Source organism: Nannobrachium achirus, assembly GCF_963921795.1.
Source record: "Nannobrachium achirus genome assembly, chromosome: 21".
In the NCBI taxonomy this organism is placed as follows: Eukaryota; Metazoa; Chordata; class Actinopteri; order Myctophiformes; family Myctophidae; genus Nannobrachium; species Nannobrachium achirus.
The window spans coordinates 29662169-29784362 of record NC_137828.1 but is presented as its reverse complement, the minus strand read 5'-3'; the positions used below and the strand labels follow the sequence as shown (position 1 = coordinate 29784362).

At 42.2% G+C, this 122194-nt stretch overlaps 3 protein-coding genes across 3 annotated transcripts in view; 2 read left to right on the top strand and 1 right to left on the bottom strand.

Moving 5' to 3' along the window:
* ppp1r16a (protein phosphatase 1, regulatory subunit 16A) overlaps positions 1–11759 on the top strand; it is a gene marked incomplete at both ends in the record, with an annotated part of 21442 nt that extends 9683 nt beyond the window's left edge. The window contains 6 exons of the mRNA XM_080751973.1: positions 2100–2224; positions 2371–2496; positions 4355–4430; positions 7443–7572; positions 9390–9552; positions 11220–11759. Of these exons, the coding sequence (XP_080608099.1) occupies positions 2100–2224; positions 2371–2496; positions 4355–4430; positions 7443–7572; positions 9390–9552; positions 11220–11759 (1160 nt within the window). The remainder of the gene's footprint in view (positions 1–2099; positions 2225–2370; positions 2497–4354; positions 4431–7442; positions 7573–9389; positions 9553–11219) is intronic.
* A 10243-nt stretch (positions 11760–22002) lies between these two features.
* LOC308307166 (alanine aminotransferase 2-like) lies at positions 22003–50834 on the top strand. Its single transcript, XM_080752337.1, has 12 exons — positions 22003–22157; positions 22286–22493; positions 33530–33619; positions 33849–33957; positions 41071–41204; positions 42224–42467; positions 42927–43006; positions 43979–44115; positions 45152–45326; positions 47839–47994; positions 48911–49023; positions 50464–50834. The coding sequence occupies exons 2-12, from the start codon at positions 22341–22343 to the stop codon at positions 50552–50554; spliced, it is 1482 nt and encodes a 493-aa protein (XP_080608463.1). The 5' UTR covers positions 22003–22157; positions 22286–22340; the 3' UTR covers positions 50555–50834.
* Positions 50835–56710: 5876 nt separating this feature from the next.
* LOC308307108 (cullin-1-like) lies at positions 56711–110033 on the bottom strand. The gene is made up of 22 exons (XM_080752252.1): positions 109900–110033; positions 93731–94159; positions 88582–88756; positions 88087–88254; positions 86987–87037; positions 86305–86395; positions 84444–84607; positions 80849–81011; positions 80244–80374; positions 79444–79551; positions 78935–79041; positions 76161–76209; positions 74997–75128; positions 71681–71798; positions 70297–70373; positions 68142–68260; positions 66576–66681; positions 62130–62177; positions 60985–61067; positions 59513–59618; positions 58701–58814; positions 56711–57922 (listed from the first exon to the last, which is right to left on the bottom strand). The coding sequence occupies exons 2-22, from the start codon at positions 93868–93870 to the stop codon at positions 57842–57844; spliced, it is 2331 nt and encodes a 776-aa protein (XP_080608378.1). The 5' UTR covers positions 93871–94159; positions 109900–110033; the 3' UTR covers positions 56711–57841.
* Positions 110034–122194: the final 12161 nt, after the last annotated feature.

Below are 122194 nucleotides of genomic sequence, written 5' to 3'. Positions count from 1 at the left end.
AAAGGCGCTGTTGTGCCTTTTTTTTACAATTGAGGTGCAGTTAAGAGACCATTTAAGGTCTTTGGAGATGTGCACTCCTAAGTACTTAAAACTGTCCACAATTTCAACATTGACACCATCTAAAGTCAACAACGATCTCTTTAGTTTTGTTCACATTTAGCTCAAGATTGTTGTTGCAGCACCACTGACCACTCTATTAAATCTTTCACTTCCTTTCGTTCGTAATCTTCCCAATTATGGTTGTGTCATCCGCACATATAATAAAGCAGTTTGTGTCATGCTTTGCAAAGAAATCATGAGTGTAAAGTAAATAAAGAAAATAACTAAGAACACAGCCCTGAGGGGCGCCCACATTTGTAATAATTGTGGAACTTTAATTGTGGAACTTCCTATTCTCACTACCTGTTCCCTCCTCAGCAAGAAATCCAGGATCCAATCACAAATGGAGGAGGGTAGGCTCAGGACTCTCAGCTTAACATAGAATTTTGCTTGGCATAATTGTATTGAATGCAGAGCTAAAATCGATAAATAGCATTCTGCAGTATACATCAAGTCTCTCTACATGTTCTAACACAGTGTGCAGAGTCCTCCTGTTGCTAATGAGTTTTGGCCGGAGTTTTCATCAGGGCAGATTAAAAGTCTGAGCGTACTTGAGCCCAATGACTTGCATGTTTATTTACTTCTGTAGCGGCACTATACTTCAACCTCTGTGATTTCTTAAAACATCCACGTCTTTTCCATGCCCAATCGACTGCCAGTACCTCCCTGGAACAAACAATAGATTTATGATAGTTGTGCTAAACAATAGTTGTGCAAAACAACCCAGTAACTGGAGTTGCCAACACATACCCACAGCTACATTTAGTAGAAAAGTAGCAAAGCAATATACCAGAGTTCCTCAAAGCGGGTCCGTGAAGTCCAAGGTGGTGCCACAGAATATATCATAATATTTGAAATGTATCAATATCACTTCAGTTTAACCCTTACAGTACATTCTCTATACTTAGTAAAACAGACCTGAGTTGCAGGTTTTGTAATTGGTACAATATTGTCCAGTCTACACCAAGTATCTTCACCAAAAATGGCAGATCCACAAGCTCGAGCTGATTGGCTATTCTTTGGTGAATATTCCACCTAGAATAGAGTTGCTGGGGTTTTAAGTGGTTAAACGCCAAGCATAAAAGTTATTTTAAATCTGTCCTAATGGAAACGGATATTCTCTCAAGTTTTCCTTGTGACACATATCGTATACCTCTATCTTAACAATTTTGCTGCCATTTTAAACATAGCTGTACTAAGCAGTTGCCAAATTGTCCTTACCTTTTAACGTGGGCACGCGCACAAATCGTGCAGGATCTGTGCGCGACTCATCTAGTAGACGTGTAGACTCGGTGACAGCTTTCGAATAAAAAAAACCCCATTGGAATAGACATATCCGTTGCCACGCTGTATCCCTGCTTATCCGCCAGTGTTTACATAAAAAAACATTGGAGCCAGCTGTGCGCTATGGTAACACGTGGACACGTTCGCGCACATAGCAGACGATATGTGCGCAGATCATATGCCAGGCGGGTAAAAGAATCAAACAGCTACAAAATAAAATAAAAAAACGTTCTATGGCCATGCAGTCAGCTCACTTGTTTACAATGAAAAGCTATGCGAACGGAGCTGCGATTGGACGTCAGACCGGATATGGAAACCTAGATCCGGTCCAAACGGGAAATACAACCGGATACAGTTAGGAGGCGGGCCTAAAGTCTCCGAAGCGGCCATATACAGCGACCATACTTTTAATCGTTACATAATGATTAAAGCTAATTAAATTTCCGGGATCGACAGGCATCGCATAGTGGTACAGCGGGAAATCTCCGGTTTCGACGGGGATCGCAGGAAATGAGTTAATAGGAAAATCTTATTTATTTGACATAAATGTAAGGTGCTACTGTTAAGTAACACTGTAATTCAGGGGTGCCCTGAGCCCCCCAGAAAATTGAGAACCACTGCAATATGCACACTGAAAGGAAATGTCCTGTTCTGTCTTTCTGTCTGTGTAGGGATAACTCAGGACCGTATAGATGAATGTCTTTCTGTCTGTGTAGGGATAACTCAGGACCGTATAGATGAATGCCGGGGGGCTAAAGAGACTGAGATGTTGACCGATATCCGGGCTCAGGTTGAGAGTGGAGCGGACATAAATGCTCAGGACGATGACGGAGCATCTCTGGTGAGGCACAAGGAAATGCATTGTATTTGTAAACAACAGGTAGCATCAAATGCATCTGGTATTATCAAGTATTTTAACTCTTGATTGCATCGCAAGGATTTGTGTGTACTCATCCATGTTTGTGTGCGTGCACATGTCTTGTCCAGCTCCACATAGCGTCTGCCAACGGCTACACGTCCGTGGCGGAGCTCCTGCTGGAGCACAAGGGTGAGGTGGAGGTGAAGGATGCTGATGGCTGGACACCGCTGCACGCCGCAGCGTGCTGGGGACAGGTTAGTTTCTGACATTCAACTTGTTGTATGGTTCTCAACCTGTGGGTCGGGACCCCCAGGGGGGTCCCCAAATTATTTTTGGGTGTCCCCAGATTAACTTAATTTGCAACATTGTTTTCTCTCTCAACAGTAAACAAACCAACAAGGGATTTTTAATACCTCTAAAAGGACAAATTGAACATTGTCCAAATTGTCAAATAGAAATTGTGAAAATAGCTGATCTACATACAGTATAAGCGTATACAGGGTATCTGCACATTTCAGTGACAATTTAAAAAATTGAGAACATAGCCGATCTACTGTACATGCTCACAATGCCTCACAACGCGAGGCGTTGTTATCATTTCGATCTGCTATTTTCACAATAGAACCGTGTTATACAAAATGTAATGCCTCAACTCTTAGTGCTCGTCAGGGTAGGGGGGGGGGGGGGGGGTCCCAGTTAAAATATGATTATTTTGGGGGTCGCGGCCTGAAAAGGTTGAGAAGCAGTGCCTTAGAGTAGATGTCCCCGAAATTACCCGATGTCCCCGAAATTACCCGAGGACCCGAGAGACCCGTACCAGGTTCGGTCAGTGTTTAGTCACTCGGAGCCGGGTCGGAATGGCCGCATCTCCCTCGGAACACAGGACTATAATCATCATGTGTATTACCCGAGAGGACCCGTACTGTTTGTGTACTTTCTGCTTTTTTATGCAAACTGTAAAGCAATCAATCAATGTGTGTGTGTGTGTGTGTGTGTTTGTGCACTGGCGTGCACTGAGAGAACTACTGGAGTTCTGTTTAACATGGGTGCTGTGTTTAGGCTGATCTAGGCTCTGATCCGTTAGCCGTTAGGCAGCGAGATGAATGGCTGTTTAACTGTGAGATGATGCTGGTCTAGGATCAGTTTAACAGCAGGGGGAAAAGATCTTGGTGCATGCGTAATGCATGCGTGATTCGAAGCCTGCTGCCAGGATGATGAGAAAGCACCCGCGACCGTGTACAAGTTAAACCATGACAAACAGACCAAAAATGACTTACCTCTGTAGTTAGAAAATTGCCTAAAAGTATTCCTTTATCCCTGGCTTTTGTTTCGATCTTATTTAAGCAATATTACACGAGAGGGTGTGCATATAACAAACACGGTTATCCGGCACGACAGCCTTACCGCAGGAACGAGCCGACAGGCGAGTTCCGTAGGCAGGGCTGAAGTGCCGGATAACCGTGTTAATGCAGACCCTCGAGTGTAATATTGTGATTATACAACTGTTACCCTTAAAAAAAAAACATGTCAACTTCATTTCATTGTAATTAAGATATTCGATAGCAATTTGTAATTTTTTAATGCCACATTTAGCTACTATGTCCCTGAAGGTCACATGAAAACCGCTAGCCCAGCCGCCTAGCATAGCGTGGGGAGAGAGGAGCGCTTCCTTGCTGTGTTTCGTGACCAACGCAGCTGATTTCTTTACTTGATGAGAGACAGTGCATCTGTGCTCGTTATATGCACGGTTGGAGAGCCTGTTTTCCATTGAGAGCCCGACTACCTGTTGTATAATATAGATTCCTTGGCAGCCTTCTTCTGCCTGTCAATCAGTTAACATTAACAGCGCACGCCGCACGGCTGCAATGAGTAAGGGATCTCGGTACCTGAAAGGGGGTTTTAATAATGACTAAATTGTCGGATCTCTCGTGCGCGCGTGCGTGCGCCATTTCTATTTGAATTTCTGTCCATTCTAAAGGGTTATGTTTATTCTGTGATCACCGTTTCCAATGATGCAAGACTAAACACAATATGACCACAGTATGACCATATTGTGTATAAAGTATTGGTGCTCTCTTGCATAACCAGTCCATTGTTGTATTGTTTGTGTAGCTCCAGATGGTGGAGCTGTTGGTTGCTCACGGGGCCAGTCTCAACAGCAAGTCTGTCCTGGAGGAGACTCCTCTAGGTAAGTCTGACTCCACTGCTATATATAGTATTGAGAGACCTAAACCCACTTCCATCATTTTACCTCATCAAGTGACCACTTAAAACGTACCCTAATTTTAAGTGCGCACCTAAAGGCCCAAATACAGCTGGAGGATGACAACAGGGTTCCTGAGCACTGGGGGTCGTATACGATGAAATGTCACAAATTTGGATGTTGATAGACAGTATTTCTGTCTGTCTATCCCTCTGTCGTCACACTGATCAGCTGCTGTACAAAACTATAATAGGCCTATATTCAAGAGAAAACCCATAGGCTCGCTTATTTCCCACGAAAGAGAATAGCTATTTGATTGATTATTTTATCAATGAAATAATCATAGAAGAGAGGTCCTCTTGCACACCTACTAGGACAGGTGCGTCAGAACAGTGAACTAGATAATGAAAGGAGACCATCATGCCTGATGAAGGTCTGAAGAGACAGAAACGTTGCTGAATAAAGTTATTGTAAGTGAAGACAGTGTGCGGGACTCCTTCCCTCCTTTCATTATCAATGAAATAATCAACACTTAGGGTGCGTTCGGAAACCCGCACCGGGTGTGTGCTCGGTGTAGTGAGTGCAGTGGGCGTGTCGTATAGTGCGTTCAGTGTGGCTTATTTACGAACGACCAGTTTTAAGAGGCAGCTGTGTGCTTTTTCAGTAGCCTAAACTTTCTGAAAAGCAGTAGTTGCTAAGTATGCTAACGTAACGTTGCTATTGAAAGGAGATGTAATTCATAACATTGGCACACCTGCTGTTAGTTTACACGTTAATGTGTGTGAAACTATCAAGGCCAAACGACCAATTAAGCTGCAAATGCTGCATTTTGCGGTAATTTCCTCCATTGTTCACAGCTGAGAAGCGTTCGAGACATGGTTATGAAAACCAACCAATCAGAACACCGAACCACCGCACCACACCGCCTAACCCCATCTTCTGAGTAGGGTTGGTGAGTGCGTGCACTCAACACACCAGTGCGCCGCGCACTGGATTTCCGAACGACAACGCACCAAGTGCACCGAATAAACGAACGACAACATGGCACACCAGTGCGTTGAGTGCGCATTTCCGAACGCGCCCATTGTATCATAATGAATCCATCCAGGAGAGTTGCAGGATGTGTGTGCGTCACACACACACTGTGGTATTACGGTGTTTGTCTCATAACACTGTCTCAATATATTGAACATGCAGTGAGAGAATCAAGGTTCTAGGTTTTCAATTATCACATCGTTGCTGTCGACTGGAAAACTCATATGTCCAAAACGGTAAATTTACATGATTCAAATTCAAAAATAGCTAACATAGCCAATCATACAAGCTGTCGCATCGTGACGTGTTTTGAGCTTTCAGATCAGCTATTTTTGCTACATTTGTGTGCCACTGTACTAGTACGACAAAGTAGGGCGTTGAATAACAAAAAAAAAACGTTAAAATATGGAGACAAGATGTTTCTGCCCGACAGCGACGACATGCATTTACAATACAGCTGTGTTAACACTGCATTGAAATTCTCTCCAAGTACAAGAATTTTGCTGCCTGCGCTGTTGGCACAGCTGTAGGCTTTAAGGCTGTAAGTGCATGTGACAATTAAAAAACAACAACTTTGGCTTCAATGGACACTTTTCAAATCCCAAGCAGGAAAGAAATGTAAAGAAATGTCAGACGTTCCCCTCCACATGTCTCCCTTCTCTCTGCCCTCGGCTTACTGTTTTGCTACACTCTTATCTAAATAAAGCTAAATCAAAAAACCTGCCAAAATAACTCTTACAAACTCACACTCACACATACTGCTGACCCGTTCCGCTCGGGGCCCCTGCTGTTGTCGGTTAATTGTGTGTGGGCTTTAAACTCTTCAGCCGTAGCCTCCTAATGTTGGGCAAATATATATATATATATATATTTAATTAGGGCATTAACGACTTGTGATTTTTGCAAGTCGACTCGACTCAGTAAAAGGTTTACTTTATCGTTTGATGACGTCATCACATCACACACGACCCCCCAATTATTTTGTGGGGTCCCCAGATGATTAATTTAACACTTATGTTGCAATGATTTTTTCTCTTCAATGTCTCGCGTTGCCATGGTTACCATAGACTTCCATGTAATTGTGCAATTGTGTAAAAAGTGCACGCCCATGCCTAGATGATGCACCACGTGTGTAGATGCTGTTCACAGCTTTCAAACAAAAAAATCCGCTTGGAAATCCGTTCAGGCATTCATGATTTATCAGCCATTATGTTTTCTTCAGATGTAAACAAACATGGCTGCCATGTTTGAAAGAATGAGTTGGTATGGGGGTTAAACATGCAATTTCGCGATCGCGATCATGCCTAATACATTTCTGGAGGTACAAAATTTTTTTTTGAAAAAAAAAATTTGAAATAAAAAAAACTTTTTTTTTTTTCAAAAACGGCCCAAACTCGGGAAACTCGGGGTTGGCACAGCGGTAGTACCAATACAAACTCGGGAAACTCGGGGTTGGCACCATATGTGTTAATGTGAAACATTGTTTTCTCACTCAACTGTAAACAAACCAACATAAAGTTTAAGTGTATAGACAGGGTATCTTCACATTTCTAAAGTGCCAATTTAACTTTTTAATTCCTCTAAAATGACAAATTAAACATTGTCCAAATTATCAAATATATAGAGGCAGAAATAGTGAAAATAGCTGATCTACATCATGTAGATAAAAAAAAAGCAAAAAAAAAGAAGAAAAGAAGCAACAACAAAACAAAAGTGCATTGAGGCTCATCATTTTTGACAAGCCCTAATCTTGCTAGTAGCCTATTTTTATTTTTTTATTATAATTGATCTCACAATTTCTAGCAAAATTACATCCAAAAAGCACACCCAACACAACCCATCCTCATCCCTTACAGAATATATTCACAAAATCTTCTTCTCGTGCCATCCCATCACGCTGACACAAAACAACAGCAAACTAAAATAAACAACAACAATGTGTTATTGTGATTTGCTCATCAGATGTGTGTGCTGACGAGGAGGTGAGAGCCAGACTGATGGACCTGAAGCACAAACACGATGCCATTATGAAGAGCCAGGACCGACAGAAAGGAACCCTGCAGAGACGAGCTTCTAGTGCCGGAAGCAGAGGGTGAGGATCAGGGGGATGGTTTTTGGTAGGGATGGGACGATATGAAAATGCAACAGGTTCTCACCCCTATTGCGTCATACAACCGACGCGATCTTAAATACCGAATGCTTCTCACCATAGACGCGGACGGATTGCCTAATGTCTCAAGGGTTAGACGCATTGGGTGGTCTAAGAAGAAAGAAAAAAAAGTAGTTCCTGATGCGGGATTCGATATGCTCTGAAGGTTTCTTGGTTTACCAGCCACCCGTCGCTACCGTTCACGCCACTATAAACGACGGAGCGGCGCCGTCTCAGGCGGCGATGACCCCCGTGAGTCGCCACCGAGGCGAGCGATAGCGAGCCGAGTTGCCGCGACGAGCGGTGGGAACGCCGCATGAGCCGACTCAGCCGCGTTACCGAATTACGTGCCGTTATGGACAGAATAGTAAATCTTGACCAGGGGACTGCTTCCGCCTCCGAATGTGGCTCAAAGAAGGGACTACGTTATCATTTCACGTTTTGTCAAAGATAAAAGCACAAAAAAAAAGGTACTTCCCAGTCACTCTCGTTAGCTCAGTCGGTAGAGCATGGAGATACAAATCCAGAGACCGGGGTTCGATTCCCCGTGACGGCCGTCAGTGAAAAATCTTCCAGTAAACACATGTCGGCGCATGCGTACTAAGACTCTGTCTCGTCCAAAAACTCTCCGTATCCGTCGCACCCTAGACGCAATAGTCACTCCCAAAACTTCACAGGGGTGAAGCAAAGGAAAGAAAGACACGGCGTCGGGAGGGTGAAGCAAAGGGAGTGAGAATGGGTTGGAAAATGTCATATCACAATTATTGTGACAAAAGTCAAATCGCGATTTACGATATTATCGCGATAATCAAAATAAATTATCCTGGGGCGGAACATTTGCCAAAAAATAGCAGATCTACAAGCTCACAACACGTCGCACGCGACACGTTGTGAGCTTGTAGATCAGCTATTTTTTTGGCAAAGACATTTGATAGTGAAAAAAAAGATCAAGTACGTATATTATAAGTACCTTTTACCAATTATAGAGGGTTTAAGTGATACCGGATATGCAACTTGTCAAATAAAAGTTGAATTGATCCCAGTGTATGACAGAGGACGATATCACGATAAATTAAATCTCCACGATAAACGATAATATCGCTTATGGACCGTCCCATCCCTAGTAGACCTTATTAATCCCGCTGCAAAATTCAGTTTCAGATTCACCCAGCTGCTGGCTGCTCAGATGGTCATGATGAGTGCTCGCTCGGTGGGGGAGCAGTTTGGCGCTGTGTCCACTGAGGACGCCTTTTGAGCTGGGAAGCGCTTTGGATATCATGTCCATAGCATGGGAAGAGGAGCGCACCATCATGTCTTTACCATGGAAATACATGGAAGACTAGCGCTGTCAATTCAAAAGGAGTTTTATGTGGACACGGCACCTTAGCTTTAGGGGTTAAGGGTCTTGCTTAGGGACACTTCAGGGGGCTGAGGAGAGACGGGAGTGAGGAAATTACTTTTTATGATCAATAAAGATCAATTTTATCATTGTAAAACAAAAAAGTGGTTCCCATTTCCCAACCTTTTCTGGATCAGGGCCCACTTGAAACTCTTGAAAGCATTCGCAGCCCACTCATCTGTCCATTTAAGACGGCAGCCATTCGGCTGCCAATTATTTTGGCACCCACTTGCAGTAGCCCCCAGCCCACCAGTGGGCCCACCAGTAGCAGTTTCATCCTCATGTCTCTGATGATAACGGCATGTCTCTGATGGGTCTGCAGTAAGGTGGTGATAACGGCCTGTTTCTGATGCGTATGCAGGAAGGTGGTGCGCCGTGTGAGCGTCAACGAGCGCTCCAGTCTGTACCGGCGGGAGCATCACAAGGAGGCCATGGTGTGGAAGGAGCGTGGCCGACAGCCCGAGCCACAGGATGACGACGAGGACAGACAGACGGACAACGAGCTGCACCATCACGCCACCATGGTCAGTGTGGAGTGTGGACACCATGACACCTGAATGTTCCAACCTGTGAAACCTTCTGGTTTGGAGCTGTTGCCCTGGGAAGTGACAAAAAGTGTTAGTGAGAAGTTAGCTATTATTATTACTAGTAAGATGCCTCAGGGTGACGTGCACCTTGCCCTAAAGGGCGAGGTGGCGCCAATTCTTGGCCATCTGGCCAGTGATGTATATCGGACCAGTTACCCATATATGGAGACCCCTGGTACCCATATATGGAGTATATGGTACATCACTTTTACGTATGTCCATACATGGAGATCCCTCTCTGAACCAGCCACACAGATATGGGCTGTCTTCCTCCCTACCTGTATATGGCCATTCCCATATGAAGTCCTGTTAGATATGGGCTTAATATTAACACTTATGTTGCAATGATTTTTTCCGGCCAATGTCCCGCGTTGCCATGGTTACCATAGACTTCCATGTAATTGTGCAAGTGTGTAAAAAGTGCACGCCCATGCCTAGATGATGCACCACGTGTGTAGATGCTGTTCACAGCTTTCAAACAAAAAAATCCGCTTGGAAATCCGTGCAGGCATTCATGATTTATTAGCCATTATGTTTTCTTCAGATGTAAACAAACATGGCTGCCATGTTTGAAAGAATGGGTTGGTATGGGGGTTAAACATGCAATTTCGCGATCGCGATCATGCCTAATACATTTCTGGAGGTCCAAAGAAAATTTTTGAAAAAAAAAGAAATTTGAAAAAAAAAAGATTTTTTTTTTTCAAAAACGGCCCAAACTCGGGAAACTCGGGGTTGGCACAGCACTAGTACCAATACAAACTCGGGAAACTCGGGGTTGGCACCATATGTGTTAATGACATCAGGGATCTCCATATATGGGCATAAAAGGGATTCTGTTAGAGTGGTTCCCATGACATCATAACAACCATGACATCATAACATACAATCACTTTTATACCCATACATGGAGATCCCTATCTGAACCAGCCACACAGATATGGGTCATGTCTTGGCCAGTGATGTATATTGATGACAGGGATCTTAATATATGGGCATAAAAGGGATTCTGGGGAATACCCATATATGGACTTTTACATAGGTGATGTCACCTGTGATATCACCTGTGATGTCACAGTGATGTGTCAGGGGAACCACAGTGTCAGGCGTGACCTTCAGAGATACACGGATACGTGGACAAGATGTGCCGGTTTTCATAGTAAACTTGCCACCTACAGTCGCAATAACCCTTATTTAACCAGTGAAAATACATTGAGACAAAGTCTCTTTTACTAGATGACAGCTGCGACTACATCTCTGACTTGTACTGGGTGTGTTCTTTGTTGTTACAAGTTATGTATGTCTATCTGCTGTTTCCAGATATTTAAAATAGTGGTTCTCAAACATTTTCATGTCAAGCACCCCCAAAATGATTGATGATGATGTATTTGGCTGTGGAACCGCAACATTATTTTTGTCAAAAGAAATTGGAAGTAGATGAAAAATGCAGGGGTTTAACGGTTTCAAACTGTTCCTCCTCTCAGAGGTCTGCCTGAAACACCCTCAAGGACCACTGGGGGTCCCCAAAATCCACTTGGAGAACCACTGGTTTAAAACACATTGCCCTGCTGCTTTGACCATGTTGAATGCTCTCTCACCATCTCCAGGTTGCCAGTGCCGGAGCCATGTCTCGCCTGGAGGACGGAGGCTTATCGGAGAGGAAGATTTCCAACACCCTGGGGAACGGAGCGACGGACGTATCGCTGGCCTCCTCCGTCCCCGGGGAGCTGTGGGTGGGCGGAGGCCTGTCGGAGCGCAGCGCCTCTTACGAGCTGAGTGCTCCATCAGCGTCCGGTTCTCTCACCGGAGAGGGAGGCGGGGCGGACAACATGAGCCGGGAGAAATCCCACCACACCCTGGCCGACCTGAAACGCCAGCGGGCGGCCGCCAAGCTCAACAAGTACCCGGCGCCGCCTCCGCCCTTAGCCCCTCCCGCGGAGGAGGAGCCTTCCGCTCCGCAGGGCGAGGGGGTGACGCCGCCGCCTCAGACGCCACAGGACATCCAAAGCACAGCCAGCACTGAGCAGGTGGCCACCCCCAGCGTGGTGTACTTCACTCCAGCCAGTGGAGACCCTCCACTGTTGAAACTGCGAGCCCCTGAGGAGGACGCCCCCAACACCAAGGAGCCCTGCTGTGGACTCATGTAGAAACACCATAACAAACTCACCCCTTACACACAAACACATAGGGGCCTTTTCCAGCGGCAAGGAACCGGTTCGGGTTCGGCCTATGGGATGAACCAGAGGTGAGCTTTTCCACCGAGAACCGAGTTGGTTCCGAACTGTAAGTTGGTTCGTGGCCATTTCGCAAGAACGAACCAAGGTTCCTAGAAAGTTGCCATCCCATAGGCGGGAGAAAGAACCCAAACCGGTTCTTTGCCGGTAGAAAAGGCCCGATAGAGAACCCATGTTGACAGATGCAGTGATCCTCAAACTTTTTTTCATTTCAAGGACCCCTAAATTAATATGTATTTGGCCATGGACCCCCATCTGAAAATATGTTGTGCCAGGTACCTCCATACAAGACTTGTGTTCTTAAAATGGTTCAAAAATATTCCACATTCCAAAAATGTACAAGCTACAATGTACAATGCTCACAACGTGTCATGTGGCAATATGTTGTAAGCTTGTAGTATATCAGCTATTTTCAATTAGCCAATGTACATAAGGTTAAGGTGGTTAAACTGTATTTAATGCTAAAATAACATATTTTGCTGGGGACCCCCTGGAACCCCTTCAAGGACCTCTGGGGGTCTCCGGACTCCACTTTGAGAACCACTGCTCTAAAGTGGCAAAACAATTTAGAAAACGACACGCTTTTCTTAATTATTTTGCGTTTCATTTCTCTTTGAGAGAATTGCCACATTTCTTATCACATGCTACTGAAAGTTTGGCCTGTGCTGCATTTCAGAAAATATTAAGTTTGTTCTTTGACCATTTTGATGATCATTTTCACTGGCATTGGCATCATTTTCATTTTAAGTGTCAAGAGTCAAGTTGTTTGGCTTTTTTTTTCTTTTTTGAGTTGACAATCAGACCAAATGAACGAGGTTGCAGTTTATGATTGACTGAATGTAATTAGAGGGATGTGTATATACACTGTAAACTCAAGGTCCAGAAAATGAAGTTAATTAAAGCAGAGATTAAGGTTGGTTATTTTTGTAAATGGCTGATACAAAAGGTACCTGATCTTAATGTATTTATCGTATTTATTACAGAAATGGGTTGGGTGGTTGAGAGGTTCCTGAGAGATGATAGTTTCAATTTCTAGTTGGCCTGCATTTGCATCACATTTACACACAGATATAAAGTAGTAGCTTTAACTTGCTTGAGCTGCCTGATATTAAATGTAGTTGGATTTAGTTTTGATTTTGTTCGTTTAAATAATGAACTGATTCGGGACTAAGAAAAGTCTACATTTTGATAGCTAATGGTGCAACTTAGAAATGAAGGGTTCATCTCTAAATGATTTTTGACAGATTCTATATTGAAATGTTTGTTCAGTGTTCAAACCGTCTCGATAAGCTCTGTTGGCATTTCTTTTGATATGTTTATTTCCTTATTTGTGAATCAAATGATTTACCTGGTCTGCCGAAGGTTGGCGTTTCTGGTAACCTACGGCACATAACATTTCAAGTGTGACAGAATGTTATCAAAGATTCACAACGTTATACGTACATGTCTCTGTCAAACCAAGTAGACATAATGACAAGCTTGTCAAGTATTGGTGCCTTAGGTCTGGCAGAATTTGCACAAAGTTCCACATATGAGGGTGAGGAGTCAGCAAAAGGCAGAGAACATATTACAAAAAGATGCCCCCAGCTGCTAAATTGCACCCTGGCTGTCTGAAATGGCCCTCGGTCTTAATCTATACCAATGTTTCTCAATGTACAAGCCGGGGGTCCCGTCCAAAACAAACCCTTACAGGTCCGTAATAAATGGAGCCATTCTTTAACCCATTTAGAACGGGTACACATTTTGTGTATCATTATTTTATGCTTTAACTATTGAAAAATAGCAGATATACAAGCTCACAGCGCGGCACCGAGTGCCGCGCTGCAAGCTTGTAGATCTGCCATTTTTGAAAAATCGTGAAAATTAGAATTTTGACGCGATTCTATAAGTGTCTTTTGAATCCTTCTAATTCTAGGCCTAAATGGGTTAATCTTTGGGAACCCCAATTTACTCAGTACAATTCTCACTGTTCATTTAACTGGGATAGCGTAGGAATAGAACCAAATGGACCTGTTCTAGTTGTACCCCCCTCTGAGTTGCAGACCTGTTCTAGTTGTACCCCCCTCTGAGTTGCAGACCTGTTCTAGTTGTACCCCCCTCTGAGTTGCAGACCTGTTCTAGTTGTACCCCCCTCTGAGTTGCAGACCTGTTCTAGTTGTACCCCCCTCTGAGTTGCAGACCTGTAAGGGTTTGTTTTGGACCCCCTGGTGGTCCCCAGACCTGACATTGAGAACCAGTGATCTATACTTCATCGCTTGAACCTTTCGACAAAAATGAAAGAAATGTATTTTCAAATGATGGAGTTCGATCAGGGTCATCATGCGACAAAGTTCAAATTAAGCCCTTTGCACACAGGCGCGTTTAACCGCACGGATAAAACGGACAATATAATTTTTTTTAAAGAAAACAATGATTCTCTATGACCTCATGCACACCGGCTCCGAATTAGCCGTGCGACGAGTGGCTGCCGCCGTGCGTTTTTTTCTCGATCGAACCGAGTTCGATTCGTGCGTCTTGTCGCATGCGCTAAAAAACTCATCACTCCTTTTATGACTCCTTTTTGGATCCGCAGCGCCGATTCCGCACAGCCTTGCACACCAAATCCAATGCGTTTTATTCATGCCGCAAACGGAAAAAACGCAACTGTTCGTGTGCAAAGGGCTTTATCCCCTGATCTTTACTTGGTTGTGCATCGTGCATGCACTGAACATAGATTTACAAGTTTAATGCATGTGTTGTGAGACACTTTAAGTGTGCAGCTAAACATAAATCAGAAATGAACTCCATATGGATTCCCAACTGACACACTGATGATGATGCACTCCTTTTCCTTCCCGTCACATTCCACATTTTGACTGTTTGTGATTTGTATTTGATGTCTGTACAAAAGAAATGAAAAATGTTTGTCATGTTTTGTGTTCATGATTTTTGTATTGATTCTTGTTTCTTTCTTTTTTTTGTAATGTAAAATGATGTTATATTACCTGGTCTTAAAGTGTGATATTATAACTTATTACTTGTACTCTGGCTATTTTTTGGAAAGATTGTGGTATTAAGATCAGTAGTGAGCTTGTGACATGTCATGTGTGTGAGGTAAATAAATAACCTCCACCCCCTTTTTGGGGTCTTACAGTAATTTTTGGTCGGGCTGGCAACTAATAATCGGGGGATATCTTTAGAAAATAGTGTCAAATCCTGGAATAAATTCCTTACCAAAAAAAATCTTCACCAATGTGTTTGTAAAGGTGTCTAGTAACACATCTCACAAAGACTGAAATTCAGTTTCCCTAGGAAAATCTTTGACAGCTAGGGTAATTCTGGGTCTCATTCACTCACTATACACTATACTATAGGGGAAAAAAATCACTCCCAAAAAATATGCTTTAAGTGGGATGTGAGGGGTCTAACTAGGTGTTTTTAATTATTCTGAATCCATTGCAAGCATTTGTTTTGCACCAAAAACATTCCTTGGGCTAGAAATGGACCCCCATACTGCTGTGAAAAGTGATGACTCATCTTTGTGAGATGTGTTACTAGACACCTTTACAAACACATTGGTGAAGAAATGTTTTGGTAAGGAATTTATTCCAGGACTTTTTAAGATATCCCCCGATTATAAGTGGAGAGGGCCAGTCCTTCAGTAGCACCGGTCCACAGAGCAGAGAGACATCACATGATTGGCCCACTGGCTTGTCTATCATCTGAATACCGGCCTAGAACCCAATCACAGGCTACTGTGGCACAGGAGTCCCACCCACCCAAACATATAACAGCTGTTACAAGCCCACAAAGCGTCTGGGCAGCAACGCTGTTGTGGGCTTGTAGATCTTTGTGTGTTTCGAGGCGGTTGTGGTGGGCCAGTCTGGGCCAAGAGATATCGGGGCCGAATGATATGTCCCAGTCCAGCCCAGCATAAGAATGTGTGGGTTTATCACTTTTAAACACTCTAGTCTCAATGAAACAGACCTGAGTTACAAGTACAACTGTTTTGGACCACTTTTGTCCATCTACAACAAATCTCTTCAACAAAAATAACCTACAAGCTATTTTTTACAGGATAAATTCTACAAGCTGAAAAGCTATTTTTGGCTAATGTTCCTTCCAGAACATGCTGGGGTTCAATGGGTTAAATAGGATTTCCGTTTTTACTTTAAACAGCGAATCATTGAATTAAATAAATGTAAGGATAAAAAAACAACATATTCTATTTTTGACAGGCTACGTTCACACTTCACAGGATTCAGGCCACACAAGTAACACTTTTTTCTGTCTGACTGTACAGAAAGACAAGTTGCTCAACTGTCTTTCAACAGTTTTTCACACCCGTTTCTGTTTTCCTTTTTCTTTCATTTTTCTAGAGTGCACAGCTGCCCAAATGTGGCTGAAGTATTCTACAGAGAATGCATGAAGGGAAGTGGCTTCACTAGAAAACAATTCAAGTTTGAGCCACTATGGTGCTGCTAATAGTGTCTCAGAGGAGTAAAATGACTGTTGTAGATTTTGTATCACCTCAGCATGAATCTGAAGCATCTGCAAATATTTTCAAAAAATATATCATAAACAATTAATTATGTAAAATAGGGGGGAAGGTGGTTTCTCAAAAGGATTTGGGGAACAGAAATTGATTGCACATGAACATGGAAGAAAAATACACCAACTGATGTTGGGAATGTCTACCCCTTGTGGGTAAACCCTAACTTTGCACATTACACTTTCCAAGCATCTTGGCAGTCTATCCAGAAAATCACCTGTGCTTGTTTCTGTTTTTGGATGCATGTGTGCATCTGGAGGTGAACATTTTATGGGTGTAACTGTTATGTATACAATCCTAACTGTACAATAAGCACATCAAGGGTGTCTGTAAATCCTTCTATAATTCAGGAATTCTCTGAGGGAGGGAGAGAGGGAACGAAAACATGAGCCTGATGATCATTTACAACCTGCTGTATTTGCTGAACTGTGGACTGTATGTTTGTCTTGGTGTGTCAGTATTTCCTCAGAATTGCTCACAGCAAACATCCCTGCCTTCAGTGCCTTGCCATCCCACCCAACCTCTCTCTTACTAAAGGGAGATTCTACCTTTTTTTTTGGAGCTGTGTGGAACACAAGCTCCCTATACGTGGCCGTGTGTGTGGGTCTGTCTGTCTGTCTGTCTCCGTCCGTGTCTGTATGTAGCCTAAACTTCGGCGCGTAACTAGTGCCGCACCATTTACGCCACTCGCGCAATATATACATCAAAATGTGCGGCTCGGCCGGGAATGGTGTTCTATTACCTTTCGTTCCGATCCGCCTTACCATGCCGACGTAATCGGCAAAAAACGACGCTTAATTGTCCCCATTGACTTATAATGGGACAATGCAAGAAATCACTTTCAAGTGTTTTTCTCTCGTAAACCATAGGAGCTACAGTTTCAAACCTCCGAGAGGAGATTCATAATGATTTTAAGAATGAATCGAAAAATAATTACATCACTCGGCCTCATGGTGGCGCTATAACGGCCCACTTTACGTTTTGCCCCGTAACTCTTGAACCGTAGATCGGAAAATTTAAATTCTTTTTTCCCTGGATTCCTTGGGTCAAGACGCATCTCCCCATATAGGCCACGCCCATTTGCGCCAGGATAGATTTTCCGCCATCTTGAATTTTCTCCAAAACACTTTTTGCTCCTTTTCCTACATATTTTCTTCAAATGTCACAAAAATCGGTACACATGATCCTGGGTGACCAGAGAGGTGCTGTTGAGTCACACACACACACACACACACACACACACACACACACACACACACACACACACAGCTCCACTTCGAACAGAGGTTCGATTTTTTAACCTCATTTCGGTGCTCACTGACAGGTATCATTTCTGTCATCTCACACTGCATGTCAGAGGTGGGCTGCTGTGCTAGCTCAGGATAGCTTGAAGGTTCACCTGCCGATGGCCTAATTGGGAGGGATTTCAAGCTAACAGCCTCCCTAGAACAGCCTTTCTCTTTCTAGAATGTTAACGTGTAAAAAGTAAACAAATAAAATCTCCTGCAATCTCCCTATTTCTCCCATGCAGGAAACAACCTAATTTCCCAAATTGACTGTTTGCCGCTTCACCTCCCAATGTCATTGGTGTAAAGTAACTTAGTAATTTTGAGGCATTTGTACTTTACTTTTTTACTTCTAGTCCACTACATCTTGTATCCAAATATTGTACTTTTACTCCACTTAATTTGAAAACTTTACAAAACATGCATAAACTACTTTAGCCCTATTGTATACCTCAGCCATTTGAAAATAGCCGATCTACAAGCTCACAACACGTCGCATGTAGATCTGCTATTTTCAAACATTTTGCACTTTTACTTTTGGTAAGTATAGTTTGATGCCAATACTTTCATACTTTTACTCAAGTACATTTTGAATTCTGGACTTTTACTTGTAACAGAGTATTTCTATATTACTACTTTTTCCACCACTGTCCAATGTACAGTATGAATGAATGGAACATTGTAAAGCGCTTTGAGTGCTTAGAAAGGCGCTATAAAAATGCAATCCAAATCCATTAAAACCTTCTTCAACTACGACTTGAAATTTCATCAAGTTCATTAGGTGCAAGGACCAAATTCCTGTGGCGTGGAGAGCCATAGATATTGTTAGTGCCTCCTTTGTTTTTTGTTAATTCTATTGTGGTGTGGCAGGGAAACAAGGGTCAATTATGTCAACCAGTCCAACACAAATCAGAATCTCCCTTATTTAAAAAAAAATCACACCCGTGTGAACTGAGCGGTGGTCGTGGAGGCTGCGCAACAGCAAAACAAATATATATATACCTGTATATATATATAATAAAAAATATTAAAACAATATTAAACAAAATATTAATAATAAAATGCATGTCACTCAGGCCGCCACTGGTATCCATCCATCATCCATCCGTGTGTGAGTGTGTGTGTGTGTGTGTGTGTGTGTGTGTGTGTGTGTGTGTGTGTGTGTGTGTGGTCTGGCCTGAACAACAGCGCCCCTCCCTTAACATGTGTGGTCAAAAAAGGTACTGTAGGCTACATACAGACAGACAGACAGACAGACAGACATACCCACACACACGGCCACGTATAGGAGCGTTGTGACCACCGCTCAAAAAAAAAAGAAAATAGAAAAAAACCTTAGTTGTCAGGTGTGCATGATGCATGGGGGAATAAGGTAAAAAAAAAAGTTGAAATATTTCTTTCCTGTTTTGTGCCATTCCAGGATATATTGGATGTGGCCATGGAAACACTTGTCTTAGAAGGCTTATGTATTCAAATTGAGCTAAAGTCTAGACAAGAGGTTTGTGCCTCTTTGAATTCACCTGACTTTATATGTTTAAGTTCTTTTGAAAGGCTGTCTGTTACCAGTGATGGAAGAAGTACATTTTCTACCTAAGTAAAAGTAGCAATACCACAATGTTGAAATACTTAAACGTATGTTAAGTAAAAGTCCTGTATTCAAAGATTTACTTAAAAGTACAAAAGTATTGGCATCAAAATATACTTAATTACCAAAGGTAAGTACCTCAAAATTATAGTACAGTAGGCTACTTGAGAAAAAATACTTTACACCACTAGATATTAGTCTGTGATTTAAACGACCTTGACGATGTGGTGTGGTGTGGTGTGATGGCCCTCCCCCTTGTGCACACTGTGTAACGTCACGGGAGGCATCACATGTTTGTACCCCGTTTGAGATGGGATCAAATGTCTTCTCCGGACTCTGTCCAAGACATCACGCGATTACTTAATGTCTCTGTGAGAACTGACTCTGAGTCTATATGGATTCTGCCTAAGTCGGCAGAATATGAATATAGCCTACAAATGTAAGTATATGTTACGGAGGCACCTTGGAACAGATTTGTTTTGAAATACAGCCCACTTCCCTCACTCTCGGTCCATGATCGGTCCTCTGTGTACTTACACTGACAGGTGGCCGAGTTCAAAATAGATTCCTTTCTTAATTCTCACTTCTCCATTTAACAACCCAGTCTAGTCAAATCTTGAGTGTAACTCTGAGAGTGCGCACTCTCTGACTTAAATGAACACTGAAGATTTTACTTTGTTGACAAGGCAAGCAGGACAGTGAGCGGATGTTGTTAGTGGGATCTGACACTAAACTCTGTCATCAGAGAGAGAGAGAGAGAGAGAGAGAGAGAGAGAGAGAGAGAGAGAGAGAGAGAGAGAGAGAGAGAGAGAGAGAGAGAGAGAATCACTTGCACTTATTTCATAGGATTTAACTCTGCTTCCTTTCAGAATATTAAAGGAGCTATAGTCAACTTTTTCATTGTAGGGCCGGCACTTTGTTTACATCCTAGTCTATAGACTAGAATGTAAACAAAGTGTCGGTCTGACAATGGCCAAAATTATTATTTTATCATTATTTTACACTTTTTGTGGTCATTTTTGAATAGAAACACATATATGAAGCTTATTTGTTTATAAAATATTTTCGAAACATTATTTTTATTTTAGCATCCGTTTTTCAAGAAAAAGTTCACTATAGCTCCTTCAAGGTGCTGTAAGTGGTATTTTTGTTAAACAGCTCTATATTCTGACTGAAATCATAGACTACAGTGTTCAGTAACGGGGGACTCCCCATCTCTCCACCTCTTTAGTAAACAGAAAATACATTTTCAGGTTGTGATACCAATTTCATGCATACTGGATGTATGCAACTGATAGTGGAAGTGGTATTTATTACTCCACTTGTACAGATACAGTAACACTTGTATGTTTTGAGCGCGTGTGTGTGTGTGTGTGTGTGTGTGTGTGTGTGTGTGTGTGTGTGTGTGTGTGTGTGTGTGACTGTGTGTGTGTGTGTGTGTGTGTGTGTGTGTGTGTGTGTGTGTGTGTGTTAAAAAGGGACAACAGGATATGGTGATGATGATGGGGTTTCCACAGTTATGAGAGGACCCACAGTAATTACACGGCACGCACGTTGTTGTCACAACACATTTACTCCCATTTTAAAGAGTGACAGTAAAAGTGCACATTGCTGCCCTTGTGTCTATTCGATGCCAACCACAAAGTTTAATTTAATTTAAAACGTAAAGAATATTTGAGTCCGGATCCAGAAAACCACCCCCTCCCAGCCCCTTCTACAAACCCTATATATGAATGCATGCTGCTTATGCTTCTTGGAAGCTAGGTTGGCTACTGTAGGTTGTGGTGGCACGAGTGGCATATCTTCTGGAAGTGGGCCATGGCCATGACCCTTGTGTAACAACTTTGGCTGGTATAGTGTTACAATACCAGTTCGAGGGGAGGAAAATATGGTGTCCAGCTAGGCTGTACAGTCAAGTCACAGAACGGTTTTAGACTGTTTGGGCACATGAGTAGCTAATTCATAATCACACATCAACAGCTGAGCCCAAGTCAAAAGTGCCATGTTTTTTTATTGATTTGGTGACATAAGAATTCCATCCAGAGTAGCGTGATTATTGTGTATTATGTTAATGTAATATAATAATAATAATATTTTTCAGACCTTTCATGGTCAGCATTTTACAGAACATTGTTGAGGCTTTACATGTAGAAATAACAAATTCATGATTTCACAGTTTGCTAAGCTAAATATGAAAAAGTAACCTGGCAACATGTTGTTGTTGATTGATGTTGTTTCAGGTTGCACTGTACTAAAAATGGTGACAGTGACACTCAGGTCAGGTAAGGAAAATATATAGGCCTAACTTAAGTGAAGATTTAAATTAATACATTTTCCTTAGTAGGCTACTAAAAGCAGTACACATTTTGCCCAAGAGATGTATTAATAATACTACCTTAGTAGTAGTAGGCCTAGTAGTAGACAGTAGCCTTCTACGTATGATTGGGAGATTGCAGTTGCCTTTCGCTATCATGCCATGCGCCTTCAGCCTTCTACAGTTACAGACTTACAGTTGTCTACAGTTGTGTTCCCCGCAGCGATTTCTGCTGTCATAGAATTCGATAGGTCACCAATGTGTATGTAACATCATCAAAGCAGAATGCGCGCATGGATTGCAACCAGCTGGCGACGTGTCCTTGGAAAGTAACCACGCTGTCAACTGACGCGGTACAGGAGAAATCGAGGCAGTTCCCCCAAGTAGTGACATAGTGACCAAGCACTGAAGGCGTGGTAACTTGTTTGTCAATGTGTCGGGGGAGTTTCAAAGTTGGGTAACGACGCGTTCTGAGCAGTGAGTGAGGAGAGACTCTGTGCCTGTGGCCACACTGACTGCTCTGGTGACACAAACTTCTGGAGACACGCTGTACACACAGCAGCACCCTGGGAACTAGTAGCAGTTTACTGAACGGGTAAGAAAGAAGATAAGAGAGCACTCGCCTACTTGAACTTGTTGTCATATGTGCATTGCTGTGTGACTTTTGGCGACAGGAATAAATGCCTGACTCAAATATTTCAGATATTATTATTACTATTACAGTCAGTCAGTCTATCGTGGAGCGGCTGCAGAAAGCGGCCACGTCTTGAAAGGAAGTATGTCCTCGTCTTCTGGAGTGAATGGAGTCTCCCCGCAACGCGGGAGGGTGCTGACAGTTGACAACATGAACCCCAACGTCAAGCGGGTGGAGTATGCGGTCCGTGGTCCCATCGTGCAGCGGGCTGTGCAACTGGAAAAGGAACTGAAAGAGGTATTAAAAAAAAGGAAAACACAATGTCTGGTCTGTGAATCCAACCTGCTCATCCACAACTGTCACCCATAATTGCACGTGTTTTTGTTAGTTTACCATAATTACTTGGTTGAACAGTCGAGATGCTCCGATCTAGATTTTTCACTTTCCGATTACCGATATGGCAGAATCGATACCGATCCGACACAGATAGCCTACCGATAACTGATATAGCAAATGTTTGATATATTTAGGCCGATATATGAAATATGATATATAAATAACAATTACAATAAATTAAATAAATGCACATATTAATGATTGGGCATTTTCGCTGCGATCCGATTACGTTTTTTGGCTGATATCGGGGCGATATCCGATCTGAAGATCGGATCCGTAGCATCCCTAGAATACAACCTTCTCATCCACATTATTTGTCACCCATAATTGCACGTGTTTTTTTTTTTTTTTTTTCTCGATGTAATTTACCATAATTATTTTGTTGTGAGACAGCGCGCAACCAAGTATAAAACTCTTTAATTTGTCATCATCCGATCTGTGGGTGTGAGATGGACAATGCCGCTTGGCGGACTAAAAAAAGTAGCCTACAACCTGCTGAGTTGTTTGAGTCAGCTGTTGACAGTAGGCATAAGGCTGGTCTGCTATCTTGCATGCCACATGCTGGACGACCAATGCATGACATGACACAAAATGATGGGCATGCAGCCATGCACATGGGTTGCTCCTTTGAAATAAACAACCCCACTTACATGTCATGATAAAGAGTTCATACTGTGAGTGTGAGCTTGCGTTGTAGATTGCAACAACAACAAAAAAGTAAATTATATATATATTATTAGATTATATATTTTTTTGTGGTTAAGTGGTTCCCCCAATCTGTGTGTGGTTGACAAATAGTAGGCTACATGCTGATTTGTTGTTTACTCGGGTTGGTTTACTATCTTCTCATGCCACATGTATATCTTGCATGCCACATGTTAAATAGTTAAATGCATGACGTAACGCCAAAACATGGGCGTACACTTGGTGACTGAACTTGCCTTGACAGTTACTTTTTTTTTTTTTTTAAACAATATGTTTATTTCGTTTTTCTTTTTTTGGACATACAATACAATCCTTGACAGTTACTTGTCTTGAATAAAACGTGCATAAGTGATTGATGGCGAGGTGCAGACAATGCATCATTTATGTTCAGTTAGGGAACGCACAAGCATTGCAGGGATGGCTCGGGTGCCTCCGCAAGGCTGCACAGTCAGCACCACCGATCGATTATATCCACCATGTTTTCCCCTAGAGCCAAGCCAAGCACGAGATGCACACGCTGAGATGCACACGCTGTCTCATTGGAGAGCTGTGATGCAACCTTTGGATAACCCTCCTTTCAGAGGGGCAGGCAAAGTGTCCTGAAAAACAAATTAGATCAAGTAAGGGGACAAGCGGTCGTGTACCGAATACGATTTCATTGTGGCTGTGCCTGCAGGGTAATCAACTGGCAAGAATCTACAGTGCATAGCTGGTGTGCATGTTACTCACACTGCTGTAGCCTGAGGTCTCTGTAGAAGAGAGTAGAGACCATGACTTAAAAGCATGCGACTCGAGTCTCAACAAGTAATCTCTTTTACTGGGTGCACGGCTCAAGTGGAAGATCACCAGTCCAGCACTCACGGAAATGTCCTTTAAGTCAGTCAGTTACAAACCTGCATGTGTCCAAATGGTTCATAACTATGAACATTTAGCTTGGGGGACCCCCTCAAGGACCCCTTGGGGGGGGACCCGGACCCCTCTTTGAGAACCAGTGCTTTAAGGTTCTTTTTATTATTATTATTTTAATCTTGTCTGTGTCTATCAAAATAAAAAGTACCTAAAAGGACATTTTCATGAGTGCTGGTGAATGTTCTGCTCTGTAGAAACAGTCCAGAGTACATAGGCCTACAGATTTTCTGCCCTGGGAAAGTGAGAAACCAGTCTAGAGTAGATAGCAGGCCTACATTGTTGAGAGGTTGTTATGTAAGTGATGAAGCATTCCCTCTTTTGTGTGCTCCCTCCTCTCTCCCTCCCTCCGGCCCTCTGTGGAGACGAGTCCATTGAAGTGAGCCAGAGTCCAGACTCTTTCTTTGTAGGAGGGGATCATTAAGCAGCCCCTTTTCTGCAGAAAGATCCTGAAATTCTTGGTAGTCGCACCTGTTTTTCACTCCCTCCTATAACAATAAACGGAGGACAAACTGTGCCTCTCTCTCTCAGCGTTTAGAATTTAATGAGCTGCCGTAAGCGTGAATCTACTTTATGGGGGCGTTGTGATAAAAGTTTAATGAGGAAATGCTATACAGATTTATGCCAGAAAGACAAAAAGAAGAAAAGAAAATTTTAATCCTTTTGAAAACATCTCCGTAACATCCAGGTGGAACCATAAAATAGCCTCCTGTGTGTACTCAGAAGAGACATATGCGTTCAATGACACAGTGTCACAGGACTTATTTGCAGTCAGTTGGCAGTGCCTTGTATACTTTTATAGCAAATCCTGTCTGTTGGCATCATGCAGAGGTCAAAATGTTGCCCGTGAAAACAACCCACGCAAGCAAAACTCCAGAGTGTTAATTTAACTCTGAAAATGTGAAAATTGATCCAATAAGGGTGACAGTGTTGCTGTGCAGAACGTGACGTGGATCCCTTTAGTCTCTTATTAGGCCTGGAGGTGCTCCATTTGCCTTGTCAGCTATAGGAGGCTGCTCGCCTGCTTCCTGTCAGGTCTGTGACTGCAACACGTTTACTGAGGGATCAGCACATTTCGTGTATGTGTGTGCTTGTATCACTATACTTGTGAGGGCCAGATATCCTCACTAGAACTGTAGTAGAATTTGAGAAATTGACATTGTTAGAGGACCGTTTTCCTGTTCCTCCCAAGATAATTGGTTGTTTTATGGTTATAAAACGAGTGTTAGGATTACAATTAGGAAAAGATTCAGGTTGGGATTAGGTTTGAGCATTTAAAGGTATGGTTTAGATGTTGGATTGAAATGATGCCTTATTTATCCAAAAATAGCCTATCTGCAAGCTCACAACACAGCGCATTGTGCCCTTGCAGATCTGTTATTTTCAGCTTTAGGGCTAGGATTAAAAATGTAAAAAACAAATTGGCAGAAAATGTTGATGTCCTCACAAGTAAACTTAAGCGATACAAACGCGTGTGTATGTGCGTGTGTGCATCTGTGTGTGTGCTTGGCCCTCTGAACATTATCTCAGTCATCAGGAATGACAGGGGACTGCACTGCTGCTGCAAGATAAATCGGCCTTGGACAGACCTGCACGGACCTTAGAAATAGACCATGACAGACTTGGCGGACAAATAAAACAAAGACTCATTGTGTGAAGCGTGTACGTGTGCGTCTCCGTTTTATCAGATGATGGAGCCATGTGTTGTTAGTCTAGCAATCTCTTCTGCAACAGTTAAGTGTGTGATGTGTGTACATAGCCTCAGTCTAGGGTGCATACAGCAACAAACCAAGCATGATTATGTTAGGCTAGGAGGTCTTATGTGTGGACTGGTGAACAGGATGTCCTGGGTCCAGGTTGGTTGGTTTGCGTCATGTAGGGTTGTCATGGTTTCACATTTTTAACACCGAAAATATAGTCTGCGTCAGCACCGGTATTATCGGTAATACCGAAACTTCCAGTAGTTATTAGTAATAATATATCATGGTGTTACTGTGCTTTTTTTTTTCTTTCTTTTTTTTCTTTTTTTTTTGCAAACTGTTCATAAAGTTATCAATCAAAAGGCCTCTCTACATAGGATCAAGATATCTAGGCAGCCAGGCAGGCATATTAATAAGTCACCCTCCACGTGAATACTATCACATCGCATACTTATAATATTAACAGGCTTACATAACACAACGTCTTGTTGATGTGTTGAAGCATGGGTTTAAAACCAAAATACGGATCCCATCGTTTATTTAAAAGAGACGTTCAATTGAGCCGATTCGTTTGTGACTGTCACATCTCTACTGCACTGCCTGCCTGCCGGCTGCACTCGGGGCAGAGCTGAGCAGCGGAGAAGTTTTCTTTTTTTTAACAGTGTTATCGATGTGTAGGTAACATACTCAGTGCTCGCGCACCGATAACACCGTGTATCGTGACAACCCTAGCGTCATGTAATCGTTGCTTGCTGCTGAATTGAGTAGGACAACACAGGGCCAGTAAGCAGGGCAGGGGACAGGGCTGGCTGCTCTGTCCCCCAGAAAACAGACACCTCTTTGTTGGATCAGAACAAGGATGTGAATGAGGGGCGGGGAGATGTGGTTGCATCGGTGACTAGGACCTTTTTTGTACAAATACAACTAACGTTAATGCAAAACAACAACGACCCTGCAGTTCTTTATCCGGGGTTTATGTAACGACATACCCACAGAAATGCAAATATTGACTTGGGCCTGAACTCTAAAATGGTATGTGCACACATTTAGAGTTGGCTGGCCTGACGTGTTGTCCTGCAAGAACATGCTGACTCCACATACGCACAAGATACAGGTACAGTAAACTGACCCTGCTGGACTGTTTGCATGTTGGAGCGTACTATACGTACATTACATAAACACTGTAGGGACAAAGGGAGCTCCTTCTGTGGTCATCATCATGCGCATATGCATGTAGGCACAGATCAGTGGCGTCAGTTCAGAAAAAGCTAAGGTATGGCAACATGCGCCTTCGCGACACCAGTCATGTTAGCAACAGACATGATACATTTTTTAAGAAGTACATTCTATTTCATTTTTATTTTTTCGGTTGTTCAAGTGCAGCTAAACTTGGCATGTTAGTAAACGTGCCACAATTAACAATAATGCATTGCACCTGTGCAGCTGACCTGCGGAACCTGGGAATATACCATTCTGTCAAGATGAGGAGAATAAAAGTGTGGAGAATATAATTATAATACCTTGTTAAAGTGACAATTTTGTTAAATTTAGCATTTGTAGTTATTTTAATGTAATTTAACAACATAATAACCAGCAGAGTAGACAAAGAGACATTCATGAATTTATATTTAAAAGTAACTTTTATTTCCCCCCCCTGGACCCAGGGTATGGCAGCTGCATACCCCTGCCATACCCAATTGACGCCCCTGGCACAGATGCCTGCCAGTGCCCTTGAGCCTGGCACTGGCCTTAGACCTTGAGCTGGCCCACTGCTTCTGATAGTTAGGAATCAGGATGAGTCAAAATGCAGACTGCAAATTATCCAGTGTGGATCACATGGATCATTAAAGTATGAGTAACTCATTTGTGGAAAGTGGCCAGATGAATATTGCTCATATGTTTTTGTGACACTGAATTGTCAGCATAGCTCGAGCTCGAGCCTAGCTTGAACCTGACTAGAGATGTAATCAGCAAGGGTAACTGAAAACACCTTTTTATGAATGTTCTGGGCCTTTGATGACATATTTTAAATATGTTTGTATATATACTTTTAGTATAGACCAGTGGTTCTCAACCTTTTCAGGCCACGACCCACAAAATAATCATATTTTAACTGGGGACCCCCCCACCCTGACAAACTAAGAGTTGAGGCAATTCCATTTTGTTTAACACAATTATATTGTGAAAATAGCCGATCTACATGCTCTGTTGTAGATCGGCTATTTTCACAATAATTTCTACCTCTATTATTTGACAGTTTGGCCAATGTTTAATTTGTCACTTTAGAGGTATTAAAAAGTCCTTAAATTGTCACTTTAGAGTGCAGATGCCCTCTTATACACTTAGACTTTATGTTGGTTTGTTTACTGTTGAGTGAGAAAACATTGCTGCACATTAAGTTAATCACTTGGGGACCCCCAAATATAATGTGGGGACCCCCCTGGGGGTCCTAACCCACAAGTTGAGAATCACTCGTATAGCCGTGGAAGAGCAACAGTAAAGCAAGGTCCCAGAGGTGATCCCGGGATGCTGTGACCTTGTGGTCGATGCACTTGCCGTATGCTCAGCCACGTGCACACCCCAATGACCTTATATCTGATTGGCTATAGTCTGTCTCCCCGCTTGACATTAGTTAATAGCTACCCAATGGTAAATGCTAGGCATCAATACAATATAATCCAATCATGGATTAAAGTGAACAATTTCACTTAACTCGGCTGATCTCTAAAAATCAACTTGTTTTTCTTTGCACATATGAGGATAGGAAAGTTAAAGGGTTAATCAATAATGGAAGTTACGGTATCTCTCTCAGACAGCTGCAGCAGTACAAACATAAAAAATGACCTTTCAGAGGAACACAGGCTACAAGTCTAAACATTGTCTGATAAGGCTCATAAAAAGTAATATTTTCAGAGGCGTCCCCATCTGACCTGAAAATAAAACATAGAAACATACCACTGATGCTCTGATGCCTGACACCGTGTCGCGGGTTCGAATCCCGATCCCGACGACCTTTGCTGCATGTCACTCCCCATCTCATTTCCTGTCAGTCTACATAAAAGCCCCAAAACAAATCTTTAAAAAAATATAAATAAAACACATTTGATGTGTCAGGCACTCTGCAACGTATGACTCCTGCCGCCTTAAGCCAAATCCATACTTTGTTGCCAATTTATACTTTGTCACATCGTTGCTTGACAAATATAAATGTAAACAAGAAAAAGAAAACTATGGTTTGGTGTGGCCCGTAGGAGGCAAGCCGTATAGACACCACAGCTAATCTCACAGTTGCTCCGAGAGATTTTCAGTTGAAATATCGTTGTTGAGTGCACAGTTATGTGTGGTGAGGTATAAAGTGGCCACATAATGACAGAAAATGAAGCCAATGAATGGAGGCTATGCGAGCCACCAAATGTCACATTTGCGTTTTGAATCCAATATAAGGAATATAGGAGATTGGTCTATCAGCCAGCAGACCCAGAGGCTCCAAACCAAACCTTGTAGGAGCCAGTGAGATGAATCCACAAAGACTAATAGTTGACACAGATACCAGTATAGTATGACTAGGGCTGTCACGATATGACATTTTACATGACGATTAATTGTCACTCAAATAATTGGCGATTAACGATTTAATTGTGTTTTTGTCGTTGATAATTACATTTCTGTTTGGCTTTTAGGCTTTGAAGTTGTACATGGTAGATATGACACATAACCTAAATATACAAAGAAATTACTGACATATTTGACAACTTACTACTTAAAAAATAACTTTGATAGTGGAAATAGCCGATCTACAAGCTCACAACTTGTGAGCTTGTAGATCTGCTATTTCCACTATTTTTGACATGGAAACGATTATGACGATTATGAAAAATAATCACGATTATGTCAAATAATCACGATTAGACGATTATGTAATAATTGTGACAGCCCTAAGTATGACACGTGCCTGAAAAGAATTTGGTTTTAATTTTGGGTAGAGGAAAAGCATCCATTTGCTTACTGTGTGGAGTACCATTTATTGGTTATGGGGAGTACACAGCATATGCGTCTTTTGCTTGCATGAAAACAGAAGAGTCTGTGTCCCTCGCTGTGGTACTTTCAAACAAACCCTGCCCCCACTTCATGTGTGGTCACTGCCTGTTCCATTGCTGTGCCAAGCTCACCCTGTGCTCGTTTCAATTTCAAAGACCCCCAGTTTGGCATGGATTTACGTTACGGACTGAAGGTCCATTTGGTTCCTAACTAACTACACTGTCAGTCATTTAGCTGGGAAGCCCTGGAACCCTCTCAAGGATCCCTGACTGAGGGACCCCTGAGGGACTAGTTTTAAGAACCACTGTACTCTGTTTGCCGGATAACTGACACAGGGAAGAGGGAGCTAGTTTTTGGTCCTTTCTCTCAAAAACAGTTTAAAGGGATATTCCACTTTCAAAAAAACTTTTGGTCATTGTATGGTCTAATCAGGCTTGTATGAACACCCTGAACAGTTTTTAATTTGCTTCATTCAGTATTTAGATACGGTATTTGATGTAAATGTTACCAGCTCCAACACGCCCAGGCCCTCTCCACATACACACCCATTGTAACTTCAAACTCCATTTTAACCATGATAGATTCATCAAAAACACCCATTATTTTTTCTGGTGACTCATAATACCCTCCTAATACGTGAGCAGACCGTGTTTTTTCAATAACTTTTTTCATTTATTTTCAATAAAATATTATTGTATTTAATGTTTTCCATTTTCCCAAAGAATTATTAAAAATAAAAGAAAAAGGTTATTGAAAAAACACGGTCTGCTCACGTATTAGGAAGGTAAAATGAGTCACCAGAAAAAATAATGTGTGTTTTTAATGAATCTATCATGGTTAAAATGGAGTTTGAAGTTACAATGGGTGTGTATGTGGAGAGGGCCTGGGCGTGTTGGAGCTGGTAACATTTACATCAAATACCGTATCTAAATACTGAATGAAGCAAATTAAAAACTGTTCAGGGTGTTCATACAAGCCTGATTAGACCATACAATGACCAAAAGTTTTTTTGAAAGTGGAATATCCCTTTAAGTTGCAAAGTTCAAAGAGCCTCCTTATGTATGTGGCATATGGTAATGGCTTTGTCCTACAGTAGGACAATCAGACATGGTTTCATTGGATCTTTTCAAATATTTTATTTCTATCACCACAGCTGCAGATTCCTGGATTGTGGTTGCATTTCCACTGATGGAAAACAATGTTTGATTGCAATTGGCGAGTGTGGCAACAGTTCCCCCATGAAACTCCTAAAGTAATAACACTTGAGAGTTGGAGGAATTTCTGTGGTCTTCGCGACTCTTCAGCCATAAGGGTTTCTTTTGGAACCTGGCTCACAGATTAGCCGATGTGAAGTTTGTACTCTTTGCTTAGTACGTAATACTCTCCAGTATTCTTCTGTCTGTCTCTGTTTCTCACCCTCTCTCTGTCTTAATCTACCTCTGTGTCTCGCTTATTTCACCTCTAGTATTGCTTACGATAACTTAGTTTAACTTTAAAGAAGCTCTCTGGTAAGAGTAGGTTTCAGACTGGGCAGCTGGCCTGTCCAGCTGTAACAACCAGAGGAGCAAGTCATTCAGCCTTGGACATGCTTATCGTTGCTGTCGGGTGGAAACCTTGTATGTCCAAAACTGTTACTTTTCAGGAAATACCCTGTGTTCCAACGGATCCAGTGTAGTTATTACTTAGTCACAAGCTCTTGTTGATACTTTTCTTTTGTTACATATTTATAAACCCCACAGACACACTTTATCACGTTCACTTTGACTTAAAAAAAAAAAACAAGCCCCCAACGTGTCGCAATGCAAACATGTTTTGAGCTTGTAGATTGACCATTTCTGCTACTTTTGCGCGACACACTTTCCAACTAAATAGGGCATTCATTTATGAAAAGACATAAAAGGTTGAAATATGGAGATACAGGGTTTCTGCCTGACCAGGACGATTCTGCATGTTACTTCACTTGTACGTTATGTTCTAGATGGGTATGTTCGGCCCGACAATACAGACCTACACTAAGTTATGAAATAAGACCTACTGTAAAAGAAACCACAACCACATCATAGTTGACCAAGACATGCTTAGACTCACAGTTGAACCAAGGACAAAACACTGGAAGGCCAGAGTGCACACCGATGGAAGTAGTATAATTGCTGTTGAAAACTATGCGATTGTATTTATTTATTCATTTTATTTATTGTTTTGTTTTTTTACAAATCTTTTTATTGAAAAGAGTAAATCAGTGACATTTTACGGAAAGCAAGACACAACATGCATAACAATAAAATATAATAAAAATCAGTAGACACAATAATTGCGACCGTAGGTCGCATTTACTACCAAAACCTCCACAGGCTGTCTGTCTGTGAGTGAGTCCGTCACACTTTTGCCCTGCTCATATCTCCACAACCGTTGCCCCCATCCATGCCAAATTTTGCACACACACTCCTTGACTGCCAAACTACAACCTCAAAGGACCCCCGGAGCCCCAGGGACCCCCAGGTCCCTGGGGGACCCCCAGATGTAAAAAATGACCAAATGTGCTCACACGTCACACGTCACACTTTTTCCCTGCTTATATCTCCGCACCCGTTGACCCGATCCATGCCAGATTTTACACACACACTCCTTGCCTGCCAAACTACAACCTCCAAGGACCCCCGGAGCCCCAGGGACCCCCAGGTCCCTGGGGGACCCCCAGATGTAAAAAATGACCAAATGTGCAAAAATGACCAAATGACCACCCCAACGGGGCTGCTCACGGGGAATTCCCGGGGACCACCGACTCCTGGTGCTCCAGAACGGATGCAAAAGTGGTGGCGCCCCCAGTGGCGGACCCCCTGCCACTGCAGCGCACATAAAATGCCATAACTCGGGCTAGGAGCGTCCGGGAGAGCCGGGGCCGGTACCTATTCGTCCGCCAAGGCAACGCGGAGACCCCACCCCTCATTTCTCACATGGCCCTATTCTAGCGCCACCTTCAGGCCGATTTTTAAAACACATTTTTGGACACTGCTCCTACAGTTTTTGCCCTAAAATCACGAATATCACTACACAGCATGTCTACACTCATGTCATCAACATGGATCAGGAAGATTTTGGAAAAACAAATTTTTGCCCTATTTGTGGAGATAAGCCACCTACGGTCGCTTATCTCCCGATTAGGGAGTCTTACTGGTACAAATAGTGTTTTTATTGATTTCATTGTGTTTAATTTCTTTCTATGAGTAGGCAGAGATGAAAGCAAGGAAGACACTGAAAGTGAGATTAGATGTAAACGGGAAACACAAGTGTGTGCAAAGTGCAAACATACTTTTGTGTGTGTGTTTGTTTTTGCCTCAAGTCTGACAGTTTAAGCCATTTCAGATGGAAGCAGCTGTGTCCTGACTTGTGCGTCGCTCTCTCTTTTCTTGTACTGGCACGAATCCAATCTTCACACACATGCTTTTTTTCTGCAATAAACACCATCACTGAGCAGTTTGGAGATTACATAACCTTATTTTCTCTGTCTCTCTGTGATTCTCTCTCTCTCTCTCTCTCTCTCTCTCTCTCTCTCTCTCATTTTCACTCTATCCCTGCCTCCTTCTCCAGGGAGTCAAGAAGCCTTTCACGGAAGTCATCAAGGCAAACATTGGTGACGCTCACGCTATGGGCCAGAAGCCTATCACATTTCTCAGACAGGTTGGTACGCAGTTTCCTTTCACGTCACACAGTGCAATTAAATCCATATTAGAGTTTATGCTTAATAAAGCTGCAATGTGGCATGTTATTATTACTTGCATGAGCTGTGTGTGTGTGTGTGTGTGTGTGTGTGTGTGTGTGTGTGTGTGTGTGTGTGTGTGTGTGTGTGTGTGTGTGTGTGTGTGTGTGTGTGTGTGTGTGTGTGTGATATTCTTGTTCTGGATCTCAGGTCTTAGCTCTGTGCTCCTACCCTGATCTTCTCGAAGACAACAGGTTTCCAGAGGACGCTAAGCAAAGAGCACGGCGAATCCTTCAGTCATGTGGCGGAAACAGCTTAGGTCAGAGAACTCTCCTTCTGCACTTCCATTCCCCCGCCTCCCCCTTGATTTTCCCATCTATTCCAGGAATTCTAACAGCTGCTCACAGCATCACTCTGACTCTATCATTCACTACATCAGTGGTTCCTAACTTTGGCGCTGTACTGGTGGTTGTCTATGCTACATTGGTTCATGTGGTGTCTATCAATCTAGTGCTCTTTAATTAGGGACTGTTTGGTACAAGAGTGCCATCTGAGTGGAAGGATAAATAATCAGCAGCACTGTATAGAAGTTGGAGCCACTCTTACTACCTAACTAGTCTCGCGTGGCCAGACTGTTGACTCTGCGATTTGCAAATGCTCCCGTCATATAGGGCTGTCACAATTATTACATAATCGTCTAATCGTGATTATTTGACATTATCGCAATTATTTTGTCATAATCGTCATAAACGTGAATGTTGAAAAATGTCAGAAATAGTGGAAATAGCAGATCTACAAGCTCACAACGCGTCGCATCGCGACGCGTTGTGAGCTTGTAGATCGGCTATTTCCACTATCAAAGTTATTTTTTAAGTAGTAAGTTGTCAAATATGTCAGTAATTTCTTTGTATATTTAGGTTGTGTCATATCTACCATGTACAACTTCAAAGCCTAAAAGCCAAACAGAAATGTAATTATCAACGACAAAAAACACAATTAAATCGTTAATCGCCAATTATTTGAGTGACAATTAATCGTCATGTAAAATGTCATATCGTGACAGCCCTAGTACCCGGTTAAAGCGGAAGTGAAGCCTCCTCCCGACTTCCGTTTAGTTTTTAACATTGGGCACATTTATCCTAATATGAATAAAAATCATTTAAGCATATTTAGCTGGCTGCTTAGCAGAAATGACATTTTAAAATATATTTTCATGAACGGAAATGCCAGCTTCCATTCCTCGCCGTTCAGGAGTGTTCCTCTACATAGCATTCAGATATGTGGAATAGTGGAATAATGGAATAGTTGTCTGGCTACGCGAGACTACTACCTAACTAAACGTAATACTTTAGTTACTCTTCCTGTTTAGTATCTTTATTATCTACTAGGCTGACCAGCGTCATATTACTTGTGTACGTTGACAGGAGGCCATGGACCTGTCATATTGGTCAACAACAACTGTAATTTAGTTATTTTTAAAATAATTGTTGAGCAATCATCCCCCCAGGCTATGGGATACGCATGCCACCAGGTTGGCCAATCACAATGCTCCTGTCACTCTGACTTATGGGATCTACCAGTCTGGAACTAGCCAATCTCGGACATACACTAGGTTCCTGACACAAGCCAACATAACACAAAAATATATATTTATAAACGTGAAAACGAAATCTTAATGTTTGCACACATTCAACTCAGTCTGAATTGTCATAAGTCAGCCCCCCTTTTACAGAGTGGGGGGTGCTGCTGATTTAATTTAACGACCCCAAACAGGACTGACTGGTATGTCAGTGAGGCATGAAGCATGCATGAGAAACTAATTTCTCTTATTGTATCTCTCCATCTAGTGAGGAATGTCACACACGCACACTCATGTTCCATTTCATTTACAACTGTCAATTTATGTGAAAATGTGGGGCAGCAAACACTCAACATTAAATAAAAAAACGTTTGATCGACTGGTGACACAAACATAAATTGATACAAGGCATTAACAATCAGGCTTTGCAGGTTATGGAAAGGTTGAATGACAGAAATATGAGAGAAACGTGAAGAAAGTTAGTGTGAGAGGAAGGAAGTCAGTACCGTTGATGTACAACTGGTAATCACATCCTGAGCTACTCTTTTAGGTTGTAATTTCACTGCAAACATCGTGACTACTAATTGAAGCCGAGGCCGAATTGCACGAAAGAGCCCTGACAGCACATGGTTGGTTCTACAGACTCCAAATTTTGCACGCAGATAGCTCAGACCTTTGCCTACGTTCTTAGCTATGCCTCGACCCGACCCGATATGTGGTTTTCCGGAACCAACGCGAAAGGTTCGGAATCTCCATATGCGGAGTCCTGACTACTAATTGAAGTCAATGGACGCGAATCCGAATTGGCCCGAATCGCATTAAAGAGCCCTGACAGCACATGGTTGGTGCTACAGACTCCAAATTTCGCACGCAGATAGCTCAGACCTTTGCCTACGTTCTTAGCTAGGCCTCGACCCGACCCGATACACAGTTTTTTGGATCCGGCACGAAAGGTTTGGAATCTCCGTATGCGGAGATGACTGACATCGCGCCGTTCCGGAGCAAGCGCTGACTCATTGTGACATCACTTCATAAAAGGCTCTGACATCACATACGCCACATGAGTCAACAAAAAATCTCTGTGAGTGTGTATGTATGTATGTATATATATATATGTATGTATGTATGTAATCCGCGTATCTTGAGAACCGTTCGTCCCACCAGCTTCAAATTCAGCGCGCGTGTTCCCTGCCGCAGCAGGTAGTGCAGTGGCCGGCCTCGACCCGACCCGATACGCGATTTTTCGGAACCCAGCGCAAAAAGTTTGGATTCTCCATATGCAGAGCTGTTGTCTGACATCAGGGTCTTCCGGAATCGGCACAGTGTCTGCAGAGATCTCCATATATGGGCATAAAATGGACGCAGACAGACAAACAGATATATCCATATATGGGCATAAATGGACTCAGGCAAACAGATGGTCAAAATGGATCCTATGACAACAGGTATAATGGGGTTTGCATTACACAGAATTCGGCACACGCGTTCCCCACCGCAGCAGGGAGTGCAGTGCCCGGCCTCGACCTGACCTGATATGCGGTTATCCGGAACCACCGCGAAAGGTCCGGAATCTCCGTATGCGGAGCTAATGTCTGACATTAGTGTTTTCCAGAACCGGCACTGTGTCTGCAGAGATCCCCATATGGGCATAAATGGACGCAGGCAGACAGATACAGATATCTACATATATGGGCATAAATGGACACAGGCAAACAGATGGTCAAAACAGGTTATGACAACAGGTATAATGGAGTTTGCATTAAAGGGTGGGGCATTCATTCCGTATTTACATCGTTCCCGAGTAGGTCGGTCCTCGACTAGACGCTCGGCCGACTGTCAGGCAGATACAGAGATCTCCATATATGGGCATAACTTGGACGCAGTCAGACAGATATCTCCATATATGGGCATACATGGACACAGTCAAACAGATGGTCAACACGGGTCCTATGACAACAGGTATAATGGGTAGTGTTGCCCGATCACGTGATCGGATCGGCCGCCGATATGGTCATTTTTATAAGATCGGAGATCGGGAAAAAAATATTGATTTTTTTTAATTATTATTATTATTATTTTTTTCAAAAAAATATTTTCTGGGAGTACTGAAAGTTACAGGTAAGGTGAATGCGATATGAAATGTAAGCTTACCATAATCACAGTAATCCTTAATCATTTTCAATCATATTCAAGAGCTTTTGGAGAAATGAGCACAGAGCCCTGCAGAGGGGAGGTGATTGTGTCAGACTCTGTGTCCAGCTGGCAGCTGATGCCAATAAGTAGTAATTGGCCCCTTGTTAATGGATCAAAGGAAGGCAATTATGTCTCTCTGCACTGTCAACTAGCTGCTACTGAATAGTTTTCAAGCAGACTGGTTAATTGGTTCTTAACTTATTTTGTTTCAACTTTAAAAATGGCCAATGTTTTACCAGTTTTTATATAGTTTGTTGATTATTTTTTATGCTGTAATGGTCTATTTTATTTTATTTTTTGAGGTATTAAACAGGTTTTAAAAGTCCTTAAATCGTGACTTCACTGCCAAATTTCAAAGGCCACACCAAAGGTCCGCTGCACAATGCTTGAGAAACACTGCACTAGTAGGCCTATACCACTATACACTACTCATAAGCTTTGTTTTTAATTTGTTGATTCAGTGCTGCACTAAGTGATAAGAATGAATAGAATTTTTTTTTCTTAATGCCTTGCCAAAAGATCGGATCGGGAAAGATCGGGATCGAATCGGAAGCAATAATATTTGATCTGTATCGGATCGGAGGCAAAAAAAACCTGATCGGGGCATCCCTAATAATGGGGATTGCATTAAAGGGCGGGGCATTCATTCTCTATTTACATCGTTCACGTGTTGGCCAGGTCACCGACTAGACGCTCGAGCTTCTAGTCACTATAATTATAGGGCATACCTCCTGGTGGTGGTTTGTGCTCTACAATATGTATTTTCGTTTTCACTTGAGAACTGAGTCAACTTGCTTACTTACTTCACTAGAGTTAATTTAGCGAGGACAGTGTAGATTATATTTTTTCCTTTTATATGTAAATGGACTGGTGCTCAACTCCAGTCCAACATTTTTACTGATGAAGAATATGAATCCAATAGTTCCAAGTGAGGAGAAACATGGACAAGGAGTTTGTGAACTGTGTAGATAGGAGGTATTTGATTTTCATGAGTGAGAACCACTTGACATCTTACATCTTACTTATCCTACATTTAGTTTTTAATTATTATTATTTCAAAACTATTTTCACTAGTTTGGGTCCCCGGCAAAAAAAAGTTTGGGAACCACTGCTCTACATGCCTGGATTGGTGAATGGTTCAGCACCACCACCAACGGACAGCGCCAAAACAGCGTACAGAGCAGCCACTGTCTCCCACAGAGGCAATAGTATGTGTAGTTCAGCCAGCAATATTATGTCAGGATTAGAATGCACCTTGTGTTTTGAAAGGTCCACTGCAGTTTGGGGTCGTTGATGATAAATTAAAACTTTCCATTCTGCTGCTAGTGGCATCAAAAGTTAAAGCTCCAAACAGCCCAGAACAAACTGATTAGGGTCGTGCTTGGTCTTCCTCCTCGGGCCCACCTTACCGTTTATCACCACATAAACTTGGGGTGGCTCAAAGTAGCTGACAGAGTACAGCAGCTTGCAGTGGGCCTGGTGTAAAAGGTACACTACACCTCCAAGATACCCATGTACCTGACAAACTACTTCCTAATGGTCAAGGATGTCCACGATCACAACACCAGAGGCAGCTCCACTAATCATGTTCAACCTAGATTTAACACTATAAAAGACTCTAATTCGTTTTCCAGCTATACCACCAACATGTGGAACGCAAGCCTTAAAGAGGGTGGTGCCATAGTTTTGTACTTTTTCTGGTTTTCATGTGTCTAGGAGGTTGAAAATATTTCATTAGACCCCCTGGTGTGGTTGTTATGAGCAATTATGTATTACCTTTGTATTTTGGGTTTCTTCCTCAAGGCTGCCACCTTGTGGGTCGATCCAAAAACACAGAGTGACATCATATAATCATCCCCTCCCCTTTTACCATTCACCCAACACTGTGGGTGTGGCTAACTTCAGCTGGGTCACCACCCACCATGACAACCAGCCATACTTAATGAACTGGTGGGTGTGGCCACATAAAAACCTAATTTAACTTTCTGTCATGGCACCCCATGTTTAACACTTTGCCGTCCGAAATAGAATGGTGGTTGGTAGATTAGCCGTGAAATTTCTATTATTGTATTGTGATCTGAGACATAATATTATGTTTATAAACATGAGCCCGCCGCCCCTCCTTCTTGGACAGCGCCGTTGTTTTTTCTTTTTTCTTTTCCCCCCAGGTCATTAGCTCACCGTGATTGATTTTCTCGATCTCCGTTGGGATAGAATGGGGGTTTTGGCCGATCATCGATCTCCCCGTGCGTTTCACGTGTGCGATCCGTTCACGTAAATGTCCCCGCAAATAATCCATGTGTGACTCACTCAAGAACAGAACTGAAAATTTTCGCTAGCATAGCCCCAAGCATGGCTGCAGTAGGAGCACTAGTGTACAGACAGCAAACGGATGGCTGGGAGTAGCCTTGGAGAAGGAAAGGAGCTGACGTCACCTCTGCTTCATGTCAGACCGTGCATGAGCTATCAATGCACGAGTGGTGACTAGGGAAGGTTAGACGATCGCCGATTTTCGGATGAAAATCATTTATTTCGGTAAATACGGGAAAGTACGGGAAAAGACGATTGGCTGCCCCTCCCCCCCTTGGAAGTCCGATATAGTACGATTTTAACATTAAGGGGCTCCCCGTGGCTTACAAAGGGTTAAAGGAGTCACTAGCCTCCTTCAAAATTGGTCTGAAAGTCCCCTTCAGACGGCTGCTACTCAAGACTTGTAAATAGACTAAGCCCCCATGTTTCCACCCGCCCCCTCTTTCCCCCCCATTTTTCTGCTTTTGTAATTGATGTTATCCTATGCAAAGTACTCTGTTCTATCCGTCTGTCTTTCAATGTTATATGAGATACATAAAGTGGTTCCTGTGTAAATAAGCCGTAAAGCTGTCATGAAACTGTACTTTTTCCTATTGCAAACTGCTAATACATTCATCAATCAATCAAACACCCTCTGTAACTGCTAGGTCCTCTGTGCTGCTAGCTGCTTGTTCTGCTGTACTTTTAGCATGAACTTGTTTTAGTCCACTTGGGCTGTTTTATCAGGTGGTGGTTTGACAGATATCTGTATGTTTATGTTCCCGGAGTGGCTCTGCAGGAGGCTAAACTTGTCTATAGAGGGTGGGTGGGTGGGTGTATCTGGAGCTAAATCTTGCAAACTGCTGGACCAATCGGCACCATATGTCTTGTGCACTTCCAGTAGTAGGCCACAGAAGTACACACTATGTCTTTTTTTATATTTAATTAAAATGTTGTAAATGGATGATTGACTGATGATCTGATTGGGCTGTGTGTGCGTGTGCGTGTGTGTGTGTGTGTGTGTGTGTGTGTGTGTGTGTGTGTGTGTGTGTGTGTGTGTGTGTGTGTGTGTGTGTGTGTGTGTGTGTGTGTGTGTGTGTGTGTGTGTGTGTGTGTGTGTGTGTGTGTGTGTGTGTGTGTGTGTGTGTGTGTGTGTGTGTGTGTGTGTGTGTGCGTACAATGCTGTACTAATATTATGCTCACATTGCTGCACCAGAAAATATGTGTATTTATTGTTTTCCAATAAATGTATAAAAGATCCTAAAATGTAAACGGTAGCTACATTTACATTGCTGGTTCCTAGTGTTTTGCATACCAGTCAGTCCTGTGTGTGAGTCAGCCTCTGAGCGTGTGTTGTCATGTGCTTTTCAGGAGCTTACAGTGCTAGCCAGGGAATAGAGTGCATCCGCCAGGACGTTGCTCGTTACATCCAGAAGAGGGACGGTGGAATTCCCTCCCACCCAGACAACATCTACCTCTCGACAGGAGCCAGCGACGCTATAGTGGTATGACTGACTGTACGCCTCCTTCTGTCCACGTTTGAACTCAAATCATTCACTAATCAGGCCAGCTTTTTTCCAGTTATTTATTTACACTGGTGGTTCTCAAACCTTTTTGATTTCAAGTAAACTCTCACAGTCAAGCCAGATTTCAACTGCAGCTTTAGCACCACACAAACTAAACCACGTCACACCACCCCAGAGCATACGAGCGGAGTGGAGCGCGAGCGGTGCGGGGAGCGGAGCGGGAAGTTTTTTTTTAGTTGCGCGTGAGCGAGCGACTTTTATAATGGGTCTGAGCGCCGACCCTCCTCCGCTCCGAGCCGATCCTGTTGGGGCCGCGCGCCGCATGTTTCCAACAAAACAGTGGCGAGTGGAAAGCACTCCAAGTCTCCATCAAAGCCGAGGCTCACGTTAGCGCAGCCATTTGTGTTGGGAACACACTGGCAAAGGAGAAAGTGTTTCGGACATGGTAGCAAACTACTTTTTTTTACTCTGATTGACGGCCCTGAGCGGAGCGTGGAGCGAGCGCAGAGCGAGAGATGCGAAAATCAAGTTGAGCGACGGAGCGGCGGGGAGCAGTGCGACGAGCGAGTGAGACAAGAGCCCTCTGGAGCGCGGAGCGGCTTTTGTCATCGCTCCATTCCGCTCGTGTGCTCTGCAAATATCGACATTTTATCGACATTTTCCATCACACAAAAGCACCCCCTCTCAAATCTATAGGTTAAGAGTTCCAGACTCCGGTCATTGACACTCCTTCATAGGTGGAGGTCATTGCATCGATGTAATGTAGATGAGTGACTACCTGTCCTGTATTCAAATGTTGCACATGCGGGTGTACCCCAGCTATCTGTAAGAAACAAATTGACCCTTTTAGCTGTGATTATAATACAAAAAATGGGGGGGGGGGATTTGCCACCCGCACTGAACGGACACACACTTGTTGTGCTTTTGTGTAACTTGGTCCTACGAAACAAAACTCGACACACATGACATACACACATGTTCTCTGCTCTGCCTCCCAGACCATGCTGAAGTTGTTGGTGGCCGGCGAGGGCCGCGAGCGCACCGGCGTGATGATCTCCATCCCGCAGTACCCGCTGTACTCCGCTGCCCTGGCCGACCTGGGCGCCGTGCAGGTCAACTACTACCTGGACGAGGACAAGTGCTGGGGCCTGGACGCCGCCGAACTCAGGAGATCCCTCGCCGCCGCAAGGCAACACTGCAATCCCCGCGCCCTCTGCATCATCAATCCTGGAAACCCGACTGGTATGTGTGGTGTTTTGATTGACACGCACGCACGCACGCACACACACACACACACACACACGCATACAATGCAGCAGGTAGCAACATTGCATGCAGTGAAAATCTTTTACAGAGAGCTTCTTCAACAGTGAGGATAAAAATAAAATAAGGTAAAAATATGACCACAAAGAAATAGGAATATATTTTTCGATAATATATTCATATTCATATGCATGAACAATGCAGTGTAACAGTATGTGGGTGTAAGTGTGTGGGTGTAAGTGTGTGCAAGTACTGTAAGTGCACCAAGCAACAAAATCCTTTAAAAAATATATTTTTAGTCTTTAGAAGATCAATTCAACGGTTAAAAACGACTCCATAGTTTACACTTCAGGTCTGACTTTATTTGTACTGATTTGTTTTCAGTAAATACATATCCATTATTCTAATCTATAAACCTGTGGTTGTCCTGTGTGATAGGTCAGGTCCAGAGCAGACAGTGCATTGAAGATGTGATCCGATTCGCTAAAGAAGAGCATCTTTTCCTCATGGCTGATGAAGTAACTTCATTAATCTTCACTTCTTCATGTACTATATTAGAGGTTTTATGTCACTGAAATCTAGAACATATGCCTCATTGAAATATGCATGTTAGACATTCAGTTGTATTGGAATGGGATGGGAGTCGTGGGAAAGTGAATGAGGAATCATTTCTCTTCATAATATTAAACACATCCCACTCAGTCAGTTTAACAACATAGGAGTAGTAATAATAATATACGAGGATACGGAATGAATACATTCCGTATCATTCCAATGTGTTTGGTACATATATGGCTTCCCCTACCTTTTTCTTTTAGAAATTAAACACCCTTTGCTGTGCCTTACGTCTCTCCATAATATCTCTGCTGCAATATTTCACATTCTCGTAAATCCTAATAACAGAAATAAAATTATAAAACTGCAGAGATTTTAAAAAGGTGCAAAATAATGCTTTCCACCACAAAACAAATAATCGTTTTAATAATGTTGTCAGGTTCAAAGTTATTGCTTTGTTTATTCAGTATATGGCAGCCATTATCCATGCTGTTTCGGTTTTTGTTGGGGGATGTATCTTTTTCCCATAACAGATGCTTGGAGGCAGGCGCCAAAACTGCATGAGTGCTGCCTTACATTATGCAGGGAAATAAGGTGCAGTGTAGTATTGCAGTGACATCTAGTGGCTGAATGTTGTCTATAGCAGTGGTTCTCTAACATTTTCATGTCAAGGACCCCAAATTGATATACAGTATTTGGCTGGTGCCATGGCATTGTTCCGAAGGTTCATTGTTCCGAAGGTTCATTAGTCCGAATTTGTTAAGAATACTATGCCTAACTCTAACCCTAACCCTAACCTTAACCTCAGTAACCCTAACTAAATTCGGACTAATGAACCTTCGGACTAATGAACCTTCTGAATTATGGGCAGGGTGCGGGATGGGGACCTTACATGTAGTGAATCCTCATGACTGTATATTACCTCTCCATGCCAGGTGTACCAGGATAACATCTACGCAGAGGGCTGTGCCTTCCACTCCTTTAAGAAGGTGCTCTTTGAGATGGGACCAGAGTATTCGGACGCTGTGGAACTGGCCTCCTTCCACTCCACCTCCAAATGCTACATGGGAGAGTGAGTCTCTGCGACTAAAGTCGCACAGGAAAATGAGAGCATACACAGTCAATAAATAAAAACCCCAGGACAAAGATCCACTAGTCCTAGACAATTTGCCCTCCTGGCCCCCAAACTGTAGAATAAACTCCCTGTCGCACAGAACTACAGACTCACTCCCTAGCTTCAGCCGTGGACTGAAGACTCACCTCTTCAGACTCCACCTAAACCCTGTAAAGCCTCTATCAGAGTCCAGGGTGAAGAGCTATTCACCGCAAATTTTAGGTGATAAGCTATCCACCTAAAGTGAGAAAACAAGTGGAGGCCATCATAGTCAGTCACGGTGAAGTCCTATCACTGTGACTGACTGGTCTAGATCGACCAATCAGTGAACGGGGTGATGGGCCGATCTGTCTGATAGTAAAAATCAAACCTCGGTTCGAAGTGGAGCGGTGAATTTGAGCAGCTGTACCCTATGTGAGTGAGTGAGTGAGTGTAAACTGTGCCTGTGAGTGAGTGGTGAGTGTGCCTGGCCTGCACAAAACAGCGCCCCTCCTTTAACTAGTGTGTTGTGTGTGGCCACTCAAGGTATTGCCCAGGCTACGGACAGGGCCAGCCAGCCAGCCAGCCAGCCAGCCACATACCCACGGATATACCTGTTCATTGGGAGCGCTTTCACCGCTCCAAAAACAGAGAGATGTCGGGGTTCGCAGTGGATAGCTCTTCACTGCGAGTAATGACGTAATGCTGTAGTTTTATGACTTAAAAAGACTACACCGCGGTGGATAGCTTATCACCGCGGTTCCTACTATGATAGGGGCTTAACACTCCCCTTCCCTCAATGACCATACATGCCTATGTTATTGTTTTTCTAGATTGATATTCCTATGCATTTGTTGTATTGCTGTTGATGTACTGACATATTATCTTGCTGATGCTAATGACCTGCTTATTGTACGTCACTTTGGATTAAAAGTTTCTGCTAAATGCCTAAATTGTAAATTGTAATGGTACATACAGTACAATAGCATTCTGTCTCTTTTGTGCGTGTGTTTAGGTGTGGTTTCCGAGGGGGCTACATGGAGGTGATCAACCTGGATCCTGAGGTGAAGTTGCAGCTCACCAAGCTGGTGTCGGTGCGTCTGTGCCCCCCTGTCCCGGGACAGGCTCTGCTGGACCTGGTGGTGAACCCGCCCCAGCCTGGAGAGCCCTCCTATGAATCATTTATGAAGGTCTGGACATGCACACTATGCTATGCACACTATGCTACTGTGTGTGTGTGTGTGTGTGTGTGTGTGTGTGTGTGTGTGTGCGTGTGCGTGCGCGTGTGCGTGCGCGTGCACGCACACACACACACACCCCCAAATGTGGGAGCTAGCAAAATTAGAAGCTCGCAAACATGATGCGGTGGAAGGGAGCTTGTAGATCGGCTATTCACTGGCAAAGACGATGTAGAGAAAAATACTTGCAGACCTACTAGAGCAGTGGTTTTCAACCTTTACAGGCCGCGACCCCCAAAATAATCACATTTTAACTGGGGACCCCCCACCCTGACAAGCACTAAGAGCTGAGGCATTACATTTTGTATAGCAAGGTTCTATTGTGAAAATAGCAGATCTACATGCTCACAACGCCTCGCAAGCAACGCGAGGTGTTGTGAGCATGTAGATCGGCTATTTTCAAAATCTCTGCCTCTTATATTTGACAATTTGGCCAATGTTTCATTTGTCATTTTAGTGGTATTAAAAAGTCCTTAAATTGTCACTTTAGAAATGTGCAGATACCTTCTATATACACTTAAACTTTATGTTGGTTTGTTTACTGTTGAGTGAGTAGACAATGTTGCACATTAACACTTTCCCAGCCTCCTAGAATGGCTGTCGGTGGTTTAGCCGGGAATTTCTATTATTTCAGGAATATACATTATGATCTGAGACAGCATTCATTTTACAAGACCACCACCAGATAGCCCCAACGACATGTCTATTGTTTCACTTAAAAGGCGTCGGTGATTCACTACTCACCCTGTTTGAGCCGCAGCTATCCATTGCCTGCAATAGGGGATTTTAGCGAAAACATCCTTCCCACGAGGCGCTCCGCGTGCATGATCCGTGCACATCAATATAAGCGCACGACATGCTCTCTATATGCACACTCCATGTCAACTTGATTCTGGGTGAAATTGGGGCGTACGGAGGCTAGGCTAACGCTCCTGTGTATAATGCGTGGGGATGCTAAAAACAGCTATCATGACCAGGAAGCGATCAAAAGCATCTTTGAGACCTGATTGATTGATTGATTATTTTATTGGCACAATGAATTTACACACATGTACAGTGGACACAAAAAAAAACATGCAGCACGGCCTTGGTACAGCAAAAAGCATTCTGACCAATAGGAACATCCCAATAAGTCCTTTTACAGTCTTGATTCCATTGGAAGTCCTTGGCACTGAATTTACAGAACATGGCAATATTCGTTGCATTTGATAAAAATAAATAATTCACATATATGTTCGGTGCAGGAGGAAAAAAAGAGGGGGTGATGGGGACTCACTTTTCACCTGTCTTCGGGGAGAAATGATGACTACCTACCCCTCTGACCTCCTGAAAGATGAATTTTCAGGGCCGTTTTAAAGGAGGCCAGCGAGTTACTTGTTTTAAGGGAAATAGTCAAGGAATTCCACACTTCAGTGGCTGTATTGTAAAAGGAGAATTTCCCCATGTTTGTACTATGGGTTTGTATTATTAAATTGTTATTTGCGCTCCATCTGGTGTTGTAGTTGTGGGTGTAGCTTACTTTTTGGAGGTGTTTGGTCAAATATGTGGGGGTTGATGATATATTTGGATTGACTATTTTGAAAGTCGGACCCATTTTCAATTGTTTAACCCTGTCTTCTACATTGAGCCATCCTAGGCCCGCAAAATGAGTGGGGGAAATATGGGTCATTGGCCCCATACCAGGTAGAGAAGTAGGCGAATCAATTTGTTTTGGGAAGTTTGGAGCTTTGTCTTAAGTGGCATTTTGATGTTGGAGTACCAGGAGGTGCAGGCATAGTCGTAATGGGGCTGAATGATGGCCCCAGCAAGGCCCTTTTGTTGACAAAAGAGGACATATAGGTAATCTCTTCCTTGCTAGTGATTTCTGTGTCATCAACTTTGATCTTGAAATCGTTTATATTTATCTCCTTTAAAAGAATAGATTCCGTTTTACCGAGATGTAGTGACAGTTTGTCGGTAAGCCAAGTACGAATTTTGGTGACTTCTGAGCTAAGAGCTTCCTCAACCTGCAATTTGTTCTCACCCGAAATCAGGAGAGCTGAGTCGTCAGCGAAAAGGAACAGTTTACAGTTACGGGCCGTATTCATGTCGTTAATGTAAAGTAGAAACAGTAACGGCCCTAGAATGCTCCCTTGGGACTGGGAGCTGCGTCCCTTTGTTTTTAATTACTAAGTCTGGCTAATTGAAGTACTAAAGAAGTACGGGCGAGTATGGTTGCAATAGAAAGTGGCTGGGAAAGTGTTAAGTTAATCATCTGGGGACCCCCCCAAAATAATTTGGGAACCACTGTACTAGAGGGCCCAGGGAGACCCTGATCAACTAAGTATATAGGGTTCAGTGGTTACGTGACATGATCCTGACATCATACTCACCAATGTCACCATGATACTAATAAAGATTTATTTGATTTATGAAATTCTTTGGAAACATTCTAACTAACACGTTTACGTCGCCGCCTCGCCAGGAACGGAATGCTGTGTTGGCCGACTTGAAAGCAAAGGCCAAGCTGACTGAGCAGACCTTCAACACGGTGCCTGGCTTCACCTGTAACCCTGTCCAGGGTGCAATGTACACCTTCCCCCGTGTCACTCTACCCCAGAAGGCCATTGAGCAGGCCAAGGTCTGTACTATGTGTGTGCACCCTGTTTCTTTTGGCTTCGTTTATTAGCTCTGGGTGTTTTTATTGTTTGTTTCTTTAAACCCAAACAACCCAAGCACTGACTGGCCTGCTTGCTTACCAGAATCCACATCTGTGTTTACGTTGAACCTTTATTTTTGTCACAGGTGTAGGAAAGGTACAGAGTACGAGAACCGAACCATAATTACATAAGAACCAGTAACACGTCTAAGGGGCGACAAGCGACCCTAAAGGGCGAGGTCACGCCATGTCGGACCAGTTACCCATATATGGAGACCCCTGGTACTCATATATGGAGATATGCTGAGCCTGTGATACCCCAAACATGCTTACTCAGTTATTCGTTATGTGAAAGTCCTATGTCTATGACATCTGACATCATACATACAGTACAATCCCTTTTATGCCCATATATGGAGATCCCTGTTTGTAGAACCAGCCACACAGTCATGGGCTGTCTTCCTCCATATATGTGAATTCCCATATGAAGTCCTGTTAGATATGGGCTTAATATTGATTGCATCAGGGATCTCCATATAAGGGCATAAAAGGGATTATGTTAGTGTGGTTCCCCTGACATCACAGTGATGTCAAAGCGTCAACCCATAGACCGTAAAAAAGCGTACACGGACGGAGACATGATGTGCTGTTTCTCATACTAAACTGCGAGCTACAGTCGCAAATAAATGTAACAGTGAGTTTGTGTGTTTTATAAATCCATGCTGTGTGTGTGTGTGTGTGTGTGTGTGTGTGTGTGTGTGTGTGTGTGTGTGTGTGTGTGTGTGTGTGTGTGTGTGTGTGTGTGTGTGTGTGTGTGTGTGTGTGTGTGTGTGTGTGTGTGTGTGTGTGTGTGTGTGTGTGTGTGTGTGTGTGTGTGTGTGTGTGTGTGTGTGTACAGAATGAAGGCAAGGCTCCAGACATGTTCTACTGCATGAGGCTGTTGGAAGAGACTGGTATCTGCCTGGTTCCAGGCAGTGGCTTTGGACAGAGAGAGGGAACCTATCACTTCAGGTAAGCCTTAAATCAGCCCTCTGTCCTGGCCCAAAGTACCATTCAAAACCGCTTGGTGGTGCGATTATGTTCTCATTTCATTGTAGCCAATGAAAGTAATATATCATCGTTGTCGGGTGGAAACCTTGTATGTCCAAAAGTGTTTGTTTTGTATTTATCATTTTTAAAATGATTTAAACTAATGAAAACAGCCGATCTACAAGCAGACAACGCCTCGCACATGCTTGTAGATCAGCTGTTTTCACTACTTTTGTGCGACGGCCTTGTGTGATGAAGCAGTGCTTTTACTTTGCGAAATAAAATTACAAATTTGAAACTTGGAGATACAAGGTTTCTACCCAACAGTGATGATATAATGGTGGTGACTTAACTGTAAGGGTGAGGGCAGATTCTGAAATCTTTTTTTTTTTTTTTTCTATTTGAAATAACCAACGTCTGTTAACAATAAAAAAAAAAAAGAAAAGTGATTATAGTAGCCCTACTACCCTAGCTAGCAAGGGCCCAATGCAATTACCGTATTTTCCGGACTATAAGGCACACTTAAAAGCCTTTAATTTTCTCAAAATACTACAGTGCTACAGTACTCCATTGCGCCTTATATATGGATCATTCATTGACATTGAAATTCCCTTTAGCACAGATGCATAACACAACGGTAGCGTCTATTATGTGCGCCTTATAGTCCGGTGCGCCTTATATATGAAAACAGTTCGAAAATAGACCATTTATTGACAGTGCGCCTTATAGTCCGGTGCGCCTTATAGTCCAGAAAATATGGGGTATGTTGTTTTTTGGACTGTTTCATCCGACTATTTTATAGATATTATACTGTATATAGTTAAAGCTATACTGTGTAAGTTGCTCAACTAGTGGTCAGTAGCGGTATTGCTTTTTTCGGCCGTTTTTCGTCCGGAGTCGTCGCGGACCACCGCCGCGGACCACCGGAGCGGCGCCAGCAAACCACCGCGACCGATAGTAATCCGTGGAGGGGTAGAACGCATGGTAGAACGTAATTTTCTGGCCAGGATTTGTGGATTAAGAGGTTAAAATCCTTCACCATGGTAAACACTGTAGCCAAGCGGAGGCGCTTCCTGGAGACCAGAACAGATAAGCTGTGATTGGCCGGTAGTGTACCATGTGTGCATGATCGGCGATGTGATTGGGCAACGTATACACAACGTATACAGATGATGCAGATTACGTCATTTTGGCGCGAAATCCCGCCCCTGTCACTGCTAAGAAGAAAACATATAAAGAGAAGGCTTCAGAAGCTGAAAATAACGGAGTGGGTGTTCTAAAACTTTAGCGATTTAACAGTTAGGACAATTTTAAGATTTGTTTTATAAAAAAAGTTACATGGTACAACTTTAAGTTCCTAAGTTATTATTTCACACTTTTCTCTTACCTATCTACTTCTTTCCTTTGTGTCACTCTGTCTAGAATGACCATCTTACCTCCAGCCGAGAAACTGAAAGTTGTATTGGAGAAAATCGGGAAGTTCCACCAGCAGTTCACCCAGGAGTTCTCATAACAACTTTTCTCTGGTTTTCATCAGCCTCAGAATATCTATGGCAGAGACTGAAATGTATTTCAGTGTACAGTATTTCAGGTGCCTTTCTTTCTGTGACTGAAGCAGGCCAGTGGAACAACACCAATACCAGTATGAGCGTTCTCTCTCTCTCTCCAGTGCCCTAGAAAACAAACTCTTTAGTGCTCTTTTGTCATGGAGGTTTAAAAAAAAAACTTTATTTGTGTATACCTGTGATTTGTATGTGTGAAATCTAATTAAAAGGAAAATTATATATGTTTTAATTCTTCTTAACTTGGTCTTGGTGTGGATGTAGTACTGTATGTAATATAGAATATATGGAATGATGTGGATATATCAGGATGGACAGGAGCAGCGTGGCTCCAGTTTGGATCTTGGACAAACTCGGGGGTTAAAGCTCTCAGTCCTGGGGACTGATTTCAGTCTTGAGGATTCCATAGGGGCCATTTCTGAGATTGCTCCTACAATTTTTGCCCTAAAATCACGCAAATCGGTACACAGTATGTCTACACTCATCTCATCAACATGGATCTGTCCCATATAGCGCCACCATCAGGCCGATTTTTTCAAACACATTTTTGGACACTGCTCCTACACATTTTGGCCTAAAATCACGCTGGGACCTGACCGTCGCTTATCTCCCGATTAGGGAGTCTTACTGGTGGTAGAACATAGGATTTTCTGCATTAAATAATGACACAATTTTTATGTATGTTTTCGTCATATGGGGTGCCAACTTCACAGAGGTCCAATCAATGGTGTCAAGGCATGACATTAGGGCTTGTCCTGTTGTCCGGGACAACTAATACATCTTTAAATGTAGCCTACTGGCTCATGGTTTCACCTTTTCTGTGATGCTCCTATAGCAGCTTTGTGCTGTATGCAGACTGGACTGTGGAGTGGAGAGGGGCAAGGGGGTCTTATTTATTTGTTAAAAAAAGGACAAGTGATGCACTTGTCCAGAGTGCTTCAAAAAGTTGATCTGATAGGGTAGCGATCTAATTATCGGCTGTTCTCGTGCAGTTCAATGTTGGAGTATTTTTCAAGGCTAAAAAGAAAAGAACGCTTCTACTAAGAGTAAGAGCGCCCAATGCATTGTCAATGACAATGGCCATTTTTTTAGAGGAGAGTAAAATTGAAATGAGCCATCAGTGTTAAAATACAAAATAATTACTCAAAAGCATCTGAAGAGTTCTATAGTGGGAGATGGTCCAGTAGTCTAAAGATCAGACTCAGTGCTGAGGTTCCATGTTCAAATCTTAGTCCTCATACATTTTTGTTGTAGCCTACTTTGACATTTTCAAGGTTAAAATACAAAAGAAGAACTCAAAAGCATATGGTGTAGTGGACTGATGATTGGTCTCTCAGTTCAGAGCTTCCATGTTCAAATCCAAGTCTTCCCACAGATCATTGCTGTATCACTTGGACCTTTTCAAGGTCCTAGTCAGGGGCGTCAATTGGGTATGGCAGGGGTATGCAGCTGCCATACCCTGGGTGGGGGGGGGGGGAAATAAAAGTTACTTTTAAATAAAAAAACATGAATGTCTCTGTGTCTATCTGCGCTGGTTATTATGTTGTTAAATTATAGTAAAATAACTACAAATGCAAAATTTAACAAAATGGCCACTTTAACAAGGTATTATAATTATATTCTCCACACTTGTATTCTCCCCATCTTGACAGAATGGTATATTCCCAGGTTCTGCAGGTCAGCTGCACAGGTGCAATGTTAATTGTGGCACATTTACTAACATGCCAAGTTTAGCTGCACTTGAACAACCATTCCAGGCTGCCATATCCAGCCCAAGAAACCGTAGAAACCTGTGTAAAAAACTGACAAAACTCGTTTTTTTTCAGACATTGTGAAAATAGCCGCTCTACATGCTCACAACGCCTCGCAACGCGAGGCGTTGTGAGCATGTAGATCTTCTATTTTCACAATAGAACCGTGTTATACAAAATGTAATGCCTCTTTTCCATGAGGACTCCCATCTTTGCCATACCCTAGCTTTTGCTGAACTGACGCCACTGGTCCTAGTGATACAAGATGGCACTTCATCTTTGGTGCCTTGGCTCAGTGTGGTTGCTTGAGTGGCTGTCCTTGTCCCTGCTACCGGCATTGGTTCAAGTCCCATGCCCAAGGTACAGTTTTTAAAGTGTGATTTTACTTTGGAATGTTTTGTAGTTTGATTTGGGAGGTATTTAACTTTTAAAACGTCGCCTCGCTCGGTAGATTCCTAACGGTGCTTTTGAGTAATTCTTTTGTATTTTAACCTTGAAAAGGTCCAAGTACAGGGCTGCCAACATTGGACTGTGAGAATTAAATCCAGGAGATTAGAATTGTAACTTTACTGACGGCCAAGATAAAAGGACACATTTGCAAAATGTTGTAGTGATGGTGTGGTGGTCTAATCATCAGACTCTATGCACAGAGATTCCATGTACAAATCCCAGTCTTCCTGGAGTTCCCTGCTGGAGTCTTTCAACTTAAGTTTAGATTAGTTTAGTTTTTTTGCACATTTAAAAAAAAACATATGGATAAACAAAATAGAAAAAGACAAAACAATACATCATAAAGAAATAAACAAGACAAAATAAAAAATAATGTGCCGTAAAGGCCCAAAAAAAACCCATGAAGGGCTTGTCGAGTGGCCTTCCTAAAAGCTATTATTCAAGCTTAGAATCATCTTTACAAGAATATGAAAAATAGTTATTACTAATAATACAATTATGAAATACTGTAAGTATTCATTTTTTCAGTATGTATATAATGACCTTCCGTGAAGGCAGAAATGATCCATAACATAGTTCATATAAGAAATGGATAATTAGAAATATATACCTACTCATACACTGAATATAAACCCACACACAACATACCAGTATCACATGCAAACAACCATATCCATATAACTAACCCACTAATGGCTAGCTATGTATGTTTTCTAACAAAAACATCATTAGTTGTCTCTTGAAAGAGCTGAGGGTTGTACAGTCTCTTATTTGATGTGGCAAACAATTCAAAAAATGAGTTTAATAATTGAAGGGTAACATACAAAAGAACTCTTCAACACCAAACCACACCAGTGCTTTGTCATGCAACCCGACATGAGGAAAGAGTGACCGAGGTATAGTATGGAAGCCTAATCGTTAGACTCAGCCATGAGGCCTGAGTTGAAGTCCCAGTTGATCTGTGGTTCAATGCTGGGGTGTTTAACTTTACCAACTAAGAGCTAACATACTAAAGAACACTTCAACATTACTAAGAGATGTTGTGTGTGACTGAATGGTGTAGTAGTCTAATTATCACACTCACAGCACATAGATTCCATTTTCAAATCAGCAGTTTAATTTAATTTTAATAATTGAAGATTAACATACAATTGGACTAAAATAAGGCTGAAGAATGTGTCTGAGAGGTGGTGTGATGGTTTAAGCACCTGTTTTTATGTGCAACCAGTCCTTGTTCAAATCCCACGCCTCCTGTTATTCCAAGAGTTTCAACTTAACTTTACTAACTGAAGGCAATCATATAAAATAACTCTTGAATAGTAAGAGACAACTGCATTAAACAAACTGAGTTCAAGTGTAGATGTCTAATGTTCTCAGAGATTCCATGATCAAATCCCAGGCATCATGGTAATTAATTGCTATATTTTTGGCATAACATAGAGAAGACAGAATATCACTGGTTTTCATGAGTTACTTGGGCTACAGCCATCTAAACACATCAATTTCAATCCAAAAGGCAAAAGCCATAATTCAATGTTGCACAAAGACGTTGTTATGATGTATTTTCTACAATAGCATTCCTCTCTGTCCACTGGGGGGCGCACACAATCAGCGTACGGATACCGTCCATACGACGTCTGATCAGGACGTCCATACGACGTGGAAGTCTCTGCGCACACAACCAGCGGGGGGACGGTCGTCCTACCAGGACGTCCATACGACGTCTCTGCGACGTCATCCCAACACGCATTTTTCGCTGCTTGGTCAGGGAAAACATGCACAAAAATGACAAAATTCAACAGAACACAAGAAAATATATATCATTATCTGTTAAGAAGTTTTGGGGGGAAGACCCCCAGACCCCGGTTGAGGAGTTCCACGCACCCCCCAAAAAAGAAATCTCCTGGATTCTGACAGTCCAATATTTGGCAACCCTGCGTGGGACATATAGGCCTATAGCGGTCATGGTGGCTTGCAGTGTAAAGACATGAGTATACATGTTCCCACGGTCGTAGGTTCAAATCCTGCATTGTGAAGACTGATGTCCATGTTAGTCTTCAAAAGAACCCAGGATCTGTGGACCAGAGAGAAATAGTGTCTCTTGATGTTACATTACATCACAGGTTTATTTACGGAGTACGTTTTTGAAGGATTATATTTCAACCTTCTATGCTTCAGAGAGAATGTCCTTAGGAGGATTTGAACCCACAACCTCTTGCTCACATACACAGTGTCTTAACTCAGGGACAGGGAGTCACCAGGCAGTCACCATGCTCTCGGTTTGAACTCACAACCTCTGGCTCACATAGGGGCCTTTTCTTATTTTAGTTTTGACATTGAGTTGTGAGTTTTGAACATAGATTCTTCAGCTAATAAACCACTCTCATATCGCTTGCGCCACAAGGGCATGGAAGCTACACAGAACACGAGAACCAAATAGTTGACCTATCACCTATGGGGATGCACCCATAGGGAAATTCTTGGCCGATACAGATATTTAAAATAACAATTTAGCCGATACCAATGGTGCATGCGGTTTCAGATTTCGGTTGCACCATTATTGACATTTTTGCAATCAGACCTCCAAATCTTCAACTCAAGAAATGTTTTACTTGTTTATTTTCATATTGTCCCTTTTAAATTCAACTCAATCATATAAAGAAATGAGCCATCACATCAATGGCCCTCATTGGTTGGTCCAAACCAACATAAGGTTTAAGTGTATAGAGGGTATCATTTATTCTAAAGTAAAATATTCTAAAATGACAATTGAAGGACTTTTTAAACACCTCTAAAATGACAAATTAAACTTTGGCCAGCAGAAATTGTGAAAATAGCAGATCTACATGCTCACAACGCGCTGCGAGGCGTTACATGCTCACAACGCGGTGCGAGGCGTTGTGAGCATGTAGATCTGCCATTTTCCCAATAGAACGGTGTTATACAAAATGTAATGCCTCAACTCTTAGTGCTCGTCAGGGTGGGTGGGGGGTGGGGTCCCCCGTTATGATTATTTTGGGGGTCGCGGCCTGAAAAGGTACTTCTACATTCCTGAAAGGAGGATTTTGAATGTTGAATTCTTGACTTTTTACCAGACCCATGGGTTTCATAACAACTGCAAATGTACAGCAGGAATGAGAGTTCAACAGACAACCTGTTACCTGAGGCCTACAGTCTACAGAGCCAAAGAATCCAGATCAACTTGTTTTCTGGGAGTTTCCCATGGTTTCCTCATTCCTCCTTTTGGAAATGTAAGACTTTAAATGAAGAGGGCTCGAGTCCAAACCTTTCTTCAGGTATACTGAGATAAGATCCTCTCTGTAAACGTTACACAAAAAATGGTTACCCAAAATACCACGGAGGTTACTATAACTGTCACCCATATAAAAAAATATGTTTTTATTCTTAACCAAAGGGGGGGTGGAGACTCCAATATATATTTGTAATGTATGTCTGGAATATCCTTAAAGGAGTAGTTCACCCCAAAAATGATTTTTTTCTTTTGATTACTCATGCCATGGAGACTTGAATTCAATTATATTTTTTAGTTTTTTGTCACATTCCTAAGACAATAATATGATTCCAATAGATTTACCTCCATTGATTCCGGATGGGGACCCAAATGCATTTGGGTCCCCATCCGGAATCAGTGGGGGTAAATTTACTATTATCACATTTGTGTCTTAGCAATGATACAAATACAAAAAGATATTATTGAACTCAAGTCTCCATGGGGTGAGTAATCAATAGAAAGAAAGTCATTTTGGGGGTGAACTACTCCTTTAAGATTCAATCTTTAGTTGTACACATTACAATTAGGTTAAAATCTAAATGTGGTCAAAACCCCTTTAAAAACAGCCTGATAAAAAAAAAATAAGAGTCCGAGGAGAGGCAAGCATAGAGAAACCTTTACTTTTTAATTATCACACATTTAGAAAATGAACCACACTGTACAAATGTTGTCCACCTTGCAGCAATAATACAGGTGACATACTGTACGCGCATGATCCCAACTGACCTCAAGCCCTTACAGACCCGCCCGCAAAACAGAAAACGAGACGATCGATTTTTCTCAACTTCAACCGACAACGGAGTTAAAGCTAGTAGGGGGCAAGGTCTCTTGACTCGCTCCGTTGTCAGATGTCTGGTCAGGTCTGTTCAAGTGCCCAGGGTTGGGGGGAAACGAGGGGTGGGCTTGGGGATGTGGGGAGGAGGGGGTTATGGGGCAGTTTGGGATCAGGCAGCAGCAAGTCTATGGAGGGGTAGAAGGGTCATCATCATAGCTCTCCCCTTAAACACCCAAACAAGCACTCACCACGAGTCCTGCATGGTTCAGTCACATACATAAATTACATTTGAAACAGAGTACAGTCTTATGCCTTTCATCTCATTCCAGTGGGTTGTCTAATATTGTAGGACTGCGTCTCTCTGCTGGCAGTCGGGAGCTCCGCGCGGTCAGCTTTTTGTTTTCCTGATTTTCCACGCCGTTGCCATGATGCAGGTAGGCTGTAGCATGCAGTAACACCCACCCCCACCCACCCCCATTTTTTAATAAGATGCAGTACCTCCTCATTGGCTGTAGGCTAAATTCATTAAGGTTTGCGCTATGCAACAAAGGATGGGAGGAAGTTAAGTCTTTCTCTTTTTGCTTTCTTACAAGTGTCTGGTTCATATATACATTATGAAAACACAGCAGGAGGTGTTGGTTGGTGTCTTGTTTGAGTCCTATAGATCCACTTTAAGTTTTGCCTCAAAAGGACGGGTGAGTTTATGTCGTTTCTCCTGAACTTCCCGGGTCGGACAGGGGAGGTCTCCATGGCCGGGGGGATCATCATAGTTCATCCCTGCGCCCCTGTCACTTCCATGGCTGTCATTCTGATTGGGTTACATCCTCGCACACACAACCACCCCCCCCCCCAATAAGCTGCAAGCAACATGTCCGTCATCACGTCAGAGGGATTCACACTTTATTACTCAGACATTAAAAAAAAGAAAAACTAATAAAAATAAAATAAAAAGTAGGGGAAGGGCTGATGTTTAGGCCAGGTAGCTGTATGTGTCTTTCTCTCCATCCACTCGCTCCAGGTATTCCTTCTCAATCAGGATGTCGATGCATTTCTGACCAATGGAGGGAAAACGAGAGACAAGATATCAGAGGATATTTGAATAATATATATTATTTTCTTAGGAATGCGACAAACACAACAAAATATGATTAACTCAAGTCTCCATGGCGTGAATAATCAATAGAAAACGTCATTTTGGGGGTGAACTACTACTACGATACACGCATTCGCCCACGTTAAAAGGTAAGAAAATCGCGGCATATAAAACACGAAAATCTTATCTCAGTCAACGAGTTGAAACGTACGTTTTTCAGAAAACCATTAGAATTTAGAAGATATTTTTAGAAAAATAATTTAATTAATGGGTTAAAATATTACTTGACAGGCTCTGGGTTAAATGTAGGGCTGTCACGATATGACATTTTACATGACGATTAATTGTCACTCAAATAATTGGTCGATTAACGATTTAATTGTGTTTTTGTCGTTGACAATTACATTTCTGTTTAGCTTTTAGGCTTTGAAGTTGCACATGGCAGATATGACACATAACCTAAATATACAAAGAAATTACTGACATATTTGACAACCTTATACTTAAAAAAGAACATTGATAGTGGAAATAGCCGATCTACAAGTTCACAACGCGTCGCGATGCGACGCGTTGTGAGCTTGTAGATCTGCTATTTCCACTATTTTTGTCTTTAAAAACATGGAAACGATTATGACTACAGGTATTATGAAAAATAATCGCGATTAGACAATTATGTAATAATTGTGACAGCCCTAGTTAAATGCTGTATAAGGTGTGTGTGTGTGTGTGATTTTACCTTGATAACAGGGACTCTGGGTTTGAAACGGGAGGACAGCTGGTTCAGGACTTCAGCCAGAAGCTGCTGATGTTTCAGCATCTTCCTCATCTTCATGATCCTTACAATAGCAGCCTGAACGCACGCACGCACGCGCACGCACACGCACACACACACACACACGCACGCACACACACACACACACACAGAACATAAGACAACATTTTAACCTCTGAACCTGACTTTGTGAGTTACGAGATACATTTTCAGGGTTCCCACACATCTTTACCAATTCATTTCCAAAACTTTTCCCAAACTTTTCCAGAATATTTAACCCGATTTCCAGGACTATATAACAATAATTCAGCTCAATAACGAGTCGCTTACTCCTATGCGCAATGCCTAAAGACAGGTAGTGTATGCCAGTGGTTCTCAACCTTTTCAGGCCGTGACCCCCAAAATAATCATATTTTAACTGGGGACCCCAGCACCCTGACGAGCACTAAGAGTAGAGGAATTTTGTATAACACGGTTTTATTGTGAAAATAGCCGATCTACATGCTATTTTCACAATTTCTGCCTCTAATATTTGACAATTTGGCCAATGTTTAATTTGTCATTTCAGAGGTATTAACAAAATCAATAACCAAAGACAATGCACAGCTATTTTTCCAGGACCTTCCAGGACCCTTGATCAATTCCAAAACTTTTCCAGTACTGGAAAAATATGTTTCTAATTTCAAAATATTTCCAGGAATTTCATGACCGTGGGAACCCTGCATTCTAATAAAACAGAATCACAGACAGACAGACAGACAGACTGAAGGACACACCTGTATGAGCAGCTTGCGGTCCTCCTCTATGTTCTTGTGTGTCGTCTCCTGTTCCTGTTTCTGTTCAGTCTTCATGGGGACATTGATGTTCACCCTTAATTTCTTACTGCATTCGGACAAAAACACTAATTACTATAAATACTGAAAACACGCTGTTTCGGTGTGTATCAGTTCAGTTTTTATATACTCTATATTTTCAGTTTGGAAAATAACATCAACAAGAACAAGGAAAGAAAAAAATAGTAGATCTACATGCTCACAACGCCCCGCATTGCGAGGCGTTGCGAGCTTGTAGATCTGCTATTTTCAAAATTTCTGCCTCTAATATTTGTTCTAAGACAGGAAATAAAATGATAATAATAATAAGTGATATGACAGTCAGCTTAGGTGGTTCGGGCATCTAGTACGGATGCCCCCCGAGCGCCTTCCTAGGAAGGTCCTCGATGAGCGTCCCACTGGGAGGAGACCCCGTGGCAGACCAAAGACCAGATGGAGGGATTATATCTCCAAACTGGCTTGGGAACGCCTCGGTATACTCCCTGAGGGAGTGGAGGAAGTTGCTCAGGATAAGGAAATCTGGAGGTCTCAGTTGGAACTGTTACCCCCGCGACCCGATTCCGGATAAGCGGTTGAAGATGGATGGATGGATGGATGACAGTAATAGTAATTATAGTAATAAACAAGACTTGCTAGTGGTAGCGCTGCGCCTGCTCTACAACCAACCGGACTAGAGTGTTTGGAACTGACATTGGCATCCTTCGAGGCCCACACTCTAACTAGTAAATAAGTGGATATTTTGGCCAAAGGGTAGCGTTTATCCTGCAATCTGTCTATTCAATTATGCGATATCTTGTGTGCAAAATAAAGCAATAAGCTTCTATTATGAGGGGCTGGAAGAGGCAAGAGGCACTGGATTCTCGGCTGCAAGGCTAAGTAGCTGGGCTAGTGATTTATATAAGCTGTTCTAAGGAGTAGATTATAGTGTCTTTTATCATGTCTACTAAATGGAAACCAGCCAATCAGAACCAAGAATTGGGACTATCGGGGTGGCGCAAAAGTAAAGACCATTGGGTCATTCAAAATGGTTATTGTTCATTGACCGTGTGAATTAAGCTAATTAGCTAATTACATGGGAAGCCGCACATTAGAGTGAAATATCTTAAGTGGACATTTTGGCTAAAGGGTGGGACTAGAGGAAGGGGTAGAAGAATCAGCAGGGTTCATCCTCAATGGAATATGAAGGTGCACAGTGAAGTCCAAACAGACAGTCCTTAGAGCTCCATTGCTAGTGCAGCTAAAACATTTCACCTGAATGTCATTCTAAAGTGGCAAGGTGAAAGGTTTGGTGTCAAATGGAATGGGGAGTCGGCGAGAGAAAAAGAGTAAAAACAAGTAAAAGAAAAGAATATGTACAGTACAGAGAAAGTGATAATATGTAAGTAGAGAAACAAGTACAAATTGTTAAATCTCACTTCTTGTATCCGAGGAAGAGTTTGATGAGTGTTTCTGGTTTAAAGTCCACTTCATCTACGTTAGCGTTCTCATCCTCCAGGACCTGGTGGGAGAAATGAGAACATAATGCTGTATATAGCCATCTATAAATTGTGTCTGTAGTGCAGGGGTGGGCAACTTTGATGGTGAGGGCCACTATATTTCCATCTTTACTCCAGAGGGCCACATTGCATATTGCTATGGCCTACTTTGTCATTCTAGTATCTCATACAAAACGAAGCAAAAATAGCAGATCTACAAGCTCAAAAACGCATCGCGCTGCGATGCGTTTTGAGCTTGTAGATCGGCTATTTTAGCTTATTTTGAATTGGAATCTCTGAATATTTTTTTGTTATTTTTTAATTGGAATCCTGAAATGTAACATTTTGATTTAATTTCAATCGCATTTAGTTATATACTCATGTTAACTTTATGAACCTAAATACAAATACATTGGACATAAAAAAATACATTTTAATACTACTATACTAGTCATTAAGCTACTAATATAGACATACAGATTTAAAACAGGTCATATTTGGAACTGTAACAGCTGAGATAAATATCAGTATTCCCGTATTAACCTGGGGGCCGCATAAAGTGAAGGTGGGGGCCGCATGTGGCCCCCGGGCCGCCAGTTGCCCATGTATGCTGTAGTGTATTCGGGCACCGCCCAACCGCTCAAACTTGGCAAGAGTGTCTCATGACCTGGAGGTGTGCAATGGTAAGTGGGATGTCTGTATGTGTCTGCAGGTCTGTGCAGTCATTACTGTACACGTGCCACCACACACAAATAAAAAACTGTAAAATCGCTAAAATGATATAAAGCAGTAAATGAAAAAAATTACGCTCTAAGTACTATCTATTCTAAAACATAAACATTATTGTAAAAACAGCTTAGAAAATCAAACATTTGGATCAGATTTTCATTTTTGGGTAGAAAATTCTTCAGTCCTTGACCATATTCTCCACATTGTCTGGTTTATAGATTAGAACTGAATGAGACTAAGGTAGTGTTTACATAAAGCACTGTGCAGGGTTCAGTAACGTAAAAGCGGACGTCATTCTATGCTGCACTAAGAGACAACAAATATTTATAAAAAAAAAAAAATACAATCACACTCACCAGCAGCTTGGATTTCAACAATATCTGCAACACCTGTGTAAGAATGTCCTGAAATACAAATGAAAAGCAGTTTAAACAATAAATGTAAAGTTGACGGGCAATTGATTTTGGCTAGAAGTACAGTAAATTGTGAGAGAAATCGCTACATCACATTGGGCAAGCAACGGTACAAGTAGAATCTTTTTTTCTTCTTCTATTCAAATATGTGACCTCCATTATTATTTCTCTTTTCTAAAGAATTATTAAAAATAAAAGAAAAAGGTTATTGAAAAAACACGGTCTGCTCACGTATTAGGAGGGTATTATGAGTCACCAGAAAAAATAATGTGTGTTTTTAATGAATCTATCATGGTTAAAATGGAGTTTGAAGTTACAATAATACAGTATCTGGCTTAAAGTCCTGTTCGCAATTTGGTGTTAGGGGAGTTTCTCACCTGAACTGAGTCAGTGGGTCCCTAGACATGATAAATCACCGAGGTGCTCGTCCGCCATAGTGCCACGAATGGCGCAATGGCCATATCAAATATGGCTGCCATCGGCTATGATGAAAATCCAACTTTTCTGTTTTTGGGTGTATATGCACATGTAATATCTCTATTTGGACTAATTGTGGTGTGGGGAATTCATTTCTGATATTGTTTTGACCATTTTGGGTGATTTGGACCTCAAAAGGTCATGGTCAAGGTCATTTTGCTATTCCGAAGACCGTGGGCCATAACTTGGCCATTGTTAGGAGTAAAAACAGGTGCAGTAGGTCTAAATCAACTAATGCTGACATGTATAATTCATTTCTGACATTGTTTTGACCATTAAGGACCATCTTGTCTTTGAAATATCAAGGTCAATGCCATTTTTCAAAAACGATTTTGTTCATTACTTGCACTTTTATAGTATTTTTTGTAAGTTTGTTACTATTTTATAGTAAGTTTGTTTTGTTTATAACAAAAGACATACTAGTGAGAAATACAACAAGTAAACATCCACATTTAACTTTAAAGGGGGGTTTAAAATGGGTGTTTAAATGAGCAAATAAGACTATTTACGAATAAAAGTGACAAATAAAATTACACAACGAAATCAAACACAAAATTAAATAACAATTTCCCTCAAAGTGCACCATATTGTGATTGTGTGCATACAAGTTAGTATGAGGTGTTTTTACAGGATGGATTTGTCATTGTTCCATGGCAAAATATGATGCACAGAACTCCATCAGTGTCGAGTGTCTTGCTTCAGACATGGCAGGAGTGTACTAAAGTCAAAGTGCTCCTTCCATCCATCAGAGCTTGACATTGACTTTTTGAGGCAGTTGTCCTTTGGACAAGTATATTTCCCATTCACTTGTCCGGGGACAAAAGTCACTTGTCCGGATAAAAATGTCATACATTGAAATAATAACAAAAGGACGGCTAATGACCCCCCTTGCTCCCTCCACTCCATAGTATGGGCACTTGTCCCGGAAAACAGGACAAGCCTTTATGTGATTCCCTGTTCCATTGGTTCTAGTCTTTCCTCAGGTTACTTGGCTGTTGCAAGCAGGTGGCAAGAAATGCGCTAGAAAGGTGCCTTGTTGGTCTCAGCAGTTGTACTTCTCTGCTACCAATACTGTGTTCTGTCAAGGTCTTTGCCTCTCCAAAGTTTGTTAGATATTGTACGCGGTCAGAAGCCATAACTACATGTTTAATCCTCACCTGGCCCATGCAGTCATCTCCTGTCTCCAAGGCATATGTGCCTTGATCACTGTCTTGGCTAGTGGTGCTCCAAGATGAGACTGCTTGATGCAGTGGAAGTGAGTCTCACCAGTGCCATACTGCTGCCAGATCTCCTTCATCCCCAGTGCTTGGAAATATGGGGTGTAGTATAGCAGTAATGTGAAGGAGACAACAACTGTCTGCGGTCTGCTCATAGTTCCGACATCCCATTATTCTGACCATTAGGTTAGTGAAGGTTAGGGATAGGCTTAGTTATAATGGAGGCTGTACATGCACCAGGTGTCAGCCTCCTCAATCCTATTCAAGATGTCTGCGATCTCTTCTCCACTAGCGACATCATCAACAGAGACAACAGAGCTGATAATGGTAAATGGACTGCATTTACAGTATATAGCGCTCTTCTCCAAAGCGCTGTACAATGTATTTCACATTCGCCCATTAACACACACATTCACACATACATTCTCACCATGAAACCATGCAAGGTGCTCATCGGGAGCAGTTAGAGGTTCAGTGTCTTGCTTAAAGGGGAAGACCACCAATTTTCAATATTGAACTATGTCATTAATATACCTTAGAGGAGTTTGTGTGGAAATAAAAAAAAGTTCCCCCTATTCTGTGTTGCCTAGAACTGGAGGATTGATTTTGGGGTTTGTATTGCAAATTACAACTTGATGACATCACACATTGTACTTTAGCAGGATAAGCAGGAGGCAGCCGTTCTACCTACATCGCCACAAGCTTGAATGGACACCATATTCCGAACACACAGCTGGAGAGCTGTTTGTTCTCCTCAGACACCCAGAATTTGTAAAGTTGATGAGGGATGGGTGCGTCTGTCGACTCTGTTATCTCTGATGATGAGTGGCTCCCTGCAAAAGGGACTGGAGGTGAAGAGATCCCAAAGATTGAACTAGATTGAGGAGGCTGTCACCAAGCTGCTGGTACATGTGGAGTCAACTGGCCCCATTATAACTAAACCTACCCATAACCCTAACCTAATGGAGGGAATAATGGGTCGCCAGGATTATGAGTGGACCCCAGAGAGTTGTCGTAGTGATACTTCCAAGCACTGGGGATGAAGTAGATCTGGTAGCAGTATGGCACTAGGTGTGCAGCGGCACATGCTTCTACAGCATCAAGCAGTCTCTCATCTTGGAGCACCACAAGACAGTGATCAGGGGACATATTATGCCTTGGAAACTGGAGATGACTGCATGGGCCAGGTGGGGACTAAGCATGCAGCTATGGCTTCTGACCGAATACAATATCTAACAAACTTTGGAGAGGCAAAGACCTTGACAGAACAAGACACAGCATTGGTAGCAGAAAAGTACAACTGCTGAGACCAACAAGGCACCTTTCTAGTGCATGTCTTGCCACCTGCTTGCAACAGCCAAGGAACCTGAGGAAAGACTAGAACCAATGGAACATGGATGGATGCAAGGAACACTTCGACACTCGAGGATATGGCTGCCTTGCTGATGGATATCGGTGCATCATATTTTGCCATGGAACAATGGCAAATACATCCTGTAAAAACACATCATACTGACTTGGATGCACACAATCACAATATGGTGCACTTTGAGGGAAATTGTTATTTAATTTTGTGTGTGCTTTAGTTGTGTGATTTTATTTGTCACTTTTATTCGTAAATAGTCTTATTTGCTCATTTAAACACCCATTTTAAACCCCCCTTTAAAGTTAAATGTGGATGTTTACTTGTTGTATTTCTCACTAGTATGTATTTTGTTATAAACAAAACAAACTTACTATAAAATAGTAACAAACTTATAAAAATACTATAAAAGTGCAAGTAATGAACAAAATCGTTTTTGAACAATGGCATTGACCTTGATATTTCAAAGACAAGATGGTCCTTAATGGTCAAAACAATTTCAGAAATGAATTATACATGTCAGCATTAGTTGATTTAGACCTACTGCACCTGTTTTTACTCCTAACAATGGCCAAGTTATGGCCCACGGTCTTCGGAATAGCAAAATGACCTTGACCATGACCTTTTGAGGTCCAAATCACCCAAAATGGTCAAAACAATATCAGAAATGAATTCCCCACACCACAATTAGTCCAAATAGAGGTATTACATGTGCATATACACCCAGAAACAGAAATGTTGGATTTTCATCATAGCCGATGGCAGCCATATTTGATATGGCCATTGCGCCATTCGTGGCACTATGGCGGACGAGCACCTCGGTGATTTTTCATGTCTAGGGACCCACTGACTCAGTTCAGGTGAGAAACTCCCCTAACACCAAATTGCGAACAGGACTTTAAGCCAGATACTGTATTACAATGGGTGTGTATGTGGAGAGGGCCTGGGCGTGTTGGAGCTGGTAACATTTACATCAAATATCTAAATACTGAATGAAGCAAATTAAAAACTGTTCAGGGTGTTCATACAAGCCTGATTAGACCTAAAAGTTTTTTTGAAAGTGGAATATCCCTTTAAAGGCGGACTAGACAGCATTTGACCACTAGATGTCGCACCTTTACAACATGTGACCTCCATTATTAGTGATACTTTAATTTATCTTTTCTAAATTATATATCTTAGATAAAAGAACACGTAATAATAAAATACAGAACATATCTTTTTACCCCCCCCCCCCCCTCCCCCCAAAGCAATATATTTTCTTCCTGAAACATCCAAATTGTGTTTTGATCTGATAGATAAGGTTAGCGGTAGATAAATAGATAGTCTTACTGTTTTGATCTGTGTGCTGTCAGTGAGCTGCTGGACGGTGTACATGTCCTCTGTGTTGAACTGGAGCAGGATGGCCATCTGGAATGTAGAGGCCTGCAGAGTGTACCTGCAAACACACACACCCCGTTATTGTGGCATTTTGATATTTACCAATGCCACAATGTTTTACCTCAAATGTTGCATGGCGGACTAGACAACATTTGACCACCAGTAAGACTCCCTAATCCCGAGATAAGCGACCGTCAGGTCACAGTATACACAAAGAGGCCTGTAAGTGGCATTGGTTCCACCCACCAAATAAAGTTTCGGCCAATCAGAGGAGGGGGCGGGGCAAAGTTAAACCAATTAAGGTGAAGGACTCTTAATCAAGTCAATTGACACCACCCACAAGTTTGTACGACAAACGGCTGATGAGTAAAGCCAAATAAAGTTTTGGCCAATGAGGGGAGGGGGTGGGGCAAAGTGAAACCAATGTGTGAAGGACTGTTGGAGCAGCAGGAGTCGGTGGTCTCCGGGAATTCCCTGTGAGTAGCCCAGTTGGGGTGTTGATTTGGTCATTTTTGCACTATTTGGTGGCGGTGAAGGGGGTCCCTGGGGGTCCGTGGAGGTCCGGGGGTCCTGAAGGTTGTAGCTTGGCAGGCAAGGAGTGTGTGTGGAAAAATTCACATGGATAGGGGCAACGATGGCGGAGATATGAGTAGGGCAAAAGTGTGACGTGACAGACAGACAGACTGACTGACTGACTGACGGACAGACAGCCGGTGGAGGTTTTGGTAGTAAATGCGACCTAACGGTCGCAACTAGATGTCGCACTTTTACAACACTGCTGATACAGAAGTGTATTTGTTTTAAATAAAACATAATACAGTACATACACAATACAATACAATTCCGGTGGTTCTCAAACCTTTTCATTTCAAGGACAACCATGAGGGCCGATTCATACTCCACTTTTAGAGACAAATTTATTTCGGTTCGGCTCTGTCTAAACTACATTGTGATTAGGGGCGGCATAGCTGAATTGTTAGGGAGCCCGCCTGGGGAACCAGAGAGCCTGGTTGTCCCTGGTTCGATTCCAGGCCAGGGTAGCAATGTCGATGTGTGTCCCTGAACAAGACTCTTCTTAACCCCTAATTGCTCACACACTCCTTGTGGGCAGCGAATCGGCTGGGTTGGGCTGAAAATACTTAATTTCGAGGGGTCATTAATTCGGCCGTTCGGTGCCACCGAGATTTTGTGACTCCCCGAACCGAACCGAAATAAATTAGTCTCTAAAAGTGGAGTATGAATTGGCCCTAACTCTGAGAGTGTACAAATGGAACCATTTGGAACCCCCTCAAGTAACCCAGAGGGAGCCTGGACCCAACTTTGAGAACTAGCACACATGTATTATACTGTATGTATAATTGAATAAAAAATAAATAATGAAGGCAAAAATGACCGTAGAAATCGTTAAAGGGAACCGCTAAGGAATCGTAACGTTAAGAGGGAATCATTAAGAAACCGGAATCGTTAAAATCCTAAAGGATGCCAACCAATGTGGCATTGCATCATAACAGTACGTACCTGTTCTTAAAGCAGTTGGTGACCAACTCTCCTTTAGACAGGTGGTAGAGCCAGGTGAGTTTACGGCCACTGTGTCTGCTGGCGTAGAACGCTGTGAACCGCTGGTAGCTCCGCTCCAACTACACACGCACAGGGATCAAAGCAAAAACAATTACTTAAAACGCGTGTCTTAGACTAGACCGCTCCAACCTGTGATTTGTGAAAATACCATGAAAGGAACAATTAGCACAATATGTAGAAGTTACTGATATTTAGGTATTGATCTATCTTGAAAGCAACCTACAGCCGTCAACCAAACAGATGAAGAAATTACAGGTTGAGGCTTCAACTTTGTTTTTTTTACAACAAGGGTTCATATTTTAGATTGTAATTAGAGAAAAGAAAAGATGAGTGTTCAAATATTTTCATTTACTGCTTTCTATTATTTTAGCGATTTTAGTCTTTTGATTTCAGTGGGCATGCGTATAAGTGGTTAAATATGTCTTTTTAGACACAATAAGCCGGCAATTTCTTTTTACTAATTATAACAGCCCCCATAAGTCACATCTGCCCATGAAAGATTGCGGTGCATCTTGGGAATGGGCTTATTTTGTCTAAAAAGACATATTTAGCCACTTGCCCCAACCTGGGGGCATGCACAACAATCGAAATAGTTAAAATCACTAACACAATAGAAAGAAGTAAATGAAAACATTTTAACATTCATCTTTTCTTTTTTCTACTCTAAAATATGAACCCTTGTTGTAAGAAAACAAAGTTGTCCTTTAATCTTTTTTTTTGTGGAGTTTTATGGAAGATGCGTAATCTGAACATGTATTTCATTGCTAGTTTGACACATTCGAATACTCTTCTTATAAGAATGACTGAAATCATGGCGACAGAGGAGAAAGAGAGATGAGGATTGATAGAAGGCAGGCAGACTAATATCAGAGGATGAATTCATATCTCTAATTCATTCTCCTCAGAATAATAAAAAAAGACTAGTTCTTAACTCATTTCCTGCTATCCCCGTCGAAACCGGAGATTTCCCGCTGTACATATGCCCATAGATCCCGGAAATGTAATTAGCTTTAATCATTATGAAACAATTAAAAGTATGATCGCTGTATATAGCCGATTCTGACTCTTTAGGCCCGCGTCCTAATTGTATCCGTATTTCCTGTTTTGACTGGATCTAGGTTTCCATATCCGGTCTGAGGCATTGTAAACAAAGGAGCTGCACGGCCATAACATGGTATTTTTTCACGCTGATTTTTTTTATTTGGAAGCTGTTTGATTCTTTTACCCGCCTGGCATATGATCTGCGTACATATCGTCTGCTATGTGCGCGGCGTGCCCTCGCAGGAACATAGTGCACAGCTCTGCGTTTTACATGAGTTGTTCTGTAAACAGCGGCAGATACAGCCTGACAATGGACATTTCTTTTTCCAATGGGATTGTTTTTTTTTCGAAAGCTGCGGTCCGGTCTGCAACGCTGGCACATGTTACATGCACAGATCGTGCGCAATGCGTGCACATGCCCACGTTAAAGGGTAAGGACAATTTGGCAGTTGCTGAGTTCAGGCTATGTTTAAAATGGCAGAGAAAAAGTTAATAGCGATGTCATTAGAATTATTGAATGCTTTAACCAGTGAAAAATAGCAGATATACAAGCTCACAGCGCGGCACCGAGTGCCGCGCTGCGAGCTTGTAGATCTGCTATTTTTTTTTATCATTTTGGGGGTCCTTCACATGAAAAGGTTTGAGCACCACTGACATAGTAGTCTCTCAAGAACAGACTAACTGAGCTCCAGTTAAGTGAAAAGGACCTTTTCTTTGACGATGGCTGGCCAGATTGCCGACATAGAAACCTAGGTTTTTTTCCAAAAATCTTAGAAGGATTCAAAAGACACTTATAGAATCGGGTCAAAATTCAAATGTTCACGATTTTTCAAAAATAGCAGATCTACAAGCTCGCAGCGCGGCACTCGGTGCCGCGCTGTGAGCTTGTATATCTGCTATTTTTTTTATATTTAAAGCATAAAATATTGCGTCATAATGTGTTCAGGCCGGAACAACACTAAACAAAACAGTCTGTATGCAGGCTCATACTGTGCATGCGTGACAGCAGCATTATTGATCATTTGTGTGCTTGTGTGTGGGTGTTGGGTTTCACCTCGGAGGGCAGGGCGAAGGTACAGGACTGCTGGAAGGGCCAGGATCCAGAGCTCAGGACCTGGATGCTGAAGTCCACTGAAAACAAACAATGCACGCGCACACACACAAATAGGGCTGTCACAATTATTACATAATCGTCTAATCGTGATTATTTGACATTATCGCAATTATTTTGTCATAAATCGTCATAATCGTGAATGTTGAAAAATGTCTGAAATAGTGGAAATAGCAGATCTACAAGCTCACAACGCGTCGCATCGCGACGCGTTGTGAGCTTGTAGATCGGCTATTTCCACTATCAAAGTTATTTTTTAAGTAGTAAGTTGTCAAATATGTCAGTCATTTCTTTGTATATTTAGGTTATGTGTCATATCTACCATGTACAACTTCAAAGCCTAAAAGCCAAACAGAAATGTAATTATCAACGACAAAAACACAATTAAATCGTTAATCGCCAATTATTTGAGTGACAATTAATCGTCATGTAAAATGTCATATCGTGACAGCCCTACACACAAAATACATCAGCAGCTCATCAACCATTGTTCAGAGGTCTTATAATCTATCCAACTAGTTCAGGGGTCTTCAACGTTTTCAGGCCAAAGACCCCTTAGTTGAGAAATGGATGAAGCAGGGACCCACACAACCTGTTTCCAAATAGTTTCATTGTTTGACAGCACAATTATTAGTGTATGTTGGATCCATGTCAATTTGTGTTTTCAGATATTTAACCACTTGAACCCATCAATACTTAATAAACTTGACCTTTCACTCTGTACAAAGTCTACTCTTTTTCCCCACTACACCAAAGCTCTTTGCCAAAAATAGAAGATCTACAAGCTCAACGCCTTGCAGATCTTCTATTTTTGGCTACATTTCTCAGAAGGGTTCAATATGAAAATTATGAAAAAATAAAATATATTTATATATATATCACTCAAAGATTTGGAGGACCCCCTATAGTAACTGAGGACCCCCTAGGGGTCCCTGACCCCATGTTGAAGACCCTTGAACTAGTTGGCTACAGCTGGCTTTTAGGATGTGCGTGTGCGCACGAGCGAGTGGACCATTATAGGCCAATGATTGGGACAAAAATTGGGACATTTCACTGCAGTCTCATAAACTAAAGCCCAAACCACACCAATGATTCACCTTTCAACATGAAACTACATGCAACTACTTGCAACCATTATCCCCAATGGCAGTTGCAAGGAGCCGCATTGGTGGGGTTGACCTTAAAACTGTTTTGTTGCAAGGAGTTACATGGCGAATCATTGGTGTGCCATTTATCCATTAGGTTTAGGGATAGGGTAAAAGTTAGGCATGTATCTGTTATTAATGTGATGAAAGTTGTGTTTGTTTGAGAGTGTTTGAGTACATACAGTCCAGTGGCTCTGAGTTGGACAGGTGTTTCTTGAACTGTTCGTTGAGGTCTTTGCTGACGCCTATATCTTGGAACATCCTCTGCAGTTTGGACGTGTACTCAAAGCCACACGCTTGCTGAAAAAGGACCAACACATACAGAAACGTTTGGGAAAATTAGACAACATCCCTGATGGTGACTTTTTCCAATTGCCTCCCCCATCATTGGCAATTCCCTCCATGTGTTACTGTGGTCCATGAGGTTCCCAACCTCCACAATTGGCTTGTGGAGGTTGTAGACAACCATGTGCGTCTTCTGATACACATAGAGTCACCAGACGCTCTTTTTTCATGAGTTTCACCAGGAGAGCATGAAGGTGTATTCACACTAGACGCGATAAAAGAAATGTGTTGCTCGTGGGAGCTGTCGCTCTATTCAACTGACATTTTGTGAATTTGGTCACGGCAGCATCAGCGATGCGTATTGTTACCAGTGTGTTTGTCAACCGAAGTAAAACAAGCACATGTGCGTAGCAGAGATGGTCAATTCTCTTAAGACAGATTTTCACAGTTTTCAATGAAAATCTATCAGCCGGATCGCTGTTCTGTGGAATAGAAGCTCTGCGAGGAGGCGGGCCCTTTTGCAGGAAGCAAGCAAATTAGCCTAAAAAGGGCACGGCCAAGCCTGATTTCCTGTTATTCAGACATTGAAATGAGCTTGCCTCCAGAGGTAAATTAAAATAAATATATATTTATAACCAAATGGGTTCCCAAATTGCCCTCTCAGTAGCCTAATGACCAGTGTTGTATCATTCATAATAGCTCTGTAAATCCACACAGAGCAACAACAACGTCCTTCCCAACTAGGTCTATAATCTATATTGGATGTTGCTCTGTACTGCTTAACCTCTGCGATTCCCACGTATTGCTCTATTCACGTCGATTCAGGGGTTAGACGTGAAATATTGCTTGATGTTGCTGACTTGATATTAAATGGTGTCGCGTCCGGTGTGAATGCACCTTAACGCACGTGGAGATTCATCATGAGGTTTCACACCATCTCCCCCGATCCCCCCCCTGCTGAACAGGTGCCCCGACCAGCCAGTAGGGGCCGCTAGTGCAGCGACAGGGACATGATCCTTCACCATCATCATCCCATCTGTGAACACTGAGGTGTGTTCCATTGTAGAGCGGTTGCGACCGGGGCGGGGGCCAGACAGTCTTGTATCGTATTAATTATCAACCAACAATATGGAATTTTACTCTTTATACTTGCACAATGACATGAAATGGGATATTTGATATTGTTGTCCTGTTATCTGACTTTTCCCTATGCGTATAACTACTTCATTTGTAACTGCAAATCGTTAAAAATAATTGAACTGGTTTGTTCCTTTTTCATTTTAAAATTCCTCCATGATGAATCAGACCATGCATATGATAATTTGTTTTTTCTGTGGAGGCTCCATGCTAAACTTAACCACTAGTAATCCTCCATTCATCTGTAGGATGCATAAGCGCTGGTAGGCTACTACTGGCCATATGCTTTGTACCATTGTTTTTTTTTCTTCTTCTTTTTGAATGGTTCAGCCATGATGAAGCAATTATTCCATGCATATGATAATTGCACTTTCAGTATGCTAAATCTGCCCACACCTGAAACGTACTGTCCAGTGTGTTTGTATTGTTTTTGAATGGCTCGGCCATCGTGAACGATAATGCCGGTCGATCTTCTCCCTCAGCGGACAAGGGCGATTCACCTGGCGCACTCACAAATGGATAGCGGATGCATTCCCTTGCACTTCGTGGGTCATTGGTGGTCGGGGAGCAACGCTCCATCTCCACTGACAGCGAGGCTAGGTGATCACGCAAAAGCTGGGAGAAGGAAGGCACAGTTCTCAGTCTCATCTACAAGCCCTGCTCATGTTTGGGACATGTCACAATGAGCCCTCGTTCACTTGACTTCCCCACAGTTCCAGTGGAACTGCAGCCATTTAATCTGTCAACTTGAAAGAGTCGCCCCTCTACACTGAAGTGACGGAGTGAGTTCATTGAGAAGGTTGCATAGATCTCACCGGTGAGTTTTGCGAACCATTCCACCACCCTCATTGAAAATGTGTGGCCACCGCAGGTTTTCTCAAACCCCCCCCGGCCAGGGATCTCCCCCTGGGTCGCCATCTGACATCAGCTTGTAAGAGAAGGCGTTTGTGCTCGGCATCCATTTGCTCACAAATCTACTCGGATGAAAGCATGGGCTTTGATGTGGTTGAACATTTTTATCATTTTGATAACACAGTCAATAATACGCTGTTATTTTGCCACTAGTATTTCTTTGGAGGACACAGTACGTAATCTCACATTCATGTTCACCCGTTTAGTCTGGTGGTGAAACCAGAAACCATTCTGCACAACATCCAGAACTGGTCTGCACGTACCAGTTGTAAATGGGTCATGGTGGTCAGGGATTACAGCTCTACGCCACCTGGATGAATTTCCAGTGTAAAATAGATTTACTTGGTTAATACTGAGGGTTAAATCACAGTATCTCACACTGGTTTACTTGCTCCCAAGGTGAATTTAACTGTAGAATGTTTGGACCTTAATGGTCTTTGTCAGGTATATCCTGAGTATGCACATACACATTTAGTGCCCTTTACACTTTGAAGGAATGAATGGCCGCATAGTGCCCGGACTTCCTCCCTATAGGCGTCCGCTCTTATTTTGAAAAGCCGGGATGAAAATGCGCAGATTTTTGGTCACCTTTTTTTTCCAACCTTAACCCAGATGTAGTTTAGAATGCCACCGTAATGGCCACCGTCATCAGAAAGCCATCATTGGAGCGCCATTTTACCATGAAAAATGCCAGCCTTGGGATCAAAATATATTTTTTCTAGATAATGAGGCTTCTTTGTTGCAAGATCAATAGGTTTCAATGGAGGATTTTCACTTTGCGTGCACGTCAACGTCTTTTGTAAACAAACCGCCACCATTACCGATCATCAATCGACAGCCCAGACCTTAAGGTAAGGCAAAACAACGTTACTGTATTTACAGTATATATCCCGGGGATACTCGGGATAGGCACTTTATGCAGCCTCTTGTTTTGCCCGAGTATACCCAGGATGGGCACTGCATGTGTTAAAAAGATTCTCATGTACTATTTTTCATGAAACATTTTCAGATATGCGTGCATAAAATGGTTATTGAATGGATTAAAAGTTGTCGTCTTTTGGAGTAACATTTTGTCTTGACTTGAGATGGTGTTCTCATGTCAGTGTGTGTATAGTATTCTATGAGTGTGTATGCATGCGAGTGTGTGTGTGTGTGTGTCCTGACCTTTAGTTTGGAGATCATGCTAGCCTCAGCGTCGTCGCTAGCACTGTTCTGGTGGACCAGGCGCTTAGCTAGCATCTTAGCATAGAACTTCTGGAATACGTCCTTGTCCTCGATGTACTTAAAAACCACCATCTGAAAGTGAAAACACACACACACACACACACACACACACACACACACACACACACACACACACACACACACACAGTTTTAAAATGTGCGTAACATATTAGTGTTCATCGCAGCATTTTACCTTTCCATTAAATATGAAATCCGTTTTTTTTTTGTTTTTTTTTGTTGGTAGGGCATCCACAAGTTAGTGTATCGCTTTTATAGAAAATTATGACTGACCAAAAGTGGTTTGGCGCTTTGCTACCCTGCGGCTCCCGTTGTGGTGACTATCTAACATATAATTTTCCGAATGTCTGTCTGTCTGTCTGTCTGTCTGAGTGTCTGTCTGAAACCGCGTTTCTCCTCAGTGGCTGGAGCAATTGATCTGAAATCGCATCACCATCAGCATATGAACACACCTGACATAACTGTGAAGCCCGTTTGTCACTTTCACAAATCGTATGCTGTATAATTGCATTTTTATGGTGTATCTATATCTATTTAGCCTACAGTACCTTTTGTGACCACACATGTTAAGGGAGGGCGCTGTTGTTCAGGCCATGCACAATCACACACAAACCCACACACACACACACACACACACACACACGGGGGGGGGTTGGGGGAGTGTGTGTGTGTGCAGGCGGGCAGGCGGGCGGGCGGGGGGGGGGGGGGTGTGGGTGGGGGGGGGGGGGGTGGTTCTGGCCCTGTTACAGATGTTGTCCAAAATCATGCAGATCGGTACACAGTATCTCTGTAGCCGTTAAATGGAACGGGTATTTCTTACATTGATGCTCCTACATATTAGCATGCAAGCACCAGTTAAAGTTACTTTCCATCCCTCATATACTGTGTGCACAGTGCACATCCCATAATCCACACACTGCACATCATTTCGGAGCTCATATCTTTGAACGGGTAAGGGCTAGTTAGTGCTTATTTGACAAAGGACAAGCACTGAGTACAGCTGTGGCGAGATCAAAGCATCCCTATGTATTTATTTTCCTAAAGATGACGTACTGTTTTGTATCAATAGAGGACAGAGTGTCTCACCACTTGGTTGAGTGTGTCCTCCAGTTCTGCCTCCTCTGGGTTCTTGGAACTAGAATGGACACACACGCACACGCACACACACACACACACACACACACACACACACACACACACACACACACACACAGTACATCCATTAGTTTCTGCCTACCTAAACCAGTGGTTCTCAACCTTTTCAGGCCACGACCCCCCCAAATAATCATATTTTAACTGGGGACCCCCCCTCCCTGACGAGCGTAATTGAGGAATGAAATTTTTATAGCATGGTTCTATTGTGAAAATAGCAGATCTACATGCTCACAACGCCTTGCAATGCGAGGCGTTGTGAGAATGTTGATCTGCTAATTTCACAAATTCTGCCTCTAATATTTGACAATTTGTTATTAAAAGAGATATTAAAAAGTCCTTAAATTGTCACTTTAGAAATGTTGAGAGAGAAAACAATGTTGCACATTAAGTTAATCATCTGGGGACCCGCCGAAATCATCTGGGGACCCCTCTGGGTGTCCCGACCCACAGGTTGACCACTGGCACTGACCTAAACAAATGCAATTATAAATGCATTTGGAAAACATGAATGCTTTCAATCAGTCATTAAAGTTTTCAATCCATATTTTCTTTCCCATCTTCTGTGTCCCATTATCACATTTGCAATGAAGTATGGACTTTAAATCTGAATGATTGAATACAACTGTTATTTAACAATAATAATAATGGATTGCACCGAAAGTATAAGGTCTCGGGTGTATAAGGTCTCGGGTACAAGCGGCCGAAATGAGTTTTCTCAGAAGGGTGGCTGGTATCTCCCTTAGAGATAGGGTGAGAAGTTCAATCACCCGAGAGAGACTTGGAGTAGAACTGCTGCTGAGGAAGGTCCTCGATGCACGTCCCACTGGGAGGAGACCCCGTGGCAGACCTAAGACCAGATGGAAGGATTATATCTCCAGACTGGCCTGGGAACACCTCGGTATACTCCCAGAGGGAGTGGAGGAAGTTGCGCAGGATAAGGAAATCTGGAAGTCTCAGTTGGAACTGTTACCCCCCCCGACCCGATTCCGGATAAGCGGTTGAAGATGGATGGATGGATGGATGGCATTTTTAAAGCACTTTTCTAAGCAAGTTGCGAACTCAAAGCGCTTTACAATGGTCCATTCATTCATACATTGGGACGTTATTTTAGCCAATCTGAAAGGTAGAGCATTTAGATCTGTTGTAACCTGTACAACTGGTCATATGATGCATCTTGCTAGCCTGGCATAGCCAGCCTATATTCTAATGCAGCTAGCTAACTGCAGTATGCCCTTCTTGTTTTAACATGGGTGGATGTTCTAGCTGAGCTAGGCTAGCATTTTGCATCATATGATGCAATAGATAATGCAATATCATGCTACAAACACAAAAGATAACTCAGGATTGTGTTGATCTTGTCCCAAACAAGAATAAAATAAGATCTGGTTGTCCTTTAAGGGCTTGGTATGATTTTTTTAAATTCGTTTTTATCGATTGACTGATTTGACACGTATCGCAACAATAGTAAGAGAAAAGATTAAGAAACAAACTTGCAATGCTGTTTAGCTAACACTGACTTGATTATTGGAGTAATTTTGGTACCGTTTTATTTGACTATGCAGTAAAAGGATAATGAGTCAACAGGAGGCTTATGTACATACAGTATACTGTATATGGCTGATAAGGCGAATGACATGTACTGACATCCTGACCTTAAACCATCCAACAAGTGTCTGGGCCTTTGTCATATTTTAGACTAGGGGTGGGCGATATGGTGATAAATATCGTTGAGACGATACTATGTCTCCACGATATGCCTTTTCAGAGATCTCGTATATATCGTGATACAATGAGGGAGACTTGTAAAAAATCCTATTGAATTCATTGCAGAATTCAATTTAAACCTTCATTTTGGTCTAAATCAGTAGTTCTCAAACTTTAAAATGTCAAGGTCTCCCCTTAACTCACAGTATTCAAATGAAACAATTTGGGTCAATTTAGAACTCCCAAAAGGAACCCAGAAAGTCCCTGGACCTCACTTCGAGGACCACTGGTCTAAATGGTCTGTTACTCCTTTTTCTTTTTCTTTGTTACCTTGTAGGTGGTTGTACTGTTAACACATTGACTGCTAAATTTAGCCTAAAACGTCTACAGGAGTCTTAAAAGGTAAGCTGGGAAGCTCGCCAACTCACCTCGTCTGGGGACGTCTTACCTGGTTACCATGGTTACCAGGTAAGCAGAACCTACTGTAGCGGCTGGTGAACAAAAACACTACATGTCCCATCATGCAACTCGGCCGCCTGCATCACTCAGCCTCCATTTTCCATTGACTCCTATTCTAAGCTGAAACATAAAAACGGCTTTATCTGTGAATAAGGTGCAAATAACGCCGAGGAGGCCGAGATCCGCTCGTTTTCACGGCGACACTATGCCGGGATGATCGGCCGCGGTTAGGATTTTAGTTTTGCGACCGTTTGCAAACAAACAGACGTCCATCTTAGAATCGTCAGATCACACACACGTGCGGAGCTTCCGGGGCTCTTCAGAATAAAGCGCCAGTTAGTGGTGGCACTCCACATCCTAACCACTAGATGGGGCTGGCGTCCTATGTGTCAAGTAACTTGAAAAGTTACCATAAAAAACAACATGAAAAATAATCATGATAAGATTGTGTATCGTGATACAGCTTGGAAAAATATTGTGATATTGTATTTTTCCATATCGCCCACCCCTATTTTAGACTTTGGTAAATCTATAAGACTCACCTCTTTTTAAGCAGCGAGTCACAGTATCTGGCCAGTAGTTCAGGAGACTTGCTGGAGGACTGAGCCATCTTGGTCACTGCATTGTTGTTAATGAAACGACCACAAGCCTGTAGAGACACAAACCACAAACAAAACATCACGTCATGTGAGGTTCATACATACAGGGAATTAACTAGCTGCTTCACTTTCATAACAAACTGATTACTCTGTCGATCACTTTTGTTTTAATTAATGTAACTGATACATCTCAATCATAAAATGTTGATAGAACATGGTACAAAAGTATGGCAAACAAATACCCATCATATATTATCCAAACCCAAACATCTTGAAATAGCTTTACATGTTTAGCCAGCAGTCAAAAACATATCATTTCATAAAGGAACAAAGCCACGCATTTACATTTTGGTGAAGTATATAAATAGCACATATTTATAAATGACACGGCAGTAAACTAATAACTTGATTACAAAAAGCTGACAAAAAGAGGAATACAGTGTGCCACTGACCTTGTCCAGGGCAGCCACAAAGCCAGCGTCGTTGTTGAAGGCAGACATGACCAGAGCGTTGTACTTCTTATGAACGTCCAACGTGGTCTGGACATAAACCTTAGGGTCCTGGGAGACACCGTCACAACATCGGATACCATTATACACTAAGTTACTTTTCCATTTTTGCTGTTTAAAGGACAACTTTGTTTTTTTACAACAAGGGTTCATATTTTAGATTGTAATTAGAGAAAAGTAAAAGTGAGTGTTAAAATGTTTTCATTTGCTTCGTTCAATTGTTTTATAGCGTTTACCGTGCTAAAATGTGGGGCATGCGTACAAGTGGCTAAATATGTCTTTTTAGACACAATAAGCCAGCAGTTTCTTTATTGCTATTTACACTTCTAGACCCCATAAGTCACATCCAACCATGAAAGGTTGCGTTGTATCTTGGGAATGGGCTTATTCTGTGTAAAATGACATATTTAGCCACTTGTACGCATGCCCCCAACCACTGAAATAAGAATCTCTAAAACAATAGAAAGTAAATGAAATCATTTTAACACTCATCTTTTATATTATTTAATTACAATCTAAAATATGATATGAACCCTTGTTGTAAAAAACTAAAGTTGTCCTTTAAGTCATTCCTATACAAATACAGTTTTTCATCTTCACTACATGCTAAAAAAAAAGAAAAAAAAGCAATTTCAATTTCTTTTACGACAAGTTGTGTCATCGTTGTTGAGCGACACCATCGTGTGATGACTTGTAAATTAGTTTTAACATAGTTTTTGTTGTTTTCTCAGTGGTGTCCATACGTTGAGAGCAGCTTCTCCACACTTCTCAATGGCAGCCAGGCCCTGGTTGTGGATGTGAGTCTCCAGAAGCTTCTTCAGCTCTCCCAGGCCGTCCGTAATGCGCGACACCAGGTTGTACATCCTGCCCAGGTCTGACAAGAGAGGAACAACATACACATCATGACATGCTTCATTTGGTGCCAAAAATAGGCTGGCAGATTTACAAGCTCACACTAAAAAAAAATCACGAAATGAAAACACAGTCTAATTGGAGCCGTCATTATTGCGTCTGAGCATCATCACTACATCTTGATCCACCACAGTTTCCCATTGGAAGTCTGACCTGCATCAGTTTGATTACACTGTAGCGATTCACTCTCACCTTACTTGATAATATACGGTATACTTTACATGATATATTATTGATGCCACGAGCGTTACCTTACCGTACTCTATGCCCAATGATACTGGATGCAACGGTTCAAGTACAATAAATCTGCCTTGCAAAATCATGTGTTCTTTACAGGAGAGTATTGTGCTGCCACTGTCGCCAAGTGGCTTGATGATGGGGGGACTTCTTTATAAATAAAAGTGATTGAAATTGATGCATGAATGCAGGAGCCTACCTTCATTCTTGTCAGCGTCCAGAAGGTTCTGGAACTCGGTGTGGAAGATCTCCAGATGTTTCTCTATGAGCACCTGTTCACACTTCCTGGCCAGTTCATCCTGAGTGGACTCGTGGAGGTATACCTGAACACGACGCTGTTCCTCTAGCAGGCGAGCCTCAGCCTACACACACACACAATACAGAGCCACACAAAAAAACAGACGCACAAACAGAAAAATAAATACACATACACAGACAGACAAATAAGCATGCATACACACACCCCCATACATAAATAGCATTAGGGTCAGTACTAACAGTAATAGTGGAAGAGGTCATAACAGTTCTAATCTGCTAGAACAAGGGTCTTCAACAGGGAGCCCGGGACCCCTAAGGCAGTGTTGTACCCAAACGCGTTCAATGAACGATCGTTCGTGAACACGTTCATATTTTGGGCGAACGTGAACTGAATGCTCTTTGTTTCCGCTTGATGAACGTTATCGTCGAACGCGTTCATTCTGACGTCCGTGAACGGAGGTCGACGGCCCGTTCAGCCCGCTCGTGCGGCGGTCCGCGGTCGCCTGTCCTCTCGTCTTTCTTTGCATTCACATGCTCCAATATCACCCGGCTGCAGGCTCGCAGACCTCGCGGACGGGACGTTGATATGTGAGCGCCTGCCTGAGCGGTGCTGTCTGCAGCTGTGTGCTTCTCTACATGAAGCGGAGTCTCCTCCTCGTTACGTTGTCTCCCACCCAAGTAAAGCGTCACTACACTTCGTTGTGTGACGTGTGTTGCATGCCAAAATAGCTGATCTGCAAGCTCACAACGCATCGCATCCATGAGACAACGTGAGCTTAGCTTGTAGATTATTTTAACCAACGTGGACGGTTAGAAACGTCTGCCTTCACAATAAGGGTGAGGAAAACTGGGCACTGGGCACCTAAATATTGTGGGCACCTCAATGTTAAGTTGGATGAAATAATTTAGGCGAGTCAATCTATGAAAAAATACCACCTAACCCCAAAAAAATTGTCACAAATGATTTGTCAATGGATTCTGGTAGTATTGGGCAAGCTAAATAACATACTAAAAGTCTACCAAAATCAACCTCCCAGAAAGCCGTCATTTTCAAGATGGCGTCCGAGATGGCGGCGGGGAGCTTAAAATGGCTATATCTCCTCTAAAAAAATTGTCACAAATGATTTTTCAGTGGGTTCTGGTAGTATTGGGCAGGCTAAATAACATACTAAAAGTCTACCAAAATCAACTTTCCGGAAAGCCTCCATTTTCAAGATGGCATAGCTGGCGTCCATGATGGCTGCCGGGAGCTCAAAATGCCTTTAAACTGGGATTTAATGTGTACAAAATCACAACAATTGTGCACTTGGTTACAGATTTTTGAATTTTGGCATGGTGTTAGGTATGGCCATAAGGTTTTCAAAAAACATCACAAACAAGTTGGGCTTGACCCATAGTGGTCTGTTGCAATTAATCCAATATTAAATAGGTCAGTATATGGTTGAAACCTAATTGATGGAAGAGATTTTACAATGGATTCTGTTACTATTGGGTATGCTAAATAACATCCTAAAAGCTTAGGAAAAACAAATGACTGGAAAGGCATCATTTTCACGATGGCATCCATGGGAGCTTAAAATCTATATTAATTGGGAGGGAATATGTGCCATCTTAAAAATGATGCCTTTCCAGTAGTTTGTTTTTACTTAGCTTTTAGTATGTTATTTAGCATTCCCAATAGTAACAGAATCCATTGTAAAATCTCTTCCATCAATTATTTGGGGTTTCAACCATATACGACCTATTTAATATTGGATTAATTGCAACACAGACCACTATGGGTCAAGCCCAACTTGTTTGTGATGTTTTTTGAAAACCTTATGGCCATACCTAACACCAAGTCAAAATTCTAAAAGCTGTAACCAAGTGCACAATTGGTATGATTTTTTACACATTAAATCCCAGTTTAAAGGCATTTTGAGCTCCCGGCAGCCATCATGGACGCCAGCTATGCCATCTTGAAAATGAAGCCTTTCCGGAAGGTTGATTTTGGTAGACTTTTAGTATGTTATTTAGCTTGCCCAATACTACCAGAACCCACTGAAAAATCATTTGTGACAATTTTTTTGGAGGAGATATAGCCATTTTAAGCTCCCCGCCACCATCTCGGACGCCATCTTGAAAATGACGGCTTTCTGGGAGGTTGATTTTGGTAGACTTTTAGTATGTTATTTAGCTTGCCCAATACTACCAGAATCCATTGACAAATCATTTGTGACAATTTTTTGGGGGTTAGGTGGTATTTTTTTCATAGATTGACTCGCCTAATTGCTGTGTGTGGTTCTATATATGGCGGGCTGTGTAAAAAAAAAAAAAAAAAAAAAGAAAAAAAAAAACGTTTGAATAGCCTAAAGTATAAAAATATTATGGTTAAAAAAAAGAACGAAAAAGAACTAAGTTAGTTCGTTTTGAGGAACCATGAACTTTAGTTCAAAATGTAGAATTATAAACTATGAAATGAACTAGTTCATTTTAGAAGTTTTGAACTTGAACTTGAACTAGTTTGTTTTGAAAGTGAACTTTCCCAACACTGCCCTAGGGGGTCCTCAGAGTTACTACAGGGGGGCCACCAAATGCTTGTGTGATAGGATCATTATTTTAAATGAACAATTGAACCCTCGCATCCCTATACTCTGAGGAGAACTTCAGAAAAAAATAGTAGATCTACAGCTCTCTTGTAGATCAGCTATTTTTGGCAAATAGGTTTGGTGTAGTGGTAAAAAACAGACCAAGTACAGAGTGAAAGTATTTTAAGTGGTTAAGTGTCAAACAAGTCTATGAATCTATCTATGAAATCGATGAGAATCTCCATCACACATTTATACAATATGTAGAGGGGTCCCTGCTTCATCTCTCTCTGCTAAGGTTTCCTTGGCCTGAAAATGTTGAAGGCCTAGAACTAATAGTAATATTCATATTAGGCGTGCGTACCTTCTTCATGTACTCTGTGACAGGGTTCTGTAGTAGGAACTAGAACTAATAGTAATATTCATATTAGGCGTGCGTACCTTCTTCATGTACTCTGTGACAGGGTTCTGTAGTAGGAACTAACCTTCTTCATGTACTCTGTGACAGGGTTCTGTAGTAGGAACTAACCTTCTTCATGTACTCTGTGACAGGGTTCTGTAGTAGGAACTAACCTTCTTCATGTACTCTGTGACAGGGTTCTGTAGTAGGAACTAACCTTCTTCATGTACTCTGTGACAGGGTTCTGTAGTAGGAACTAACCTTCTTCATGTACTCTGTGACAGGGTTCTGTAGTAGGAACTAACCTTCTTCATGTACTCTGTGACAGGGTTCTGTAGTAGGAACTAACCTTCTTCATGTACTCTGTGACAGGGTTCTGTAGTAGGAACTAACCTTCTTCATGTACTCTGTGACAGGGTTCTGTAGTAGGAACTAACCTTCTTCATGTACTCTGTGACAGGGTTCTGTAGTAGGAACTAACCTTCTTCATGTACTCTGTGACAGGGTTCTGTAGTAGGAACTAACCTTCTTCATGTACTCTGTGACAGGGTTCTGTAGTAGGAACTAACCTTCTTCATGTACTCTGTGACAGGGTTCTGTAGTAGGAACTCTGTGCTCTCTCGTGTGTAGAAGCGCTCCGTGTCGGTAAGGAACTGACACTCAAAATACTCCTTGTACACAGACAGCGTCGGGCCTTTGGCAAAGGCGTCTTCTTCATTCAGACCCAGCTCAACTGGAGTGAGAAAGAGAGAGGTCAGTAGCATAATGAATCACACACGCTTTCCACTTTCATTGACTTCATCTATCTATCTACAGTATAAATTAGCCAAATCTGTGTGTGTGTCTGTCTGTCTGTCTGTGTGTGTGTGTTTAACACATTCAAAGCCCAAGAATTGTTGTTTTTTCCCTTACCTTTGAGAAAATCGCCAAATATTCTGTCGTATGGGCACACGCGACAGAATTCTGTCGCATGCGCACGACTCTTTTAGTAATGCGAAGAAAATCTGTAAGTGTGCGCAATCCTCTGTGAGGAAGATTGTCTGTTTTGACTGCAACATGCTGTGATCAGATTGCTCCATAGACAAACATTGGAAGTGTTTTTCCAAGCGCATTCCAAAAAAAAGGGACTAAATGGTAAGACGGAATACATTTCCCAGCGGATTCCTTGTGACTCGTGTCAGGGCAACCACACTTGCAATTTCCCAGAATTGCATTTTTCTAGTTACTGTATACCTTTTCTCTATAGTAACACTCATCCTGATTGTGTTTGTTTCAACTGGTACTTTTGTTAGTTGCTATATATGTGGCTGTGCCAAACACGAGTTTCCCGAGTTGGCCGTTTTTGAAAAAAACTCTCCCTACTTCCGGTTTCGGCATGATCGCGAAATGCATGTTTGACTCCCAGAACAGCTCTATCTTACACTATAGCCTCTATCTTTTGAATGCCTGAACGGATTTTCCAAGAGGATTTGTTTTGTTTGAAAGCTGTGAATGGCGCGCACACGTGAGGTGCATCATCCGTGCATTATCCATGCACGACCTCTGCACATTGTGCACATCAAAAGGTAAAATTCTGGCAATTGAAGACATTAGTCGATTTTAATTCTTGGCAGCAAGCAGGTTAATCAATTAATACTTTCTCTTTTCTTGTGATCTGTATTTATATAATTTGAAAAGCACATTATGACCTGATTATTGGTCATAAACATGTCTTTAATCAAATCTGACTTAAGTAGAAAGCCTGTCCATAAATACAGTAACATGACATGATCATGATGAATTAACCCATTTAGAATGGGTACACATTTTGTGTATCATTATTTTATGCTTTAACTATTGAAAAATAGCAGATATACAAGCTCACAGCGCGGCACCGAGTGCCGCGCTGCGAGCTTGTAGATCTGCTATTTTTGAAAAATCGTGAAAATTAGAATTTTGACCCGATTCTATAAGTGTCTTTTGAATCCTTCTAAGATTTTTTGAAAAACCCTATGTATTTATGTCAGCAATCTGGCCAGCCATCGTCAAAGAAAAGGTCCTTCTCACTCAACTGGAGCTCAGTTAGTCTGTTCTTGAGAGACTACTATGTCAGAGGTTCTCAAACCTTTTCATGTGAAGGACCCCCAAAATTATATTTATTTGGCCACGGACCCCCATCTCAACATATTTCGTTCCAGGGACCACCCAGAAGCAAAATTTGAGTTACAAACGTTCGCTTTGAAAATACATAATATTCAAAGATTTGCACACATTTTCTATTTTTTTTTTCAAAAATAGCAGATCTACAAGCTCGCAGCGCGGCACTCGGTGCCGCGCTGTGAGCTTGTATATCTGCTATTTTGCACTGGTTAAAGCATTCAATCATTTCTAGGCCTAAATGGGTTAGCACAACAGCTTTAGAGCAACAGGGGTCATGGGGAGGTTACGCACCATAAGACTGAACCACGCCACTGATGAGTCTAGTGTTAATGGTCTCTCCGTTCCTCTCCCTCTCTATCAGCTTCAGCACTGCATTTGTTACCTGAGAGAGACAGACAGAAAGAGACATACATAAACAGAAAGAGAGCATATGTTTAACTCATCTACTGCTTATGACTAGTTTAACGAGTTTGAAAAAAAAAAAAGGGGGTTTTCATACAGGGCAGCCATCTTTGCTTACAAAACATGTAAAACATAATGGCTATTATCTCAAGAATGCCTGAACGGATTTCCAATCGGATTGTTTTGTTTGAAAGCTGTGCACAAACATGGTGCATGATCTGTGCATGGGCGTGCATGATCTGTGCACTATAAATTACATGGAAGTCTATGGATACTTCTGGCGGAGAAATCCCAAAGACGGCATATTTAAATGGCAGTAGATGAGTTAACAAGATGAACCCCCTTGCATCCCTATTCGGGCCGGGGCATGTCATATCAGGTGGTCAAAAACTGATGAAAATTCCACCTCAACAGCCGAACTACAAGCCCACAAATGAGAAGCATTGTGATCTTGTAGATCCGCTATTTATTGTACAACAAAGTATATAGGGTTTCAGTGGTTAATTATCTTCTCTCAGATCAGCTAGCTAGATGGTATCACAGTGCATCTGCCAGATCCAGTTCCACCCACCTGCTTGTTGAGGGGTCTGAATAAACACTCCCTCCATGTCACCAACGCCAGCTGGGAGAGGAGGAGGAGGAGGAGGTGAAAGATGAAGAGGAGGGTTATGGGAGAGGGGAGATGGGGTTTGGGATGACAGAAGAGGAGAACGAGAGGATTAATAGAAGATCAACGTACCACATACTGTACGACCACAAATTAATGATCCAAAATGAACATGTCCTCCTGTGCCATTTCCATTTTGTTTCCAAGTGGTGGTCTGTCTACATCAGTTATACTGCTACTCCCAATTTCCTCTTTATGGATGGATAAAAGCTTCATCTCATCTAAACAACAGCAGTTGGCAGAGTCAGCCCGCACTGCCCACAAGCATCTGTTAAACTGACGAAGTGAATGGAGGACATTGGGAGACTAGTAAAAATATACTGAGCATACAAGCTCTCTGTCAACAACAGAATCCTTTATACTCAATCAGTAAGACAAAGTATAATCTTTACTGATTATACCGTTTTCTTTTAGATTGATATTCATATGCATTTGTTATATTGTTGTTGATGTTCTGACATGTTATCTTGTTTATTATAGTGATGTATTATCTGCTTATTGTAAGTCACTTTGGATTAAAAGCGTCTGCTAAATGGGTAAACAGAGTACGCTAAACATTAAGCACTCTGGGGATTTGGATTAGGCGTTGTGTGCCTTGCTCCAGGGAACATTGATGGTAGATGGGGCAATGAGAGGGTTTCTCTTGTCACTTCCTCTAGCTAGCCCCACAACCCAAAGCTTGTTAGCCAAGACATTTTGCTTGTGCGTTAAGTAGAGTTTATTTTCTTCATCTGCTGAAGCTGCACTTCTAGACACTTTACACTTTTACATGCATGTCAATCCCTTGTACGGCTGTTGTTGTTGGTGGTATTATTTCACCCTTTTTGCCAGACTGGGACTCTGACTCGCATCCCAGCATTCACCCCCAACAAAACCGCTACGTCTTTGTAAAATCAAGTTTAATCTCAACTTTCCCGGGTCGGAGATTAAAAGCGGTGAACTTCCAATTGCAAGCTCTCACCATCTCCAGCTGTACACAGGCCGTCCCGTGGGTGTGTGCTTACCGAGTAGATCTCGTAGATGCCCTTGCGTCCCTCGTCACACTCCCGCCGGACCCAATGGCGGTTGAGGTAGGCACAGATCCCATTGAGCACTTTACTGGAGAAACGGTAGTCCTCCCACTGTTGTGTGTAGAACTTCAACACACACTCATCCATCAGGTCCTCTCCGTCCTGGAAGGCAAGGATACAAGGAAGGAGAGAGAAAGAGAGGAGGAAGGGAGCGAGGGAAGTGGCACAGAGTGGAAGGCAGGAAGGACAGATAAAAGGAAGGCAATTGATTATTTGCATAGCAAAACGATACGATAAGATACAAAGCCAAGCGATACGATATTTAGCCGTTTGCATATCGTTATAGTACATCGTTGAAAACTAAATCGTTTTTTAGATGCAGTTACTATATCGTTACACCCCTAGTACGTCCAATGGACCGACCGTAAGCAGGCTTGTTTGCTCGGTTATGTTAGTGTGCACGTCGTGTACTGTGTATTAAGGACTGACCTTGAGCAGGCTGGTTAAATAGTTCTTGAGGAACTCTTTGAGTCTCTTGTAGAGTTCTAGGCCTACGAACTGCGCTCCGCCGGGAGTGGTGGTCTTCTTGGAGGGCTTGGCGGCGGGTACAGAGCCCCTGCCCTGGCTGGACTGGTGCACACTGGTACAGTAGTTATATACATGTCTGAGGCACAGGGTTAAGGCCAGTAGAGTACAAAACAGAAGGCATAAAAAACTATTATGTAAACACGTTGTGTACTACATGTTCTACAATCTACACAATATGCACAACACAGATACGGATATCGTCGCCAGTCAGGTGGAAAACATGTATGTCCGTTCAAAACCATTACTTTATCATTATTTTAAAGCCATTTTAAAATAGTGAAAATAGCCGATCTACAAGTTCACAACACGTTGCAGGTTGTGAGCTTGTAGATCAGCTATTTTCACTACTTTTGTCCGACGCTCTTGTATGATGAAGTGGGGCATTCATTTACGCAAAAAAAATAAAAAAAACACACCCGTGTGAACTGAGCGGTGGAGTCTGTGCGCGCGCGTGTGTGTGTGTGTGTGTGTGTGTGTGTGTGTGTGCGTGCGTGTGTGTGAGTGTGCCTTGCCTGTTCTGGCCTGGCCTGAACAACAGCGCCCCTCCCTTAACATGTGTGGTCTGAAAAGGTACTACACCACAGGCTTGAGGCTACATACAGACCCACCCACCCACATACATACATACATACATACATACAAACAAACAAACAAACAAACAAACATACATACCTACACACACGGCCACGCTATGGAGACGGTGTGACCACCGCTCAAAAAACATACAAACTTGAAATATGGGGATAAGAGGATTCTTCCTGATGGCAACAATATGGTAAATTGAGAACAAACAACATGGTTGACCAGATCAAAGCTAGTGCTTACTTGTAGATCTGGGAAAGGTAAAGCATAAACACACAGGACCCCGACGCATATGAACACTTTCCTCAATCCTCATTAAAGACTAAACATGGCACTGTGAGGTTAAAAATGCTAGCCTTGCAAAGCATTTGTATGTCACAACTAATCTGGTTTAATCAGGGCCCCGTCACAGAACGGGTGCGAGGCACGTGCCTCCATGTTGGATGAAGTGGCACCAACATGGAGATTGTTGTGATGAGATTGTGGCATCATATAATTTTATGTCAGCAGCAGGTCTCCATAATAATTAGGGTCATGTACACCTAGCTACTAGAGGCCTCCCCGGGGAACTTTGGAGGGTGATTAAACTACAATTAGATGGCACACAGCAAAAGGGAAGTTTGTGATCATTTCTACCTCCTGACCTGAAATTTTAAATATCACCCCTCATTACATAGAAATTAAGCGCTTTGTCATTGTTTAGTCAGGAAGGAAGGAAGATGCCACAACAATCACAAACTGCTCCTACTATCTCTATTCCAACATGGCAGAATGATCCTCCAAACATTCCATGCAGCCACTATAAATGTTTAGATAGCGCTCAATTCAAGCGTCAACTCCTGGATTTACAACATTACATGCCGTAAGGAGTAGAGATGTTACCGATCCATCGGCAATGGATCGGATCGGGCCGATTAAAGCGTGATCGGCGATAATCGGTGGTTTCGATCAAAAGGTAAATTCACTGATCCGATCCGATCGGTGCATCCGATCAACCAGCCGTTCAGTATGCCCACTTGAGGCCATTTTGGGCTATTGATTTCCACAGTGTTGAAGGAATAATTAGTTAGTGCTATGATAATAAATACATAGTAATGCTGGTAAATAACTATAAGGCAAATAAATAAATGAATTCATGAGTGAATTAATTAATTAAAGTTAAAACATTAACATTTAGAAAATATAAATAATATATAAATAATAACTTGATCGGATCGGTGATTGATCGGTATCGGGTGATCAAACTTTTGTGATCGGTGCTCGGTTCCAAAAAACCTGATCGGACCATCCCTAGTAAGGAGTGCATCTTTAATGCATGGACTCAATTGCTGAAGTCAGAATTCATGCTCATTGTATTGCGACACTACCAGCGTCTGTAAAATGCCTGAAATGCAAATGTAATATAAAATTCATGATTCAGGTCAGAGAATCTTCAGACACACACACACACTGCACCTGGGAGCTATCAACGAGCAACAGTCAGAGCGAGGGGCCAAAAAATATAATAAGCAGAAATGTCAGTCAGGGAACCTGAATTGGATCAGTTTAATTCTGCTGGATTGAACGGGGAATGAAACTGGAGAGGAACGTACTGGTTTCAGGCTGGTTCTAGCTCATTCCTACAGCTCTTCAACTGGAAATTAATTCTAGAGACTAGAACAGGGTTCCCCAATTAGTTTTCCCCAAGGGCCGAATTATGTCTAGGGTACCAAGCCGAGGGCCACAGCATTGCAGGGGGGCGACGGTGGCGTTCCCGCTACTCCAGCGACAGTTCAGACATCGTCGTTGTTGGGTGAAAATTTTGTATGTCCAAAACCGTTCGTTTTGAATTCATAATTTTTAAAATGATTTAAACTAGTGAAAACAGCCGATCTACAAGCACACAACGCCACTTGCAATATCCGCATGCTTGGGCCATGCGGATATTGCAAGTGGGCCACCAAATAATTGGCAAAACAATATAATTGCGACCGTAGGTCGCATTTACTACCAAAACCTCCACCGGCTGTCTGTCTGTCTCTCCGTCCGTCCGTCACACGTCACACTTTGGCCCTGCTCATATCTCCATATCAACCGTTGTGCCGCCTGGACGCTCAGATACACTAGTTCTGAAACTATACATGCAATTCTAGAAATGCTTGGGCTGCAACAAGGCATAAGACATCTCATAATGTATAATACAGTGGATGGTTACAGCAGCTATTGAAAGTGTGCTCAAATTATGGCAATGATCAATGACAATTTACACCGCAAAAAAAAGTTGTATTGTAATGGTGAGAAGCCATGAGGACAAGAAATTGGCCCTCCCAGCCTTTCACTTAAGAGTGACAGTCATCTTTCTGTAAGGCAGGACATCCAAGTAGCGTGGTCACATTTTCACTGACAATCTCCATCTAGACAGTGCTGAAAACGTTATTCCCAGGCCAATATATGCTGCTTCGCAAGTTCAGTAAATGTTCACGTCCTGTCAACTGTGCACTTTTTAGAGCATTTTGCACTCTCATGTGTACAGCTTTCTTGTGGTGCACATACAAGAAAGGTAGCATGATGAGCAGGCTTAAAGTGACATACAATGATGACGTGAGGATTCTACTTAAGGTCCCTAGATGTCATAGTGCCGGCCACTTATTTGTAACGTGTGGAATCTACACGTGAGGCTCTCTTAAAGCACTACATGTATGGTTTCACGTCTCGCAGAACTGTATTATTGAGCCGTCTCCAGTAGAGATGTTACCGATCAATCGGCAATGGATCGGATCGGGCCGATCAAAGCGTGATCGGCCATAATCGGTGGTTTAGATCAAAAGGTAAATTCACCGATCCGATCCGATCGGTGCATCCGATCAACCAGCCGTTCAGTATGCCCACTTGAGGCCATTTTGGGGTATTGATTTCCACAGTGCTGAAGGAATAATTAGTTACTGCTATAATAATAAATACATAGTAATGCTGGTAAATAACTATAAGGCAAATATATTAATGAATTCATTAGTGAATTAATTAATTAAAGTTAAAACATTAACATTTAGAAAATATAAATAATATATAAATAATAACTTGATCGGTATCGGGTGATCAAACTTTTCTGATCGGTGCTCGGTGATCGGTTCCAAAAAACCTGATCGGACCATCCCTAGTCTCCAGTCCAGGTTGCATAAACAGAGTCAGCTTCTATTTATGATTTTTGTTTACAGTTCGTTATGTGTGATGCCAATGATTTGTACATGTTGTATTTACTCTACAGACTATATATGCATTATTAGTGTAATAATCAGTGTGAAAACAAAGTTTGTCATTATATTAATATGATGATCTTGATCTTCTTATGAGCACTCCACTCACATTTACAAGGCAAATATTAAACAGGCATGGGGGATTCCGATTCACAGATGAACTCTGATCATATTAGCAGTCAGTTTGTGCTGATGCATTATGTGTATAATTAAAGTTATACTATGTAACTTTTTTTATAAAACATATCTTAAAATTGTCCTAACTATTAAATCGCTAAAGTTTTAGAACCCCCACTCGGTTAATTTCAGCCCCAAAAGCCTTTTCTTTATGTTTTCTACTTAGCCGTGACAGGGGCGGGATTTCGCGGCAAAATGACGTCATCTGCATCATCCGTATACGTTGTGTATACGTTGGCCAATCACATTGCAGATCATATACACATGATACACTACCGGCCAATCACGTCTGTTCAGGAAATAGCTTGCTTCAAAAGCTTTGTTTCAGCTTTGTTTACGCTGGTCTAGACGTCTAGCCTGTAACTCCCCAACGCCGGTCCGCAGAGGGACACGAGACACCTCCACGGATGCGTGGCGAGGCGGGCGAGCCGGACGCGGTGGTCTGAAGGCCCGGTCCGCGGCGAAAAACGGCCGAAAAAAGCAGACGCGACCGCGGTTTGCTATAACGCTACTGACCACTAGTTGAGCAACTTACACAGTATAACTTTAACTATAAACTGCAAAAGACGTTTTCTTTCCAGTATTAGCTGGGGGGGGGGGGGGGGGGGGCTAGAACAGTGTTGGGTTTTTCAGTACTAGCATATTTTTCAGTACTAGCATATTCGAGTTATTTAGATCTGGCACTTACTGATAGAAAATGTAATTCACAAACCTAGTCTCTCTAAGAACTACGATTATAGTGAGAGTGAGAACTACTCAACTACCTGGAAAAGCAGAAAACCCAGCAGCAGTAGTAACTTTTTGACCTGAACTCCTCTGGCAAAGTCAGGTGAGGAAAGATTTCTAGTTTTGCAAATAAATACAAAATTAATTAATTCTATTTCAATTTCCTCCTGTTTCAGTATCCTCCAGAAACGTGGGTGTTGTTGCATGAAGCCATGGGCATGTATTTCTTGGTAAAAGAATCCACGGAGAAAGCATGTAACAACACAAAACCACAACCGTGCCTCCCTCCCGCACAGACTCCTCAGTTATTAGCGTGTGTGTGTGGGGGATACGTGTAGAGTTCCATGTAGCGAGCCTTGGCCATGCTCTGCCGCGTGTACACCTGCTGAATCCCGGACCGCAGGTCATCCCAGATCTGGTCCAGCCCGATCTGTTTCAGTCCATGGGGATTCTGGGTCCGGTTGGACGACATTCTCTCACCCTGGCCTTCTCCGTCTCCCTACAATGCCCTCCTTTAGCCTCCTCTCTCTCTCTCTCTCTCCACCCTCCCCTCGCCTCGTCGTGGTTCTTTCCTCGTGCTGCTCTCAGGGTGTGGTGTCCATCTGGCAGCGGAGGCACTTTCGGGGAGAGACGGCCCTCTTTGGTTTGTGGAGAAAAGGACAAGGCTGCAGTACCCTCCTCCACGCACCTAGGTGGTGCTGTCTGCCAAGGCCCTCTGCCAAACAGCAACCCTCAGTTGGTGGTACGCCTCCTCAGATGACCTGGGAGAAAACACAACAGATCAAAAAGCAAAGGGGTTAGTAAATCTGGATAATTAATTTCAATGCTTGGAAGCAAGGGTCTTCAACAGGGGGTCCTCCAAATCTCTGTGTGATAGAAACTTTTTTCTCCTTTTTTATATTACCCACTTGAACCCTAGTGTCCTTATTCGGAGAACTTTAGGCAAAAATAGCAGATCTACAAGCTCACAACGCATCGCACTGCGAGGCGTTGTTTTTTGGCAAAGAGGTGGGGAAAAGAGCAGGCTAAGTACAGAGTGAAAGGTCAACTTAATTAAGTATTGACGGTTCATGTGGTTAAATATCTGAAAACGCATCCATAATACACTGATGATTGTGCTGTCAAACGATGAAACTATATGGAATCTATGAAAAGGTTGTGGGGGTCCCTGCTATTATACAGTAGTTGTTGTGACAGACAGACAGTGTGTGTGGGTACAAAGCAGGCAGGAAGGGTTTATCCATGGGACACCTGACTCACTGCCTGATGGTAGCCATGCCGACCAGACCCCGACGTCACCAAGCTAATTGCAGATTAGTCCACTGTACTACTTCCTCCTCCTTCCCAGGGCTGCTCACATAATAATCACATTTATTATAAACTACAGTTAGTATAAGCTCCAAGGCCATATTGTTAACATTACTGCTTGGCTCCAATCCGAGTCTCTCCGATAAGCTTATTAGTGGTTGTTATTATTACAACCACTGAAAACATCTGAAGAATCTCACTCCGAAATAAGACAGCCACCACCATGCTCAGATATTTTAACCATAACGGTTCAACCTAAAGTCCTGAGACTGGATTCAGGACTGTGCTCAGGCGTATTTGTATGCTTTACAACAGAGGTTCTCAAAGTGGGTTTTGGGTACACCCAGGGGTCCTTCGGGGGCATCCAGGGTTGTGGGCTTGTAGATCTATTTTCGAAAAAAATCTTGAGAAAGAATTTGAAATATTTTTGAAACACTTTAACAACACAAATCTTGTATATGGGGATTCACTGGCATAAATAATGTTCAGGTCTGCGGCCGAATACATATTAATTCGGGGGTCCTTGACATGAAAACGTTTGAGAGCCAGTGCCACTGATTTACAAGATAACCTACCCCATAAAGGGGACTGCCCATAAGTCCTACATCTCATTAGTCCTAATTTGGTTAGGGTTATGTTTTAGGGTTAGGTTTAGTGAGGTTAGGGTTTGGGTTAGGTTTAGGCATAGTTTCACTGAGGTTAGGGTTTGGTTTAGGTTTAGGCATAGTATTTTCACCAGGTTAACATTCACCAGATTCTGACTAATGGGAATCATGAACAATGAAATGTCGGACCAATGCCATGGCACCATTTTAAATGTTTCTCCCCACGCATTACGTTTCACTCCCTTCCCAAAACGAGTCCCTATTGCTCACAGTCACAGCCAATATAAAACGCTGCACAGTCTCAGCCAGGGTATGAGAACTGTAATTGAGCTCCTATCCAGGGCAGCTAAAATCAAGTGCAACTTCACTCCTGGATCACTTGAAGTACAAATAAACAATGGAATTGAGTAATCTGCATCCTGATCGTCATCCCAAAGCCCCGTCCCCATTCCCCAACCCACCCCATTTTGACCAAAAATGTAAAAGACAGGAGTGGGGAACCACTGACCTACATCATAAATCAAGAAAGACCCGGTTTCTTCATAAATCTTAAGAGTACGATAGGCTGTCAACAGTGCTGCCCTGAGAACAGCTGGTCTTGGATGACAGGTTTACCAAAGCACACTATGTGACGCAATTATCCTATCCATTTGCCTATTATGTTCAAACCGTAAATATGCTTGGGCCATCTTTTCTATTTTCATATTGTGAATGGACTCAATGGAGGTGCCCACAAAAAGAAGAAACGCTGATACAAGATCTGACTGCCAGAAGGGGGCAGGAGTTGTTACAGGGTAATGATTTACCATGCACATTGCACAAGTGTTGGAGCAATTAAGGTAAATGGGAAGTGCGGAAGGCAATGCATCGGTTATAAGAGTTGGAGGAGTCTGTAACTTGCAAAGATCTAGAGATTCATTTGAGAGGAGTTGAGATCTGTTATTCAGAGTTTAATAAAATACAATTATTGGTGTAAATAATAAAATACCATTATTGGTGGAAATAAGTGATAATTTTACCAAGATGCCAAAGGTGAAACATGAAAACGATCAATGTAATAATAATATAGTGTAGACAGGCTATATTCTAATCTAATTCATACTACGGCTCTCTTTTAAAAGTGTGTCTGTGCTTGCACTTAACATTATCATCTTTAATCTCACAACACAAATGCAGTGGTCTCATGGTGTGGGTTTCCGGACAGGTTGCACAGTGACAGTGATATGCTGTCTAAAGATCCTCTTTGTCTCGACCTTGTCCTGGGGAGACACATTTTTTTGTCCCGAATACATATTCATTTCCATGTCCCCCGGACTGTCATGGACACCTCCTGTCCCAGAGGTTTGGTCGAACTAGGCCCATAACACCTTTAGAGTGCTCAGCAATGAACTCTGACCTGCTAATATAACCTGCACTGTCCCACTCATCCTCCCAGCCTGTAAACACATTGTAAACTAGAAGCAGTGCTCTTCCGAGCACAGGTCTCCACCAGGCCAGGCGTCCTGGTGGTGCTATAATAGGCCAATGTAAAAAGGGTGGCATGTGTTCTTCACCAATCTTAGACCTTTCATGGCACCACCATGAGGCTGATTTGAACATTTCTTGGCCTTTTGCGAATGTGCGTGCACAATTTCATTACAATTGCACGCTGTGTTCATGATTGAGGCATTTTGTTCGAAACGGATCAATCCTGCAAAGTTTGGAGGCCAATCTTAGCCAATCAGGATGGAATATTTAATATGGGACAGATCCGTCTTGATCATATGACTGTAGAGATACTGTGTACTGATTTGTGTTAATTGTGGGTAAAATCTGAAGGAGTAATATCCAAAAATGTGTCTTACATAAGTCGGCCTCCTGGTGGCGCTATAAAAGGCTGATGTGAAAAATGCAAGGAAAGGTTTTTTCCTTGGCCTCTAGGGAGTGCGCTTACAAAGTGAAAATGATCGGTGGAGTTATAGGTAAAACCACAAATTGGACTGTTATAGCGCCACCATGAGGCTGATTTAAAATATTTGAAGTGGCATTTCTTCCTCAGCCTAGTGGGAACGTGTGTGCGCGATTTCATGTTAATTGCACTCTGCGTTTGTGATTTGAGGCATTTTGTCCAAAACGGACCGATCTTACAAACTTTGAAAGCCAATCTCAGCCAATCAGGATGGAATATGGACAATCAGACAGATCCATGTCAATCACATGACTGTAGAGATACTGTCTACCGATTTGCGTGATTCTTGGACAAAATCTGTAGGAGTACTGGACAAAAGGTAGTTTTGCTCAAATTGGCCTCCTGGTGGCGCTAGAACAGGCCCATGTGAAAAATGAATTGGCATCCAGGGAGTGTGTGCGCTCAGTTTGGCAGCGACCGGGTCAACGGCGACAGAGATTAGGTGGCAACAAACTGCGAGGACGTACGCACGGACGGACGGACGGACGGACGCACGGACGGACGGAGACGAAAACATACTCTCCCCCATGCCTTCGACTGGTGGAGACAATAACATAATAGATCAGTAACAGCAACTGCTTGTCAGTCTTTATACTGTCACCAATGACACTGCCCAAAACAGGACATAAGGTCTTAAGTGATTAAAAAGCAAAGCTGTAATTTCATCTACGCAGTTTCGAACACAAGAGGAGGAGGAAGTATAATATAAATAAAGGAATGCTGGTGTTTGCACTTTGCAGCGTCAACATTTTTTTGAGAAAGAGGAGGGCAAAGGGGGGGAAAGACTAGCAGCAGAAATAAAGACACGTAGGCAAGTGACAAACAATGGGACAGAGAAAAAAACATGAGGAAAGACAAGAGGGATGCTGAAGGCAATAGGAGAGACCAACAGCGGGACAATGGCAGACAGAAACAGAGACAGAATGATTGGCAGAGCGAAATCGTTGCTGTCAGGCAGAAACCTTTTATCTTCACATTTTTGTTGTTTCTTTGAAAATGAACACCCTACTTTGTCATGCTACAGGTCTGTGTCCCACAGAAGTAGCAAACATAGCCGTTCTGCAAGCTCAAAATGTGTCACATTTTGAGCTTGTAGATCTGCTATTTTTGTTACTTTTGAATTTGTATCCTGAAAAGTTGTGTTTTGGACATATGAGGTTTCTACCTGAAAGCAACAAAATAGAAGATGCGGGAGGAGGAGGAGAGAGATGACGGGCAGCAGTGGCACACAGTGGGATGGGGAGACAGACAGAAAGACTGACACACACACAAAGAGAGATGGGAGTGTTCATTGTTGTTGACACAAAGGCAGTGGAGGAGCTACATTTAGTAACGCATTTCCTTCTATTAAGACCAATGACTGGATGTGACCAGAGAGAGAAGGAAGAGAGAGAGAGAGAGAGGGGTACTACCTGAACTATTCGTCACTGTCAGACAGAAACCTCCTATCTCCAAGTATCTCAGTCAGTCTGTTCTGAATGGTTCCCCTCACTCAGTGGATTAATTAAGCAATATTTTTTTCATTATAAGAGTTTGGACTTCACTTACGATTTGCCTGCCTATTCTCCTTTATACAATACAATATTATATGCAATTACATTTCAAAAGACTTGTATAATGAGAATGGAGACAGACAGACAAGTAAGGAACACTCTGATGGAGACAACAGTGAACACATAAAGTGTATAATACATTATGGGTCCATTTGGACACAGGGAATTCACTGTATTATTGCAATACCCGACTACCTATTCGGGCACATGGGAATGTGTGGCCGTTCAGATCGGGCCAGTTGTACAGGACTGTGCTGATCACCTTCACAGACTCGACAGTGCACTTCCCTGGGTCCTCCTCAGCAATACACCTATCAAGTCAACTGGATTAATGGTAAATGGTGCATTTATATAGCACTTTTATCTATTTTATATTGAGCATTACATTCACCCATTCACACACAGATGGCGCATCGGGAGCAATAACTGGCAAGAGTCTTGCTCAAGGACACCAACTCTGGGGGAGCCCGGGATCGAACTGGAAACCTTGCGGTTCCCAACCGGCTGCTTTAACCGGCCACTCTACCCCTGAGCCACTGCCACCCCTTAAAGACACACCGACTTTACCTCACTTTTAGAATGAATTGTTCTAAAGATATGCAAAGACTAGACAGGCAGAGATTGATTCCTGGAATACATATAGATAGCAAAGTGTCCGTTATCGTCTGTTAACACTGAAATGAAAGGAGAACAATCAGGGTAAAGATTTGGAAATAGGATCACTTTGTGATGGTCCTCTGTCCAGTACTAAAAGTGAGGTAAAGTCAGTGTGTCTTTAAATTGGTCAGTAACAGAGAGCATGTGGCGGCGCTCTGCTTATGACCCATATTGGTATAGTCAGCAGCAGAGGCTATATTTAGACGTGCATGCTGCACGCACATACGTAAGCACACTGTGCACTGCACAGTACACCCACATGCACGTACTCAAGCAGCAGTCCACACCAGTCCACATCGGTCACAGTGTTTTGTCTATATTGCCTATTTTACAAGTCTTTCCTCACATAAAGAAGGGACTCCTCTCCCATTTCTAAGTATGAATCAATGCACTGTAAAGCACCGCTCATCTGTGACAGGTGCAGAGAGGCACCGACTTGACCTGAGGGAAACTTCACTACAGCCTGAAAGGCAAGTGAGGACTTGGATTAAGCCTTGTGGCACTAGAATCTCTGCACAGACATACGCGTACACTCAAACACCTCACACACTTATAAGGACATTCTGTTAATTTCCACCAACTACATTTGTTCCATGAAACACAAACTAAAACAGATACATGTCCTGACTATCCACGATTCAAACCACATCCTTAAAGTTGATGATCAAAATACTGTCCTCATCTTTCTGGAGGCACTGGACTGGATCTCCCCCCAACCCCCACCCCCCACACACACCCCAACCTGAGGGGATCGTACTGTCCAGATTATCAACGACAGCCAGTCACTAAAAAGAGCATTCAAACTAGAAATGTTAATGTGCTCTCCGTTCTGAGCGCAGATCCTTGCCAGGTCAGTTTGCCTACCCAGAGTCTAATACAATTATTTAATTTTTTAGAAGAACAGGCCTACAGTAGCTGGTTATAGAAGCTGGACAAAGTGGGCATATAGAATGCAAAGCCTTGCTGATCATTGCAAACTGACTGCACAGAAACGCATGCCCCCAGTCTCATAAGATCCTGCACTTAATTCTTAACAGACAGCTGTCATTCAAATTTCTCTGCATTCCACAAAGGATGGATAATAAAGGGTGCGATTAAAAGTGTAAGTTCGCAGCCCCACATGCGTTGTGAGTCCATATAGTTATGTGGGGGAGAGAGAGAGGGGACTGGGTGATTATCACACAGCGGTAAGACTTGGTTATTTTGTCCATCATCACATCATCTCTTCTCATTGCTGGGATCTTAGCCTACTCCAGAAAAGAATATCCTATAAGTGCTATGTTTTACAATTCTTATAACGTTTTGGTCAGTGAGAGGTGCATAGCATGGGTGCAGGCCACAGAAAGAGTCTGCCACCTCATCTCTGCTCATTGACAGCACAGTCACGTTCCTACCAGATGGGTGAATCTATCAGAGATCTTTGGGCTGAAGTGGCCAATAGGAATATTCTGGGAAATCGCCCCCCTAACTCTAGTTGACCCAATGGCAATGTGCACAAGTGGTTTGTAAGATTACCTCCAGACGGACAGACCTTCTTCTACAAGTCTGGTGTCTTAAAAACAAACTTCCGTTACATGTAAGGCAACAAGCATGCATACGTAGAAGCACATGGGTTAGCACTGTGGACATTCAGCCTTATGGAACTGCCTATCGATTTGCATTCCTAATGACACCAATTTTCACAGGCGCAGTTGCTTTGTTGTCCATAAGTGTCCATAAGTTGTCCATAAGTGTCCTGAATTTGGCATTGTATGCCCACTGCTTGCTGACCTGCAGCGTGGGAAAAAAACTTTTATTTTTAGCTCTTGCCAAGTGGCTGCTGGAGGAAATTGCCATTTTATCAGCACAATCACAACATCTGCCAGGCTTTGGCTAGTGTTTTGTTTCCTACGATTTAACATGCTAGTTGGTTTACCGTGGCCTTCTGATGCAGAGGTTAGCCTATAGCATACTTACACAGCTGGCTGGCTAGATCACACACAGCTCCTCATTATAGGCTAGACTTCTCCAATACCTAAAGTATATCTGTGTCTGGATTACAACACACACACACATCAAATAATGCTCGCATAACACTGAAAGACAAATCCCACCTGTACAGTGTGCTGTTCCCACAGTTACCATGGCAACTGGGGGGGAAGACAATACCTCTCTGTAGCCACTGGACTAAAAAGGTAAGGCCTTACACACACACACACACACACACACACACACACACACACACACACACACACACACACACACACACACACACACACACACACACACACACACACACACACACACACACACACACACACACACACACACACACACACACACACACACACACACACACACACACACACACAAGCTCTTGCTTACACAAGACACACACCATAGACAAACATGCCTTTTCATCAGCGACCCTTCCATCCTCTGATAAGTTAAGAATGGTGCCCTTCGCCACAGCGCTGGGGTCAGATTGCGGGTACTGTACCCACACCAAAGCCAGTGCACCGAAGAGGTACTGACAGACACAGCATCCGACACCATTACCGCTTCCTCCAGTATGCAGGCTGCAAACACAATCACAGCATGACCCCGTTTCCCAATGACTTATTTGTTAAAGTTGAAGTGTATGCCTGCAATCAACACAAGCAAGCTCCTCCCGCACACAAGGCCTGGGGTGGGGAGGGCAATGTTCAAACGTCATCATGACCCTGAAACATGCCACATTCTAGGAAATGTCTGGGATATATTTAGGCAGCCAGACAGTAAACAAACTTGCTGCCCTGGGTGTGACATATATATATATTGATGTTTGTTTAAAAAAGGTTTGCGCTGTCTAGATCAGAGAAAGTGACTTTCATCCAACTACTGTAGCTGGGAAATTCAAGGCATTTACCAGCCAACATTGCCGCTTTGAAAGTCGCCATTTAAATAGGCAATATGGGTTTACAAGCAGCACAGAAAGGAACACTGCCGTCTAATGACGATACAAGAACAATCGCTGTGTTTTCAATGCAGAAAACAAACAATGGCAGCCCTTACAAAAACATATCTGTTGGAGTAGCCAAACCTAGCAGCCATGCGGCATTTGGTAGCTGGTGGCCGTTGTTAAAATTCTCACCCTAATTCTATATCCATTATCACAGTGTTTCTCAACCAGTGAGCCACGGACCTTTGGTGTGCCCTTAGAGATGCTCTGGTGTGCCCTTTGAAATTTGACAGCGAAGTCAAAAAAAAAAAAAAAAAAAAAGACTATTACTGCATCAAACTATATAAAAACTGGTAAAACATTGTCCAAAAAAAAAAAAGAATATAAGAAAGAGGCAAGCATCTTGAACATAGCCACACACACCGTATATCTAGGTGTGCCCTGGGATCTTTTGGCAATGAAAGGTGTTCCCTGGGATCTTGTTTTGGCTGTGAAGTGTGCCCTGGCAGAAAAAAGGTTGGGAAACACTGCATTATCACACCGCAACACAGGAACTTGGCATTGTGGTCAGGTCACCCCCGTAGCCTGGCTTCTACCCAACAGAAAGTTCATCAAGCAAAGGTGGGAGGTAGAGGCAGGGAGTGAGTGAGAGGACAGACGAGAGATCACTGCTCACGGGAAGACAAACAACAACCTGAGCCTGACCTATCTGATTATGGTGGTTGTTGTGCGACGTGACTAGACACGTTGGCCTACAACACACACACACACACACACACACACACACACACACACACACACACACACACACACACACACACACACACACACACACACACACACACACACACACACACACACACACACACACACACACACACACACACACACACACACACACACACACAAAAAGAAACAAACAAAAGCTTACTTAATTGCAATATTTTCAGAGACTATTAAAGCTATTAAAGGGCCACTTCACCCCTGGGACAACCCTATCTTATTTTATTGTTGTTTGGGACATGATCAACACAATCCTGAGTAATTTTTTGTGTTCAGTCAGTTTTTTTTAGATATTTTAGTATTCAGCATGTACTGGTGATGCGTTTTGCATCATCCAGTGATGCGTTTTGCATCATATGATGCAAAATGCATCACTAGCACATGCTGAATACTAAAATATCTCAAAAAACAGACTGAACACAAAAAATAACTCAGGATTGTGTTGATCGTGTCCCTAACAACAATAAAATAAGATAGGGTTGTCCCAGGGGTGAAGTGGCCCTTTAACAATAACATGTCTGATGCAAGGTTTCCGTTATATATATTGGCCATTGACCGATAGAACTTTGAGTTGATTGTTAAATAAAACACACAGTGGCCGGCTGGGAAACGCTATGCTATTATATGATTAGGCTATTATTTGGATAATGTAACACAACATTGCAATACATAGTTTACAAAAGATATATTTAATTTTGTGTGAGCTTATTGATTCCGACAGCCTGCTGCCTAGTCGTGCTGCGGTTATCATCTGATCCTAGATCAGCATATTCATCGCATGTCGAAAATCTAAGACATGCAAGCTCACAACGCGTCCCACGGGCCATCATGTTGTGAGCTTGTAGGTCTGTTTTTTTATGTGCAACACCATCATGCAATGAAGCATAGATCAGGCTTCACAGCTGCGTTTCTCTGTTCCTGATCAGCACCGGTGGCCAGGGGCGTCACAAGGGGTAGGAAAGTGGGACTGAGTTACTGGGGCCCAAGGTGGAGGGGCCCTAGTAACTTTAGCTATTGAAAAATAGCAGATATACAAGCTCACAGCGAGTGCCGCGCTGCGAGCTTGTAGATCTGCTATTTTTAGAAAAGTTGTGAAAAAAATGTGTGAAAATCTTTGAATATATGTATTTTTTAAGCGAACATTTCTAACTCAAATTTTGCTTCTGGGGGTAGCTGGAACAAAATATTTTGAGATCGGGGTCCGTGGCCAAATACATATCATCTTGGGGGTCCTTGACACAGGTTTCTTGCACACATTTTCACGATTTTTCAATAATAGCAGATATACAAGTTGCCGCGCTGTGAGCTTGTATATCTGCTATTTTTCAATAGTTAACATTCATGGGGGGCCCGCAGTGAATCCTTGTACCCAGGGCCCAGAATTTGGTGTGACGCCCCTGCCGGTGACGCTGCTGAGCACAAGTGGTCTTGGTTCATTCGCCCATAATTATACATTACATTATACGTATCTGCATTCTGCAAACACGCACGTGACAGCTATTAAATTATGTCCTATATAAATGTATTCTTTGGCAGATAAAATGTTTTCTTGGCGGAAACTTGACGGTGGCAAACGTTGCCTAGAGTAAAGTCTGGTGAGGGTGAAATAATTGAACAAGAGAAGGTGAAGGAACCCTCTAGGGCCCTTCAACAGGGGGTCCGGGACCCCTGGGGGGCCCTCAGAGTTACTACAGGGGGTCCTCCAATTTTTTGTGTGATAGAAACCTTTTTTTCTCCTTTTTTATATTGACCATTTGAACCCTATTGGCCAAAGTTCTCCATATTCTGAGAACTTTGGCCAAAAATAGCATATCTACAAGCTCACAACGCCTGTGAGCTTGTAGATCGGCTATTTTCGGCAAAGAGGTTTGGTGTAGAGGGGAAAAAGAGCAGACAATGTACGGAGTGAAAGGTCAAGTTTATTATGTGTTGACGGTTTAAGTGGTTAAATGTCTGAAAACACAAATTGACATGGATCCAAAATACACTGATGATTGTGCTGTCAAACGATGAAACTATATGGAATCTATGAACAGGTTGTGGGGGTCCCTGCTGATGATCAAGTATCTGGCAGCCGAGGCAGGGCGTATCAGTGGGATGTTTCACCGGGACTTTCCAGTAGGAACGATCAGCGGACGTTTCAGTGATACGTTCCATCCATAGACTGTAAAACAAATATGGACGATGAGAAGACATTGGTTTCTATGCTGCGAAAATGACGTTTTTTTGTCCCTTGTATGGGTGTCGCCATCATTGTTTTAATGGTACCCCAGGAATCATAAGGAATGCTATTGGCTGCCAACGGTCACGTGGAACCGCAGGGATACATGGGAGAATGTGGTGTTGAGCCTCCCGAAATAAAGCACACGAAGAAGAACACAGCCGGCTAGTATCAGTTTAGTTGGCCACTCCCCCCGCAAATGTATCTACAATTTTAACATAAATGGGACCATATTTGCACAAAACGCATATCATGGTGATTGAAAGGGAGTTTTTCACTAGCTGACAGGAACCATAAAGTATTTATGACAACGTTTATTAAGGTTAGAAAATCAAAGGGGAAAACTAATGGGGTCCAATGTAGACAAATTCTTTTTGGTACCTCGTGGGGGGAAAACAGCGCAACTAGCGGCCAAACATAGGAAGTTTTAGTTCCGTATTGGATTCGTTTTAAATCGGCGGAACAATGCCCCTGGTTCCATCAAGACATTCAGAAGGCCGTTTCATCAGCAGTCAGGAGTCTCAGGAGTCAGGACCATCAGTGGGATGTTTTTTGTTTTTCCCCAGGACATTTCATCAGTACGTTTCAGCAAGATAATCAGGTATAACAGTATGATGTTTAAAGTAGGACATGTCATCAGGACATTTCGGTGATACGTTTCAGCAAGAAGTTACAGCAGGACAAGCACCCTGCGATTTCCCTCCGCTCAGCATTCGACAGAGACGCAAATTGGCCCGCCAGAGGCTCTCCATCCAAGATCGACTTCATAATCACAGCAACTTCTGTGACTTCACTCACTCCGCCACACCTCATACATAATGCACACTCATCAGGTCACATCAGGTAAAACATAACAGTATTTGTTTGGAGGAAAACACAGACTGCTTCAAATAGGAGTGATGCTCAGTGGTGAGGGGAAATAGCTCCAGTGTTAGTTACAGTAGGTGCACCCCATTGCGACAGAGCATATCTGGCACAGCACATGCTTGGGTGTACAAACACTTCTTTAGAAATATCCTTAAAATAGTCCTAGAGCTTGATGGTGGGGGTACTTCAGTGTTGCCTAAACAGAAAGCCAACATGATAACTTGTCCAATAAATGTACTGAAAATAATGCAAAATCTGTACACATTCGTGTTCCCAAAGGGAAGAAATGTAATAGTTTTGGAGACCGCAGTCACCACATGACCCTTCAGGCAGTCTAGTACCACTGTCAGGTTAAACATTCAGTCTTTAAGTGAGTGTATCCTGTAAACCTAGTTGTACAGACACAAAAACATTGTACAACACTGCTCTTTGCTGTGCAACATCCCAAAACAAGAAACCTCTGATACTGGTGACCCGAGTCAGATTTTCTCCGTTGTCAAAAAGGTGTCCTACACACTTAATCACATCTGCATTAACTTTGAATTTATTTTAAAGAATTACATTTAGGTCCTGTGTGACGGAAAAACGCAGATGTTTGTCTGCATGTTGTAACACATTCAATGCCCAAGAATTTGTTTTTGCCCCTACCTTTGGCGCGTGCACACCCGTGGAGCGCTTTTAGTTATGTGAAAAATAAAATCCTTATGTGTGCGCAATGCTCTGTGAGGAAGCTCGGCCTGTCTGAGTGCAACAAGCAGTTTTTTGGAAGACAATATTTGCAATCAAAATGGAATATGAAAAGTCTGATTGACACCAGTCCCTCCAATGGTGTCCAAGATTAGCTGTACAGTACACAGACAGATACACACGCGGATCGGGGCCAAAACCACCGGAATTCACCGATCTACAAAATCAGTTAAAACGCATAGCAACGTGACGCGTTGTGAGCTTCAAAATTCTGTCACACACAGTCTCTTGTAATAGTTTCTCCAACATAACTGAGAAAAAGCGCCATATAACAAGATAACACATTCACTGCTATTACATAGTCAAACCTACGGTAGCATCAATTGTAATTTGTAAAATACCCATGTTAATTTCTATATTAGTGTAGTCAATGACTCAATGTTGTCCCACACCAAAGGCCCACATATAGCACATACAGACACAGCCATTCACAAGACATGTTCAGGGTAGACATAGCCTGTTACTACATGTCAAATCAAACCTAATCACAGACTTGCAGACTGACTAACGCTCAAGAAAACATGCAGCCAGGTGGCTATATTTCCTGAAAGAATTAGACTGCTGCCAATATAAAAGGCAAGCTCATACATAGACAGTCTTAATTAGAAGTTCAGAAGACTTGAGAAACTACAAAAGGCCTAATAAACCAGAGGTTATTGTGTCAGTCAGGTATCTCACATACTTTGTCGTGCTCTCACACAATAGATGTGTTATGAGAATTCCAGCAACTATCTGAGCAAGTCTTGCATCCATTTCCAGTAAGGTCTAGGTATTGGTTACACATGTCGACTAACTTGTTAAGGGTAAGGATGTGAGAGCCGGGGCAGGTAGCCAAGAAGCCAACATGACCTAAAAAAGGGTTATGGTTCAGACCCAGGTACAGGTTCAGACAGAGCCATGATCTAAAGCAGTGGTTCTCAACCTTTTCAGGCCGCGACCCCCAAAATAATCATATTTTAACTGGGGACCCCCCCACCCTACGAGCACTAAGAGTTACATGTTGTATAACACGGTTCTATTGTGAAAATAGCAGATCTACACGCTCACAACGACTCGCAACGCAAGCATGTGTGTGAGCATGTAGATCGGCAATTTTCCACAATTTCTGCCTCTAATACTTAACAATTTGGCCAATGTTTAATTTGTCATTTTAGAGGTATTAAAAAGTCCTTAAATTGTCACTTTATAAATGTGCAGATACCCTCTATACACTTAAACGTTATGTTGGTTTGTTTACTGTTGAGTGAAAAAAAACTATGTTGCACATTACGGTAAGTTAATCATCTGGGGACCCCCCTGGGGGTCCCGACCCGCAGGTTGAGAACCACTGACCTAAAATAGTCCAAACCCCACAATCTGTTTAGTGTTTACCCTTGGACAGTTAAGTGTAAACAAATGAAGTGCCTCAGCTTTGCCCTACATTGTCTTGGGATGCTTAGACGCCAGGTACACCGCACAATCCTAGCATAATACAAGTATAAAGAGCGTTTTGTACTCGTTACTGTCACTCTGTGACGGAGGTGATACACATTGCGTCGCATTTCTGCTGGCTAGCAATAGCATGGTAGCCTCGGTTAGCCCTGTTTAACAGCAGCTATCCATCTGCTGGGCAATGTTAGCTGAGAGAGACGCTTGGTGAACTAGCTACGTGTAGCTAGCAGCAGTGGTGGGAAAAGTACTCACATTTTATTTTATGCTGAAGTAAAAGTATCGATGCTGCAATGTAGAAATGCTGTGTTACAAGTAAAAGTCCAGAATTCAAAATGTAGTTGAGTAAAAGAACAAAAGTATTGGTATCAAAATGTACAAAAAGTAAAAGTATTCATAATGCAGAATGAAGAGAATAGAATTTCAAGTTTTCAAATATTTAGAAAATAGCAGATCTACAAGCTCACAATGCATCTGCTTTTTTGGGGGGCCAAAATGTTTATATATAGGGCTGGTTAATGTAGGTTTTGTAACAATAATCATCCAAAATCTACTCAAGTTTCAAAATAATTGTAGTGGAGTAAAAGTACAATATTTGGATCCGAGATGTAGTGCAGTTGGTTCTCAACCTGTGGGTCAGGACCCCCATGGGGGTCCCCAGATGATTAAATTAGTGTGTTTTCTCACTCAACTGTAAACAAACCAGTATAAAGTTTAAGTGAATAGAGGGTATTTCTAAAGTGACAATTTGAGGACTTTTTAATACCTTTAAAATGACAAATTAAACATTGACCAAATTGACAAATATCAGAGGCAGAAATTGTGAAAATAGCAGATCTACATGCTCACAACGCCGTTGTGAACATGTAGATCTGCTATTTTCACAATAGGACCATGTTATACAAAATGCAATGTCAACTCTTAGTGCTCGTCAGGGTGGGGGTGGGGGGTCCGCCGGTCCCCAGTTAAAATGTGATTATTTTGGGGGTCACGCCACGGCCTGAAAAGGTTGAGAACCACTGATGTAGTGGAGTAGAAGTAAGGGTATTGGAAATACTCAAGTAAAGTACAAATACCTCAAATGTGTACTTAAGTAATTATACTTAGTTACTCTACACCACTGGACACAGATTATCAGACGTCGCTACGCCAACTGAGCTCCCTAAAAACCCAATCACAGAAAATACACCAGTAACACCACAACAATGTTATTCTACAGTAAACCTAGATCCGTGTGGCAGAGCAGCTGACAGTGGTGTTGGTGGTGGTGGTGGTGCAAAATGGCAGCCTGGGCTACTCAGTAATGAGTCAGGAAAACATTTAGCATTAGCCATGCTAGCCATCATCATCATCAGCTAGCTAGGCTAAAATGCTAAATGTGTTCAAATTGTCAGATAGCCGTCGGGAGGGAGGGAAACGCAGCACGGCGGCTATGTTCGGGGAAATGGAGGCGTTCGTTCTTACCATTTTAAGACCGTTCTGGACGTTCTTCCCGTAATAAAACCGTCAGATGCTCAAATGTTGGAGCGTTTCTCCTGTGCTGTGTGTGGCTGCTTTGCTTGCTGCTAACTGCGACTGCCTGTTCTGTTCTGCTGCTGGGAAACCCTTCAGCTTCGTTCGCACAAAGATCGCTCGAGCCACCGGATCGCCGAAAGACTACAAACATGGCTGGCTGCGGGGACTACACAATAGTGTGACGTCACGCGCTGAACTCTTTCGTTTACCCGAAAGAAAAAAAAAGAAAAGAAAGGGACTAAGGTCTGAGTTAAAGAGAGTTTATGTAATGTGTTATTTATTAAAGGAGTAGTTCACCACTTTTCAACCTGTCTTCATATAATAGGTCCTTACTAATGTTCATAATAAAATAGCAAAAAAAAATATATTCAGTCTATATGGGTCTCATAGGAGAGCTGTCAAATCCTTCCTACCGGTGACATCATCGTTTGACAAAAAAAAATTAAATAATATTTTTGAAAAAAAATGTATTATCACGAGAACAATGGCTTCCACTTTAACATTGCAACTTTTTCAGGAATAGAAAGCCTGCAGTTTCTATTAGCTTGCATTTCCCATTGATGATGTCACCGGTAGGAAGGATTTGACCCACCCACAGCTCTCCTATGAGACCCAAACTGAGTAAAAAAATTTTTTTGATATTTTATCATGAACATTAGTGAGGACCTATTATATGAAGATAGGTTGAAAAGTGGTGGAGTGCCCCTTTAAACATGAAAAAAATATATTTCTTAAATAACATTGTAGTTTCCTGTTTTTATCATGTCACACACTTTTAAACTCTTTCATTTATCGAACACATTGATAATTTATCGAGACATCAACTGCGTCAGATTGATATTCCATGATTTTATGGAGTTGACATCTTAAAAAAATACTGTGGGAGGTTGGTTGGCCCATTACATGATTTAACAGACAAGACTTTATTCTTTTGAAATATATTGACCATGAACTGTACCTTTTCCTATGCAAACTTCTAATCAATCCACTCCTGGCATAATTGAGGAATATTAAAAAATATATACCGGTAAATAAAATAAAGCTTTTGCCCCACAGAATGGGTGCTAAGATGTAAAAAGTAAAGTATATAAAAAAATGTCTCAATTAATCCAAAAAGTAAACAATAGAATAATTGCTATTAAAGAAGATCCATGCAGCTCTGGTTGTCTCTGATGGGTAGAGCAGGACCTCTACTGGTGGGTCAGAGAATGACAGCCTCTCACAAGTAGCCTGGCTCTACCTTCTCTGTTCTCGAGCTGCCATGACTGATGACTCCAACCTTCAATGATTTATTAACCCATTTAGGCCTAGAATTATTGAATGCTTTAACCAGTGAAAAATAGCAGATATACAAGCTCACAGCGCGGCACCGAGTGCCGCGCTGCGAGCTTGTAGATCTGCTATTTTTGAAAAAGTCGTGAAAATGTGTGCAAATCTTTGAATATATGTATTTTCAAAGCGAACGTTTGTAACTCAAAATTTGCTTCTGGGGGGTCCCTGGAACTAGATATTTTGAAATGGGGGTCTGTGGCCAAATACATATCATTTTGGGGGTCCTTCACAGAAAAAGTTTGAGCACCACTGACATAGTAGTCCCTCAAGAACAGACTAACTGAGCTCCAGTTAAGTGAAAAGGACCTTTTCTTTGACGATGGCTGGCCAGATTGCTGACATAGAAGCATAGGTTTTTTCCAAAAATCTTAGAAGGATTCAAAAGACACTTATAGAATCGGGTAAAAAATCTAATTTTCACGATTTTTCAAAAATAGCAGATCTACAAGCTCGCAGCGCGGCCGCGCTGTGAGCTTGTATATCTGCTATTTTTTTATATTTAACGCATAAAATATTGCGTCATAATGTGTTCAGGCCTAACCGAAAGTAGTCAAATCAAATATATTGCCTTGCAAGTTGACATAGATTCCAACTGGGTGACATGTCTTTTGACAATGCTGATATTATCAGAACAACAGCAATACAAGACAAGAAAAAAAGAGTGCAGGGAAACAGTCTCACCAAAATCCCTTTTTTATTATACATTACAATTAAAATACTGTTTTGCAAAATATCTCATATATATATATATATATATATATATATATATATATATATATATATATATATATATATATATATATACCTTTGGATCGGTCCAGGATTATTGTGGCGAGGGATTTACAACATAGTTTGCGGTAAAAAAGAAAACAGAATATAGGTTGAAGTTTATACGTTCAAGCAAAAGAAAGAGTAAAAGAAAGTTTGTGAGGTAATTTATAAAGTTTATGAAGATAATTTGTTATTTATTAAACACAAAATATATTTCTTAAATAACATTGTAGTTCATGTTTTTATCTTTGCATTATGTACCAAACAGTAAATCATTTTAACCGTTATTTTTGTGTGGGAGTCTTTTATAGATGATTATTACGGCTTGGCTCTGCAGGACACTGGGAAGGTGTGTGCATGTGTGAGTATGTGCATTAAGTCCACAATGGATTTATTCTAGCAAGAGGTAATAGGCTATATGCATATATGCCATGCTCTCTATGGAAACACTCTGCTACACCAGTGGGTCTCAAAGTATCCTTGAGTGGGTACCAAATGTCCCCATACAGGTGTGTAACTCTGACAAATGGAAGCAAAGGGTCCATTTGATTCCATTTGTATAGAGCTATGGGGTCCTTGAAATTAAAGAACCACTGTACAATAAATCAAACAGAGCCTTCATTAGTATCATCAGTAACACCTGTGAAGGAAGTCGAAAGACACCCGGAAGTAGAACAAAATGGCGTATATGCATAGAGCCTATTGGATTAACCTACAAGTAAAGTAGGCATGTTTTTTGTGTTACTAAGGTAGGTATAGGGCTGGTTCTTGGCATAAGCAACAGTTGCAAATTGCATTATGAAATCCACCTGCGGCCCACGGGCCCCTTCATAGTCTTTCCTTATTAAGTTGTGTCTGTGTGGGGGTGCCCGCTGGCCTACTGGTCAGGGCGCATACCGCTCAGGCATTGCCGCATAGGCATGGACGTCACCGGTTCGACGACCTTTTGCCACTCCCCATCTCTCCCCCCATTTCCTGTCAATCTACTGTCCTATCAATAAAGGCATAAAAAAACAAATCTTTAAGTTGTGTCTGTGTGCCGATGCTGTGCTGCAGTGGTTATGACTTTGTGTGTGTTGTGATCTGCCTGTCACACCGCCGCTCCAGTCACTGTCTGTCAGCAAAAAAATAAATAAACACCCACATTTTTACACGCGCTCCGCATGCATCATCACTGGGGGGCCACCTAAGATAATCTTGCATAGGGCCACCTGAGTCCTAGAACCGGCACTAAATAATCCCATGGGGGAAATTCAGTTTCAGCTTCACCTAGCTGACGACTGCTCAGATGGTCATGATGAGCACTCAGGAGGAGCTAATGTCTTGCTCAGGGGCACTTTGACACGTATACCAAGCTACGGCCGCATGAGAGGAGAATGGAGTGACACTCAGCTCATCACTACAGATGTTGGCTCCACCAGAAGTTTCTTTATCTGAAACAACAGACACATGAAGAATATAGGATATATAATTAGATAATTAGATCATTTACGATATAACAGTGTGTGTGTGTGTGTGTGTGTGTGTGTGTGTGTGTGTGTGTGTGTGTGTGTGTGTGTGTGTGTGTGTGTGTGTGTGCGTGTGTGTGTGTGTGTGTGTGAGTGAGTGAGTGAGTGAATGAATGAATGATTTTTTATTTTCGTGTCTTGTCAAAAAGACCCATCCCTTACGGGATTATAAGACACCAAACATGAATAAACAATACCACATTCCATTATTGGAAACTGCACACGGTGCACAACAATAATATAAAGAAAAGAAAAGAAAATGCCAAAACAAAATAAATATACCTTACATATATGTTTTCTTTGTCTGTTTGTCCCATGCTTTCTCTAAATATTCTGCTTGTGCAGTGTGTGTGTGTGTGTGTGTGTGTGTGTGTGTGTGTGTGTGTGTGTGTGTGTGTGTGTGTGTGTGTGTGTGTGTGTGTGTGTGTGTGTGTGTGTGTGCGCCACATTCCTCTGGAACATTCAGACATGGCGCAATACATTCCTAAACCATTACAGTTTGGCAGTGACATAGTTCATAACCTTTAAAAAAAGTTTACTGTTTTTCTTTTTATTGCAGAAATAGTTAGACCTCCCTTTAACTCATCTTGAAATAAATGCCTGTCTTGAAGGCAGACAAGAGCAGCAATGGGCTTCACTTAATGCAGCCCACAGATTAATATACTGACACTGATTTATTATTGATTTCAGCTGTTCCAATTCCAAACGTGCAAACATGACTTGCTTTAATTACTTCAGTCTGTATTAGTGCTTAATGACAAGTATTTAAAAAAGTGACTCTTTTATTTCGAATGTATTCGTATTTAACTTCATAAAGTTAACATAAGTATAACTAAATGCATTTGAAATGAAATTAAATTTTTACTTCTCAGGATTCCAATTCAACAATAGAAAAAAATTATTCAGGATTCCAATTCACAAATAGCATATCTACAACCCCAAATGTGTCACAGTGCGACGCATTTTGAGCTTGTAGGTCGGCTATTTTTGCAACTTTTGTGTGACAGAATGACGGAATAGGGCATTCATTTACAAAAAAGGTTAAAATACGAGATAACTGCCCAATAGTATATGCAATGTGGCCTTCTGGAGTGAGTGTGGAAATATAGTAGCCCTCTCCATCATTAAAGTTGCCCACCCCTGGCACCCCTAGGAACACTAGCATTTATTTTTGTTTTTAGGTTTTTTCTATAACTTTGATTATACTGTGTTTTTTCTAGATAGATATCCACTTGTATTTGTTATATTGTTGATGATGTACTGACATATTATCTTGTTTATTATTGTAATGTTATCTGCTTATTGTAAGTCGCTTTGGATTAAAAGCGTCTGCTAAATGCCTAAACTGTAAACTGTAAACTGTCCCTGGACCCCACTTTGAGTACCACTGACCAGAACATCTTTCATATTCCACAGCATGCTGCCAGTTATAGTTTGAGATATTGTGTGTGCAATTGGGCATTTTGGCCTATGGGTGGTGCTAGACTAGAGGAAAGCCCAGCATGGGGTCATCAAAATCAGTAGGACGAACAAACACTGCAATTAGTAGTAATCCAAGGTGGTTTTGGGACCAAAGTGTTGGTAAGGGGAGGCTCTCTCCATTCCGACATGTCGCCACTCCGAAATTGACTTCTTATTGTCGGAGTGGCGACACTCCCATGGGGGTTCGGTTTAGGGTTAGGGTTAGAGATAGGGTTAGTGTCGGAATGGAGACATGTCGGAAAGGAGACATGTCGGAGTGGAGAGATGCACTCGTTGGTAAGATGAACTGACATTATCATCCTTAGCCAAATTACATCAATTTTAGCAGCGCCTAAAATCAATGTAATTTCTCATGTTATGATCATCGCATCTTACCTGTCTTTGTCTTCTGCTGGCCTGCATCTCTTGCTGCTGTTTCAAACGCACCTCCTGAAGACTCATACAGCCTCCTGTAACATTTGAATTATTTTATTTGGATGAAGTGTATATTGTAGGTAATAGATCCATACTGATCAGAAGGTTACACTATGGTCAAACCATGCATGTGGATGCACATGCACATGCTATGCTATACATTAATAAAATATAACACATTGATGACTTTAATAGTTCTTAGTATGACACGCACGCATGCACGCACGCACACACACACGCACACACACACACAGAACTTACTTGTACTTTTTGTTTATATATATATTTGTTTTTTACATTTTTAATCCTACACCTAAAATCCTACTTAGTTGGGGAGCCGTCATGACATACTTTTTATTTTTATTTTTTTCTATTCATTTGGTCATTAAGGTACACAGAATGAGGCCTGCTCTGCCGGAAACATTGCGAAAAAAAGGTTATGGCCATTTGTATTCACTGTCCCATCGACTTCACTATACAGGAAAAAAATACAAAGAATAAATCTGCTTTAAGTAGCATGTGAGGGGTCAAACCTAGGGGTTCTTCATGATTTTGAATCCATTGCAAGCATTTGTTTTGCAAGAAAAACATTCCTTGGGCTAGATTTCGGCCTCTCAAAACTGTGATTTTTGATGACTTGTCACTTTTCACCGTTTTGTGGGGCTGAAATCTAGCCTAAGGAATGTTTTTCATGCAAAACAAATGCTTGCAATGGATTCAGAATCATGAAGAACCCCTAGTTTGACCCCTCACATGCTACTTAAAGCAGATTTATTTTTGTATTCTTTTTTCTTTTTTTTTGTATAGTGACGTTGATGGGACTTTATTTCCCCCCAATGTTTCCGGCAGAACAGGCCTCTCATTCATTGACCAAATTAATAGAAACACAAAAATAAGAATTATGTTATGACATCACAGGTCCCCTCAAATGTTGGGCCCGTGGCTCCCTGGCTAACTCTAGATCAGGGGTCTTCAACAAGGGGTCCGGGAGACCGGGACCCCTAGGGGGTCCTCAGGAGTTACTACAGGGGGTCCTCCAAATCTTTGTGTTAGAAACTTTTTTCTCCTGAGAAACTTTAGCCAAAAGAACTTTAGCCAAAAATAGCAGATCTACAAGCACACAACGCCTCGGCGCTGCGAGGCGCTGTGAGCTTGTAGATCAGCTATTTTCGGAAAAGAGGTTTCGTTTAGAGGGGAAAAAGAGCAGACCAAGTACAGACTGAACGGTCAAGTTTATTACTTATTAGCCTAGGAAAACCCAGGCTTTTAATTACTTATTGATGGTTCAAGTGTTTAAATATCTGAAAACACAAATTGACATGAATCCAAAATACACTGATTGTGCTGTCAAACGACGATGAAACTATATGGAATCTATGAAAAGGTTGTGGGGGTCCCTGCTTCATCTCTCTCTCAACTAAGGGGTAATTGGCCTGAACACGTTGAAGACCCCTGCTCTAGATGCCTAATCCTAAACCTACATCTGTATATTTTCCTAATTGCATGCGTGCGTGCGTGCGTGCGTGCGTGTGTGCATGTGTAGACGCGTGGGTCTCACCAACACTGCTGGGGTTGATGGATACGTAGGCCATGGCTCTGCTCAGCCTGAGCTCCTCCAGAGCAGCCAGCTCTTCCTCCGCCTCTGACAAACACAAAGCAGCCAATTTGAGCCAATCACATGTTGCTCAACAAACGACAGCATAAACAAAAAATAATGAATCCCAGATGTATTGGAATGTTATGACTCACTCTTCTGGATCTCTCTTCTTTTCATGGGGTTTGGGGCGATGACTGTGAAAGCTTTGTGGCTGAAATGTATAAGAAAACAACTAATTCACAGCTTTGTCTATCTATCTATCTATCTACACACACACACACACACACACACACACACACACACACACACACACACACACACACACACACACACACACACACACACACACACACACACACACACACACACACACACACAGTATGGTGAGAAACAACCATCAGCTTGTGGCCTTGCGCTGAAACAACAGAGCTTCTGGCACCGCACAGAGACATGCAGACACACAGAGACGCACACACAAACAGATGTAGCATTTAATGTGAGAGCCAACCAGCGACGCGCCACAGACCCACGTGAGTGAGTGTTACACGAAATGTGTCACTTACAACGTTTTGTGACCTGCCTTCATGGATGGAATGGGAGGGAGGAACTATGGGAGGGAGGGTCTGAAGTCGATAGGTAACGAAATGTTGTGTATTAGCATGAGACACTCACTCGCTCACTGACAGACATGAGATGGACGTTTTGATACTAACTGCAACCTGAAGGTCGCAATCAAATATATATAATCTCATTTAGAAAATATTTGACTATTTTCAACTGCAACCATAAAAGCCTGCATAATAAGAATTTCACCACACTTTTACCTGTATTTGTGTTAACAATAACATTTTATGGATTAACCATTTGATTGTTTGTTTGTTTGTTTGTTTGTTTGATTGATTGATTGATTGATTGATTGATTGATTGATTGATTGATTGATTGATTGATCCCAAAGATCCTTAATCTATTCCTGTATGTTTACATTGGCTTGAGATGTTTGCAGAAGGCCTTACTATAGTATCCGCCAAGCATGACTACGGGTGGCAAGATATATATAGTGAGATTAAGACATGCCAACAGATGGCCATGGTCACAGCACATGTCAAGCTGGATGTCACATAAAGGTCTGCTCTACCTGTCCTAGAGGGGATCAAGTAAAACAACTTCTAAAACAGTGGTTCTCAACCTGTGGGTCGGGACCCCCAAGTTATTTTGGGGGGTCCCCAGATGATTAAATTTATGTGCAATGTTGTTTTCTCACTCAACAGTAAACAAACTAATAACATAAAGTTTAAGTTTATAGAGGGTATCTACACATTTCTAAAGTGACAATTTAAGGAATTTTTAATACCTCTAAAATTACAAAATGTGTCCAAATTGCCAAATATTAGAGGCAGAATCGTGAAAATAGCAGATCGACATGCTCACAATGTTGCGAGGCGTTGTGGGCATGCAGATCTGCAATTTTCACAATAGAACCATGATTATCTCCAGACTGGCCTGGGAACGCCTTGGTATACTCCCAGAGGGAGTGGAGGAAGTTGCGCAGGATAAGGAAATCTGGAAGTCTCAGTTGGAACTGTTACCCCCGCGACCTGATTCCGGATAAGCGGTTGAAGATGGATGGATGGATGGATGGATGGATGGATGGAACCATGATTTGGTGTGATATACAAAATGTAATGCCTCAACTCTTAGTGCTTGTCAGGGTGGTAGTACAATCAAATCAACCAGTCACCTTACACATGCATGGGATTTATATGGCAGCTATTAGCAAGCACTAATTATAATTATTTTAATGAGAACAAGTTCACCTAGAAATTACACAATCCCGTTTTGAAAGTGCTTTAAATCAAGTTTATTATATTAGTACTAGCTACATTGTTGCCTATAGGCCAGTTGTTCTCAAAATGGGAACCTGGGGCCAGGGTTCCTTGAGTTACAGACCCCTACACATATGACATGGTTATGGAGGTCCTTGAAATTACAAGGTTTGAGAACTATATTGGTAGGCTATGGGCACCTCATGTAAAAAATGTTTTGTCCCAAAAGGACTGGAGACTTGGCCTAGCCAACTATCCTGTTACCATTTAGCCTCACCCTAACATTACGTAGGCCATTATGTAGGCCATTATGTAGGCCTACTACTAACTGTGACCAGTGACCTGATCATACTATCAGTTCTCACCAGTGAATAGCCTTATGTCGCAGCAGGGTCCCCTGGTCAGCTTCTGTTGACAGCTCTACTGCGTGTTTTACAGAGCAGGTCGCCTTCTGGACAGCCAGGGCTGGTGTTGTTGTTTTAACCCGACTTCCAGCGGGTTTTGGAGCGGTGCAAGTTGATCTAGATCTCCCTTCTTCTCTCCTCGCCGTGGACGCCTTCCTACCTTCACACCTGCTGATGTGGACACCTCTGGAGCAGCTCGAAGCCCGCGGTTTGCACGGAGTTGCCTGGACTTTACGTAGACTTTCTGCTTGGATTCCCGTTTTTATTTTAACGTGTTTATTAGGCTTTCCGACCAATCTCGTCGTCGTCTCCACCGACTTGATAGCCTTTGAAGTCGGCATACTTAAAAAAAGAAGAAAAAAAAAAGAAAAAAAAAAAAAAAACACAATTATGCGTCTGGCCGTTTAGCCAATTTATCATATTTTTCGTGCGCGTCCTCACTTAGAATTTGATAGATCATAGATACACATACACCCAGGCCTATGTGTCATCCTAATCCGGTGGTTATTCGAGTCTTCTGTTGGTGAAACGTCCAAGTTGGCTATCTGATGATGCACTTGACTGTTGACTGGTGTTCATGGTAATGGTATCCCATAGCAAGCAGTGTGGCAGGCTCACCGACACCAACCGACGTAAGCACTAACCTGCCTGGCAGTAGGCAGATCAGATGTCAGCAGCTGAGCCGATTATTTTGGCCAGTGGTGGAAAAGTAGGCCTACTCAAATGTTTGACTTAAGTAAAAGTTTCAATCCTGCAATGTAGATATAGGCCTACTCTGTTAGACTACAAGTCAAAATGTACTTAAGGTAGGCCTACCTAAAAAAAAAAAAAATAGCAGATCTACCAGCTCACAATGCGCATACATAACACAGGGGTTCCCAAACCTTTTTGGCTCAGAGCATGTAAGCACTATAAATATTTTTTTCATTCGAGAAAATGTATACAGGGACAGGGTTGATCGAAGTGGTTAATGTATGTTTTGTAATAATAATCAAAATCTAGACTACTAAAGTTTTCAAATAAATGTAGTGGAGCAGCAAAATTTGTAGTAGTAGTGGAGTTTAAGTAAAAAGTAATGAAATTATAAAGTATAAGTACAAATACCTCAAAATTAATTTTAAGTAGCCTATAGGCCTACTACGTGTAAATGTAAATGTAGACTACTTATTACTTTACAGGTTACACCATTTGGCATTTAATAGCAATTCATTATCAAACATGAATGTCATGTCAAGGCCAGGCCCCCAATGCATTTGGCCGCCGTCCCCTATCTGAAAATAATTAGTAAGAAGGGACCCCATATAGGCCTACAAGATTTATTTTGTTATTAAATAATAATTTATTTATTCATTTATTTATTTATTTATTTAAAAATGTTGTGAAAATAGCAGATCCTACAAGCTATTTTCAAATACCGGTAGCTGATTTTGACGCGAGTAAACTGATTTTGATTCAGTATTACTGTTGCTGGGGACACCCTGGAACCCCCTCAAGGACCACTGGGTGGTCCCCTGCCCATACCTCACTTTATTAGTGTGCAGACATTATTCCATCCATCTTTCCATCTTTACAGATAAACTTTATTTTTATATTGAATTGGAAAATGCTCAAATTAAACTGTCATAGAGGACTGACATAATATGTCCATAATTATGATATAGCCTATATGGGCATTCCAAGATATGGGCTTAATATTGAGGACATCAGGGATATCCATATATGGGCATAAAAGGAACAAGGACAGACAGAGAGATCTCATCATCTCGATGTATGGCCATTAATTTATTAGAGAATGATTTTCCCCATTGATTTGAATGGGGAAAATCTAAACAGTCTAGGCCTATAATTCATTTGCAAGTGTGACTCGCGTCACATCTTTCTAGTTGAGACTCATTGTAGGCTATTAGGCTAGGTTAGTAGGCCTACGTGTGTTATTATGGCATTACGAGTCTCTTATTACCACTACAGTGTGGTCCTCCTATGCTGTGAGTGGAGCTGTCTCTGCTCTCTGACTCAAACTACTTTCTCCCCACAAAATCCCATAGTCGACAGAGACTGTCGCGCTGTGATTGGTCGGATGGTTGACAGGGGAACTCGTAACTGATGTGCTTTCACGCGTTTCCTAAACCCACCAGGCTTGAGTTTGTTTGGCGCCTAGCCTAGTCCAGAATACAATCATGAAAGGTCGACCTAAAACAAAGTCGACCCAAACTCGTTTCCCAACGGGTCTGTGGCCTTAAGCTAGATGCAGAATAGACCGAAATCTAATCTTTGCTTCTGGGGGTCCCTGGAACAAAATATTTTGCGATAGGGGTCCATCCGTGGAACAAAATATTTTGAGATGGGGGTCCGCACATTCTTAAAATGTCTTCTAAATCCTAACAGTTTTCCTGAAAAAAAAAAACTTACTATCATTGTTTCTCAAACTTTGTCATGTCAAGGACCCCCATAATGATATGTATTTGGCCACGGACCCCCATCGCAAAATATTTTGTTCCAGGGACCCCCAGAAGAAAAGATTCGATTTTTGTCTATTCTGCATCTAGCCGTTGGGAAACAAGTTTGGGTCGACTTTGTTTTAGGTCGGCTTTTCCTGTTACCCTATAGTCCAGTGGTTCTCCATGTGGGGCCCGGGGGCCGCCAGGGGCCCTTGAAAATGAGTTTAACCACTTGTTGAACCCTATAGTGTGTGCCAGCGCCTACGTCATTGTAGTCCTTAGCGGCCATTTCTTGGGTAAAAACACAGGTGTTTCAATTGTTTGATTGCATAGAACTAATGCTATAGTCTAATCAGAACACCTGTGTAAGGCTGTGTTTACCCAAGAAATGGCCGCTCTTAGAACTACATTTGGCACACCCTATAGCCTATATGCATTGGTTATTTGAAAATAGCTGATCTACAAGCTCGCCGC

What these genes read in the sequence shown, in the direction of transcription:
- LOC308307166 (XM_080752337.1), top strand. Translation starts at nt 22,341, where the DNA reads ATGTCCTCGTCTTCTGGAGTGAATGGAGTCTCCCCGCAACGCGGGAGG. An exon ending in CTATCACATTTCTCAGACAG is followed by an intron (nt 33,620 to 33,848) that starts GTTGGTACGCAG and finishes TCTGGATCTCAG; the next exon opens with GTCTTAGCTCTGTGCTCCTA. An exon ending in GAGCCAGCGACGCTATAGTG is followed by an intron (nt 41,205 to 42,223) that starts GTATGACTGACT and finishes TCTGCCTCCCAG; the next exon opens with ACCATGCTGAAGTTGTTGGT.
- LOC308307108 (XM_080752252.1), bottom strand. Translation starts at nt 93,870, where the DNA reads ATGTCGTCCAACCGGACCCAGAATCCCCATGGACTGAAACAGATCGGG. An exon ending in TCAGACCCCTCAACAAGCAG is followed by an intron (nt 86,396 to 86,986) that starts GTGGGTGGAACT and finishes TGTCTCTCTCAG; the next exon opens with GTAACAAATGCAGTGCTGAA. An exon ending in ACCAACTGCTTTAAGAACAG is followed by an intron (nt 66,682 to 68,141) that starts GTACGTACTGTT and finishes GTGTGTTTGCAG; the next exon opens with GTACACTCTGCAGGCCTCTA.